Raw genomic sequence first — 144,179 nt, forward strand, 5'->3', positions numbered from 1 at the left:
AAACTGCTATGCTTTAGAAGCTTATCTTTATCCATTACCTATCCCACTTGGAATACATTTCTAATATAAGCAATGAATAATAAAATAAATTGCAGTGAGAACTATAATTGGACATTCATAAGTACTCCCACGAATTATAATTTTAATATGCGATAATTATGTGATGTTCTTACGATGTGCTTATGGTGTGTTTTAAGAAAAAAAAATGTTATATGCTTCGATTTATGTAAATCGCTTGAAGTCAACATCAATCCTATTGCTGGACGACAATAATTCTGAAATGAAAAGAACATAAATTGCCCCTTGACCACTAATTTGAGCAATTGCTGCTTTGAATTGTGTCAATTCATTGAATTGCAGCGAACGCATGAGATTAGTTGAAATTGAATTCAATTAAATTATTTTTTTTTTACAATTTTTTATTTGCGATTTTTAAACTTCAGCCTATAATGTATTTTGCTTTTTGTTGAATTATAAATTTTTTTAACGCAAAATATGCCTTTTTGCAGTGATCAATTGATGTCAATAATTGCTGAGTTGCAAGTGTTGCCGGCTGCGTGCGAATTGGAGGCAACATCAGACATGGAATTGATTGACAATCATACAATGTTGTCGAACTATTAAATAATTAAAATTTACTTTATAAATTATTGATTAATTTGTAATTATTATAAAGTCTTTGGTGGTCTCAGTGATCGAGTAAATCTAATTTCATTGATGTTAACAAGTTTAAATGCCACATAAAAACGTGTTTGTCAATTCCACAATTCCACCATCGAATATATAGCTTAAAATTTGAGTAAATCCAGCAACTTTTATATGACTTACTTTATTGTCATAAAGCTTGGCTAGGTTGCAGTGGTACCATTATGTACCAAAGCTCAATTAAGCACATAAAATGACCCATAGTGGTATACTGTCTGTTTATCAGACCTGAAAAATACTCTTAAAGGCAGAAATTCCAATCATTTAACGCATGAACGGCGTTCCTTTAAAACGGCGCGGATCCCCTATTTAAGTAGAAGGAAACCAACCTGACAAGTCTACAAATTTTGTTATATCTTTAATTATAAAGAATGACAGCTCTGTCATCCTCTGTTAGAAAAGGAGCCCCAGAGGTTTTAAATTTTTTTCTCGTGTAATGGTGCATACTGACGCATGAACTGATGGACCCTTTAAAGTAAAAGGAAACCGATCTGACAAGTCTATGAAATTCGCTATGTTCCTGATTTCCTGATCTGTCAGATCAGTTAGAAAGGGTACCCGGTTAGAAAGTTGTTAAATATTTTTTTTGCTGATGAGCCTCTTCATATAAAAGGAAATCATTCTGTTAAGTCAACGAACTTGACTATGTCTCTAATTGTAACGATTGACAGCTCTGTCAGGTCAGTTGTAAAGAGGCCGGGAAAGTCTTAAATCTTCTGTTAAGCAATGACGGGCACTGACATATAAAGAGTACTGGAAAATTAACTGATGAGCCCTTTCAAGTAAAAGGAAACCAACCTGACAAGCCTGTGAACGTGACTATGTCTCCACTTTGAAAGGATGATTTTCCTTCTAATCCGAAGAGTCACGACTCCGAGAAAAGTAGTTAGAGAATAGAGCAAGTTTTATTATATGTCTTTCTGATACGCAGTATGCTCTCAGCACCCATATTACAGCATTGAGTTGGTTCCACTTTAGTTGAAGTAGCTGGTTGAACTGAATTTTGTCTAATTTGAATAAGTTAAATCTTGCGAACTGACAAGAATTTCCATCCATCAGTAGAAGAGAATCTGCTGTAAGACCTATTAGAGATTTAATTTTAGATTCACTTTCCGAGAAGATTGTCCGAAGCAATATTACCTAGACCACACTTTGCTGAAGAGTGAATTGCCACTACTTCTGTCTGAAAAATACTGCAATGGTTTGGCAGTCGCACGATATGCTAAGATCAAATTTGTTAGGAAAGATTTCATTGTCGACAGTGTCATTTAGTTTAGAGCCGCCAGTTAAATTCTCAACCACATTAGAAGGGACGCCTCTATCTAAAGTCTAGTAATCTGTGATTGGAGTTATTAGAAATTGTAGCATAAACTCTAATTATCAACAACATTAGAAGGAACTACTCTGTCTAGAGTCTAGTAATCTCTGATTGGAGTTATTAGAAATTGTGGCATAAACACTAACTAAGGAGTTATTGTGCCTTATTTGACTTTCGAATGCTGTTTTTTATGACAAACAAATGATGGGTGTTGATGCTATGTTCGGAAACTTTTTTGCAAGTGGTCAATAATGCCAGGTACAAATTTGCACTTATAAGGTTTAATATGGGGGCACTCAGTGTTATCAGCTGGCGACAGCAACCCACTGATCGCGCTGGCTGGTGGAGGCTGCCCGATCTTCTCTAGAGAAGAATGCTGATATCTCTATTGTTGATTGTGAATGTCACCATGCACAGTAACATAGTTTGTCAACGGAAATAAAAAAACATAAAAAACTGTACATGTTGATAAGAACGACTCTTGTGTGTAATGACCACCTAAGTAAGCAAATAAGGTCTAATCAGTGAGTTGACTAAAGCAACACTTAAGTCTTTCAATTTTTACGGTTGTGAAAACCTTATAAGCGACAGGCAGTAGGGTCGTTTCGTTGATACCTTTACCTTCTATTAAATTGACGACATGAAATGGTGAACCATAGATGGGGAGTTGTTTGAAAATTTCATTTTAATTTCCTGGTACAAAATCGGGTATAGTGAGTCAAATGAGATGACTTGCCATTTTATTTAGCTTATAGTTTTCAAAATAAGTACTTAACACATCCATATTCTGTATTATAGTTTTAAAATGCAAGGCTTCTCTATTAGTCACTAACAAATAAAATTATCTCAGACATCTTGAATTTTAAAGTAAACTAGTTGAAATCATTTATATATTTATGTCATGTTTATGTTGATTTTTTTAATACCTCTAATAAATAATGTTTAAATTTAATGAATCAACATATTAAAAATAATAATAAAAAATTAGATAATTGCTTGAGAAAGAATTTCCTTAAACCCAGGTATTAAAAAAGAATGCCATTATTAACATTAGAATTATTTTTAGGTATTTACATAAACATACTGTATACTTTAATATCACAACATATACGAACAGTAATACTTTTTTTTCGAATAATTTGACTGCTGAAACATTACTCATACGCCACATCGTGCTCGCTTCTCTCATGCGTCAAATTTATTTACTTTTCATTTGCTCAGTAATAAAAATTCTTTGCTTATCATTTTTATTGCCGAATCATCACATCAAGTCACATCCAGAAAAAAAACCAATAAATGTGCTAAACTGTGATGTGACAGTTAAAATGACATGATTAACACATCACAGAACGCTCGATGAATACAAACAACAACAAGAAACCTCGAATGGAACCATAAATACTCATTATTGTTGTTGTAGTGTTAATGGTAATGTTGCTCTTCAATTGAAATGTAGGGAAAGTTAATAAAAGATACAAGCAACAAACACATTCAGCTCTGCCTAAACAAAATCAAACAAACTAATTTGTTTAAATCATGTTTGTTGCTAAGTGTGTATGCGTGTATGCGCTGGTCTGGTCGTTGCTCGGTGCACATGCGTAAACTGGGGATTGAGCTTAATTGCGAAGCATCTACGCGAATTAATTGCGCTAATGACCATCAAATGAAATCTATTTTAACTTTTTAGCGACTTTATAAATTTGTATCTAGATACTTGTTAAAACGACATAAAAGAGATATTGTTTTAATTTATAACAAAAGAAAAAGTTGTCACACAAATGCAGTTCTGTTCAGATCAAAGCAGTTGGGAATAGATTAAATTAGTTAAGAATTGATTAGTTATTTTTAAACAAAAAACGAAAATAATTAAACAAATAAATAAGTATACACGGTTTTTTGTCACTAGATGGTGTTGTTACTTCTATACCCGACAACACTAATTCGATGCTGTTAAACAAAACAGAGTTTGAAATATGACATATCAGACTAGATTGTTTGTGAAGTCAGTCATATAACTTATATCTCATGTAAAAATTTGTTATTATGTTGAAGCTATTTGAGTCAGTGCAATTGAGCACTTTTACTCTTTCTTAACGCGGGGTATTTTTAAAACCCCTCTTTACGCCTTGACTGCCTTATTGTTTATCACTTCATCAGACTAACCAATAATTGACCTCAGATCTTCATACCTCCCCGTGGAGCCTGTAATCATTCTGAGATTTGATAACGCGGTGTTGGTAAGTCTGTCAGTTTTCGCAAATAGTTTCAGGGCTCTATCCTTTATGTATTTTTTGATGGGATCAATCTTGAGGTCTCTGAGGATGTAATTCGTCCTAATGTACCATGGTATTTTGAAAAGTCTTCTCAGAGCCTGGCTTTGTGTAATTTCTAGCTGACAAATAGTAGTGTTTGAAGCTTTGCTAAACGCTACATAACCATATAGAAGTGACGAACAAATTATTTGATTATATATCAGTTTCCTGTTCTTAGCATTGAGATTTTCATTTCTGAATAGCGGTTGAACGTGATAAAGAATTTCGTCACAGCTAATTCTTTTCAGTTGAACATGTTTAAGCCATGTGAATCGTTTGTCCAACGTATTACCGAGATATTTAACGCTATCCTCCCAGTTTATTACCATATCACCCACTCTTACTCTCCACGGATTCTGTCTCCACTTACGCGTTATAAACAAAGCTTTAGTTTTTTCATTATTTATTTTTATTTTCCATTTCTGGAAATACTTCAGAATGAGGTTTATATGCTCTTGAAATGTGTTGGTATGTTGAGTACACAATTATCTGAGTATAGCATACACGTATCGTCAGCATATAACGCCAGAGTCGAGCAACTTAACATTGGAATATCAGATGTATAAATGTTGTAGAGATAAATGTAAAAGTTGAATTGAAAATAAGTGAAATATCTGAAGAAATACAAATGTTTTAGAACACTATAAAAAACATGAAACTGTTGCACAAATGTGATAAAATTTTGTGCAGTTGACAGTGACAGTGTTCCTTTTCGTTCCAGAAATTTTGATGTCAAAAATTTATCTCATGCTGTTCGGCCAGTCATAAAAAAGCCAAGAAAATTTTGTTACTAGTGAAGCAAGACTGATACGCAAGCTGCCAATAGATAACGAAGACACTAATGGAGACGCCCCGTATAGATATCAGTCATGTGATAGGTTTGGTCACAGATTTGTTAGAAGATTGAATCTATTGTGGAGAGTATGATAAAAATGCCTCATATCTGCTTTCTAAGAGACTCGTTTTTGAGTATCTTGGCAAACTCTAAGACTTCCCATTAAATAGCAATTTAATCTTTGCTAAAGGTACAAAGTATTTTTAAACCTCTAAGTTTTCTCCTTATACAGTAAAGCAATGTGCTAATAGGCCTAAGTAGATCCCCTTATATCACCGGTATAACCTAACCTATCTTAATGTAGTAAAAAATCCTTACATCTTCTGAATTCCATTTAAGGTCTTGCCCTACAGCATCGTATGGATAATATGTAATTGTTCCATTGTATCTTCCATCGCACACTTTATTTTGCATAAAATTTTAATTGTTTTTTTATTGCTAAGAGAATTAAAATTTACAACAAAACAAATTATCAACTTAAGTTTTGACTTTAATTTTATGTTTATTTTAATTTTATTGAAATTTATTGAATCGTTTTTTCATTTATTTTTATTTAATTTTTTACGATTGCCATTGTTGCTATTGTTGTTGTTGTTGTTGCTGCCGTTGTTAGTGTTGTTGTTGTTGTTGTTGTTGTTGTTGTTGCTACTTCTGATGTTGGTGTCATTGAAATTTATTACATTGCAATGCTGTGTACTACTTATTTACATTATGTACGAGAATTCTATTTAAATTGAGTGACAATGGCATTTTTTTCTAAATAAATTAAATTGAATGAAATGCCTTAGTCGTTATAGCTACTGTTTTTGTTGTTGCTACTGCTACTGCTGCTGCTGCTGCTGCCGCCGTCAACGTTGCTGCCACTGTTGGCGTTGTTGTTGTCACCGTAATCGCTGTATTCGCTGTAGTGGATGTACTCGATGTATTGTGTACTCGCTATGTCGGCGCAATAAAAATGTCATTTGCTTGGCGCCATATTTAAAAGTATTTATTTGTAAATATTTGCTTCCGTTTATTAACATTGGAAATAAATTTGCTAATATATTAGCGTATTTAAGTCATTTTTCTCAATTCATTATATTTTTTTTATGCGAATTCGAATAAATTTTCATTTGCATAAATTTGAATAGTTTAACTTTTTTTTTCTATTTTATTAATTATTGTCATTAGTAATTGAATGGGTATTTACTGGTAAATTAGTTTAAATTAATTACCGTGAAATTCGTGACTATTAATTACAGAAAAAAAAAATAATGAAAGAGTGTTCACAAAAGCAGAGCAATTACCTGTACGGGTGTAAGAGAAATAAGGGCTCTTCTGACTATAATGTGGAAGGAAAAAAAAATCTAAATGAGATTATATAGATTCTAGTGTGGAATCTATAACTCTTTATAAAATAATGTATAAGTATTAATTTTTTTTAGTATTAGTATTTTAATAATATAATAATATAATAATATAATAATAAATAAATATATAAATAATATAATAAAATAATTAATATTTTATTAGTTTCTATTATTATTTATTAATATTAATATTTTTTAATATTAGTATTTTAATAATATAAATCGTTAAAGGAAATTGTGATCTAAGAAAATTTGAATTATGTAAGGTTATTAATAAACCTAATAATATAATTTTTTTAAACGGTAGATAATACCGCATTTTTCACTAGCGGGTACATCTCTTCATCTCTTCAGTCGGAGTAAGAAAGTTAGAAATCACTGAATAAGTAAATAACAAAATCTTTCGATTCCAGACCCTAGAACGCATTCAGTTCAATGAAACTCATATCTAGCTATGAAATTGTTCCTATATGATTCTGGATCTTTCTGGTTCCTATTAATTTGATTTCAAATCACCTACAAAATTTTAACCTGTTATGGGACAAAACATTAGTTACTGCTAAAAATCGGACTCGTGAGATATACCACATCGAACCGCTATACTTTTTTTGTTATTGACGTATATTAATATATATTGTTTGATTTAAAAAATATCGTTTTAAAGTGAGGCTATGTTAAACTAACTAAGTCCGCTATATGTAGTATATCTTCGCGGGACCGACGAATGGACTACTGTACATAAATTGAAATTAAATCATGCCCACCGATGTGCAAGCGGTTCCCAGATAAAACTTGTCGTGTGCTCATCCGTGAGCACGCGGGCCGGTAATTTTGTTGCGGAGTGATCCACCGGTGGGCATGCGGACTTTAACGTCTTAAGCAATAAAGAAGGATGAGATGGACTTGATTGAATATTTTTAAGTATGTTATAGATCAAAAATATTTATCTATAAGTCACATACTTTAGTTTAAAGTTTAACGAAGTCCGTCTTAAGCAAGCTTTTACAGATTAATTTCAATGAATTTTAATTAAAATATTTAATTAAAATATTTAAATTAAATATTATTAAGTGCACAAATTATAAACAATATTGTTAAACATTTGTTACACGAGTTGTCGCAAAAGGTTAATTACTTTTTTGTACATTTATGGGTGAGTGAGCGATAATTTGTTTACACCACAAATGACTGAAGTTGTAAAAATAATTATAATTCTTATGTCATTCTCATAAATATTCAATAAATATTAAAATTATATTTTCTACTATCATTTTCCATATTCACTTAAAAATCTGCAGAGCAAATACTAAAATCTGATTCTGGTTGAATTGTATGAAGAAATGCTTTAAAAGAGTGCAATTTATTGATTGGATTTTTTGTATCTTTTTAAATAATTTGCTTTAGTAGATGTAATAATAATTCTTTATCTTAATTTTATATTATCTTATTTTACCCTGGTATTAGAATAAAACCAGAATAGAATAAAATTGAAATAAATAAAAAGGAAGGAAGAGAAAAGATAGGGAATGATTTAGAAAAAAAAAATCCAAACCTTTTACTAGATCTCCAATATTATAGTTTTCTTAATAATTTCAGAAGATCGGTTAGAAGGACCTTAATCATTATAGGACATTATTACGCAATAATCTTTGTATATTTTGCAAATACTAGGCAATAAAACACCAAGAATTTTGTGTTGTTCACATCCTTGAGACAAAATGAACAAGTTAGTTCTGTGACGAATCCCACCATGATTTCTAATTGTGTTGGTCTATCTAAAGTCCTCGTCCTGTACGCTGAGACGTCTTCCCTTCAGTTAAGAAAATTGTTTGCAAGTCTTTTGTTAGGTTCTTTTATAAAGGTACTCTTATAAAGGTCTTGCATTAACTAAGGTATCAAAGAATTGATTAAACGAAGTGGAGGCAGGAGTTACTTCTTGTTGTAAAAATATCTTTTGCTTTTATTTCATAGTCAAGAGTTGATGGAAATTAAATTCAATGAAAGCCATATGTAACTACTAGATACATTTGCAGACAGTCTTAGGGCTTAAGCATATACGAATGTTTCACTCTGAATTGCACAAAATCTGTGTTAGAGTACTTTAAATTTAACCTGTAACCTTATAAAATGGTTTAGTATCTATGAGCTGAAAAATTGCGATAGTATCAATAACAACACAGATATGCTAAAAATTATGATATCATAACACATCGATTAAAAAGTCATGAGATTAATAGTTGCGCTAATTAGAGCAGAGTTCAGATAACACTAATCAAGCCAAGGTTTGCTTTGAATAATATAATGGTATTATTTTCCATTATAAAGCAATGATAAGTTAAGACAAAAAAAAACTTTAAATTCATTGTTTTCAAAAGCGTAAAGGTAATTTTAATAAAACCACTGTAACTTCTAAATACGATTTAAACTTCAATCTGGATTTAATCTAGATTTACTCTCGATCTGTCAAATTTTGTTGCTCAGTAGAATGTTTTTAGAGTAATCTAACATTTTTGTAGTTGTGTTAGTAAGTAATTATATTTTTCATATATACTTATGTCGCATTAAAGCACACTTTTTTAGTCAAGCCATATAAAACAGCGATTAATTTCAGGATAATATTGCTAATCTGGCAAAATATCTAGAATGTTATAAATTAATCTCGAGTGTTACAAATTAATCTCGAGTGTTAATCTCGAAAATCAAAACTGAATCCCGATTAAAAAACCAAAAACTAATCGAAAAGGGCATAATAAATTTATGGTTAAGGACACCATCTATATGTCAACCGTTGGATTGTGAACATAAAGTAATTTGCTTAAAAGGAAATATTGGAAATATTGTCTTAAAGTAGGTGTTAAACTCTTAACATAAATGGGGTTAGATAATCTGATGTCGTTCTATAGAGATAATTTATAACTGTATCAAGAATTTGGGTAAGCCCGTTCTTTCATTTTACTTCTGCTGAATTTATAAAAAGTGATTCATTTCTTCTATTTAAGAAGTATATACACAATTGTATTGACTTTAATGACTTTATGGTTACTATTGTATTAAAAAATAATTTGTTTTTACAATTTAATATAATATATAATCACAACAATACATTTGACAGTTTAGTGGGTTATACAAACGATCGTCGGGAATTTCCTAGCGTAGAAATCTGCAAATTCAGTTCTTCAAAAAGAATTGCAATAAAATTTGGCATGCATGGAAAATAGTTTATGTGTGCTAAATTATATGGGGAAAACCAGCGCAGAATTGAAACATATGATCTGAACAGGTCAACATTGTTTCATAATGAAAAGTGCAAAGAATACGTGGTTGCGACCACAACTACCTACCGCCGTTCAGTGCGGCCTTAACAATAAAATCGTTTCACACTTCACTTCTTCTAAATTGGCTTCTTGGCGCATGAAAAGTATTCTTTCTCACAGGTATTTTTATTATTTATTATTGTGAACTGATAACAGATTTTAAAAACACATAAACCTTCCTTTATTCCTCTTCAGAGTTTTAGGTTGCGTTAGGTGAGAAATGTACAAACTGTAACGACTTTGTGTGAATATATTTATACACTTTCACAGGTGAAACATTTCTTAAGGATTTTAAAGTAGAATTTTCTATCCGGGGAAAACCCTAGAGAGAAAAATTTAATGCAAAGGCACGACAATTTGTGTGCTGCATGTTGCAAAGAAATCCTTCAAGGTTGAGAATGCATTGTAAACATGTTGAAGACATTGTCGCACATATTTGAGATAGATAAGGCGCATCTGAGATTTGTGCACATGTGTGGATATATGGAATTTCCATAGTTTGAACAAATAAAAGAAAGACCATCATTGTTTCGGAGGCATATTATAATAAACAAATTTAAACAGTGTCACACGAAATTTCATTCTTGGGACTCTTCCAAAAGAGGCAACCTGATTTATAGTTGAGGCACGTTTTGATAAAAAAAATTATTTTGAGAAGATCGTCAATTTACTGAAAGAAATTCACTAGAAACTCTAAGCATATTAATCGGCACAGTTTTTAATTAAGAATTTAATGCTGTATTACAAGAAATTTATGTTAAATAAAAAAGAGGTGGCCCTAGTGAAGAAATTTAATTAAGAATTGTACGCCCTTTTTAAAAAAACATTTTTAAGTTTTAAAAATAATAAAAAATTTATGTTGTTTTAATTTCACTACTGTTCGTTAAAACCTCACTATTAAAAAGAATAGCTTATATGAAATATTTAGTTTCTTTCGTCAAATCGAACGTTAACAATCAATGTAATGTCCTTTGAATAAAAAATGTGGAAGTGAAAAAATTTTCAAATCCAAAAAAATATTTCTAATCAATATTCACCACTAATAAATTTTGAATACGACCAAATCGTTTGTTCGTTGTTTTATCATAATAGAAGTCAATCAAAAGTATCTAAAATAATATCGGTGTTAACTAGACTACAACATAGAGTCAAACTATGCCTGCTCTGTTGATACAGAACACCTGTTAAATCTATGTCTAGATTTCTTAAGTATCATGCTTAATTTTTTGAGCGCTCCATTCACTAATTCATTTAACGATCTTACCAATATTGGTATTGACCAGCTACATAAACTATTTCGTCCGGATGGATCTAATATGCCCAATTTTCTTTCCACAATCATGAGAAATGTAGCATCAAAACGACTATCTTGTCTAATTGAGGAAAATCGAACCTTCTTTCACTACATCTATACTTACACCTCTTCATCCCTTTTGATCTAACTTGTTTTTACTAATATAATTCTGAATTAAAATTAATGGCTAAGTAGTAGTATGAAATCGGCTCTTCGGGTTGATACCACAGAGATTTTACAAGAAGGTATTAGTGTGAATATCTGAGATGAAGGGAAATTTTGTTGGCAGCTTACCTCTAAACTCCATAAAAATTGACTCAGAATATTATTGTATACTTTTGAACCGATTGGATGGGAATATTTGAGAAGAAATACTGAAGAAATTTTCAGCAAGATGATATACTTGTTTATACAGCTCGAAGAGTCGTAGCTAAAATCATTGGATTAATCACCAGATTTAATTTATTTGACTATACATATCTAAAAATATTATTTATTATTAAAAAGACTAAGATTTATTATTAAACACTAAGATCAACGAATTGAAGTACAAATTATTATAATAAGGAATATTAACACCTATTTAACTTTACTTGACTACACAAACCTCAAAATTTTATTTTGTGGAAAACGATTAGTAGTAAGATTGCATTTAAAGTTAAGAGGTATTTTGTAGACCTATTGTAGATCTATTCACTGGGAGATTGTTGGAATAGGTGTAGTAATATTGATTGAAATTATAATAAATAATAAAATAATTTTTATATCTATACATCCTAATTTAAATTAAAAACTTAATATTCTTATCGAATTTTTTTTATTCTGTTTCATGGAAAGATTTGGTATTTCTCCCAAAATTCTTTAACAATAATCAAAAGTTTATATATTATAATTAATATTGTTTATAAACAAAAATCAAATCAAAAATAATATGAAAAGAATTTGGATCTCAACCTGCTGTTCCGTTATTATAAGGGCGCTACCCGATGAACGCTTGAAAGCGCCGTAGTTTTTGCTTCTAGACTGCATAAAAGTTGCTTCCTGCGAGCACTCAAGTGGGCCAGCGCTGCAGTTAGTGGCGCATTCTGCATCTGTGCGCCAACTTAACCCAAACAACTGTCAACACCACTTCTAAATGTGAATTTGCTGTAATTTGTAAAAAAGTCTTATAAATCCGAATCCCCAAATACTTGGCAATTAGCGTTAAGGAACGTTACGTGGTATGTGATGTCAACGCTACACAATTCTCCACTGCACCACTGCACCACTTCTGTCCTGCTGCCTTTATTGTGCTGCTTATGAATTTGTTTATATTTTCGCTTTGCCACTTTAATTTAAATTGTTTTATAATTTATTTTTATAAACAAAAATTTTTTTTTTATTTGCCTCAGTGTAAAATATTTTCAACGTACATAATTGAATTTTTTTGAAAATATTTCTTTTATTAATTTAAAATTTAATTTAACTGCGTACTACTTGGCGCCGTAAGTATGGGAATTAAAAAAATTTTGTTTACGTTTTTACTCGATCAGACAATAACATTCCAAAATATTTGAAAATTCTTACAAGGAATGTTGTCAGTTTTATAGAGCAGAACATAATTAACGATCATTAATTTAGAATCGCCATAGGCATGACATACCAAAGTGTTGATCATCCCAGTGTGATCTTTACAATATAAGACAATTTCATTAAATCGATTAGTTTAACTATGAACAACATTGGTTCAATTAAGTGAAGATAAACTGTAGTGAAAATAAAATGCTTACATATTGGCACAAGTTGATGGTCAAATTTCTTCTAGAAATTTCAAATCTAAGGATTTTAGTTACTGTCACAAACTTGTAGTAATCTTAGAAGAATATGTTCTGCTATGGATCATATGAGGTCCATGGAGGCAAAGGTAATGTTTAGGCAAAGGTAATGGTTATTGTTTATCTAAGAAGAAGATGTACTGCTATTGATCTTAGAAGAAGAAGATGTACTGCTATGGGTTATATGAAGTCCATAGAGGCAAAGGTAATATATTACGTTATGGTCACTGTTCAAATTTCTTTTGATTCAAATATCTTGTTATAGATTTTAGTTACTTAAATAAATTTGTAGTTATCTTAGAACAAGATGTACTGCTATAGGTTATATGAAGTCCATGGAGGCAAAGGTAATATATTACGTTATGGTCACTGTTCAAATTTCTTTTGATTCAAATATCTTGTTATAGATTTTAGTTACTTAAATAAATTTGTAGTTATCTTACGAATTTTGCGAAGACCCCATACTTTGTTAGTCAAAGCATGGGGTCATCGCCATATATATATAATATATAACTCATGGGTCCCATCATGGGTTCTCAGCAATTTTTTTTGCTTTTTGTTATTAATAAGCAATATACGCTTTTCGATAGTCTGAAATGACAATTTTGGCAAAAAAATACTAACAAGAACTGAAAAATGTAAAAATGTCATCATTTTTCATATAAATTGTATGTGAATCTGGACAGACTCATGAGTACCGTATGTGGTGTGTACACCAAAACATGCTTATAGTTATCCTTCTGCAGATGTATAGTCAATAAAATTGTAGAAGGATACCTGAAATTTGTAATCCTTAGCTAGATTAGAAATGTATTTGAATTGTCTTTGAAATCAAAAAAGTTTTGGAAAGACCCATGCGCCCATCGGAGGATCTCACTTCTATAAGTATTTTAGAAAAATAGAGTTATCAGAGTTTTAGATTCTGAATAAAACGGTTCATTTAGTAAAGATTGTAAAGTGCGCGTATGTTTCTGATAAACCAAATGAAAGGTCATTACTTGATAAGTGATCAAGTCCTGTAAATAACTTCTAACTTGAAAATGAATTTATATATTATAAGATTATATTATGTCATAATTGTTGTATATTTAATGATAAATATGTGCATCAACTGTTAAATATTTAAATTTGAAAATAATTTTTTTTTGTGTTCCTGTTATCTAAAAATAATCAAAATGTTTTAAGGCAGATGAGATTTGGGTCATGGCCACATGGCTGTAAACTCAAAATAATTACCGCGCAATTGCTCGAATATTTTTCAAAAAGTTAAAAATAACAAAAATAATAAAATACGAAATAAATTTATTTTATGATACAAAAAACATATAAACATTTATTGTTTTGCCAAAAGGCGCATCTTTAATGGCCGTTTTTTTTTTGCAAAACTTAAAACCGAAAATACATTTTAAAAAATTTCTGATTTTATACGCATAAAAAAAATGTTAATGCTTTAATGAGAAACTTACTAAATGAACATTAGTATACTAAGGAATTGCACTACTAAGACTAACTCACAGTTTATATCGATTATCGATTATCTACATCGTACAAATGAATAAGATACATATCAGTGATCAAATATATATTGATCAAAAGCAGGATATTTTAATTACTGCTTGGTATTGTTTCCAATTACTAGCAGTTTAAATCGCATAAGGGAACTGGAGTCATCAAGATATCCTTTTAATACATATGAGATAACAGTAATTAATGGCGTTCAGAAGAGAGGTGTTTCTTTAACAGCTTACCATCTGTATCATCAGCTACTGCTCATCTGTAAGTACGAAAGACCTATTAAATTATCTTAATTCGCCGAAATGAATTTAGTCTGCATTCTTCTATCTAAAGGTTCTTTGCATGGAATCTATCAAAATTTCGTTAAAATGGCGAAAAATCGATAATTGAGGTACATAGAAAGTTATTAGAAGATCTGCCACTATAACCAACCAACAACCAATGAATGATATCACAAAAAATCACTTAATCTGAAATTAAAGAAAATTTTAATATCTAGTATGACTGTAAGTAAACAGTTACTTCAATATCTACTATGGACACATATACAGAGCTTAGCAAATGATATTCATATGTACCACATGTCTAAATACAGAAATCAAAAACATAACATCAATATCTGTCATGTCTCTATATAGAGAAACTGAAAACATAGTTTCACAGATTAGTGAATTTATAAGCCTTCTCGGTATATAACATGTATTTAAATTCAGGAGACCCTTATCAGTTACCTTTGTTACTTTGTCTTTATATATAGGAGCCCAAAATACATATACAGAGCTAAGCCATTAACAAAGACTAATATCTGTCATGATTTTAATTATAGGAACTCAAAACTTATATACACCGATTGGCTTATATACACAGCTCAAAATACATACACAGAGCTAAGCCATTACCAAAGACCAATATCTGTCATGATTTTATTTATAGAAACTCAAAACTTATATACACAGATTGGCGAGTTTATAAGTTGCCTCAATATCTATCATGTATCTAAACGCTGATGAAAAGCATATGTACATAATCAAAGCTTAGCGAGCTTATCAGTTATGTTAATATTTGCTCTGTCTTTATACATATATAGGAACTCAAAATACATACACAGAGCTAAACAAGTTATCAGTAATCAATATCTGTCATGAATTTATATATAGGAACTCAAAATGCATAAATTGCACAGATGACGAGTTTATATGTGGGCTCAAAATCTATCTTGTATCTACATTTTTATTTCCATTTCCATTTTTTCATCTACAAAACATCATGTTTTAGCTGACTTCTCTATATATGAAACTTCAGACTAGATATACACAGCTTAGCAAGTTACTGGTGACTACAATAGCTGTTATATCTATAGAACATATAAAGCTTTATTTCCAGCAAATAAATGGCTAGCATTTAAATATATTTTTAAAATGTTTTTTCTGTGATACACTGTAGATATTAAACTGACCGAAAACATAATGTCGTATTATGTTTCTTTCATGTCTTGAAAAAAATAATATAACTTGCAAACCAAGTATCTTTAATTCAATAAATATAATACATATAATAGGATGCATTTTTGAGAAAAGAAAATTCTACAAAAAGAAGAATGATAGCTTTTCCATCAATAGTATGACAGTTATTCTCTTACCTACATTGTATCTATCATATACATCTATAATTTGCAATGCATCACAACATATTGCCAGAATATAGTAAATTTCTTAGCAAATCCAAGACAACTGCAAATAGTGATGACCACAACATTCCTTTATCCATTCGCATATAATTTTTTTATCTGATGCGATTAGGTGTAGCGAGTCTCAATAAATCTGATTGCCACGTTGCCAATGTAAAACATTAAAAATATACTTAAATATTTAATATGAAAACGATAAAGATAAATTCGATCGATAAGAAGCTTAAAAACGTTGCCTACAATGATGAAGATGAATTCGGTCGTTGTTGCGATACAGTCAAGATTACCACCAGCACTGCGAACATCTGAAGCCATGAGGGAAAAGCAAAAGGTGACCGTTTTTATTTTTTGCTTCTCTGCCAAAAAGTCAGGCGCAACTGATAAGGATCGGTACTTAAAAACATTACATTTGGTACAAATTTAAATCATAAAAATAGTTGAGCTTTTGGCCAAAAGCAAACGTACTGTACTGGATAGGCTTAAGACATCAATGGTTCCATGGTTACTTTTGGCGGCGGCTTGCCAGTTTTTAATACACGTAAAAATTTCTATACAATGTTTTTTTTCTATAATTTTATTTAATAAAAGGTAAAATATATTTTACTTGTATCTTTAAATATATGTATTTTCATTATTAGAGTATTGAATTAAAAGCTGATCGAGTTGATTACGATCACGAGCATTGCTGAGAAAAAATATTCGCAAGGCGGCAGAGCTTCAAGAAAGAAAGTGGGCTGGCTTATGCGTGAGAAGATTAAACGCGCATCATTTCAAATAAATCACACTAAATCATCTCGTTGCTGGCATTTTTCTTACAATAGAAATGTGTTATATGTTGCTGGCTAAGTTGATTTTGTTGCTGTTGCTGTTGTTGTTGTTGCTGTTGTTGTGAATATTTCTTGAGTTGCAGACAAAAATAAAACCAAAGTGTTCATGAATAGCTTTGAGGAGGAAACATAGAATTTGCGCGCCGGCGCGTACTTATCACTCGCATTGTTACACGATCTACGACTGAGCAGGTACGGACGAGGATGATTTGTTGCTTTTATATTTGCGGGTGTTTTGCAGAAAATGGTTACCAATAGTTAATAATAATATGAGTAATACACTTTAAAAATTTCGCAGATCCTACATAATCATTGGATCTCTTCGAAGAGATATTGATTTAATTTTTTGAATGCTATTAATAAACAAAAAAAATTAGCTATAGATTGGATCTTGTTAAAAAGATATTGAGAGAGAGAGAGAGAGAGAGAGATTTTATATTGGGAATGCTATTAATATATAAAAAAATTAAATGATATAGCTAAAGATTGGATATTGATTTGATTTTTTGAATGTTATTAATATAAAAACAAATTAAAAGACATAGCTAGAGATTCCAACTCTAGTTACTAGTTCTCAAATAAAACTTGCACTCTAAAATAAATCGATAAATAGTAATTGATTTAATTTTATGCATCCTAGGTAGGTAAATAGGTAAAATGGACGGAGGAATAAGTCTTTCTCAATTAGAGAAAGTCATATCAATTCCACATTTCTTGTAATTATAGGTAGATGGTTGGATTTACAAAAACAAGCTGAATGCATTGATAAATGCAAGTATTTAGCTAATGCTATTCTTGGAAATATCGTTGAATTTTTTAAAGAATAAAATGTATTTCATTTAACTGAACAATCATTTTATAATTAATATGATAGTTAAGAATAAATTTCAATTCTAGTTTCCACTTCTCAAAGTAAATTATAATTTATTATAATCCATATGAGTTGTGTTTTTCCATTGAACGTGCTGCAGACAGAGGATTAGAAAATGCAATTATAATTATAGATTTCATTTTGAGTTATTTTTTTTTGAACTATCCATATCCATATGTAGATTATAGATTTCATTTTCAGTTACTTTTTCTTGAATTATAATTCATTATCCATATTTAGTTGCGTTTCCTCCATCTAACGTGTCCACAGGCAGGGGATTAGGGAGTGTAGTCATAAGTAGCAAGTAACGATCTTATAATGATAAAGCAAGAAACGGACATCTCATTAAGCTAGACAGGCGGGTTAGTCGACCTTAAGTACTTAAAACTCATAGTTCTACCGAAAAGTCAATTAAGCAGCTTCGTAAAACAAATTTTAGTGCCTCCCGCTTTTACAAAAAGTTTAAGGATATACCATATATAAGGATATATAGAGTTGTTGATTATTAAATCGTCTATATAATTATAAAAAAGTAAATATTAGCACAATATTATTGCAGTAATGTGTGATTAGTAAGGAAAAATTGTACTTTAATGCCAAATCTTCTGTTTGATTTCAACAAATAGATCTGAGACTTACATCTTCATCACCTTTTATTTTATTATTTTTTATATAAAAATTAAGTGAAGAAAACTATTTTGTAGGAAAAATTTTTAATAAAAATAATAAAAACAAAATCGAATTTATAATAATCACATACTCGTATATACATATATACTTAATCAGTATTCAACAAATCATTTCTGTTTCTCTCTCGCAAATAGATTTGAGACTTACTTCTTCATCGTTCTATAATTTGTCATTTTTTACAAGAAGATTAAGTGAAGAAAACTATTTTATGGAATAAAATTATTAATACAAGCAAAAGATCAAAAAAAAGTCAGCTTTTAATAGTCATATATAAATATACATACTTAATCAATATGCGACAAATCTCATTATATCTGATTATGCGACACAGTTTTTTTCTGACCAATATGGTAACCCTAAAATTCCAATGAAGAATATTTTTCAGCACTTTTTTTATATTAACCCATTTAAAGCCACACTCAGCCAATAACCAATCAACTTCATTTAAAATGATACTTTTCGACAGCGAGTGATCTTGACGATAATGTTGATGACGTTGCTAGTAGTAATGATGATGAGACTGTTCCATATAAACAATAACACATTATTGGAATTTTGCAATGCACATGCCCGCATATTCAGCTCATGTTCTATGCATGTTGCAGTCATAAAATCACTTGAAGTTCAACGAAGTGCGCTTAAGTGTTGGATGGTATAAGGCATAAGGTACAAGGTATCGACTGATCGACATACGTTAAGCTTCACTAAAGTAATTCGTAGTTACAATTTTAAAAATTCTTACAATTAGGCATAACATTGGTTACTTCTGCAAACAACAGCTACACTTACAACAACTGCAACTACAATCGAAACGATCGAAACAATGCGTACTAATGGAATACGTCACTACAACAAGTCGCCTAAAGTAAGGCGGTAAGGCAGCAATCAGCACCATTTAGAGCGCAACAACTGCCATAGAAATGCCAACAACAAACAGTAATTGCTGCATATTTTTGCCATTCCTTTATTAGCAACAAAATTCCATTTCATTGTAAAGTTCTCACATTGTATACTAAGTTGTTGTTATTGGTGTTATTGGTGTTGTTGGTGTTGTTGGTGTTGTTGTAGTTTGTAGGCAAGCAACATAATAAAATTAATAAAAAAAACACTGCAAGAGGCATTGAGAAAAAGATTCATAAAAGCACTAAAAAAACGAACAACATTGAAAGGAATTTTGAGGCAAGTTTAACATGGGAAGATACAAGTTGCAACTCAGACATTATGCATCATCGTTCCAACAGCATTGACATGAGATTTTTGTTACTATTTCTGTTGTCTTCTTGTATTGCCATTGTTGTTGGTGTGTTGCCCACTGCTTTGAGGATTCTTTGCAGATAATTTATAGCATTTCTGTATGTCTCCAATAGCATTAAATGCTTATTATTGTATGTATATATGCATAATCTTCAGCATTGCGACAACACCGAACGTGACCTCTACAAATAGTGACCCACTTATGTATATTTAACTTATATATGCTGAAATTTTCCACGAATCCGTATTTTGGCCCATTATTGGCATTATGTTTCTCTAACGAAGAGAATTCAGCAAATTCTCATTTCTCACTTAAATTACAATGCAAAATTCAATGGAACTGTTGTCAAAAAGTCAAGCACAAACGTGATAATCTATCGCATCACGTAAATGTGTAGTGTAACTCAAATGAAACGCTCGGCAACGTTGCAGTTTGTCCAGTTGCAACCTGCTTCCATTGCTTCCACTGGGTTTCGTTGCAAGAGCTGCGATTTTTCTACTTTTGTATCATTATTAATATATATTTCATTTTATATATTTTATGTGAGTAACAATCATTTATTTTATGGTATTTAGCAAATGTACTCGTACTTCATACGTCGTACATCCGCATTTTAAGGGACGTACGAATAATGGATTCTCAGACGTTTTGTCACGGTCACGCAAACAAATTATCAGATTTATTGCTATATATTTAACATCACATTAAATAGCATTATGTGAACGTTTAATGTATGTACGTCCACTTCTGTGGAGTTTTTTAATTTTTTATAATTTTTTTGTAAATTTTTTGTAAATTCTCTTTTTTTGGCATCACGTCGCTTACATTCTTACACATCCATTGACTGTGGGCTTCAAAGAAGCCGTATATAAGTCATTCATTGCTTTATTTCTGTTGCTGAGGGATTAAGTGTGATTTATCATGATCCTTGAAATTTATTATAATAATATTTATTCCTAAATACGTACTCAGTATAAAAATGTTCAACATATTTTTCATGTTTTGTATATTGTGAGTAATTTTCATTTATATAAATATGAGTAAATATTAATCAATAATGACACAAAAGAAACATAAAATATGTAATGTACTAACATTATAATGCTACCTAAATTAAATTTCATATAGAAAATGTTGAGGTTGAGTATCTAAAATCCAGTTGGATGCATTTACACGGTCCATTTTCATCTAAAAATCAGTCGGACCCAACTTCAAACGCAAGTACTTGATCAATTTCTTTCTAAAAACAGTCGTACACATCAAGAAACGTAAGCACTCAGTTAATCTCTATTCGGTAAATATAAAATAAAAACTTTTGTGTTTCAGTATCTAAAAATAATTCGGACGCATCTAGTAAAATAAGTAAGTAAGTAAGAGTTTATTAATTTATCGATATTACAGATATGCTTTTATAATACAATGATCCTAACAGAATACATAAAATAGATAGATAGATTAATTGGGTTTTTTGAGACAATATCTATTAAGCTGTCTGTCTTAATTAAAATTTAAATGCGATTCGAACATAGTGCAAAATTTTTGTTTACCAGTAGGATCCATAGATGAATATTCTGTGGTTGAGTATCTAGAAACAAGTAGGATGCATAAACTTAGTCAAATTTCATCTAAAAATCAGTCTGACCCAACGCCCAACGCAAGATCTTAAATAATTTCTTTCCCAAAATAGTCGTACACATCGAAAAACGTAAGTACTCATTTAATCGCTGTTTAAAACTATTCCGACGACAAACACAAAATAAATCTTTTCTGTTTTAGTATCTAAAAACTATTCGGATGCTCTTACTTTATCAATTGTTGTCTAAAAATTAGTTGGATCCATCGACGAACTTAAGCACGCATTCACTTTCTTTCTGAAAAAAATCGATTACCTCAATTGAGGTATACAATCAGTTAATCTGTATTTAAAACTTCGAACGACAAATACAATATAAAATTTTTGTGTGTCAGTATCTAAAAACCATTCGGACGCATCCACTTAATCAATTTTTGTCTCAAAACTAGGCGGATTTATCGACGAAAGCAAGTACTAAATCAATTTGTTTTCCAAAACAATCGAACGCTTCGTAGTTCGTATCGGTATATGTATTTCTGAGTTATGAAAATAGATTTTTAATTTTTATTTGTTGAGATTTTGTTGTTGTAGTTCATTACTTTTCGAAACCTCTCGATTAAATACAATAATTTCCATTAAGTAAAATAGTCACTACCGTCATATAACTGCTAAAATCAAGTTTAGTAAAGAGATATTTTTATATGTATTTATTTATTATTGTTAGCGGATGTGGCACTGTGACCATCGGATCTATTGCACCCCCTTCTTGGTTCAGAGTAGGTCTCTAGCCATTTTGCGTCAATAAAAAGTTGTATTGCCTCTTCCGTAAGAATATACATTCCCAGGAGCCTATTCCGTATGTGTATTCGAGCAGAGCATTCTAACAGCACATGTGTGGCCGACTCCTCATTCTCTTCACAGAATCTACAGTTTGCATCCGTATGTATACCCAGTTTCGTAAGGTAGTATTTCAGCTTATAGTGCTCTGTTAGGATTCCTGTGATGGTTCTAAGTTTTTCGAAGTGATTTGGATTGTGTTAATTCTGGTATATTATCCCAGTAATCCTTTTTATTCTGTTTTTCTTTTTTTATGAGAGAAAGGAGCGTACTATGTTCTAGTCCACATATTATTATATGTAATATAACATTAAATATTAAGCGGAATTTCTTTGATGATTTCACTGAACTAACCCTTTTTTTAGATTTGAAAAAATCTCGAATACAATTTACAAAATCTGTGGTTCCCCTGTCTTCTCACTTTATCTCTCGCTGCTGCTACAATGATGAGTAGGTATTTGTATGTTATTTATAAAATATCTAATATATTCTTATCCTTATATCTTTTTTCTTATTGAACAACACGGAAACTTCAGTTGATTGTAGGTATATCTTGTCTCCATCATTTTATGCGTTGAGGTTGTCTAATATTTTTTTTCGTCATTTACGTACGTCACACTGAAATTTCTGAACAAATCAATGGTCACGTACTTTTTGAATTTTTCTTCAAAAATAAAAAAAAAAAAATTAAAAATAAAAAAATGAATAAATAAAATTTATGAAGTGTTCTTTAGAATTTATGTGAACACTTGTGATAAATTGCAAAACTTATTAATCATCATTAATATTGACTTCATACAATATTTTTTTGAAATACAAAGTGTGAATGTATAGTCTTTTCAGAAAATGCCGGCTACCCATGTGTCCCATGTTATGTGAGTGTCTATGCAAATATTTGAGAAGAAAGTTCTATTTTTCCTTTTTAATTATAATAAATTAAGTGTAAACATTTATTAATATATATTATATATATAATGGTTCTGTTTTTTGATTGAAGCAATAAAATCGCTTTGTTTCAAAATACATCCATCATTTATCATAATTACTGTAATTTAAAATTTCATATAAATAAAAATGGAAAAATAACGAAATTCTAATTAAAATAGAAATTTTAGTGAAGGTCAATTAAACCGGAAAGTGATTTCATTTTTCTAAAGACGAAAGTTATATATAAACTTTAGAATTGGTTGATTATATTCAATTTGTATGTAGACTAATAAGCAATTCTATACAAATTACCGACCTGACAAAAAGAAGCTGAATTAATTTATTTAATTATGACACCTTCTCAGATGTAAAACTTTTAGAATAATGTCACAAATGACACTGCAATTTTGTTAAAATAAATATACATTTTTTCACTCCATTCTGTTTAGTTTCATTAATTAAATTCATTTAATTTCCTTTCATTTTCGTTTGTTCGGTTTTTATATCTTTTTTAATTAACTATAAAATATTGCCGCAAATGAGCAAAAATGACACAATAAATTTTAAAAATAATTGCTCGCCAATTTGGCTTGTCTACGAAATGATTTTCACAGCAAATATGCATATATACGCATGTATACATTTCTATCTATATCTTCCAACGATATGCATTGTTTTCTATATCATAGATACAAACAAGTAGTATCTATCCAAGATACGAAGAAATTACTATGTTGGCGTATCTATGAGACTTTCCGATTGTATTTTGATTTTTGTTTTTATTTTTCTTTCAAATTTTTTTTTTGATTTTTTTTTTGGGTTTATAGAAATAGATATGCTTTGTATTGACTTAATTATATAGCCAAAATGATTTTGTCTGGTGTTTCATAGTTTTCAGCTTCACAGAATTTCAGCATTTCAGCATTTCAGCATATCAGCATATCTCCAATCTATAGTAGGAGCGCTCCTGTTCAGTAGCGTGCGTAGTACTAATATTTGCTATTCTATGTTCTGTTTGTTATTATTCACATTTTATTATACAATATATTGTTTTTTTATAATGTCTTTTAATGTATCACTAAACCAACGAAATCAGTCTCATCATCTCTGTTAGGCTATCTTAGTGCTGAAGCCGATGGATGCTGCTGTCTATGCCGTAGCCATAGCCGTAGCCGTAATCGTAGTCGTAGTCGTAGCCGAAACCAAAGCCAAAAGTCAGAAGCCGCCACAAGCGGCAGCAAAACAAATAATTCTTTTTTTATTGCCATTTATTTTTGTAAAAGTTTATTTATAAATTCCTAAAATTCTCATGAGATTACCATGTTCTGATGGCTCTCGTTGTTGCTGTTATGAGTCGTCGTTCGGCCAACGATCGGTCGGTATTTTCTACAAATTTTAAGATCACGCGCCTTTGTGAAAGTAATGCCATGTCTTTCATATTAAGACTATATACACAATTTATATTAGTTCAAATACATGTATGTATATATATTTACTCATATGTATGTGCATTAGTATATACAGATATGTCTGCACGTATCTTGAAAATGTTATTTGTTTTGACTTTTAAGAAAATTTTTAAGACATGAGAGAGAGAATCTATTTTTCTTTTTTTTTTTTGAATATTCACACGATGACAACATCCACTAAAGAATATAGAAGAAACGTTTTCTTGACAACCTGTAAAGGGACCGAAAAATAAGTAATTTTTTCCTTAATTAAAATTGCACTAATTGGAAAACTAGTATTATTATATGTAGCAATTATAAGCAATAAGTATATAAACTGTATGCACTTATTGAATATATTCTTAATATTTTTTAGAAACTTTGTAAATTCTTTGAATAAGGTAGGAAGATTCAATGATATATGCAGACATTTGTCAACATGTTGGCAAATACAATTCTTACAAAGCGTTGATTATTTGCATGGATAAAACTGAATACAGCAATGAAGAAATCCCTTCACATCTGACACTGACATTGTCCAATATATACAAAATGTACGTCTCTCTTAAATATGAAAAACATTTTTTAAGTGTTATTAAGTCAATCATGCCCAGCTCTACCAATTCCGCATAATAGAATTCTCTTCGACCATGCCCAGGTCTGCCAATTTCACAAAATACAATTCTTACAAAGCGTTGATTATTTGCATAGATAAAACTGAATACAGCAATGAAGAAATTCCTTCACACCTGACACTGACATTGTCCAATATATACGAAATGTACGTCTCTCTTAAATATGAAAAAATTTTTTAAGTGTTAGTAAGTCAATCATGCCCAGCTCTACCAATTCCTAATAGTAGAATTCTCTTTAAGAGATAACCCTTTGCATGGAGAAAGCTGAACGAAACAATGTAAGTCTCGCTTCACATATATTTTGTTGTTGTACAGCACATAAACAATGTAGGTCAACAGGAGAAACACCACTTTAAAAGCATCTTCTTACATCACGTCACTGACAAACGTATACGTAATATACAATACGCATGTTGTGATATTCTGGACTTATAGAGTAGAGGATTTTAATTAATTGCAGAAGCTTGGAGTTATTGGACGGTTTTGTCCATTATGGTCCATTAGAGGTTTAGGTTGAGTGTCAGTGATGGCTCTGTACATCAAACTTAAGCTCAAATAATGGATTGTTGTGATACGACGGTGAAGTTTCGGTCCATTTTAATAGACTTTAATTAAAATTTTTGTATCGAAGTTTCCTTTATAAGATTTATGTCACAGCGTTGGTGACTAGTCTGTCTAATATTGGAACTATTGAATTAGTAAAATTGAAAAAATGACTTTACTGAATTTTTATATTCGATAATATGTACTTATTTTTCATCGAAAGTAATTTCGATAACTTGGGACGGTTAAAAATAACTTTTACAATTTCAAATGAAGAATTTTGTCGTAAAGGCGTTTATGGTCAACATTTATTTTTTTTATATTTGCGCTAATTGACTTCATCAAACGTGAGTAATTTCGCTGGTACTGCTAGCCCAACAGGTTAGTACATTTCGGTAAGAATTTTAACCGCACTTTTTGCCATATATATTGGAAATATTATGAACGAAAAAAAAAAAATAACACAATCAACGGTGCTGCCACAAATGTGAACTGATAAAAGCGAATGAGAAAATTCGTCTTTATAGGCAAGTGCGGTTAGGTGGGTGGATTGATTGCTTAAACACGGGTACGTACACTGGTATTTTTAAGTTATTTTGAGAGTTTCTATGGGCAGCAGACTCGTACCTATGAAAAACTGTATGTATGTACATATGTATAGATGTGTGTGCTCAAGTGTTTGTTAATGCCTATTTGTGTAAAACAAATGGGCGCCGCACGCTGCTTTAAATGATCGCGTTAATGTCTCGTGTCGACGTTGTCGCGTCAAAGAAAAAAAAAAATAACCCACAAAAAAGAAAAAAAATTAAATATATATTCTGAATAAAAAATTGAGCACAACAAATGAAAATGGCACCGCAACCGTTAAACAAAACACGAAAAGTAAAATAAGCAAAAAAAATCAAAGAACAAGAAAAAAATTATGTATAACAAGTTAAGTAGAAAAAAAAACAACAAAAATAAAAACAAAACAAAAAAAGCTAAAAGCTAGCATGCAAAGCGCTTAACTTACCACTAACAGTACTGTGGTCACCGCATACGGGCGGCGACAAAGTTTAAAATAGCAACAAGCACGACAACGATGACGATGTCGTACGCTGCGTTGTGTTACGTTTCAAGTCCAGAGAGCGAGAGCAGCAAGTGATAATATAATTTTTTATAAATTCTGCCTATTTTTTTTTTTTTTCGTAAATGTTTTTGTTTTATTATTTTTTTCTTTGATATTTTGGCTAGACAAACTTCAATTCAGTAAAAGACCATCCATCGTCGTCATTGTACGCGGCTACTGTAACAATTCGATTCGAACGATCGGTACGCAATCGGTATGTACGTAAAGCACAAAAAGTATTCTAATGCCGTTATTGTTAACACGAAATTAATAAAGTTTAATTTATTATAATAAATGTGAAGATTTCATTGAGCACCTCAAAAGCACCTCAAAAAGAAATATTAACAACAAAAAGAACTTGAACAATGAAACAAACTGCGTTTTATTGCAAACTGCAAAAACTTAACGGTAACCGGCATATGTCATTTAGTGCATTGATTTGTTAACGTACAATTCTCAAAACGAAACGAAACGATAAAAAAAACATTTCGATTAATTTAATTCAACATAAAAATATTAAATCAAAAACAAAAATATATAATTAATAAAGCATAATTTTAACGAACGAAAATAAAACAAAGCATTTTTGTTAAAATTTACAACAACAATAATTCGTCCATTTTCCTTTCAACACAACGAAAGCTTCGTGTTCTGACAGCATCGGTAAAGCAGATCGATTTTGGTATGTAAGTTGTATGTAAATTAATATGCAAAAATCTCTTCATTTCTTTTATTTACAAATATTTAAAAAAAATTACTAAAATATGTTTACTCAAAATGTAAATTATAAAGTAGATTTTTTAGTGTAATTTTACAGCTCTTTATTTAACCTTGAAGCTTTAATTTAGCAGCGCAATGTACAAACCACATACTTAATAGTTGCAAGCAACAAATATTTTTCCAATAACAACAACAAAACTAAGCAATGATCAATCATTCAATGTTCCTTCAATATTCGTTGAAGCGTTGATTGAATATCTTTGAATTCTGTTGTTTCACTTAATCGACGTTTCTGCTGGTTTTTTTGTTACAGCGAATTTTCGTTGTTGGTATTGTTGTTGTTGTTGCTGTATGTACTGTACACGGCAATTGTCACAATTTTCGTTCTGTTCCAGAAACTAATGACCAACATTTTGCTGTGTCACTAGCGGCATTCAATTATTTCCCCTTCTTATTTTGTTGTTGTTATATTTTTTTTTTGCTTATAAATGAATGCAAATGTAATTTTAAATTGATTTTGGGTTTTTATATATTAGCGCGCACCCACAATTTATACATAATCAATACGAACACACCCTGTAAATTCTTTAAAGTGAGCAAGGATATGCAATCTACTGCATAAATTTTATATGCAAATATAAGAATTTATTGTTTTAAAATTATATGATAATGAAGGGCTTAGAAAGGAAACTTTTTTGTATTCTACGAATTATTCTGTGAAATGCAGCTTCGTTTAGATTGGGTTGAGATTACTCGTATTAATAACTTAACCGAGTTATCCCTAACCATTATTTCTATTATAACAACGTACCCTCTACGATTTGGTGACGAATACTGCATCGGAATGAACCTCGAACAGCATGAGCTTTATTACGACATTGATATAGTTTAGCGAAATAATATTCAGAAGCTTCGTTGGCTTGATCATGTCGTAAGAATGGTTGAAGCTACTCCAACAAAAGAGGTATTGAAGGAGGTAGTTGAAGGAAGAAAACGTAGAGGTAGACTGTATCTGCGGTGGAGTAATCAAGTTCAAAAAGATCTAACTGCACTTGATGTATATGAGACTGGAGAAGGATAGTACGCAGGAGAGGTGCCTGGAGAGACAAGCTGAAATCCATTAACGGGGATTTCAGTCCCCGTCAGAAGATCTGATAAAAACAGACTTATCTCTGTCAAGCATTTCGGACATTTCGCTTGTTAGTTGTAATAGTCCGGGATCAAGTCGTAAAAAGTTATTGATGAATCCCAACTTTTTTTCATCGTAACGCATTTAAACATTCTATACTCATATAAATCGAAGGTGTCAATGTGGAAATGTGAAACCAATAGAATATTTTTATTTTATTTAAGTAAAACAATCTTTTTTAGTTTTATTAAAATTTTTTGTCACCCAGTTGTAGTTGTTAATGAGAAAGTATATGATAATTCTAAGATGACAATACCAATTGGTGTTGCTTCAATCAGTTGTTTTATAAAATTTTTCCTTCCGTCAGAAAACAAAATGTAATAGTTCTACATTGACGCTATTTATAACATGTTTTACTAGCTTATTTTTTCCGTTTTAAAAAATTTTTGTAACAATCTCACCTCTCTAAGTCTTACTCCAAATACTTTATAATAAATCTACACATTATAAGGTGCCTTTACCATTCCAACTACCCGCACAATAATGAAAAGACTGCTCTGGTTTCTACCTGGGTTTTTGCCAAATGACCCATGAGCATATTATTCGTAAAGAATTTCCTGATCTATGTTAATACTATCATTTTTATTCATTTTTTATTATCCATATTATGATAATTGTTCTTGGTTCGAAGCCATTGGAGATATCTTTGGTTTCATTATAAAACCTTCCTTCGACATTCTTTCCACAACTACACCAGATAACATTTATAAAATCTATAAATACTTTTGCAAAATTAATCTCATTGATTATATTTAATTAGTTAATATATTAAATTTGATGCCTCTTCCTTTTCCTTTTATTCGCTTTCTTGACTACTGCGTTCAGCACAACCAGAAAAAGTAACGAAGAGAGAACTTGTTCTTTTATATTGCAATTTTTATGAAACACAGAGTGATACATTCGTCCATCTGTACGTGCTCTTTGATAGATTGTAAGCAGAACCTAAGCCTTCACTTGGCTTGCACTAAACCTTATAAGGTCTGTCGTCTTAAACCAAGAGATACTGTTAGGCCAATAGCATATTTTTGTCGGAGTAAATAAGTAACTCTTTGTATTCTGTATAATTGTCTTTTTTGTAATAATTATAAAAAAGTACAATTATAATTAATTACAATTAGAAGTACATCATATTTTTATAAAAATTTAGTTTTCTAATTATATATCAATTTGTGTCATATCTCCGATATAAGTAGTTTTTTCCTTCTAGCCTAGTTTCTAAACAACTAAATCTCTTTTTCTACCTTTCATTTAATTAAAATTTTTATAAGAAAATGTGACTAAATCATGACAACATGTCGTCAGATATGAAAATATCTTGTCACTTAATTTGTTTACCGCTGATACTTCCATTTATACGAGTGCGAGCATTAGACATATAGCAATTCGCAGTGTACGATGTTTCTGTGAGTAAGCATATGAGATTTCAACCACGTGCTGTTATCAGTACAAGAATGAAATAATATTGCGAGACCCAAAAGGTTTTCTCTACGTTGTTTTGTTAGGCGTTCTAAATATGTTGAGCTCGTTCTAGGCCCAAAAGAATGACAGACGCCTTCAACGCGCCACTGATAAAAAAAACCATGTGAAAAATAAATAACATGAATTTTGTTGTTGTTAATAAATAAATGTTGCTGTTGCTGTTGCTATTGTAGTTGTTATTGTTGCTGCAGGTGTGCTGGGAGCTTTTGTTCAGGTATATCATACGACGATATTAATATCGTATTTAGGTGAGTGGTGCGATTTTCATTGAAACAAAAACGTACTACGTAATTCTTCAGTCCATGGCACATGGCACATGTCTTCACTATCATACGATATTATATCAGTTTCTTGACTTTAGTGCTTTAATTAAGTAAAGGAATACACATGATTTCGTACAAAACAAGTACATTTGGCTAATTGATTTTTTTAGTATTAAATAGTAAATGATATTTTTGTTAAAGATAAGTTGGTACATATTTTGTAGGACATTTATTCAGGAAAAAAAATTTAGACAAACCACTATTAAAATTAGTTATATTATTTCCACTTAAACTGTGTTTGTTCTAAAGTACCAAGTCTTTTCATAGTCAACTAACTAACCAAATTAACTCGTAACGAATTGTCGAATCTTGGTTAGAAAGTTTTGTTACATTTATTGATACATTATTTACATCACTACTACCACCATTTAGTACGTTTGAAAAGTGGTCCTTCCACATATTAATTTTCTTCTTTTAGTAGAATTTTGAATAAATATTTCTATCGCTTAGCACCTCAACCTTCTCATAATCACGTTTTTCTGTATCCTTCATACTTTTGCTTAAAAAGATGTGTCCCTTCCCTTTTCTTTCGCCGACATTTTTCTTCAGTAAGTTATTTTTCTAAAAATTAGTGTTATATTTCGTGCGCACTGAAAACAATCTAACGCCCCGGAAAGTACGTAACAAACTTGCATGAACAAAAACCCTCCTACCCATTTCTAGAGAGCTTGTACTACTCTAGATAATACGAACGTAGTGTTACTTCGCGGTAGTAATTAGACATTTAAGTCTTTCAACACTGTGATCTGCGTCCAGACCCCGTTACTGATTTAGATAACTAGACTTGCAAGTCATCTCAGCGTGATGTAATTTTCTAGCTTCCAGCTAACTTTTGTCTGGATCCAATTTTTTCAGTTCAGCATTATCTCTATCTTTTTATCTTTTGCTATGCAATAATAGTTAATTTTTTTCGATCACTTATTTTGTCACCAACTTACATTACTAGAACGTGTGCGTTCTTCGTAGTATATACAATTTGGAGACTCTACTACCACATGCGGTAAATGTAACACTTGAAATATCCGTGACTGTTAGCTAGTTTTTCAGTTCTAGAATTAGCCTTTCAATCCATTGTCTGAACTTGCTACCATACGCTTATGGTGTGATGTCTTATCGACTGTCTGTCTATATTGCTCTTCTCCATGCGTTTTGCTTCTGGGATCAATTAGTATATTTGTAAGATCAATTTTGTAATCTTTTCGTTTTTAAGAAGGGATCTACTACTCCATAACTTGTCTCAAAATAGGTAGTATGAAATTATTATACTTTTGCAAAACCACTCTTCTTTTCTCTGCCTTACTACACAAGTAAAAATATATACTTATATGTGTAATATGTATACATAACAATATAATTCTTACTTTCGGTATGGTTTCTTTGAGCAACAATGACACTACAATTTACTCATATAATTTGCATTGAAATCTGTAAACATAATTATTGTGTCAGTTTATGTTACACTTCATACATAATTAAAATGAAAATATTTTTTTTTACGCACAGAAATGTAATAACTCATATATTTTGCGGGTACTTGTATTTCATAAATTAAACACTCAAATGATCCCACGTACATACGAGTGGGTATTTTCTTACAATATTTTTTTCCTATGATTATTTGATAAATTTATCAATCAACAAGAAACCACAACAAAACAAAAAAAAAAATAAGAAGCATAAACAATACAAGAAGAAAAAAAAACCTTTTCAATAAATGCATCATTGGGATATGTAACACCAATACCACAACAAAGTGAAATTTAATATGCCACAATTGTGCACTCGATACACATATACACATGTGCTCGTATATACTCATTCAGTGTGGAGTAGTTTAAAGTGCCACAAGTGTCTATGGAAATGATTGAAATTGTAGCGGTATTAACAGCAAAAGCAACGCCATCGTCTTTGCCACAAGAAAAAAAAAACGCTGCGGTTTGCTTGCAAGCAGTGTAAAATTGAATAAAATGAAGCAAAGCAGCACAAGGAAAGCAGAGCAGCACAAAGTGAAGCTCTTGTGCAGAGCAGCACAAACTAAAGCAGAGCAGCACAGAGTGAAGCAAAGCAACGTAAAGTAAAGCAGAGCAGTTCACATCAATTTTTATTGATGATGGCTTATGCATGCGAGCACAATTCAATGTCATAATGCATGTAACCCAAAGCAGCACATTTTCCTTCACTAACGTACAATTTTATAGCCGTTTAAGCACCACAATTGTTGCTTTTTATGCATACAATTGTAGTGCCATTAGAGAAGTGTTTTGCTCCTCTGCTTCTGCTTTTTCACAATTTTCTGCTGCTTTAAACACAAGCATATTTGCGATCAATTTTCAATTTTCAATTTCAATTTTATAATTTTCATATGATTTTCCAGTTTACATTTTCCTTTGTGGCTTTTCGTTTTTATTGCTCTGCTCTCATTGTTGTTGGTGTGTTTTATATTTATGCACGAGTTTTATTATAATTTATAGTCATTTAAATCACACCACAAAGTAATCGTTTAGATTGGTGTCTAATTTATGAGTGACAGTTACAAGCTGTCATTTGTCAATCAATAAAATTATGACATCTTATCGTTACTGCTGCTGCCGTTCCGTTGCTCAGTTGATCACACAAATGTTTTGCAGCATTTACAGAATTATTTACTATTTCTTCTTTTTATCTCTTTTGGGCTTCGTTTTCTCGTGTATACAATAATAAATTTATTAATTATTGCTATTCTGCCAATAATGACAATGAAACAGATTGAGATTGCCTGGTTTTGATGGTATTTTTTTTCATTTTCTTTTTCTTTTTTTTTTTTTGAAAATAATTATCGATTTTAATTGGTGGCAGAGAAGTACAAAAGGCACTTAAATTCCCAAATGGGAATATCGATTAAAAATGATTTGCTGTAAGTGACTTCTTTGATTTAAGTTCACCAAACGATGTAGCTCATAAAATGAAACATAGAAACTTTTTAATAAAACATTCAAGTTTATTTAATATTATTTTTATAATAATAATATATACTATATATGTACGACATGGTGGGACTAGAGTATCTTATGAGCTCTTGACACCCGGCAAAATCATTGTGTATTAATGATTGCCAACAAATAATTAATTTAAATCACACATTGATCAAAAGACGACCGGATGAGGCCAAAAGATATGGCAAGAAATTTCGTTATACAACAATTCGCCGTGTCACACAGCAAAACAGTCAAAGACACTTTGATATCACTTGGTAGTGACATCATTCCGCACTATCATCTCTTCGTAATAATAGGGTTCTCGTTCGCAGAGCAGTACTTAAGCAATTTCGAGAAAGTTGGAAAATGGTTCGACGAATGGTTTACCGCAAAAGACAAGCAGGTTTTCTTGTATGATATTCATAAATTATCTGACAGTTGGTCGAAAAATGTAGAGCCCGATGGCCAATATTTTCAATAAACAAAAATGATTTCAATAAACAAAAATGATACCACCTTTTAGGGATGCGTTGAAAGATCTCAGCCATTAGACTGAAGCTCTCCCGTACTACAACGATAGTACGTATAGAGTGTACATTTCTTGGTTTTATTGTAGGTATATGGTTTCTGCAGTTTTTCAATTGAAAAGATAAAAAACAGATAAAACCAATTTTATTTATTCGACGGGTAATAGCTATCAAGATCATTGCATAGATTTTGAAGACGTATCAGTATATTGTTTTATTCTTCAAGTCTTAGCTTAATAGTACCTTTGTTAATCGTATGTACTATTTCGTTGTCTCTATGGCATGGTGCCCAATGGGTATGAGCCAGTTTCTATGGCTTCTCAACTTTTCAGAATTTTTGGACACAATATGAAGCGATATATGATTATTGCATTTATCGTGTAGTGATATTTTGGACTTTTGGACACAATATGAAGCGATATATGATTATTGCATTTATCGTGTATGATATTAGATAGACCAGACAATATAATATAAGAAAAGAATACAATCAACAGTGGTCGTACTGATAATACTAGTATCAAAATTTGAATAGGTTAAAAAAAGTATCTTCTTAAGAATTAGCAGTGGCATGTTTTTTCATAAACTGGGTCTTAGTATCTCGCTTAGACAATTGAACCAATGCAGTGTCGTTTAGGCGATCCGCTACGTAGCGAAATGGGCTAACCTCTAGTCTTCGTATGAACAACGTTTATCACAACGGTCCATTATTTCAGCACAAGTTGGCTTTGAATACAAGGCCCGCACTTCAAACTAACTTAAAAAAAATTCTGAAGAAAAAACAAAACGTAATTTTAATTTTAATGATATTTCTTTATTTATCCAAAGTTTCATTAATTATGTACATTTTTTTTTTAAATTATAAAACTTTTTTATTATATACGTCAGTGGTTATTGATATTAGGTAATTTTTACTTTCTTCTCTGCCTTCGCATGTCTATATATCATATACTTATACGTGTTCCGCTTCACTCCCGCTTTTTTTTTTTTGTATAAAATAACATGTCAAACTCATATTAGCCTTGCTGTAAAATTATGCAGAAATCGTGTTAAGTACATAATTATGCTGTCAAGATTAGTACTTCATTATTCGTATTCGAAAGCTTTTACGACATGTGCTATTATCGCAGATAACAAATAATAATTCTATGCTTATAAATTAATGATCTATTTAATATTTAAATTACTGGCTTAAGGATTATTAACACGTGTTCTAATCGACCACTTTCAGGTATGAGATCATTCTTATCTTAAAGATTTTCTAATTTCACTTTAAATAGAAATGACTTCATATCGTTGTGGAAAAAATATAAATACAAGAAGAAGAGAAAAAGGAAAATCGCAATATATCTATAAGCTTATATGTAAATTATATATACCTCAATAATTAAAAAAAATTGCCTTTTAAATTAATTAATTGACACTTTTTTATATATGAACTGTTATCAAGATCACGAAGCATGCAACCAACAGAGGCAGACGCACGCCTAGCCTATAATTAAAAAAAAACCTGGGGGAAGTAGAGTAGTGCATATTTAAGCGTAGAGCAAATATTGCACGGTTGAACTTTTCAATGTATGAAAATAATTAATTGAAAAATTATAATAAGTAAATCAATATATTATATTGACAACAAAGAAATTTATACCCAGTCTAATATTTAATTTAATAAAATAAATTAATAGTAATAAAATAAATATAAATAAACAACACGTATATCTAATAAACAAAATCATTAAATGGGTGACAATATTCATTACTGAATTCATATGAATATTCATTAATCTGGCAATGTCGCTGATATACAAGGTGCTTTAAATTTATCAATAAATGTTTTAATTACAGTAAAGTTATTGCTATCTTAATATGTGTGAAATTATCACAAATAAAATAATGCACATATTTTCCATACAACTTGAAATTGTTAATGGATTATAACGCTTCCTTCCTACATTTGAGAAGAAAGAGAACATCAGGTTTGTGAAGGTCTTAGCGAAGTAGTGAAGTTGACGTTGAAGATCATGTAAACATATTCAGTATGATATGAATAATTCAATTATATAGGTGAGGAGGCTGGTTTTAATAGTGACAAATCTTACTCTTCTGCCAAAGAACACATTACTGAAGCTTTGGTGCTGTACACTCAAAGATAAAGTTTAAAGCGAGATTATTAAAATTAGCTTGCACGGCTCTAAAGAAAATTAACTTTTTAAATCAATACTTGGGATTTCGCTAGGCTTGTAAATTCATAAGCTGCCATTTTCATTATCATTATGGACTACGTAATCCATATCAAAGCTTGGATTTTTTCCATTTGGATACTCTTATTCAAAGTCTTTTGAATTTGGAAATATGCCTAACTTTACAAAAAAAAAAAAATAAGCGGTTATAAATCTCAAGAATTTAATGGCGAATTCAGCAAAACTTATACACTCGGGTAATATAATATACAACAAGAGGAATAAGACGGAATTGCCGTCATCTTATTGAAACCATATATCTTCCACATCAATATCTTCAACTCACACCAAAAAAAAAAATTGATAGTGATAAGGTTTTAGCGATCAGATCAAAAGTTTTGTGACACGGTTTTGTAATTCTCATTACACTTCAGATCTCATTATGCAGTGATTTATTGTGGTTGTGGGGTCTTTGATAGTTACTTGTGAATTTACACTACCGCAGATGGAGTAATTTGTTTGACATAATTCGATATATGTTTAAATGACAATTGAATTTTAACAAGTTGAGTGGTTGTTAAACGATATCGCAAACATATAACTATATATATTAGGACTGCTCCACGGATATTCGAAACACGGAAACACGGAAATCCCCATCACTGATATTGTTGTGTAGTTCAAAACAGTATAGAGTTTTCCTTTTAGCAAATAAATGCTAACTAAATAAATGCTAAATAAATGCTGCACATTGATACTGTTCTTAATCTTGTCTCTACACTTGTGTATAATACATGACATCGGTGTTGAGTATCTTACTATATCTTACTATAACTGCCGTGTGAATAATCTTAATCTAGATGAAAAAATACTTTAACAATCCGATAAACTGTAGACAATTGATATGTTGAGAGTACCTGTGAATAGTTACTGAGAACAGTAAAGACTTCCAGACTTACCTAGCTAGGAATAGAGTTTTAATAGGTATTTTATCTGGAGTTTTGGTTGGAATGATGTTAACAATATTCATCGATATACCAGTGAGCTTAAAAAAATTCATTTAGTAATGATTATAATCAGTTGACAACTAATAAGTTATTTAAAGAAAAATACATAAAAATTAAATTACATTTACACTGCTCTCACCCTGTAATGCGATATGATAATGATATGATAAACTGTTCCGCCAAATGTAATTTCTAAAAATCAATGAAAACGTGAAAATGTTATTTATGAGTATTTCTTGGTCTTACACGCCCTCCTTTAGTAGAGGTATGGGAGCAGCAATGAAAAAAAATGGAGCAAGTTAGTAGTACTTGTAATATTAAAATAAAATGTATCAGAATAGGGGGCGTGTAAAATAATTTGTTTTCATTTTCAAATGTGCTGTCACAACATTCGCCACACGAACGCCGTTTGTACTAAGAACAACTTCTGATTTCATTTGATATTTATGCTTTTTTAATGACAATTAATTTTTACAATATCAATACTAATTTAATAGGATTTAATAGTATTTTACTAAAAGTTCATTAATAGTTAATGAGTTTTAATGAAAATTATAAAATTATGTTAATTATTTTGTAAGTTGTTTTGGTTATTAGATGAGACCTTATATTGTCATGAAATTTCGACAATTCTTCTTCTATTTGAGTGGGAATAGTACCTCCTAAAGGACTTTTCTGCATCTTTTTTTATCCGTTGTCTTTATTCTTCTATTTTGTATTTTCATTGCTCTATAATTGCTATATATTGCATCAACCGATTCATTTGACCTTTTGTATGTTATAGGTATAAATCTATAGATTTTGATGAAGCGAAAATATTTTTGGATTAAAATGACTTTTTACTCGCTCTCTATCAAAAGCGATTCCCTGATGTATAAAAAACATGTGGTTTAAATGACAGTTTGATTGGTTTTTTAGTAACACTTGGTAATTGATTAACCTCTCTCAATTATTTAAAGTATGTGCCCTCAGCTTTTTATAGGAGATACAAAAATCTATGAAAACATATTTTTTTCATATATGTATTTATATTATTTCTTATGTCTAGTACAAACTAGGTATTTTTAAATAGCGTAAATATAGTTATATTTTGTAATATAAACAAGAAAATGATTTTGAACAAGATCTAGATAATAATTAAAATTTCGTAATAAATCTGATCCGATTCAAAAGAGGAACGGAAATTTGTTTTTCATTTTAGTTAAGAATATCTTTTGCATTCTGTATCAGAATCGTATTGATCATGAACGGGCGTTACGTATTACGCCTCTAATAAGGATTCACTATATTGTCCGTGTTGATTGAGGACCTAAACTTTATTTGACGTTTAAGTTGATGATATCGCATATGATACTATTATACATTTAGTATAGATTTTTATTTATAGATAGATTTTATAAAGTAAAGATTTTAAGAAATTTTGGTCAACAATCGCATTAAGTACCTAAAAGATCAACATATCACACAATACAGTAGCGTAACTTATTCCGTCCTGCACAGTGTTACGGTTTCCCTGAATCAATTTTTGATTGGGGTTAGGTTTGAGTGCTGGTCTTGTGCCTAATGCTCACCTAATGGTCTGCTGTGATACCATGGATAAGTGTTGCTAATACCTAGAATAAATCATAAGATTATAACAAAAAGGCACGATTCCCCCATTCAAGTGAAGGTGAACCATCCTGACAAGTCTCTAAAATGATCGATTTTGCACCATGACAGTTCTCTCTGGTCGGTAAGAAAAGGAGTCCCAAAGATCTTTAATCTTCTCCTGCCCAATGATGGAGACTCAAACATGAGGTAGAGTTCAGTTTCCTCTTCACCCGTAGAACTACAACACCGACAAAAGTCATTGTATGATAGACCCAGTCTCATAGCATGTCTTTCAGTAACCCGTCAGCACTAATACCGCAGTGCTGACCAGGTTACGCCCTAATTGATGTAGTTTATTGGTATATTTTTTGTATAGATGTGGTCTTGCCGATCTTGAGGTCTGACAGAAGGGTTCATCTAGCCAGTTTAATTATGCTCAGGTATTTTTTTTCATATTGAACTACCATGCTATCAATGAAACATCATCTTTTTTCAATATGAAACTATAGTTAAATTATTGATTTGATATCGTTATCTGTACGGAACTGCTTCTCCGCTAATTCGTCATATACCTACATATAGATTTTTTATTAGAGTTATTAATGGACACCTTTTTCTTGACTAATTGCTCTTTCTGGCATGGAAGTTTATGGTTATATATTTATTATTGCATAAATGTGAACTGATTTTAACCAGATTTTATATTTGATTGATGTACGACAAATGTGAACGTTTCCAATAATTTTAACTAAAAGTTGTTTTTGCTATTATTTTAATGCGTAAAGCAAAATTCAGACGACGACTGGTTTCGACATTCATAAATGTCTGTGGAACGAAATTTATATCTTTTATATATAAATTATTTTATTTTGATGTTTTATTTTCATCTCTGTGTTCCTACATTTTTACTATATTTCAATTAAAAATAAACAAAAGCAAACAAAGCAACAACAAATTTTGTCTTTGATTTATTAAGTCAATCGCACAGTTTCAAATTTGACTTCTGTGTTGTTTTCACTGTAATTACTATTCCTTTAGCCGCGATCGTATGTTGCTTTATATTATGTATATAAACATTAAAGTGGAAACTCAACTACGGCATCTACGATGCACAAACTCTTTTTGATTATGGTGTGTGTCTGTGTGTTTTTCATTTTTTCACTACATATTTATTTTAATATTGCTATTATCCTTAATGTTCTATTTTTATGTTCTTGTTAATTTTAATATTATAATTGTTGTTGTTTTTGTGCGGATATGTGTTTGAATTTGAGTTGATGTGCTACGCTTAATATTTGCCAACACATCAGCACCTTGCTGACTTGTCCGCAACATTGAATTTACTTACCTACTTGTTTGGTTGTTTGGTTGTTTGGCTGTTTCGTTGTTCTTCATACGTCGCAACGTTTTCGCAGCACAAACATGCATTAAATGTGTGCAAGAAGAGTAAAATGTTGCTACAGAAATTCATCATCGACAAGTATGAGTAAAACTGAAAACTGAAAATTAAACAAAAATAAAAATAATACAAAAAAAAGCATGAACATCGACATCAAAGGCGTGTGCGAGTGGTTGAGTGTTGGTGGTGGCATGTATGCAATGGTAAGACAGAAGAGTAAGCAACAGCGAAATGAAATTAACGTCGAACAAAAAAAAACGTAGCACATAACGACGACATTAGCATTAAGGCATCCAAATTAGTCAATTGACAACATGTTGCATTGCCAGTAAACAGGAGGATACAACAAGAGGCAGCAACAGCAGTGTTGGGAGTATAACAAACAACAATAATATCAGCACAAAAAAAAAAACAAAAACAAAAACAAAACCGTCAATAAAATAGCAAATAAATAAAAATAATAAGAAAAGTGAAGCAGCAGCAATAGCTCATGCAGGAGCTTCTTACTATTTACTGTAATATTGCTATTGCTATTGCTATTGCTATTGTCGTTGTTGTTGTTGTTAGTGTTGTTTGTTGTTTGCTGTTGCTACTATACCAACTTCGCTGCTACTGCGATCAATTTGTGTTTACATGCAAATTAATTGGCGAAGCAATTAAAATTGTCGGCGCTGTTGTGTGGTGTGGTGTGCTGTGCTGTGCTGTGTTGAGCTGTGATGCTGAACTATTCCTTGTTGTGCCACTAAGAAGCAAGAAGAGTTTGTTCGTTAGTGAAGTATGCCCGCAAATGTGTGTGCGTTTGTGTGTATGAATCATGCATTTATGCCCATTTCATCGTTCGCAACATGTATATATATGTTTAATGCGTTTTTATGCAATAGGAAGCTAAAACAAAAATTATTAATTAATAGAGTTTATTTCCATTATAAAAATGAAAAATTAAGTCTTTGAACTTTACGAGTATGTGAATGTTTTATTTAACAGCAATAGTTGCTTTGAATGAATACTAAAGCCATAAAAAATCATTTTACATGTGGCATAGCCAATGCTGAAAATTGCATTTTGTTCCGGTTTTCAAAATTTATTGTTGAGATTTCACATAAGAACTGTGAAAATACGTTTTAGATAATACTTAAGCATACACTTAAGTTTGGTTGATGTCTTAATGGATATAAACGGTATGAAGTGATATATTTTGGGATTTTGAAAGAAAACTAAAAAATATATTAATTTAGGTGTTTAATCTCAATTTTATCATCATATAAAAACTTTCATAAACTTATAATATAAAGAAAACTAAAAAATATATTAATTTAGGTGTTTAATCTCAATTTTGTCATCATATAAAAATTTTCATAAGCTTATAATTCTCATTTAGTTTAATAAAAATTTTTCCATAGGTATAAAATAGTTTAAAAAAATTCTGGTATAAGTTAGGCAAGTACAAAAATTTTTAATGATTAGAAGTACTTTTAAACTACTTACTTATTTAAATGGTCATAACGACCCGTTGCAGGGTCGTTTCGCCTGACGCAGCATGTTTCTCCAAACGTCTCTACTACAAGGGCACCTTCTCCAGTCTCGTACACCAAGTGCTGTTAGTGCTACTTTAACTTGAGCACTCCACCGGAAACGAGGTCTACCTCTACGCCTTCTTCTTCCAACTATCGCTTCAAATTTGATTCACTGAATTATTTTAATTATCACGCTAATTATCAAACCATAATAATTTTAATTATCAAGCTCGTACAGCTTGTGGTTCATAAGGATGCGAACGTCTCCAATAGATCATATAAAAAATGTTGCTCTCGAAGACTCTCAGTGCTGCTTCATATTTCTCTGACAGCGTCTATGCTTTTGCGTCATACAGAAGCACACGTAGAATGAGCATCATATAAAGCGTAAGTTTGGTCTGTCAAGAAAAGCACCTCATCCCATTTGCCTACTGAACCCATAATAGCACGTTTGGGCAATACTGGTGAGCGACCTGTAGAACGTATATTTTGTCTGTCAATAAAGAGTTCTACACTTTAATTGGCTATTAAGTCCATAGTAGCATCTATTGGGAATGATGACTCTTTGTTTGACATCGTTGTTGCTTGTTACAGCGGTGCCGAGGTAAATGATTTCCTTCCCATATTTTAAAGTGTAGTTGCTAGCCACCAGATCGGCGTTGAAACATATACTACGTTTTATCCTGATTTACCGCTAAGCTCATTTTCGCAGATTTGTTTTAGATAGCAGTATTCACCTGAAGTTATATCGTATATATCTTTTTTATATATGTTTTCATGTCAATTTTTCGTGCGAAAGAAATAGGCTTTAGTTTCTAGTTACTTAGACTGCCATCTAATAAATATTAGCTTTCAAATTGACTTGACTGAATTAAGTTTTCATCAATGTATCATTATCTATAAATGATAGCTCTTAGCAACAATAAATTACTTATTTCTAAATTCGTTAGCAACATTTGTTTGCCTCTAGGATTTGTTAATTTTCACCCACATATTTAAACTGATAGCTCAGCAACATTTATTTGCATATTTTGGTTTGGCAACATTTACTTAGCGGTTTGTGTGTATTTGCAAGACAACTTATGTTTATAAACATATTTATACAATGCACATACATATACACATGTGCTTAAGTAATTATATACAATTTGTTGTGATTTGTGTTTTTATTTAATATTTCTTATTTTATTATTGTTGTTTTTTTTTTCTTTTATTGTTTAAGTCATCTGCCGTTGATCATAACAGCACACGACGACGACGTCGAGAACAACAACAACACCATCGAGATACTTTTGCCATTTGCGCACTCATATTCATTCATTGCTCAACGATATAACAGATACAGATACGAGCCAAACGACGGCCGAACGTAAAAACGCGAAGTGCAAATACATAAGCAACACCAACAACAACAACAACACTAACAACAACAACCACAACAATAACAATAACAACAAGACAAACTATAACAAGCGCCGACGTCAGCGTCGATAAAGCAGAGACCGTATGTAGCTAGCTGAGTATCTTTTTTAATATCTGTGTATCTTTATACCGACAACCGGCCGAACGATCGCACAGTAAAGAGTTTTCAATGTGCGCTCGTTAGTTTATTTATTCAACGACCGATCCCGTGTGTGGACATTATTTTCCGAAACGTTCGCAAAGTAACACACGACAAACATTAGAAAAATATTTCATAGATAGATATATATACAGACATATACGTATAAAGTATATTTTCTTACAATTATAAATCTCTGTTTTTTTGGTGAAAAATAAAAAAGTTTAAGATACTAAAGTGAAATTTAAATGCAGTGAACTAAATTTTAAGTTTGACTTTTTTTCGCTGTTTTTTTTTGCGTGAACTTAATGCAAACAATTTGAAGTTCGTAGATAACTTAAACTTTTTTCTGTTTTTGTTTGCAAAAATACATGTGCGCGTTTTAATAAAGAATTTCGCTACTTTATTTATATTTTAGTTTAAGTTGAACTGAGCTTTTCTGTCATTGCAGTTCTTACCGTAACCGCGAGATACTTTTGAGACAGAAAGTCACAACGGCAAAAAGACGACGGCAAAACGTCTCGCGTTTTATGAAAAATCGCAAAAATCGTAAAAATTGTTAACATTCAAGTTTATTTAAAGAAACATACAAAAGAATTGTTTAACAAAAAAATACAACTATAGATACATTTATATATATATATATTTATTTATGTGTTTATTTATACATGAACTAAAATTGCGTAAAATAGCAACAAAATAAACTTAACAAAATCGTAAAGTGCTTGAATGTGCAACAGTCAAACAGCCAATAGCCAGCGAAAGATACAACAATTTAAGACAAATAATTAATTAACAATAACAATAAGAACAATAAGAAGCAAAAACAACAATACTGGCTATATAACTCTCAATTAAATAAAATTAAAATAAAAAATAAATAAAATAATAATTGTTATTACAAAAATTCAAATTCAAGTTGATTTTTTCTGCGCTTTCGGTAAAACAACGTACAAATATCAAATAGAAAAAAAAACAAAAAAATATATTAAAAATAAAAGCGAAAATATAATTAAATAATTTGCACAAAATTTGTTATCTAATCTTTCATTTTTTGTTGTTTTCATTTTACTATAATTTATTTTTGCAAAGAAGTTAAGAAAAAAATTAATAGTAAATAAATTTTTAATAGAAAAAATTTATAGTGCGTGTATATGAGTGCTAAGTAATAATATTTAATAATTTCTATTAATAATTAAATAAATTTTTAAAATTACAAAAAAAAGTGTATTAAAATATATTAATCAAAAAAATAAAAAAAAATAAAATAAAATGGCTATACAAACAACAACTCCAACAACAGCAACAACAAAAATGCTTAATACAAGATTGCACCAAAACTCCAAATTTCGAGATGCAACGGTAGCCACCACATCATCATCCTCCTCCTCCTCCTCCACTGCATTCAACTCCACATCAACATCCACATTCTTCTACAAATTCATCATATTCGCCTTACTTTGCCTAACAACTGTTGTCAATGCTAGACGACATTCTCCGTTAATTGTGGAAGAACCAGTACGCCGCAATAACAGGCCAGCCGGTAAGTCAAAAACTTCTTTTATTTTTATACTATTTATTTAGTTTTATATTCATTTTAATATTCATTATTTTGTATAGTTTTATTTATTTTTCTATCACTATTAAAAAAAGTACATATAATATAATATGTTATATACGTTATACGTTATTGAATATCGTAATTTAAAGTTGGGGCTCATGTAGTTTTATTGGACATAATTGATTGATTACGATTTCAGTTAGAAAGTGAGATTTGAGGGAATTACATTCGATTACAAATATTTAATTAAAATTAAACTTTAATGACTTAATTAATATATCTACGCTTTAAAAAAATATTATAATAAGAAATGATCAGGAAATTATTGGAATTATGTGGACATGAGTCCATAAATCCTATTAGAGCATGCGAACTGTTTTATTTAATATTGAATGTTTAGGTATATAGATCGGTGAAATTTTGTTCATGCGATTAAAGAACATCTACAAAATGTTAGTATTAACTTCTAATAGTTTCCTGAGATATATTGTTGTATGTATATACGAGTGCAAGTATAAGACATTGATATCTTCCAATGTAGTTGAATTGATTGGGACTTGCAGGAATTTGATTTGTTAGTATTTCTTTTTAATTATTATATCCTTAACATTATGTGCTATTATTAGTATTGTTCCTTAAAAGTAAAATTTATGATGTTCTTAATATTTTGAATATTTTGAATATTATAATATTATGATATTCTTATAATATTCATAATAAATACTTAAGTTAGGTTAAACTGTTCAAATCATTAAATATCCTCACAAGGTTAAAAAACAAAATTCTCATGGATCTGGTTGATATAAATATGGATATTATATATAGTTATTAGTGAATATATGTCACTAAAGTCACTAAACCAAAGGTGATTAGAATAGCTTATCGCGAGATTTTTTGATGTCAATTAAATTATTGTAGATAGATACTTAAGTATATATTAACAGAAAAAAATTTTAATCTAATATTTCTTCAACGTTTAGAATTAAGATCAATTTCGACATTTTTTTAACCTTGTGGCTTTAGGTTTTGATTACAAATTTATATTTGTAAAAATAATATTGTCTTTTATTGTAAGGAATATCTATATCCTCATTATATAATTATTTAAAAATTTTAAAAAATTAATAATAAAAAAAGACACATTCTCTACTATTCATTATTATGTTTTCTGAAGTTAAATTAAAATTGAATACGAGATATTACATATATGTAGAATATTTTTGATTACTTTGTGATAATAATATGGTCGTCTTATGCACATAATTATTTCACAATTAATGGATATGTGTATATTTATTTATTCTATTAGAAATCCCGCATATTTTAGGTTTGAAGCCCAATTCTAGCATATCTAATTTGAGGATAATTGTTCACAAATAAAGAATAAAATACTTTCATTCATAATTCTTAATTAAAATTTGCAACTAGGGGTTGATATCACGAACCCAACTCCTTATAACTCTATATTTTAGAGAATTACTCTTACTATATTATCTCTTATTATGTATCTACCAAAACACACATTGTTGTTGGTATACCCAAATTTTCTTAGAGACTAGTTCCAATTCTTCATGTCATGGATTTATTTTAATAAAAACACAAGATCCCAAAGAGTTCTGGAATTTAAATTTTTAATAAAAATGCATAAGCCTTAGCATTTAATATATACTCAGTAATTGTTTTTGTTTTTTTTTCGACAATTTTTTTTATAAATACTTATCAATAACGAAATTCTGTAGCTGAATTTCTTTACTACTTTTTTCTTTTTATAATTCAATAAATTATTTTTCATATATATATATATAAATATATAATTATAATTAAAATATAGCTATACATAATACATAAAATATTTAAGAGTATAAATAAAATTAATTTTAGATAATAAAAATATAATAACATAAAAACAAACTGTAGAAGTATATAAGAAAATATTTAGACACAAAAAAAAATATTAAAAACTATATGAAAAATATCTTATAATAATATTATATATTAAACGGGTTTAAAAAAATTAATAATAAAAATAAAAAATTAATTAATTTATTTTACAGTTTATTATATATAATAATATAAACTTAAAGACAAATATCTAGTAAATCTTAACAATCGGTTACTATCATTTATGTAATTATTGAATTCTTCCTAACTAAAGCATTTATATACAAGATGGGAACGATCAATAAAATCTTAAAAAGAATCAAATTTAATACTCTCATTGCGATGGATCCTTATAGATATCAGTTTAATAGTGAGTATAATATAATATAGTATACTGAAGGGTATCTATTGATTAGTAAATCATGCTAGGAGTTTGAATTTACTCTTAACTCTGTCAATTTTATAGTAGGTTTGCTGAGATAAGAAACTATTACTTCTAATATGAAGAGTTCAGCTCTTCGAAAACATAGGTTTAAAAAATTAATGTGTTTTAAAAGTGTTTGCGGGAAGTACAAGATACCCAAAAAATTCTTTCGATAACATTAGGAGCTATAACTTCAGATGTAATTACTTTGGTTCTTTTTGTCTAAATGTCATAATCATTTTAGAATCTTTTAAGAATTTGAAATAGTTTTAAACTCTTCAAGTTTTATACTACAACTTTCAACAGTTAGACCTAAGTAGTTCCCGTAAAATAATGAAATTAGATCTCGGATCATAAAACCTTTGGATCATTGATTGTTATAACCTTATATAATCTATATCTTAATATATATTTTTCAATTATGAAATGAAATAAATATAATATATACAATATAAGAATAGTATGCATATTAAAGATATAAAAAAAGCTCATAAACTAATATTAACAAAAATATAACTTTAACTTATTATAATAATCTATATTTATGAAATTATAAAGTTAAGAAGGCAATATTACATCATGTCCTTGTGTGTATGGCCTCATAAAGTCATAACTAGATTTCATATTTTTTCTATTATATTTTATTGCATATCTAGCCTTGACTTAACGATGTTAAACCTTTTTCCGCGGTCTTTGGTTTTTTTTATATATAAAGTATTTGGTTAAATTTGGGAAATCCCACAAAATAAACAAAACTGTTCATTACATATTTATGATCGTTTTAATTGCAAAAATTTCCCGATCTACGTTATGGGCTTACCTATGCCTTATAAATGCGCGCAAGCGTAACATTTATGATTTCTAAAATCCTCACACCCTCACGCACCTTTGCTATACCAATAACAGCGGCGATTGTGAGTGACATTTGAACAGGTAAATTGCAAAAATAGGATGACAGATTGTCTGGGCTACTTTCGGGAGGGCATATACAATACACAAATCTAATCTCTTGGGAAATTTGGAAATACACAAAGGCGTGTGTTTTTCCAAAGTAGTGTTGTGGCAATTGTTTTGGGAAATTTCTTTACAACAGTAGTAAAATTTGCAGTAAAAGAATTTTTACGAGATTTTATACGAGTAAATACATATATTTAATTTTAAAAAATTTCCAGATAAATTTCTTTACACCACATTTAACAGAGATGCATTCATGCTATGCAGTGCCATATGAGATGAGGGAGAATTCAATCTTGTGCCTAAGGTTATTTGTTGTGGTTGCGGTACTGCTAGACATTTGGACGTCGTGACAGGTTTCTTAATACACGACTCAGTCACACACATGTGCACATCTACTAAAGATAACAGATACTAAATACGTTTCCTAACACAATGGTGTGTATTAATATTGTTTTATTGTCGAACGATAGATACTTGTTGCTTGTTGCTTATTGTTTGTTGTTTGTGTTGCTCATTGCTCGTTCATCGTTCCTTAGTGCACGGTGTTCGGTGCTCATTGCCCTTGCATTATGCTAAGTTCACCTAAGTAATTCAGTAATTATAGCTGTGCAAGTAAGCAAACTGAATGAATCTCTAGCGGTCCGTATACGAGCACATTTCTAATGAGCAACAGATACTTTGATTGTTTTGTTGCTTTTGTTGTATTGTTTTCAAATTTTAATATTTTATTCACATAACATACCTACAAATAGTCAGCAGTCAGTGAGCCATAGCAGCGCGCATGTCCAATATAAGTTTTTCTGTCTGTCCGTTTGTCGTCGGTTTGTCTGTCAATATTTTGTTACTCATACCTCAAAGCATTTACTGTGCGTATCTTTTTAATTATATATTTATAAATATATTATGTATATATTTATACTGATTGTATATATATATATATACATATATTTGTTATGTATGTTATGGCTTAGAATATGTTTTGTTGTTATTTTGTTCTTAACACGGCTTAAAGCACATCTGTTGCCTATTTTGCTTGCCATTAGTCCATAAAATATACGAGTACAAAAAAAGAATTCTTCTTCTTAGTCTTTTGGATTTTGACTCGCCCTCAACGAATTAAGAATTTCATTTCATTTCATGATTTTTTTTATTTATTTCGTTTACGTGAGGTGATTATGTTTGTATCTATGTATCTTTGTATCTCTATGTAGTCATGTATGTCTGTTTATTTGTGAATGCAGAGATATTTAAATAGTTTTTCTTAATAGAATTTCTTTTTTTTTGGTCGTTTTCGTTTTTAATTTTTATTTATATTTATTTAATGGTGCCAATTTGTCTACCTACTGTTTTCCTTTACTTTTCTTTTAGCTGCATTTGGCGTTTACTAGGGTCTCACCGAAAATATGCATTCTTTCATTGGATTGCACAGATAGTGTGGAGTGTGTAGAGATATATTCTAAGCTGCTTAACAAAGAGGGTTTTTAGCAATTTGTAATAGGTTTTCATTATTATTTTTTATTTTTTTTTTGATATTCTTGTATTGTTTATTTGGAGCGAAAGGTAAATCTTGTTTCCTGTTTGTTGAAATATTTTCTTTGTTGGTTTTTATTTCAATTTATTTTTTTATATATGAAGATTTTTTTTTTTGATATATTTATTTTTGTTGCTTATTTGTATTTAGCACCTTTTTGTTTATAAAACATGTAGTTTACACTGATTCCATCTTAAATTAAATTATCTTTAAATAAGAAAAGGTATGAAAGAGAAAATCCGACATCTGCCTGAAGGTAAAATTGTAGTAATTTTTGTAGGATTAATATTTCTAACAAATTTTAAGCCAATTTGTAACTTTAATTATATTTAATGGAATTTCATACTATATTGATATAATAATAATAATATTAATAAATAAATAATTCCCATCAAACTTTTAAAAAAATATATGGTCTGCTTTCTTACTTTTTTAAAAAACTAATATGTAATTGTATTGTATAAACTTTTATATAAATAGAATAAGTTTTACATAAGAATAGAATAGAAGCGAGTGTTGTTGTTATTAAATAAATAAAAACCAGTATTAATCTTTACTCAAATACGTGTACACTACAGTTATACTTTAAAATGACCTTAAAGTCTTTAAAATTACTTACTAGAACTTTTTATTAACCAGAGTTTTATTTTGAGTTCTTCGCGATACCCATATAAAAGCTAACACTCACACCATTAATCTGTAAAGAAATACGAGTATCTAGACTATTTAGTTACTTCAATGACATTTCATTTACGTGTATATTTTATTTAAAAAATAATAAGATAAATTTCATAATTTATCTGCGAGATAAAATAAGATAAATTTTCTTACATTACATTTAACAGATGAGGATAAGGCAATATCTTGACTTTTTAGTTACTTTTCCTAACAACTAATATATTATACTTTAAATCTTTAAAATTACTTCTTAGACTTTTGTTTTATTTAATAGTATTTTATATTAAACCATACTTGACACCCACATCAGCACTATCATGCTCTACTACCATCAAAACTTTTAAGGATATATAGGTGACTTGATTATTTAGATACTTTAATGAGATTTCATTTACTTGTATATCTTATTTCAAAAAAGTTAGATAAATTTCATAAGTTATTTTTAACTTACAATTTATATGTAAGATAAAAATGAGAAAATATGCGAAAAATTATCTTACACTATATTTAACAGATGAGTATATGGAAATATCTTGCTTTCTTAGTCACATTTCTTAACAACTAATAATGTCATAGTTTAAAATGACATTAGAATCTTTTAAATTATTATCCAGCCTCATTTATTAACCAATTAGTTTTTCTCGAACTAAGTACTATTCTCTTTTAACCTGAAAACTTTTGAGGAAATGTTCGTAAATTTTAAAGAAGTATCTTATCTTATCTTCTTAGCTGGTAAGGAAACTTACCAACTCATTTGTCATACTTTGAAGTGACATAAAAATTTTTAAAATTATTTTTTAGATCTTTTGTTTTATCCTCCAATATCTTTTCGTTACCCCTACTCAACACGTAAATATTATTATTCTTTATTAACCAAAAAGTTTTAGATAAATATTGGTGTATTGACTACTAAGTTTGTTTTCTTCTCAAAAAATTTGTGATATTTCAAACTAAAATTAAGATTACTTTCTAGGTACCAATATCAATCAATATCTTATACTTAGCTTCACTCAATGCCCACATAAGTGGAAACTATCATTTCCTATTAATCTGCGAAGTTTCAAGGAAATATCTTGACACTTTACTATCTTCAATAACTTCAAAAACCGTTTCCTTGCTGTTTCCTTTTAAAAACTCAAATTTGCCTTATTTATATAAAAAAATACAAAATGACTTTTAAGTATAGAACAAAATTAAAAAAAAAAAATAAATTAAAATTTAACTTAGTTAATTTCGCCTACGGTATAAATAAACAATTTGCTAACATAAAACAAGAGTACACTATAAAAAATTCTAACTAACTACAGGCAAATTGCACCTAACATTTTTCTAGATGTTCTTGAAAATTTCAACAAGATTGTTTTGCCGTCATCAATGCTCAGTATCCAACTAAGAACGCAGTGTGAGTCAACATGTTGGCAGATTGGCCCATGTCAGTCTCTAATCCCCTCCAGCAATAAATGCAATTATTTCCAAATAAGAACAAAATAAGAAATTACTAAAAAAGTAACTTAAATATAATATTTTGTTTATATACATATTGTAAAAAAACATTTTTTTAATAATATTAATTTCATTTACTTTATTTTTACTAAAATACTAGATAGACAAGCTCTGTCTCCCTCTTCCTCTCTGTCTACCGGCTTAGGTTGAATTTATAATTATTTTTATAAAAAATTTAAAAATTTTTTCTATTACAAATCTTTACGTCATTCGTTTAAAATGTAATGTTAAAGGTAAACTTAAACTATTAGATAAAAAAATGAGTAGCGTAAGATAATAAAAAAATTGTTTTGTAATTTTGTAAAGTTAACGTATCTAGATACAATAGTTAGATGCACTCATGCTGTTTATATTTGCGCTCATCAACTGTCTGAGTTATGACCAATAATTAGTATGAGATGAATTGCTTTCAGTAGCTTTTCACTCACTACAGTATCTTAGTAATTACATTCTAAAAAAAAAGATTTAAAAATTTATTTATGAGCTTTTGTTTTTATTTAAGTTTATATTTTTGTATCTTTGGCTCTGTTTTGACTTCGCTAGTTTCTTGCTTGGATTTTCTATGTCTACTCATATTAACGTAAATTATTTGCAACAAATCACCCCACATTTATCAAATGACTTTATCGAATTTAAAGATGAACTTGTGGTTTGTGTTAAATAAATTTAAAAAACAAAACTGAAAAAAAAATTCAAATTAAATTCATTACAAATGTGGTTATAATTAACGACTCATTTGAAAGACTGAATAATAAATACAGGGTGCAAAAATAAGCATTAAAAATTGAATGAAATTTAATAGTGATGCATGCCTCTATGATAGAGCTGGGGTTTTAGTAAGAAATATGATAGCTGTTAATGACTGAAATGGTTATTGTTAGTAATAAGTGATATATGGTAATAAAAATACATTAATTAGTTATTTAGTATTAATGTTATATATAATATTTTAAAATTTATTGTTTAATAATATTATAAATAAATAATAAATTCAATATTCTTACACCGATATATAATATTTTTAAACATTATCATTGGGGTTCATATACTTTTTCTTGGTTTCGTTAATTCCACTTAGAGCATAGAGCGGGTGGTACACATTATGTATTATTAAATGCCTTTGTTATTTATTGTTGTTGTTATTATAACTCAATAGTTCAATACTCTTACACTGATATATAATAGTTTTAAACATAATCATTGGTGTTCATATTCTTCTTCTTGGTTTCGTTAACTCCTCGTGTAGCATAGGGCGGGTGGTTCATATTATATATTATTAAATGTACCTGTTATTTATTGTTATTGTCATTATAACTCTATTAGCAACTTTGAAATAAAAAATAAATAAAGATGCATAAACTACCCGACTAATACCTGAGAAGTATATGGGATTTAGGATTATCAAAAATACTACTGTGAATGCCGTAGTGTTTTAATCAGCTCAGTTCCAAGTAAAGAAATCTTACTATCTTAGTAAGGTAGAGTCACAAATCAACCGGAACAAAATAAGTGTGAACCCTGGGACAAGAAAGCAGATAAACTAAGACTTAAGAATTAGAACTTTAGTTGGAGTGTACATTAAGGATTGACGTAATTATGTGTTATAATTATATCCTGACCTGAATTTGGACTAGCTATTTTTTGCTGTACATAGAATGTTGCAGAAGTCACTTTTCATACTAATCGGGATCCTTAAAGATTTCAAATAACTAAGTGCCATTGACTCCAGTTAACAGAACTAGCAGTCACAGTACTTATTTTCAGCAACAACTCACAACCTGTAAGCGGCTATGTTCCAGAGGGACTCCCTTTTTTAAAGGCTGAAATATTGTTCAGTATGGATTACAGCAAATAATTGAAAATAATAGAACCTATAGAGTCTAGTAATAGATGGTATATTTTAAAATTATTTCCTTTTTAAGACAATCACGTGCTGCTTACTTCTACTAATTAATTTGTAATTTATATGAAATTTTTATTGTAGTATATTCAAAAAACTAACAAAATGAAAAACCAATCTAAGAATTAGTATCAGATTCTATATATTAAAAACTAAAACACAGTTCAATAACTAGAAAAGAATTTAATTTATATTATTTTTGTTCAATAAACTTAAAAAGTGCTGTAGTAAAACACTTTGATGGTGTTACAGAATTGAGAAAATATTTATTGATCTACCACACGAGATTGTTTCTTTCTTTTTTTATTTATTTGTATATTTGTGTGACATAAATTTACACTGAAAATGTTCCGAAATTTCGATATAAAAAATTTAATATTTATGCAATCAATGAGTGATGCAGGATGTTTATTACTAGTATGAACTTTCATATATTAAAAAACGAAACACACTATAATAACTAAAAAAACAACTTAATTTATAAAATTTTTGTTTACTGATATAAAAAATGCTTTAATAAAACACTTTATTGTCATTACCGATTTTAAGAAATATTTACTTAAAATATTTATTTTAAATTTTTAAATAAAAAAATTAATAAAATTGTTTATAAATAACTTATATTTAAACTATACTGATTCGTTATCGTAAGGAAATACTTAAATTTAATAAAAATATTTTGCATCCATGATATTATTGTATTTAGCATAAGCCTACGGAACCTTCCTTCTAATACACCCTGTTGAAACTCCAAATTGAGGTGGTCAAGTAACACCTACCATTTTGGTTAAACTATAATTAGCTCGATATAGAATTTTAACTTTTACTCTTTTATTATCTTTTTCAAAGATTACTTAATATACTATATAATTATAAACATACAAATATGCATATATTAATATACATACATATATGAGTGATATACTCGTAGTTATGTAAATTTTGCGTTTGTAGCCTTAAGTTAAAATTTTGGTTTAATTATGTGCGATCTTGGCTAAAAAAGTTAACAGAAACTGTCAAGACTGTGAGACTGATAAATCAATCGATATCTTGTAAGCCCACACACTAAAATCAGCGTCGCTTATACACGTATATACATCACACTATATATATGTTTATATACATATGTAGTGTTATTTTTACATACGTTTTTATTATAATATTTTCCATGAATGAAGTTTATTTTAATGGATGAATGAAATTGCCAAGCTTTTTGTTAATAAAATAAAAAAAAAATTTTAAAAGAAAAAGATTAAAAATTTAAAAAAAAACAGGCGCACATTGATTAAGATTTGTTGTTATTTTTTTATTTTATTATTTTTTTGCCTTTTATTAATTTTATTTTAAGTTGCTTAAAAAAAGTTAATTTTTAATGAATGAAACTCTGTAAACACACATTGAAATACAAAATTGCTTATACACATATTAACTACAAGAGAGAATGCACATACATGTATACATACATGTATATAAACATACAATGTTTACGTTAGGTCAAACAAGAAAATTTGCTGCTAACGCCAACATACGCCTAAACACAACATACTCTCGTATACAACTACGCATATTTTACATTTTATTTATTTATTTTTGTTTTTTTTGGGATATTTTTATTTTCCGCCTCTTTTGCTTCATTGACGTTTTGTAAAATTGGCCAAATTGTATTAAAAGAGATATATAAATAAAAATTTGGTTATTAAGGTGTTAAGATAACAATTATATTTATTTTTTTTTTATTCTCATAATTTTTTACAAAATAATTTATGTAAATAAAGAATATATAGCACAAAATGTGCGTAAAACTGCGAATCTCAACAATGTCTCTTTTACATTATGGGCCACGTTAAAATAATAATGTTTATAAACAAGCAGCGTAAATTTTCTATATACAATACATATATTTATTTTTATATTTTTTTTGTTAAATTTTTCTTTCTTTTAAAATAAATTTTGTTTTGTTTTATAACAAATAACTTTTTGTTTCGTAACAAATTATTTTTTATTTTATAACATATTAATTTTTTTTTGTTTTATTACAAATTATTTCTTTTTTTTTTTAATTAAAAAATGCAATATTTCTTTATATGCATATTTGTTTATTTAAAATTATTTTTATTATATAATGTGTAAATTTTTCTTCGTTAGTTTAAATAATTAATATAATGTTTTGAGTGTAAATTACAGACGGTTGTCGTCTATCAGTCGGACGCCAAATTGCAACTTTAATTTAGTTTGGCAACATTTGTTGCTGTTGTTTGCATTTTTTTTATCTGCCTTAAATTTTATTTGCTTTTAAGCAAATGTTACTTAGGCAATCTTGCAGCCATTTTTGGCAGCAAGGCGTCAACTTAAACATTTTATAATTTTTTAACTGCCGCCAATTTACGTTGTTTATTTAAACATTTACTTTGTTGTTTTTCTTATTGATGTTTTTTTATGTGCATAAAATTGTTTTTGTAATATAATTTATTTTAACAGTCTTTGTTGTTGCTTGTATAGTTACTGCGTGTGCTTTTTAATTTTTCTATATGTGGGTAGAGGAAGCACCAAATGCCCACAAGGTGTCATATTGCAACAAAATGTTGCAGTTTGTTGCTTTTTATGCAATTAATTTTATTTTCTCCTTTATTTTGTTTTGTTTTGGTTTGTTTATTTTATATGATTTTTGTTTGGTTTAGAAATTTTTTACAATAAAAAAAAACAGTTGGATTCTTTTAGTTTTGCTGTTGTTGTTATTAGTACATTTTGTGCCTACGTAAAAAATGCTATTAACTTGCTTCCTTTAATAGTTGCATGCAAGAAAAATTGTCTGTTTCCGCTTAGATACATAAGCTGCATGCATGTTGCATGCGTGTGTTGATAAATGTTGATAAAGAAAAGTTGTTTTGGTTAAAGGCGCATGCTGGGGAGCTTCAAATTTTAATGCATTTAATTGCCTGCAACCTTCTTCATATTTTGCAAGTAGGTCTGTCGTAAAGTATTTAATGTGGTAATGTTATTGAATATAAAATAAATAGGATATAAGGATTATCGAATAATTTTGTATAATTTAGAAAGAACTAATTGGTCAACGTAAATAAATAGTACACAACTTTTTAAATTAGTTTTCGAACATATATATATATGCGCCGTTAAATTTTATATAAATGTTTTAGAAAATCATAACTTTTAGAAAATTATAACTTAAAATATATGAATATATTTTAAGAATAAAAATCACTATTATTGGTGATCGATTGCCAAGCACCCTGATTTGCCTTATCGTTTCAACACTGCCTCTCTGTTGTTTAACTTAGAATCTACCATGAAATGTTTTCAGAGTTGTTATCTTAAGTGTGAATTTTGTATATAATGTTTCAGAAAATTATAACAATTATAATATATTTATATATTTTAATATTAAAAATATATCATCACCATCATAGGTACTACAGCCGATTCTCTTTCATGACAGCCGATTCTTTAAAAAATCTTCCCATTGATTCTGATTGCTAGTTAAAATCAATTAATTGATCGTTTTCATGAGCCCTGATCTATGTCATCTTTTTGTAGCCGACATGGTCTGTCTCTTTGCCGCTTACCTCAAAATCTACCACAAAAGATTTTGAGAGCAGTTCTATTTTTATTACAGTCGATGCCACCATGTACTTTTTCCTTCGTTCATATTAAACTCCATTATTTTGTTTTCATCAGAATTTTTACTTGAGCATTGTATGCTTGCATAGATAAAGGGAAGGATCTATCTTATAACTGCTAAGAATTAATTTAAGGTAGGCAATTTATTTTGAATAAATTAGGTGGAAAGTGTCAGGAGTAATGATGTTGAGAACTTTTATGGTTTAGATTATTTAGCTGCGAAATAATTTATAAAGTATATATAATTATGATATTTATTTATCTAAATTAAGGTATTAGTTAAGGTAATTAAGGTAATATATAAATTGAAGTTTTTTGTTGTTAAAAGATCTATTATTAATAAGGTATTTATATTCACTATTTTTTGAATTTTAAAACTAAACATTAAATATTTCTTCGGCAGTTTAAACTTAACTTCATATTTATAATTAATGCCTAACATAATGTCTACATTTTTACAATGATGTGAAGCTTACAGAAAATGAAAATAATAATAAAGAAAAAGTGATTTTATTAAAAATTCATATAAGCAGTATCTAAAGTAAATATCAGTAAGACAAAATGTTCAATTATAAAATTGTTTTCCTTATTATTTAAATAGCTACCATCTCTCCTCCCACTTGGGCCTCATGCTGCCTATTACTCAACTCATTGTCTATATTTACCGCTCATAATAATAGCATTAATTTGCTGTACGTCTTTATGTCTATCAGACTGTCAGTTGGCGGTCTATCAAGCTGTCTATTCTTCCAATGGATTTTGCAAATATTTTTCATGGATTCTTTTTTTTTTGTAAATCTTTTTTTTTGATTTTTTCTTTATAAATACATAAATTTTTCTAATAAAAGCAGTCGCTTGTTATAGTTTTACTGTATATAACGTTCAACGTGAATGTATCGAATATAATACAGATCTTGTCTATAATGTGAAATAATGTATAAAGCGCACAGGCATGATTTGTATTTGCTTAGCATGCTGCCAGGCTGTTGGGCTGTTAGGCTGCCATGCAGTTGGGCTGTTAGGCTGCTAGGTTGGTAGGCTGATGGGCTGATAGGCTGATAGGCAGGCAGACAGTCAGGCTTAAGGGCATTTAAATAAACAATTAGGCGCGCTAGCAAATAAAACATCAAACGGTCAATGGCATTATAGTTTCTGTTCTTACCTTTGTTAGCGCCTTTTTGTAGTCTAATACATTTTTTTCTACTGCAACATGTTGAGAAGAAAATGTACTTTCTTGTGGTGTGTGCAGACAATCACCACCCACTAAAATGCTATAAATTTATAAATTCTGATTAATCATTTTACATTTCAACGAAAATATTTAATGCTAAATATTTTCTTAACATTGAGATAACTCATTTTGAATATCAAAATATTTAAAATATTTAGTTTAAATATTTCTTTAATTTGCAATTTTAATTTAAGTGCAAATTTTATGCAAAAGTCAACAACTATAACAATTTTTTCTAATATGACAAATACTTATATTTATTTAATATATATATGCTTTTATTCAATATTAATAAGCATTGTAAATAAATATATGTTTAAGAAATATATAAATTTAATTAAATTAAATTGTTTTAGTTTTTCTACAATTTGCTTATTTAATTTTTTTTTTTATAATTATTATTTTTTTTTGTTTCATTTTAATTTGCCACATTCTTGTTCTGCATTAATTATCAAAGTGCAACAATCTCAAATTTTTTTCAAAATGAAAATTTATTTTGATTTGATTTATTTTTTTAGAGATATTTTTCTCATTAAATTAATGCCTGATAGCAAAAATACAGGCAGCACATATCTGTTATACAAATTAAGTGACTTGATGGGGAAAAAGGGAATAAACTCGTAAAAGAAATGCAGTGTAGTTTTATATGCTGCGTAAAAATTGTACTTTTTTTTTAATTTTTGTTTTTATTTTTTGTATCTGATATGAGATCTACAGACAGTACGGCACATTTACAAAATTTTTTTGTTGTTTTTTTGACATATTTTTTGTTCTGCTATTGCCATTTCGAATTATACTTTAATTATATGTATAATATATGAGCATGTGGACTCATATATTGTGTATTAATAACATATAACATTAATATATATAAAAACAATTAAAAATACATCTACAAATATTAGTTTTAAATTACAATATACAATACAATTATGACATCTTTTATAATGATGATTAAGGAAGCTGTGTCATTATTTTATGGGCTTTTTAAAAAATGATTTAAACATGTTTAATTTCAAAAAAAAGGTGTTTAATTATTTAAACCACTTATTAAACATGTTTTAAATCAGACTTTTGTTTGTGTAGATATATATGAAAACTTATTTAGATCACTTTATACGTAAAACGTTAAAGTACTGCAATACGACAATTAAATATATGTTACCTTTTCAAGCTTTAAAAAAAACTAGCTAAAATGTTCAATTTCAAAAGAGGTATGTAAGAGCTTAAACTGTTGTTAAGGTTTATGTTTATACTTGTACACATACATGAAAGTAGATTTAGATCATGTTATACTTATAGTAAGACATTGCAAAATTGCTACAGAAGAATTGAAGATATATCTTTATAAGCTTTTCGAAAGAAACGCTTTAAACATGTTTAAAACAAAAAAAGTTGCTTAAGTTCTTAAACCACTAATTAAACATGTTTTAAACTAAAAATATGTTTTATTCCTAAAGAGTTACTGTAGTGCATGTTTTATATAAAACTCTACAGAGTTGCTTCATAAAAATATTAATATTTAAACCAACACTGCATATTAAATTACTTATTTTATTTAACAGCTTTGAATGAATTTTGTGTATTGGAGTAACCAATAACAGGCCATTTGACTTATAATGTCGAATGTAGGCGTTAAATATGTCGGTTAAGTCGGGGCAAGTAAAGTTTATAGGAAGTTAATACATTTAAAACTTAAGTTAATACTGTTCCTCATCTTCCTCATCTATATTCGAAGATTAAATAGTTCAAACACTGTATAATAAACTATAAATAGGTATAAGATGATTGATAATATATATAAGATGATTAATTTTGCACATATAGTGAGAGCATGTTTCTTAGGTAGTGCTTTATTTTACACGTTTTTCTTCTATTAATACTGAAAATGTACGCCTACTCCTATACGCGTAGATAAAATAGTCTTAAGCATGTTTAATAAGCTATAAATATGTATTAGAGAAGAATTTATAAGATGTTTGAGTTTACAGATATAATCACCACTATAACTGTAGGTAGTCCTTTCTTTGATGCGCTGTACCTCGGTTAATATTGTCCATGTGATATGAGTAGGAAACATCTTTTCTTTATCGTTTCTTAATTCATATAATGGATTTAAGTCGTTTAAATTAAAAACACCCTGCTTACGATTATACTTGTCTATAGTTCCTGAGTCTAATCTCGATACACAAAAATATTTCAAATTTAAATTTTACTAGTCATATTATCATGAAAATATTATTGAATTTGATAATATTGTTCAGAGTATAATAAATTACAATTACATATAATATATACATATAATCCCATAATTCTATTAATACTACTGAAGTATATATTGTAATTAATAGGAAATCAACACTTGCAATATTATCAAAGCGATTAATCAACTATATTATTAATTGTAATTAATTAAATTGATAATGATTTTAATTAAAAATAATTTTCAATTACTAATACCAAAACTATTACTAACTGTTTTAATATAAATTCATTTTATTCTTATCAGAAATAAGCAAAACGACGAGTAACTCGTGTTGTGAATGTGATTCAGCACGTATTAAGGTTTCACGCCCCCATTGGCATAATTGCCAGCACCTGATTTTATTTTCCGACCAGAGTTTTAGTATATGGCAATTATTTACCTCTAAGTACCATCGCCTTAAATGTGTACCCCTTTACGTCTAAAACTGCTGACCGCCCACTTTTTAATTGACCTCAAACTTAAAAATGTGATTATCTGCTAAATTTAGTATCGATTAAATTTTTCAACAGCACCGAGCAAATTAAAATAATATAAAAAAATTTTTTAATAAAACAATTTAAATACAAATACAAAAAATGAATATTTATAGCTACTACAAGTGTATAAATGTATTTTTATACTAATTTTCAGCAATAATCATAATAATGAATTTAAGTTTGTATTTGTCTCAAAAACAAAATTGAGAATATTTTTTTCACTTTGTATTTTGTATCTCAAAAAAAAATCTATATACATTTTTTTTTTTTAAACATCTGTTCACTGAAGTCTCGTGATTTTGATTGTAAATCATTGAAATATTTACATATAAATGAAATCATGCTAATAATATATGCATATATAATTGTATATATTTAATTTGTATATAAATAGTTAAAGGAAAGAAATGCTATAGTAAATTAAAGTTCCTAGCTTATAGTGTTTATTGATTTATATTTTATTTATATTTAAATTTATTTTATCATTTTTATACATGTATCCAAAGAAATATTCTGTATATTTACTCAAATATTTTCAGCAGTTTCCATTAAGAATATTTATTTAAAAATATTTATTTAAAAATTTATTAAAAAATTTCAAATTATTAAAATTTATTTATTTGTTAATGTTTTGTGGAAGCATATTTTATAAATTTCTTTCTTTTTTGATTATTCAACACAAGGTTGTTGAGGAAAATTCTTATCAAGACCGCTTTTATATCAAGTTTTAGTCATACAGCACGTATGATTAATGCCGCTCCTCATATAAAAATAGTTGCTGATGAGCTAAGGCAAGTAGTTTTCGAAAAACCTTAAAGTTGTTGCTTAATAAGCTTGATTCGTTTATAATAAAATAATTTTATATTTTTAAGAAAGCTTTATATATACTTATTTTGTTAGCTGAGAATATAAACAAGAACAATATATTTTAACTATACAACAGGATCAATTTTATACATTATCTTATAGTTACCGATAGTTAAATAAAAAATTTTTTAAATGACAGACTGGGCATAATTTTAAATACCTTAATTGATAACGTATCTTGAGCAATAGAGTTTTAGTGTCTTATATTATGAGAATCCATTGCATAGCTAATCTCAGAGATACCCTATCACGATTCAGAGTTAGTGTTCTTAATTATTAGGTATTACTTAGCAAATCTTGATGGTCATTAAATTCAAAATTTATTGAAAGAAAAGGCAGTATATATTTTATTGACAACATATCTTAACAAACAGATTCTTAATATCTTATGTTATAAGAGTCATTCCTAAAGATTATCTCAGATGTCCCTTATAATTATACGGACTTGCCGTTCCTAATAATTGAGGTATTACTTAACAAATGATGTGGGTCGTTAAATTTAAAATTTATTGAAAAAAAATACAGAATATATATTAAATTCTTTTATTGCCAACATATCTTAACCAACAGATTCTTATTACCTAATGTTATGAGAAGGATTTCCTAATAATTCAGAAATTATTAAGCGATTGTTTTGGGTTGTTAAAATTAAAATTACTTGATAGAAAAGACAATTTTTTTCACAATAGTTGTAAAGCATCAAAAGCCATCTGGCTGAAATATTATTCCAGTAATCAGCGATAAAAGATAAAAGCACAGAAAAAGCAATATTTTAGGTATACTAAATTCTTCTTCTGATAATATACCCTAACCAACAGATTTTTATATGAGCGCGTGCCCGATGAAATATGTCTCTCTAAAAAGAGTGCACATGGGGTGATGGCCTAATCTAAATATGATAGATCGGTAATTTAATGTTTATTATATTTGAATGATTTTTTTTTAATTTGTTCGTTTTTGTAACGAGTGATCCTAAAATGTGCCCCTTCCTTTTGCCCCGCTTCTTATTTAAATCATTTAAAAAAAATTTAAATTATTTAAAAAAAAAAAATTGTGATCATCTAATCAAATAAATTGACAATATTGCAACATTCAAATTGTCACGTTCGTTCACTTCGTTTTCATTAAAATAAGCAAAAGTATATATTGTAGTATAATTAAGTATAGTATAAAAATACATTATATATATAAATTAGTATCCGTGACTAAATGTATTTAGCAATGTTTTGGTATAATTGTTGCAATTTGGCAAATAATCACTGCAGACATGGTGTACACCTCATTATTTTTCGCACCAAAGTTTAGCAACCAACCAAGCAAAATAATAACAAATGAGCTGTGCCGATCGCGATCGAGCCCCCAAAATGTATTTTATCTTTCATCAACACTTCCGTGTATGGTTGTTTATATATTCAGGAGATAAAATTAAATTCTTTTTTTTTTTTAATTATCTCTTCTTGATTTATTTTCCTAAGGGTAGTGGGGCAGAAAGTCTTTAAAAGCGAAAAAGAATTTAAAATAGATGCGCACTTCTAGTAGTGGAATTAATTGACTAATATATGGTACAGTAAGAATAATATGTGAACAAAAGTTTCAAGAATTTTTTTGGCTGGGAGTTCAAAAGTAATTAATAAATATATGGTATATATGTTTTAAATTGTAGATACCTTGTTATTTAATTGCCTTGAGTTCCTTTTTTATCACTATGGTTTTTGTCGTTCAAAAATTTTTAAATGTGGGATTTAAATTAAGACCTGGGTAACTGGGTAATGTCTTTATAATAATGATAGTAATAATTATTATGATAATATTAAATAGATATATATCACTATAATAAGTAGCACAAATGATCTATCATTGTGGAAGTGTTCCATGCCGTTGGAAGTTAATATCCTGTCAACCCTCTGGTTCCCAGGAATCCCTTAAGGCAGTCTACATTTAAACTACTGTGATAGTGCCATCATCACAATTATACCATAACCGACTTGCTACTTTGCGAAACTAAAAATTTTTAAATAAATGTTGCTGTATTAGATGATCTTTAACTGCATATGTTTTTTCTCTCAGCAATTCTCTCAGCAAGTACGCTGATAGTTTTTATTCTCTCAACCAGTATTATGTTAACTTCTTTTCTCTAAGTCAGTGTCCTTTTAATCTTTCTTCTCCCAGTACCCTGTTTATTTTTATTCTCTCAACTAGTATCCTGTTAATTTCTCTTTTCTCAGTCAGTGCCCTGTTAATATTTCTTTTCCCAATACCGTGTTCATTTCTATTCTCTCAGCCAGTATCCTCTTATGTTATATTCTTTTTAATCAGTCAGTGCTCTGTTAACTCCCTTTTTCTAATACCCTGTTCATTTCTATTTAATCCATTTAATTAAAATAATAATACATAATAATATTATCAAATAATAATAATACAATATTTGTTTGTTATTTAAATAGTCATCATTATGATTAAAAATAATTTTATTAACATAATTTACTCAGTTTTTTTGCAATTCATTATACACGTGCCAATTTTTTCAATGAAATGAAATATTTAGTTATTTCAGTTTCGCTTGTTTTGTTTAATTATTATTACTTTCGATATCATTTAATTTTATTAATTTATTTTTTACTAAATAAGACTTGCAAAAACTGTCATTTAATGAGGTAATTTGCAATAAATTTGCATTTGTTTTGCATTTTAATAATTTGGCGTCAAAATTTGACACTTAATTGAAAAATTAAACATTCAAAAGCGTGTGTTCCTCATTTAACATTTTTCACTTTTAGACTTTTTCCACGTATTTGCCATAAAACCAAAAACATACATAAGAGTTAATATTTATTTTAAATATATATATATATAGAATACTAAATTGTATCTACAACAAAAAAAATAAAATAAAATCAAAGAAAAAAATATTTAGCTTGTGGTCATTTGTGCCATCACGCGGTTGCCCCATTCCCTACGCAGCTAAGAGTTCAATTATCTTAAAAAATTTCGAATGATGTTTACATTAAAATTTTGTCGGCAATTTTTGTTTTTGAAGTAGACTTCTCTACTTCTGGAGCCTATCGTAAATCAACTTAAAACTACATACCACAATCTTGATATGAATTATTTGGCTTAATATGCAATTATTTACTTTCCATGAGTATTTAGTTTAATTGCCGTAAATAAATATTTGTTAAATGTATAAAAATGAAGGAAGCTCATGCAATCAAATAATTTGATTAAAAAAAATCATATGAAATTCATATGTATATCTATATATTATATAAAAATTTTTGAAATATATACGACATATGTCGCAATGTCTTTGTTGACAACGTTGTCTTTTAAGAGCAGCGCCAAGTCAAGAAAAAAAAATTTGTCAAATTTGAGCGACAACTTGACTTGACTTGACTGTGCTGTGCTTTAAACTTTAAACTTCAAACATCTTTTGAAAAGATATCAAACAACATTTATAAAAGTGTTTACAAATATTTATTTAACATATTTATTCATTTTTGTTTTTTTTTTTTTGTATTATTATTATTAATTTAACAAGTTATAAATAATTATTTTAGAGCACCCCAAACAAAAAATGTAGTAGTAAATGTACTACCTCAAGTAACAATTTAACGAGCTCAGCGTCAAAACCAATTTGGCTTGACTGATTGACAGTTGCACACTTCAAACTGTCAAATTTATCAACGCCACAAATGATATGTGATCGATTTGTTTATGATTTATTTGCATTTTAATGCGGTTCGAGAATTGTTTACATATTTTGAAAATTCATTATTTATTATGTTCATTCAAAAATAAATATAAAAAAAATAAAATAAAATTTATATACTTGTACTTTACAAATTTACTTACCGATGAAGTAAGTGCGAATGCAGCTGCAGTCAAGAAATCTATACGAAAAGTTCAAAAAGTAGAAGAAGATACAAAAACAAAGAAAAAACACGAAAAAATTAAAAAAAAAATTTTATTTTTTTAAAAAAATAAATTAATTAATAATTTGTTTACACAATCAGCGGAAGTGGCAGGTTGATTTAATTTTAGCTTTCAAAAATTAAAATTAATTAGTCGAAATACTATATATAGCCAACGAAGTTATTTTTATCATAGCAATTAATTAGGAATATTCAAATTAGAAGTTAAATATACCAACAAAGAAGAGAAGTAAAGAAGAAATAAAATAATGTTTTTAAAAAAAGGTTGTTTAAAAAAACAAGAAAAAAATATTTTTTGTGACTTTAAACTTTGCTTTTTATTTTACTAAATTAAAATTTTAAATAAAATTATATATATAAAACACTAAAACAATTATTTTTATAATATTCCTTTAATTTTTATATAAGGACTTATAAATTTTTATATTTTTTTTCATATATTTCTAATATTTTTTTGGTAAACAAAACTTCATAGTTTTTCCTTTAGTAATATAGTGTTTTACAGGTCAAATATTTTATTGTTGTTAAAAAAAAAAATATATATCGTTAATAGTTTTTAACTTTAAAAAATTAAAAACGGTAATGATTATATGTAGTTTAGTTTTATAATAGTTTTATAACGAAAAAAAAATGTTAACTACAAAAGTTTATTCATTATAAATAAATTTTTATTTTTCTTTTTCGAATACTGTCAAATATTTATCATAAATTTTTTATAGGATTTAGTGCTGTCGAATGCTGTCAAATATTCATCATAAATTTTTTATAAGATTCGTACCGTCCATACTTAAATACTAGTTGCTTCAGATAATAACTCTGAAGCATCCAATATTTGCAGCTGTTTCATATATTATTCTCTGACTTCTTTAGATTTATTGCGATCACAAGAAATTTGAATTCCGGATTATTTAAATATCTTAGAAACCTTTTCTCATATTTATTTAGTATTTTTAGTGCAGTCAGCTAGCACATTTATATGTTTTTTATTCACTTCTTATATCCTTTTAAATTTTTTTCTAAAATTTGGACAAAGTTGAGCACTAAATACAGACATGAGTAGAATAGCAAGATTTACTTCGTAATTAATATGTATATAAATTCATAAGACAATGCAGAAAGTTATTTTCAATAGTTAACTTTATTAACTGTGGCAGTCAGTGGAATTGATAAACTCACTTAGAATCTGTTGACCTGGCAACTTAAGGTTGTTAAGGATTCTTCTGAATATTACCTGTAGCGGATCAATTTGATTTATAGAATATAATAATAAATACCACTGTACATCATTATATTATTTAAATATGCTTTTTTTACATATTATATTTATCATACAAAATAGCGAATATATTTTTTTTAGTTCAAAGTACAAATTCATACAGAACTGTAAAAAAAATACATTTTTTATCTCAATTTTTTTAACTTTGTTAAAAGGACACATGTCCATCTGCTGTCTGCATAAATTATCCACATTTTTAAATGAGTAAAAATTATAGTAATATTTTTTTATTTAAACGAATCAATAAATTTTGTGTTTAAAGTGAGTTTTTTTTTAAACATATTTTTTTTATATATATTTTATATATAAAATATTTTTTTTATATTGTTTTTTTTTTTAAATATTAATTTTTAAATATTTTTTTTTTTAAATATAATTTTGTGGGCGTTACAGAACACACATTAACCATTTGTACAACACTTGCTAAAAAATCTAAACAATTCTTCTTTCTTATTTTGAAACTTTGCCTTTTGCAAAAAATTAAACAAAAAAGAAAACATTAAAGACTAAATACAATTAATTAAAGTTGGCAGCAGGAGCTAGTAGAAAATAAAAAAAAAATATAATTATTTATAATATATACACCATTTGGATATTTTTAAAGAATTACACAAGCCAAAGCTGTTAAGACTTAAGATATATAACAAAATCTATAACTTTGCCCGCTAGCGGCATTCAATTAACGCTTAAATATTGCTTTAAATTTATTTTTATATATGTATATATATATTATGTTATATTGTTTATATGTATATATATATGACTGAAGTATACTACAAATAGCAAGTGGCAAATGTTGAGCTACTTGATTTAGTTTCAGAAATATTTTCTGCATTTTTTGTTTTCTTCAAAATGTTTTCAAAAATAAAATTTTGCTGTGAGCTTTAACTTTTGTGGTAATTATTTTGAACGATTAATTACATTTAAGCTGACCTAAGCAATTTAATTTTAATTAATTTCGCGTTTGTTTTTATCTCTGCTTTAATTTTTTTTTTCTATACATATATTTTTTCCAATGTTTTCTACATTTTCCTGTTTTTTTTTTTAATTTTTTTATTTTGCTTTTAATATTGGCGGCAATTGGGCGCCAAAATTAAAATTTAAAACGATCATTGGGGCACTAATAAGTAGCAGATACAGAAATTAAACACATATATATGTCTGATTATACATATATACATACATTTAAACAAGTATGAGATATATTATTTTGGCGTCAATGAGTCAGAAATTCTGTTTGGAAGCGGTACTGTTTGAAGTGGTTTATATTTGGTGGAAGAAACTATTGACCAAAGTCAAATTATCTGAATGCTTGAAGATTAAAACTATCATAATTTAGACAAACTTAAAAGCTATAATAATTTCTGCTTAGTAACTTGTTAGCTATTATCATAAAAATAATAAAATGAAAAATAAATTAATTTTAATATAAATTTAAATATATTTAAAAATTTTAAATATATTTAAGCTTAATAGTATGAAAAAAGAAATAAATATATTTTTACATAAAAATTTTAACAAAATATATGCGAAATAAATTTTAATAATTTATAACAGAAAATTAAAAACATAAACTTATTTAAATTCAAATTCAGGTTGAATATATAATATGTAATTTTATTTATAATTTTTACTAATTTTTTTCAACGTTTTCATAGCCAAAAAAAAAGAAAAAAATTGAAAATACGGGAAATAATAATCTTACCTTTATTACTATTAATTTAACTATTATTAATGTAATATATAAAATATTTAATTTACTATTTTTGATATAATCTATGGTATTAATTCAATTTATAATTTTGGCTAATTTTTTAAACATGATTTCATAGAAAATTGAAAATAGGAAAAGTGGACTTTACTATTATTATTATTAATATAAAAAATATTTAATTTATTTTTCTTATATTATCATGGTATTCATTTTATTTATAATTTTTTATACATGTTTTCATAGTATAAAAATAGAGAAAAATAGAAAATAAGGGGAATAATAACTGTATTTTTATTATTATTAATTGAATTATTTTTAATATAATATGTAAAATATTTAATTTGATTTTTTTTATTATCTACGGTATTAAGTTTATTATAATAATAAAAATTCTGCACGACAGCTTCAAATATCGTACTCGATTCTATAATCCATCACCTAAAATCGTCTATTATTTGATAAATAGAATATGTTGTGATCATTCAATTGTCCAGTATTCTAGTTATTTCCTTATTTTACAGAAAGTAGTATATATTCAAATTTGAAAATCCACAAAGACTTATGTATAGACATAAATGTAAATAATAGTTCCAAAAATATAGCCATAAGTATCTGAAATGAAGATATTATTAAAAACAAAAATTTAATATAGTCATTTATAGCAACAGACACCGACGAGATTAAAAAAAATAGTTTTTTGAATAAAAAAAAATGAAAAAAAAACAACATTCATATATGAGAAACTATCTGGAAACTACAAACTATCATAACAATCCTCCTTCCACACACACACAACACATTTTCCCCTTTTTATTCAACCAAATTTTCAAAGAATTTTTTCAATATTTTTTGTACTGGAAAAAAGATTTTTGCTTATAGTAAAGCAAAAAAAAAAAAGTTCAAATTAACAAAAATATCTTTGCACTATTTTCGTTGTCGTTCATACGAATTTTTACTATCGATGCTTGATAAGTTTTTATGTGCGAATACTCGGGAAATTGTGAGGGGCGGCAATGCATCACAAGTCAATGCACTTTATAATTGCAGCAAATTTAGTTGCAAATGAGCAAACAGCACTAATGTTTGTATTTCAAATAAAACACATATGTAAATAAAATAATAAAATAAAAATAAAAAATATTGAAATGTTATATATACATATATAGAGAAAATTAAACAAAAAATAGTGGATATAAAATTAGATTGTTTAAAAATTCTAAATATAAAATTTTTATTTAAAAATTTAATTTAATTATTTCCATTAAAAATATAAAATATATTAAATATACGTCCGTATATAATTTGGGTTTTATAGCTTGTTTATAGATTAGTATGTTGTTCTTTGTTATATATGCTTAGCATCTTCTATAGAAGCACCCAAAATAATGTTAAGGCACTGTAGATTAACAGCTTTTTATAGCCTTATGTGTTTCTTCGATTTTAATTGTTTAATTTCGGTGAAACCTACAAGCTTTACTTTCTCTTCCGATTCAATAGAGTTTCTTGCAATTCTATGGATTTATTGTAGACCATAAGCCAATTATAAAACTTTAGGTTAAATTTCCTTTATCTAGTGACCCAAATGGTTATCTTCCGGATATCTGAAAATGGTTTTTCGTATTGTTAGTTCATTTTTATGCTCCTGTTGTTCACATGCAAGAAAAAAGTATTACCAGGGTATTCATCCACACATAATGATAGGATGTTTGGATTTTTCAGGTATATTCGTTTTATACTATATAAACAGTAATGAAAAGAGTGATGATCTTAAAAGAACTCATAGAGTGACAAGACGATTTTCCTTCACAATTTATTAGGCTTTTTGTATAAAACAGGACACTTATTGTTGTGCATTTCTCGAATTAATTGCGATGGTGTAAACGTGTTATAATATGTAGACTATTTATCGAAGCGAATGAAGTATATTTTATTGTGTGGAAGGCTAAAACCTTCCTGAACACCAATGTATGCCAAAAAAATTATTTATAAAAATCTTTTTTAAGGAATTATACACTTTAAAAGAGTAAAATAAAATTTTATTAAGTAAAAGTATAAAAAAACATAAATTTCTAAAAATGTGTATAATCACTCGAATGTTTTAATTATATTGAAGCAAGAGTTTTTTTTTTTGAACTTTTCACTCGTTTAGTGCTGCGTCGGTTGCCAAAATTTTTCCTTTGGCTAACAGCGAGATATGCACTGCAGCAGAACGTAAAGGCAATGTGGCAGAATGTTTTACGTGACGCACTTTATGATTTTATGATGTGCAAAAATTTAATTGAGTTTCGGATGCTAAAAAAAGATTTTTTACAAATTTTGTTTTTTTTTTTCTGTTCATCAAATTTAACTAAAAATAAAATATGCAATATTTAAAAATATAAAGAAAAGATTTCGAAAAAAATTATAAAAAGTTTGAGAATTAACAGCGAAATTATTAGCATACTCCTCATAAGTTTGAAGTACTAATTTTTGTCGTACGGTAATGACGACATATTTGGAACGATTTTGCTGCTAAGCGGTAAAAAAAAAATATTGTACAATACAGCACATAACACGCGACAATATAATTTCTAGTTAATTTGAATTAAGCTTATTTATTTATAAAATTGTACAAGTGTTTTTTTATATTTTTCTTTAATATTGTTTTTTTTTTTTTTAATTCGCACTAAATAAGTTGTACGTCTAGAGTCTAGACATTAGACGTTAAACATTTCCACACTGTTAAGCAGATTTGATTTTCTAAATTAAATGCATATATACTATATAAATTAAATATAAAATATACTACACATTTCATAGGAAATTACTATGCCTTAAACATATACATGGTTTTCTTTTTCTTCTGATCATTTCTAAATGCTAAATGCAATTTTATTATTATTATTTATTATTATAATAATAATAATAATAATCATAATAATAATAAAAAAGATTTTTTTAATTAAAATTTTACTTTATATCAGCACTTGGGTAGGCTTTGTCAGCCACTACGTCAACATAAAACTCTTTTTAGAAAATTGTGGGCCGATACTCTGCCGCCGCTTATTTATTGTGTATTAATTGAAAATGTCAGCTTATGACGATTTACAGTGCGTATACGCAGTCAATGTAACGACGTAAACTGCTGGCCAGCAGTTATACGTCTACGAGTGCGAGTACACTGACGATTAACCGGCAACATGACATGTGCATAGTCATTGCAGTTACGGCCTCTACGGCCGCTATAGCTTTCGTGGTGTTCGCTTTAAGTGGAGTAGAGTAGAGTTGTTGTCTGAAGTTGTTATTCTACCTCACACGTTTAAATGTTAAGCAGTGTCCGCTTGACTGTGGCTTACTGATGTCGTTATACTTATTGCCAATTTTTTATTTATTTATTATTATTATTTTTTTTTTCCTTTATTAAAGTTAGTTGAATTAAGTCTCAACTATGGCACGTCTTAGCGCAACAGCTAAATCCTATCAAGAACGGCGTGTGGATATATTTTATTTTATTTTAGTTTATTATTTTTGTTTTTGCACATCTATTTTTGTCCGGCTTAAGTTTCCCTTTTTATTATGAATTTTTTTATTTATTACTCTTTTTCCGCTGAAATATTTGTGCTCAACGCAAATCACAACGCTGCCAAAGCTATTTAACATCACATTTTTTGTGTACTATAGAAGGAAATAAATTTTTTGTTTATGTACTTCAACAAGCCTATAGATATAGTATCCCAGTCCATATTTTGGGAGTGATTTAGATAATACTTTACTTTGTACACAGTCATATTTGTTTTTTTTTTATTTAACAATAAGTCTTTATTGAATCGCTTTAAATTTCAGTCTAACAATTAGTTTTAGAATCTTAAAGACTAATAACATTTTATTACAAATTATTTTATATAAACATACTATAATGAAATATATAATGATTTGTAAATTATTTTAAAGGAACTCTAAATAATAACCAGGGCTTATCTGGTGAACAAGCCCTAGTCTGACTAGTAGATCTCCAGAATGAAGCACTGTGGTACTATAAAGCAAAATAACACTCTATGTATACCAGTGCTACTAACCTATCAGCAAGTCTTAACCACATATCAGAGTACATTATTGTGCAATCATGGAAATTTTTTATGCTAGTGTGACTAGTAGACCTTCAGAATGAAGCACCGGGGTACTATAAAGGTTTAAAAATTGTTTATATTGTGTTTACTTTTCAATAAACCATATTGTGCAATATTTAATTACAGTACATGCAAATCTACATCAAAATATAGTATTTGTAAATTTTAAATGTCAATTCTTATTCTAAATTTCAATTTAAGACCCCAGAATTTTTAATATATAATACTGAATTTGATGATCTTTAATTATAAACGATATATTTTATGAAAAAATATTATTTATTATTTACTTTAAAACGATTTCAAGTAAACAAAAAAAAAATTGCGAACTACATAGAGGATTAAATTTCCTGCTGGGTTAGCAACATGTAATGCACCGACAATTCTCATAGAAGTAGTGTAGGTCATTTAATTGTGCAGCAAAAGTGCGAAAATCCACACACTTAAAGTAAAATATATATGCCAATATTCATAAAGTATTTATTATTAATAATTTTTTTAACTGTCAATGATGGAACTCATAATGATGTTTCAGTTAATAATGACACTAGACACACACCAGAGATGCACTCACACTACACTCCACTCTTAAGTGCAAGTGAAAAAGGTGTTACTAATGTTGATTTTTTATTGCTTTTTTGTTTTTGCAATAGCTTAAGTTCGAGTAGTTCATTTTTCTCAATTTCTGTTGTCAGCATTTAATAATTAATAAGCCCACGTAAAGGTAAGGGCAAACGCATATAAGTATGCAAAACAAAAAGAAAAACGTCATAACTTATAAGCTGCTATGATGCGTCTATCCGCCTTTATTAAGTACTGCCAATAATGCAGTTGACGCCACTGCTGCTGCTGTTGTTGCTGTGATTGCTTTAAATATCATATTCACTGCAGCAAGACGCATATATTGTTGGCTTTATGATGACTGCCACATGATTATAGTTTGTTGGCGGCAAATGGAAGGACAGGGCTCATATGAAAAAAGAGGTTCACTTAATTTTTTTTTTTTGCTCTGCTATTCTTGTATTTTTTTGCATGCTAAAGCTGCGCAGCAACAGTTCAGTTGAGTTGTTAACGTACTTTAGTTCTTGCAGTGTTTTTGTTGCTGTTATTGTTGTTGTTATTATTCGCTTTGATATTCTTGTTGTTGTTTTTTGTTATCGCTATATTTATGCATTGGCATTTAACCACATAACAAGGTTTAAGCCGCCCATAAAATCACACTAGCATAAGGCTGTCCACTTAATTTAATGTGTGCATATATTTTTAAGCTTATTGCCTTCTGCGCTGTGTTAAGTGTTGCCAACTTAAAGTCAACGACGTTTGATGGTCAAAGCAGTACTCCACATGAATATAATATGAACTTATCGTTCTTTGAAATTTTTTTTTAATAATTATTGAGTGAAAAAAAAAATATATTGAGTTCTTTAATTTAATTAAATGATAATTAATTTTATATAAAATTTGAAGATTAAAATAGCACTCCATAAATTAATATTTTTATTAAATACAGTCAAACTTTCATAACTTGAAGTATCATTTTGTAAAGAAAAGACTCGACTTATAGAGACTTCGAATTAAAGAATTGTATGTAACTTGCTCTCTAAACCCTATTGGACTCCATTTAGTTTGAGTTATAGAAAATTCGAGTTATAGAGGTTCGGATTATGTTAGTGTTACGATATAAAATCAATGTTCGTAACGAATATGGCATCACTAATGTGATAAGGTGTTTTACTGGGATAGGAGGAAGCATGCAAGTGAAGTGACAAGGGCGAAAGAAAGATATAAAAAGCTTCGTGCGTAAGATATATATATAAATTTCAGATTTAATTAATTATAATAATGTAATATATGATTTCTAATGAATAAATGAGAAAAAATAGAGAAACATAAAAGTAAGTTTAACTGTATGTTATCATATTATGAAGTAAAAATATTATATTAAAGCATATGCCCTCTTAGTATTGTCATAAACTCAGTACCACGTTTATTTGAATTAAGCTTTGTTGATATAGTTAAAAAATAAACATAATTACCTAAACTGAATAAAAGTTAGCTTAAGAAAATCTTTTCCCTTTCAGGTATTTCAAAAAAAAAGTTGTAATATAACTTTGTTATAATAATAGTTATAACATTTAATTTTAAATGAAATTAGTTTTAAAAAAAAATTAATTTTTGATTGATATGCAAAGTAGATCAAACAAGAAATAACACAAAATAGCAAAGATTTGTTTACTCTTAACTTATAACTTCCGGATTTTGTTAGTTTTAATTCTCAGGTATCGCAGAAAACGAACAAAAAAAAAAAGAGTTTTTTATTTGCAAATACAAAAACAGCAACAGAAATTCAATAAAAATGCACATATAAGCTAATTTCTTTCCATACCGGAAAGCGTTATAAAAACAAACAAACAAACAAAAACGCAAACATAAAACTGAACAGAACAGCAGTAGTAATAATAATAGCAGCAATAATACCAGCAATAATAACAGCAACAACAACAGTGAGTGTTAACAGTGTAAGCAAAGTAGCTGTTGCATTTCTGTAAACAGCTTTATCATAAACGTTAACATTCAATGAAAATAGCAAAAAAAAAAATTAAAAAACAAACACAAAAAATTTAAAAAAAACATAAACAAATTGTGAATTGCAAAACCAAAATAAAAATAAACATTTTGAAGGTAATGTGGAATAACAAAAATGTGAAACAAAAACAAAAAAAATGAATTGTATTGAAAAAATAAAATTATTTATAAAGAAAATAAATAAAGCGCAAGAAAATCACGGTCGATGACCTTAATTTTTTTTTTGTTTTTGAAATTGTTTAGTGTTGTAAGGAGAGAAAAGGGCGTGGGAAGTAGTAAAAGTACAAGGAGATATGGAAATTGAAGGCGTAGCTGTTATTTAAATATTTTATAAGGCAGTTACATCCATAAAAAAAAGAAATAAAACAACATTTTTAAAATGATAGTTAAATGATAAGAAAAAGATAAAAGATAACTATTATATATAATGTTAAATGAAAAAAAAAAATATTATCATTGGATAATATTTTTTTATTATTGTGAAAATACTTTAATATTTACCAAAAGCTTTTTTCTTTCATAAGTTGTGGGCAGAATAACCCTCAACAAAACACTTTATGTTAATTGACCATGTCAAAGCCTAAAAATATAACTAATGGCTAACTAACTTAGTTGGCCATTATAGATGTAAGTCATCCACTACCGCGTGCAACAGCCCCCGCCAGCCAGCACAACTAGTAGATGGTTGGTAGTACTGAGTACTTGTATATTGTTGGTTATCTACTTCTTTCACCAAAGATGCGGGTGTTCTCTACCACGTTGTCAACCAACGGGTACCGAATTAAACACCTTTTTAGCTGGAGTACTTTTTTCCATTCACACGACATGACCAAGCCAAACTCTGAAAGTAAAAAAAGATTTAAATTTAAAGAAGAGGAAGGAAAATCGAAACCATTTTCACATTTTCCAAATGTATTTTTTTTTATTATTGAGTTGAGGTCAGGATAAAAGCAAAGCACTCAGTCGACTTACTAAGCCAAAACCTGAAAATGGAAGACTAGAGCATAATTTTAATAGAAAGTTTCTTACACTATTTTCAGTTTCTTAATTTACTTAGTGATTCTAAGAAGATCGAGTAATGTAAAAACTTAAATATTTATACCTCGAATATCATAGTTTTTATAATGAATCTAAGAATAATGGGTAAAGAAATAACTTATACATTGTTTACTTCTTATATCTTCGTTTTCTTAAAGAATCTACGAACATTGCGTAAAATAGTATGTGAACATACTGTGCATACTAAGGACGTTACAACCCAATAATCTAGTTCTTTTAAATACTGAATAATAACAGACGCACTGCTCTGTCTTGTACATATACTCAAGACAAGATTTCTATATGGAACAAAGTAAAAAGAAAAGAAAATAAACAATAAATGAAATAATTTCTAAATATTATTCTATATTTATTTTTAAAAATTGAAATTCTACTATCTGCAATACATACACTTTATCATATCAAGAAAATTGGTGAGATTATGCATTTATACGAGGACTGAAACTGCATTTATCACAAGTAACGAGTAATGAAAAAGTCACAAAACTAAAAATTTCAAATGAAACGCAATTTATAAAATTTAATCAAGAAATAAAAATAAAAATGAAAAAAAAAAATAAATAAAACAACGTGTGGTCTTACTAAATGAATGCAAAATCATTTAAATATAAAAATATTTAATTTTTTTTTTCTTTTAATATTTTGCACTTTTTTTTTCATTTTGCCTATTATTATCTACGTATAGTAGATAGAAAATAAGAAATATAAATAAAACAATGATAATTAAATGAATGAACTGAAATATAAATAAAAATAAAAACAAGTAAAATAAATTTACATAAACATTAATAACAAAAACCAATTGAAATGTTGTTTATAAATAGACACATTGAAAACAAAACAAACTATTAATAATATTTTAAATGAGAAAATGAGTATATAATAAATTTGAGAAAATTAAATTTTAATTAAGTACGAATTAACATAAAAAAACCGTTAAGAAGAACAACAATGTTTTTAGAAGCAATAATATAACAAAAAAAAATTTTAAATAAAAAAAATAAAAAAAAATTATATTACTTATGAGCTACAAATGTGTTTATTACTATACTACATACGTTATTTATGTAAATTAATTAATAAAATAGTTTGCGGTGTAAGATAAAATATGCCCCAGTAGTAAATTGAGAAAGGTTTAGTTTTAGAAATAGGATATGAAGGGTTTGAAAACAAATATTAAAACAGGCATTTATTATAATAAGTAAGTAAATTATTTTTTATAATAAAAAAACTTTAGATGTCATTGGAGATATGCCAATCGTTGAATTAGGGAAATATTAAGTACTAGTGGAACACTGTGCATTACTTAACTGCTGACTAGTAGCTGTTGTCTATACTTGTGAATTAGTCATTTAGTCATGTTTTTAATTAATTCATACAATAAACAATTTTTGGTTTCCTTCTCTCTACTATTTTTATATTATTTTATTTTTATTCTGTTATATATTTTATTACTACTGGGTTCCTTTACAATAAAAAACATATATGCATTTTTATTAGTTCGAGTATGAAGTTGCTACGAATTTTATTATTAAATTTAATAAACATTAACAAATAAATTCTGTTTTAATACTTTTTTTTGAAGCTATCAAATGTGTTTAGATTTTATAATTTCTAATTTTAATAATTGCTTTCTTTGCGGTTAGTTATTTATAGCGATTTATAGCGATATTTAGTATTATTTTTTTTAATTTAATTTGTTGTTATTGTTGTTTGCTTCTGCTGTTATTATTATTACTCAAAATATTGTTTACACATTGATAATAGGCATTTTATGGCATCTGTTGAATTTATTGTTATAGTGTTTTTTTTTTTTTTTGTGAAATTTATTGTTGTTGTTCTATGTATATTATTAATAACATTGTTGTTAATAATTAATAAATATATTTAATTGATATTAAATAAGGAAATAAATTAAATAAATAAACATTAGTAAATATTGATATATAACTTGTTTTACTATTTAATTTAGTATGATAAGTGTATTGTGTAGCGTTGAAGTGCTAAAGTTATAACAGATGTTTATTTAAAATTATCTATTTTAATATTTACTATGTTATTTCTTAATTTATTTTATAATATAATTTGAAGTGTTATATTAGAGTAATTGAAAAAATTATTTACATATTTTATACTATGTATTGAACTCACTTACTTACTCTCCAGAAGCCTCTGTGCACCTTCTTCAGATCAGTTCGGTGGATATGTTAAACTACTAAAAATAAATGTTATATTTTATTTTTATAAAATAATTTTAAATAATAATTAAAAATACTTTCTTCACCTTATTTGACTTTAATTTTTTCTTATATATTTTATTAAATATCTTTTGGTTATTTATTTAAATCTAAATTTTCTTAGGCTTTAGACTATACTTTTAATTAAAAACACAATTATAATTGGTATTTTTATAGTTTAATGTTTTAATGATAAAAATTTTTTATTTATTGTTCTTATTTTGCTTATTTTGTTGTTAAACTTGCTAATTGGTCAATTTAAAGAATTAATTTTATTTAAAGAATACACAAAATAAATATAAAGTATAATATTTAAAAGTAATTTGAAAGTTGTGTTATTTAAACAATTCACCAATTGCTCTTTTTTCAATATTTTGACTACTATTTCGACTTTGTCTTTTATTTTACTATATATTGTATATAACGATCAAATAATAGATAAATAAAGTATTTAATATTGTTTTCAGAAATCTTATTAAGAGTGTATAAAAAGCCACACTCTGCAGTTAATGTTGATGAAGTTTTTTTTGATGCTTATAAGTCCTCATAGCGTATGAGTAACATGTATTTCAGTAAAGACCATTATTATATCTGTCAAACGTTTGAATTAAATTTAACAAATTTTAAATTCAATACAACCAGTTTTGAATTGATCAGGCGTTTATTTATTCAACTCAAAATTAATTAATTAAAGGAATATTTTATTAAATCAAATAAAACTTTTCTTAAACTTAAAGATATCACATGCTTAGTCATTAAAACCAATGCTCTTAATTAAAGGAATATATTATCAAATGAAATAAAATAAAATTTTTTCACAAATTCAAAGTTACTAGTTATAAATTATATGAAACTAGATTTATATACACTTAACCTCTAAAGTAACTAAAGTAGAATAACAAATCAATAATAAATTGAATATTGTATAATAAACTTAAGCCTGATGTATGATGTATAAACCATCATAATTTTACCGAACAGGTTTAAAGTTATTAAAGTTATTGAGGTTTTAATAGTTCAAAGTTGTTGAAAGATCAAATTTTCTTCCACTTTTCAATTTATAAAAATGAAAAACCAACAAACTCGAGATCTTCAGGATTATCACTAAAGAAGTGAAACCACTAAAGAGAAGTGAAACCAACACTAATACTGTTGTTGTTGTTGAATCCGGATTAGACTTGTAAAAACTCCAATGAGTCTAGGATTTTGATTATTGATTTACACAATTGTACTTCATATATTGTAAAAACAGGAAGGAAAAGGAAAAAATTTTTAATTCACTATGTTCTTAAGCTTATAATAAAAAGGCTTACAAACTAAAAAAAAACTATTTAATACAATTTGATAAAATATCATTAATTAATTTTAAAACAGTTTTCAAACCAAAAAAATATATTAACACTTTAATTTCACAAAATTTTTACCATCAATACAAATCTAACACTTATAATTCGAACGATATAGGCGTTAATCCCGAAGTCCGTCATGGGTTCGGAAATTGTTGACGGGATAGCGTCTAATAGTAGAAATTACAGTCTCTGAAAAACACGTGAAAATTTGTCAAATTTGTCAAATTTCCATGTCCTATCATGTGTTCTGCTACTGAAGATTGGAGAGCGTGAACTAGCAGTAGTGAACTACAAAGAGGCTGATCTCAAGAGGCGGATCAATTTTCTTACTTAACTTTTAGTCACTGAAAACGAAAGGAAAATGTAGCATTTAATCAGCAAATACTCGGCTTCATCGTAAACTAGCCAAAATTGATCAACGTTCTTATTAAACTAACAACCAAAGTAAGACGTATACAATCGCCAAAAGCTTTGCTCTGTTGTAAGTACCAGAATTGGAGATCGGACAACAGGAACTAGTTAAAATGAGCTACAGAGACTTAATTTGATCTTATTTCTTAATAAAATAAGACCTGTATATTTTATATCGGCTACATTAGACTATTTGTGGGCGCAACCACTATGCAGATCTCATGAATTTACTTATTTTTTGTAATCAATTAAGTCAATTAATGTAGAACATTATCGTTTTTATTAACAAATGTGATAATTTTTGCTAACATTATTGTCTAATCTAGACTATAAACCATTTATTATTCTAATTTCTAAATTAATACCGCTTTAACAATCTGTTTATGAATAAATGTTTTTTTAATTTTTTTTATTAATTGAAGTGAATACTAAAAATGTATCTATAAGTATATTGACAAAAATAACTTTTTAACTTGAACATATTTAAAATTTTTGTCCGACTTAGTTTCATTTAAATTTTAACATAAATATAAAACTGCTTTTGTATATACATATATGTATACACATAAATACATACATATAATGTATAGAGGAATGTATATGGTATATACTCGTATGTAAATTTTTTGACTTTGTAATTTTTAAGTAGTTCGCAGCCGAGTAGCAAATTATGTTGTTTAGTTTAAAGCAAGAAAAAAAAATAATAATATTCGCACGCAAATAAAACTGGCGCCAAAATGCTTTTAAATAATCACTAAAAAACTAAAATAATTAAGGCAGAGAAAAAAAATTTAAATAAAAACACAACCCAATAATAAAAAAAATTAAATAAAAACACACTTAAGTAACAAGCGTTTATAATGACGACGAATTAAGAGTAACCAGAGCGCTGCAGAGAGGTAACTGCAAGAATAATTTATTATTATGAAAACGCTTGAAAAAGAAAAAAATAATAATAAAAGAAAAAAATTGTTGATAATGAATTGGCACTGATAAAATAAATCACTTTACGCGCGACTCAAATTGAAGCAAATAATTGCACAGCATTTGTGTACGCCACTGTGTCAGTGTGTGTGTATATGTGTGTGTTTGTCAGTGATGACCGAGTACTCATGCTGAGTGATTACTGATTAAACGTGCAACTCAAGCCTGTGCTTTGAGCAAATCAAACTAAATTCCTTAATTCAATTTGAGAAAAATTAGCAGTTAAATTAAAATTTAAATAAAGTAAAAAAAATATAAAATAAATTTGAATTTTAAAACGAAAATAAAAACAATAAAGTATATAATAAAAGAAAAAACTTGGATTTAAAAAAAAAAAAAAAATTAAAACAATAATAAAAATTAAAACGAAATAAATATAAAATAATTAAGTTAATAATATTAATGAATATAATAAAAAAAACTCTTAAGAATACAAAAAATTAAATTTAAAAAAAAAAAGAAAAAACTTGGATTTAAAAAAAAATTAAAGTTAAAATAATAATTTAAAAAAAATTAAAACCAAATTAATATAAAATAATTAAGTTAATAATATTAATGAATATAATAAAAAAAACTTTTAGGAATACAAAAAATTAAATTTAAAAAATAATAAAAATTAAAACGAAATTTATATTAAAAAAATAAAATAAAACTAATTAAGAATATTATAACAGAAAAAAATTGATTTTGAAAAAAATTAAAGAAATAGTAAACATAGGTAGTTAAACAAAAATTTATATTAAATTTCAAAATAAAAATAATAAGGAATATAATAACAGAAAAGAATTAAACTTTAAATTCTTTTATAATTTTGTAAAAAATACTAATTACAAGAAAATAAAATAAAACACAAAAACTCAAGCAAATAAAAGAAGAAAAAATTGAAATAATACGTGAATATTTTCTATAATAGATTATTTTATAAATAATATAAAAATAGTAAAGAATATATATAAATTTAAAAAAAACTTAAAACTAAAAAAATAATAAAAATAAAAATTAAACAAAAATTTATATTAAAAATAATTTAAAAATAATACAGAATATAATAAATGTTATTATTAATATTAAAAAATAAAATAATCATTAAAAATAATTAAAATAAAAAATTAAAATAGCAAATAAATTTTTTTTCAATTTTAAGAATAAAATAAAGATAGAGTAAAAAAATTAATCAAAATCGAAAAAGAATTAACAAACAAAATATAATAAAAATTAAAGTTAAACAAATACTTTATTAAACATAAAAAATAAGAACAATAATGCATAAAATAACAGAAAATTAAGATAAAGCAATAAATAATAATTAAAAATAAATAAAATATAAATAAAAAAATTTAAAAAATAATGTTTGAAAAATTTTAAAATAACGTGTGTATTATTTTTATGTTTCATTATATTTTTTTTGCAGTTAAAATTTTCTTTTATGCTGCATACTTTTTTTTAAATTTTTTTAAATGTCTTTTTTGCGTGTAATTTTTTACTTATATTATTATTTTTTTTTTCGATATGTATTTCTTTTTCTCTTGTCTAATTTTATTTAAAGCTTTGTGCTTTGCATTTTAAAATTATGCAAATCCAAATGTCTTTTATTCGTGCCATTATTAAGTAGCCGTTTTCTTGTTTTAAACATTTTCTTTTTTAAGCAAAGATCACTCAAAGCCGAAGTCAAATAAACTTTGCTTTAATTTTATTTTATTTCATGGTTTTTTGAAATTTTTTTTTTTATTTTTGGCGGCGTCAAAAAAAATTATCGCTTTTTTATGCAAACAAAATTGAATTTAATAAATGTATTTCATTTCTTTTAAACAAATTGTATACACAGTGAATTGAAGAGATTAACCAAATTCAAATTACAAAACAAAACAAAAAAGCGAACAAAAAAAAAACAATTCTATTATTTATGTATCTCCTTAACGCAAAAATATTGCATGCATTTAAAAAATATTATTAAAAAGCTATTAAAAAAAATTTGATTTTAAATATACTGTACATAAATATATTTCTATATATTTGTTGAAAATGTATATGAATTTTTATTAGTTAATTTTTTAATGATAATTTGAATTTGAATTTTTATTGATTTAAGCACTTAAAGAGAAGCAGTATAACTTATTTCTTTATTTGTATTTTTCTTTTCATAATTATTTTAATTATTATTGAGAAAAAATTGTTGTGCTGGTGACATTTGCTGGCGCCATATATGCGGATTTCGATCATAAAATTTATAATAAAAATTCTTTTTAAAATAAATCATTTTAATATGCCATAGCGAAACTGTTCATAAAACTGATAATAAAATAATAAAGTGGGAGTTTTTCATTCTTTTTCTTAACAAAAGAAGAAAGAATATTTAAGAACATAAGCAATGTTTTATAATGCAAAAGATATTCATTTTGCATTATAATTAGATATCATAGATAATAGTAAGAATAAAAATTTAAGTGTGTCAATAACTGTCACACGATACTGATCGATATAACCGTGTGATGGCCCATATGTCTTTGCTGTATAAAAAAACAAATTTGTGAATTTGCAACCATGTGATATGTCACCACTGTATTATTTTTATTAAGGTTACTCATAGCTCATGTCTATGCTAATTATTCTAAAGTCTTAACGAAATCCTTCTAAGCGAAAATCCTTCAATAACGATGATTTTTAAATAATAATGTCTTAACAAGAGAAACCATTAACTCTCACAAATATATTTTTACTGCCAATAGACGATAAAGTTTATCCAATTTATATTCTATGCATTAAAGTACTGTATTCAATAGACTATAAAATCGGGACATGGAAGTAACTATATATTCAGCCACATTAAAATAAAAGAAATATAGTGGTTAGCTTATTAAAAATGATGATACAAGTATTTTTAAAATAGAATAAAAAATTTTACTCCTAAAATAGAATACAATCTACAAAATTATACAAAAAGTTTCCGGTATAAAAAATTATATAGCTTCTTACAAAAATTCATTAAATTTATCATTTATTTGGCATTGTATAATTTATGTTATTCATCGCATGAGTTAGGATTTTCTCACCTTAATTTTTCACTTAACATTGTTTACTTTTTAAATATTTTTAGGTTTTTCAGCCTGCAATTGACATGTAAGAAAAATTATTTATGTTCTCTAATTTTTTACACTTCAACGGAACAATACTTCAATGCACGTAATAAAACATTTCTATGTATGAAATCAGGTCGAGAGAGGTGAAGAGCACAGTTTAAGAATTCATTGAAAATATATTTCAACTATTTTGTCTGTTTATATTACTTCGACATATCATTCATTAGATCAATCAATTGATTTTTATTCCATCCCGAACAAGATTACCTATTATCTACCCGCTGACATATCTCGCAGCGTGAAACGCACTCCAAAGTACTTCAGTTTTTTATGTTCTGGCTGTGATGGAGAAAAATTTCTGGAATTTTGGTAAAATCTTTTCATCCACCGCACAAGCATATAGAAGTGAGAAACTATTTGGTGGCCTTTGTGTCTGCAATCAATGCAGTCACACAATTGTTGTTTCAATATAAGTAAATAGTAATTGTTTTTTTTATATATGTGCTTTTAAGTAAAAATTTAAATCAATATTGATTTTAGTATTAAAAACATGCTGCTTATATAGAACCAGAATGCAGTTTGTCAATTAAATAATTTGTCACTTAGTATAAATAACACATATAGAACGTTTAACGATTATATCATATAAATTACAGCTATAATTCTTTGGTTATCTTTATCTTTATTATTCGTCTGCACTTTATTATTCACATTATATTTAATACTGTACAATTCAATATAAATCCTTCAAATCCCTTTTTTTTTTGTTTAAAAATAATGCAGTATTTCTAATCTTCTGATCCTATTAAACCTATATTATTCTATTTTTTTATTGCCGTAATAAATAAATTAAATTTATTTATAACGGTTCTCCAATCCTTGTGGTTATTTCCAGTTAGTGTCAAAGTATGAATTCCAAGTCATCCTTAATTAGTGGGATGCACCCTAATAGTTTTACGTGTTCATTTCTTTAACACAATTACCACTCTTACCAGTAGTAGGAGTATTCATTGTGTTACATGATCGATACATCTGTTTCTCTGAGATTTAATTTGGGCTTCCCAACTCTGATCTTATAGAAATAAGAGAATATCAGTATTTGTTCGTGTTCTGTACTGTCCTGCTTTCACTTTTTTGTGACAGGGTGTATAAATAATCGATTCAATCAACTATTTACTTAGGATTTGCCTTAAATTTTATCTAAAAATTCTAATACATAAAAAAATCTGTTTAAAACAAAAGGAAAAAGAAGGACAAAGCTGAGTTATAGCTATAAAATCATAAATGATTTGATTTTATACAATTTTAAAATAGGTCTAATCAATTAAAAGATGGATTTATTTTGTCTAAAGATGAATTTATTTAATTTGAATGAGGTTTCATATACATTAAATAAATTTTGATTTAAAAAAAAAACTCAAATATGTAATTATAAATGCTTATAAAATAGTATCGAAAAAAAATTGAAAAAATTACGTTATCAGTTACATTATGAGTAAATTATATTCTATATGTATATACTCAAACCTGTAGATTAAGCACATTTATTTTGTAAAAATAATCCATTGAAAACCACAAAAATAGCAGCGCTAACATTCCCACCGACACTGCCTTTTACAATCCACAATCAACGCCGCAATCACAATTTGATTCAAAATCTTTTCAATGGAATTGATTGATCTTATCGTGTTTTTTTTCGTTTTTTGTAGATTCGAAAATTCTATGAAATTAATGAGTTCATTTTCAATTTTTATTGTTTTGTTGTCACCTCAAAGGGGGGCTTCAGTTTCTTCCATACACACATGTGAATTCGATTTGCTATTAAATTTTGTTTAGATTTTCGATATACCACGTATTATCGGAGTACATCTGAGTATATTTTCCAGCTTAAATGCAACAATTAAAGATTTTTATAGTTGATTAGTTTGATTCTCTTTCTATTGGGTTCGACGGTGTAATTTCAGCTGAAAGTGCTGGTTCAAGAAAATCCATTGAATCACTGTTGGCATGTGCTTTGTAGTACATTTATAGTGTGAAATGTGAATGTGAAGAATTCTCCGAATGTGTGTGGGCTACTAAACAATTTAAATGACTACCATAGGGCGCTCTACATGATCAGTTTAAATATATTTTTATGTGGTTTGATGTGGGTTTTTTTTCACATTTTTATAGATGGAGAAAATTATAGTTTTGTGAATACCCCTTTTATTATACTTTATAGTTGAAATAGCTGTACAGTTTATTTTGTGAAGAAATAATTTACTAATTTACTAATAAATATTATATATACTTAATTAAGTTCAAATTAAAATAAAAATAATTCTATTTATCAATTTAATGCCTTAATGTTTTATTTGAGTACGAGTATATCAAAAAAAAATTGTAAATAATTTATTCGCACTTAATAAATTTTATATAATAATTAAAACGAATAGAAATGAATGTAATGTTTTTTAAATTGCTATAGCACTTAATTAAACTTTAAAGTTTTTTTCCATTTACCCCAGAAACATACATTTTCGCTGTAATTACGAGTAAAATTAACTACTCTAACTACTTCTATCGTTTATAAGTGTGGCAATTAACCTTATTTTATCGCAGATAAGATTTTTTTACTATAAAATTTTCAACAATTTATGCTTAATTTTGCTAAATGAACACATTTTTTTTTGTATAATTTTTAAATTTTTTTTTTGCAATTAAATTGGCGCCAGTCGAACGACTACAACAGCCATAAAAGCGATATAATTTTTCCAAACGATTGATTTTTGATTTTGAGTTTATTTTTAAGTTAAAAATTTATTTAGATTTCTTGATCATCAGTGGCTAATTAAAAACTACATTGAAGACAGCAGTTATAGTAGGGGATATATAAAAAAATTTTACTTCATAATAGAATATTAAACGATAATATATATAAGTTCAGGATATATATTATATATATTGCTTATATAAATATTTTATAATTTAGAAGATATTATTTTGATTTATTTTGCAATATTATTTTAATTGGCAATTTTATACCTCATGAGAAAAAATTTATTTCGAATAGAAGAGAGGGTGTAATACAGAGAATATATATTTAAATATAAAATATTTTTTAATTTTTTATTAAATAAATTATTGAGCTGATCATACGACTATTTCGCAAACCGTTAAATTTTCAACATCAGCGGCCTTTGGAAACATCTATTGGTTTATTTGCCCGTATATACCTTTCGATTTGCAAATGTCAGAAATTTGAACATGTCAAATTTGAACCATAGTCGGGTCTGTTAACATACAAACCCAACATAGACTTAATTTATTACACTTGTTGTGTTAATAAATACAATAGATACAATACAAAATGGTTATTTCGAAGCATTTTATTCTAAATAGAATTAATGTTTTTCAATTATATCTTTTAATATGACCTTTGAATTAGTTTTCAATACTCCCACCCCTTAAATGATTCTCACTATACACTCCCACCTATATTTTTCTATTATATATATAAATTCAATATGTTAAATTGGCTTGGAAGCGCAATGGCGGCAATAATAGTTTAAAATATAGTTTTATTTATAAACTAAATAAAATAAAATAAATTTTTTTCATACTTTTATGGAATCCTAAATTTACTTTCTCATCAACTAATGTATCTGCTCATTATTTTTTAAATAAACATTTTACAGAATTTATTTTTAAACTTAAATTGCAAATATGAAATCATGCGGAAAAATGTTTCAATTAATTTTTCAAGGCAAATAAAATTTGAAACACATTTCATTTTATTTTTATTAATTTATTTGCAATTTTCTTGTGATGTTTTGTTTATTTTAAAATCGATTTTCTCAATTAACTATAATTTTAAAAAATATTATATTTATTATCGAAATGTGTTAACAATAAAATAAACATCGTCAAACAAATGTTTGCATAAGGAAAGTATTTTAATATATTATTTTATTTTTAGCTTTGTTAGAAATTATTATCTATGAGATTCCATTGAAACAAATTAAAAGTAAGCCTGTATTTTTTCTAAAACCGTACTGAATAGTTGGAATTTTAAAAACTATTTTTTTACAAATTTTAACACCCATATTATACGCTTGGACGTAAAAAATCTAACGGCTACCCTTAGTTATATTAAATATTATTAAGTATAAAATATTTATTATTTTTATTTTATAATATTGCAGTTCTTGTTATTGTAATTTATATGAATATTATTAATAATAAAATATTTATTGAAATTTATTTTTTGTTTTTACAGTATCTGAATGTCAATTTGGTAAAACATTACGAGAACTCGGTTCAACCTGGTATGCGGATTTGGGGCCACCGTTCGGAGTTATGTACTGCATAAAATGTGAATGTGTTGCGGTAAGTTGTATTTATTATTTATTTATATATTTAAATATTAGCGATATTTTATTTAAAAAATAATATTTTTTTTCGAAATGAAATAAACTGCTGTCATATACATAGTGTTATTATCATTACCCAAGTACAAGAAGCATTGTGACCATAACAGATATATCGTACATAGCGCTTTATTTAAACTCTAAACTCTACAAATTAAACGACTCCATTCTCCAATTTGGCGTGACTTGAAGATTTACACATGCTAGTTATTTGTACCTTACTTCCATTATCAATGGATGTAGGTTAGGTTAGGTTATACCGACAATTCTAAGTATACACTTAAGCGTATTGGCCCATTATAAAATGTAAAAATTTATAATTATACTAAATAACTTTTTATAAGTTATTTATTTGAAAGAAAATTATATTAAAATTTTAGAAAATCTTCTTCTATTGTAGTTCAAATTTGTTTCATTGATTTCCCAATACGAGAAAGTATTATGCAACATAATTTTGCTTTGCCCCCTCGTACGTCATAGATACAAAAATAAATTTTTTGTTAATTTAAAAAGAATGTTCATAAGATCTTACATTTTTGTTTTCGTATTTCGGATTAGTTTACGGCATTCTTGATGGCGTCGCTACATGATTGATAACAATTTAAGAAGGTCCTTCAGTTAGACGCGAAAAAAACAAATAATTACTTACACTGACAAAAAAAAAAGATAAAAAATATTATTTGCAAATAGTTGCAACAAATAGAGACAAGTTAAGAAAAAAGTTCGCGTGCCAAAAAAAAAAAAAAATTAAGTAAAAATATAAAACTTTTGAACTCAAAGATATGTATAGTGTGGTGCAAAAATATACGTCTGGCACCCATATACTTCTCCATTTGACAGTTTAAAGAACTATTTTATAGATTATAAAATATTTTGCGCAATTCAGGAAATATTCATTTTTTAAATCTATTTTCTAAGCAAAATTATTTTATGTATTATATATAATAAATAATGTACTACGTGTCCGTGCGTACAAATCGCATCTTGTATCTGTTCCATATTTAAAAAGGCTAATTGCGTGTGCGCCTTGTCGCCCGGGGATTAAATGATTAATGCCTTTTCCTACAAGCATTTTTATTTATTTTTTATTTTTATTACAGTTTTTTGAACATACATATTTTTGCATTGATAATATTTTTCCAATTGAAAAATACACAAAAAATTTTTGTCATATAGCCAAAAATTGATTTCTTTCAAATATTCTACAAGATTTCGTTTAAAGATTAATAATCGTAGACATTTGTATATATAGTTCAAAATTAATCATTTGTATGAGATACAGAGGTTTTGATAAAATAAAGGAAGAAAACTTTTCACATTATTATGTCTAACTAACGTTTAAACTAAAAAGTATAGTATAAAAAGTATAGTACGATATACACAGTAGTGTGACAATTTTAGCGGAATTTTGTTCTTGATGAACCTTTAAGTTATTACATTCATACTAGTCTTTAGAACATTTAATCTTTGTTTCATTATTGGCTCGCAAAAGTTTATGTAAGTCAACGAGGGTATATGGGCTTTTTAAATATGATTGTAAATTATTGTTTTTACTTTGTCATCTGTAGTGAAAATATTCTGAACTCATGACTACCTATCCATGCATGTTGTTTATTGATTCATGGACGATCCTGCCTGCCAAGAATACATACAAGTTATTACATGGCAATCCTGTCATAAAGAGTTGCCATGTATTATATGTATAATATCTCTTTGATAATTATTTTTATTAATTTTTTATTAGCTTTACAATCGCTAAGATTAACAAATGTGTGATTTTACCGGCAGTGATCGGTAACTTAAAATAGACTATAAATTGAAAGTTTAACTTATTATATTTTTTTTTCTAAATCTCAATAAATACCTAGGTCATAATTGTTTCGTTGCAGTTTTTCTTGATTATATTTATATATATTTTGCATCTTGTTCTCTTAGAAGTGAAAGGAACTGATGATAATGATGATTTATTTGACTATAGTTTACAAGATTTATATAATAGTTTACACCTAGAGCGATAAAAGATAAAAGCTTTCTTTCTAAGTATTATATGCTTTAATTTTATGTAATAAATATTGTGATAGAAATAACAAAACAAAAATTTGTCCATGGCGATACCGCCAGACTAGATAGCATGTAACTTATCTTGCCAAAAGGGTTTTCATGTATTGTAATACCTATATATTCTTACATATTTACTTATTTAACCATAACAACCCGTTACCGGGTTTCGGCCTGATGCAGTATGTCCCAAAAATACATATCCTAAAAATTAAAAAAAAAACAATTTCTCTTAATATCTGTAATTTTTTATCACACGGTGCATCTTTTTAGTTTAATTTCAAACTAAATTTTATTTGGGTCCCTGATTGTTTTTTTTTTGTGTTCGGTCCTACTACCCTTTCCATTTAAACAAACTAAAATACTGATTTATCCTGAGTGATCGCTTTTTCTTCAAAATTAACTTTATAGTGCTGCCTTATTAAGTCTTTTTTGTAAAAAGTCATATTGCCCTTTCGATTGAGACAGACTGTCATGCCTATTTATCCTAACAGTGATCCCTATTTCTTCAAAGTTAAAGCTTTTGTGATTCAAATGACAGTGTAGCTATTTTTTTTTGTTACTGCAGACAACTTGTGTATTTAAAAAATTCAACAATAAAATATAGAAATATAATAAAAAATATAAATAAAAATAAAAAATTCAAAAATAATATTAAAAAATAAAATAAATTGACGTCGTAAAGTATTTCTGCCATTGTTGTTGCTGTTGTTGTTGTTGTTGTAGGCGATGTTTTTATTGTTGACGATGGCATAGTCAAGTTTATGTCAGAGTCTGTCTGGTCGCGCTTTTGATAGCAGATAAAATGCCGTTTTATTAAAATATTTTTATATTTGAAACATTTTTATTTTTAATTTTAATGAGCACAAATTAATATAAAAATGAGCGATATTGTTTTTTTTTTTTTTTTTTGTAAATAAAACAGTGTCAAAAACATGTAAGAAAAATAAAATAAAATTAATATGAATGCCCTAAATTCAACTTAAGCGAAACAGATTTTTCTCTCATACAACCTGGCTTACATTTTTATAATTTAATAATTTAACAAATCAACACCAACAATCACCCTTAACACCTTTTATATTATTTTTGAGACTTAATTAATTTGACGTCAAAGTAATTAACCTGAATAATGAAATACATTCGCCTTAAATACATCAAACAAGCAGAAATGAAAAGTAAAAAAAAAACAAAATGACAAGAAGAAAACTCATAAAAACTTTAGTACATGCAAAAAAGAACATTATATTACCAACAACAAACGCAACAACAGAAAAGCAGCAATAAGAAATAAGCAAAGCGTCACCAATAAAAAAAAAAAGCAAAAATAATATTGCATGCAAACACGCAAGCGTACGAGAGATACCGTGCCGTTTCGCACCGTGGCGCATTCACATCGTATACATGCATGCAAAATGGCAGGGGCAGCAAATGGCAGCGACAAATTGCATATGAACGCATAAAACTGTTAGAAATTAGTTAAAATGGCAAGCGAAATGACACCGACTAAAGTGTAAACTAACTAATTAAGTTGCGCGCACATCGCCCAGTGACTTGCAACTATTAACTATTAAATACTATTAAATAATACTCCCAAGCCGTATGTATGCGTATTTAAAAATAAATAAAATCATAAAAATCTCTAACAAGCTAATTAAATATATAAAAAAATTATTATATATATATATAAATATATATATATGTGTGAGTTCATTTATAATAGAGAAATGGTTGGAAAATTACAGAAAAGAAATTTATATTAAAATTAATGTTAGCCTGATTTCAACTTAATGACGTTCTTCCGTTCGTACGTCTTTGTGTCCCATGTTCCAACTACTATGGTACGTCCACACGTCCGTCCATCCCAACGTTCATCCGTCCATTCAGCCGTACATAAAGTGTTCATTATTTTTAATTTCGATTTTCCGCTTAATTTTTTACTGCTTCGTTTTATGCGATTTTTTCTTTTATATTCGCATTTATTTTTAATTTAATTAAAAAGTATTTGTGGTATAAAAAATTGACCAATTCAACACGAAAATAATGTTAAAAATCATAAAAATGTTCAATAAATAAAAATTTATATATTACTTTTTTTTATTGTGAATTATAGTTGAAGAAAAAAAGGCTATTAAAATATGAATAATATATCGTAAAAATATTTTTATTTTAATTTTTTTTTAATTTTTATTACATATAATAGAACAAGATAAACACATTAAGGAGAATTTAAAAGGTCTCGGCACATTTTCTACAGATTTTCTTTATTTTTAATTTCCTCTTTTTTGCAGAAATTTAACTGCAAAAAAAGCTATAAATCGTCAAGTAAGACGACGATTAGGACGGCTGAGAACGATTTTAGCAGTTACGAGTATAAAGCTTGGGAAATAGAATTTTAAATTAGAAAAGAGAAATCCATGGATTAACATATTAAAATATAAATAATAAAATCATATAAAACCTTATATCTAAAGAGCAATAAAAATATTTAATAATAATGACAGGATATAATAAATTTTAAAATAATTAGTTTTATTACTTCATATTCATATATAAACTGTTAAGAATTTGTATTAAAGTTATGATATATAATACTTTTTATATTTCAATTAAAAATTATATAAAATAATTATAGATATGTTTTTAGATAATTTTAGTTATGGGAAGATTGGGAATAACTAATTTTATAAGAAATTAATTTTCTTTAACTTGGGCAACGAGCAAATACTAGACCCCGTCCCCCGTCTAATGTAAAGACATCATTAATAGGAAAAATTTTGGACTTCGGAACAGATTGGAAAAGAATATTTTTCAACAAAAGTTTTCTATACTAGTTTTCTGTACTCTTCTCTAACTGTACGGCTTTGATTTGGGTTATGAGCAGAATATTAAGCCACAAGTTCCTATCCTTAATTAATAATGAAATTGTCAATATGAAACATTTTGAAATTTAGCTGAATTCTTCTGTTGTGATTTGGATCTATTGCAAGTGCTAAATGTTTATAATAGGCGCAGTACTTCGCACTGTTAGATCTACTTTTTCTGTACTGTTACTGTTATTTCTATTTCTATAGGTTGCTAGATGATTCATTACAGCTCTTCACATAAAGCCGTGACTCAGCTTCGATTAAGATAAATTATTTTTTAGATATTGCACATTTCTTCCCTGTTTCCAACATAATGTTTTTTCTTATATCAAAGAATCACCATGTTTCCTTAATATTTGAAATTTATTATTATTATTATTTTAAATTTATTTTGATTTAAAAGTTTTGTTTATAAATTTATTTCTTTAAATTTTTCTAATTTCTATATTTTCATTAGACTGTTTATTATAACAAAAAAAAATATTTTATTTATATATATTTAATATTATTTTAATTAATTTTTTAGGTGCCTAAAAAACGAAGAATTGTAGCTCGCGTGCAATGTCGAAACATCAAAAACGAATGTCCACCTGCTTTATGTGATGATCCTATACTACTACCCGGAAAATGCTGCAAAACTTGTCCTGGCGATAAGAACGGTAAGTCCAGTTTTTATATTTATATACAAATTAAATATTGTCAAGGAAATGTTTGCAAAATACTTTGAATATATTCTTACACTTAAATAAAGTGAATGCAATATTATATTTAATTTATTTTTTAGAATATTATTAATTAATATATTTTAATTCAAAAATATTTACTTAAATTAAAATAAATTAAAACATATCAAAAAGTTATTTTGTAAACATTTTTAATCTTATAAAATGCAATTAAAAATCAATGGTATTTTGACTAATTAACAAAATATGATTCAATAATTTATGAAGACATCTAATTAACTTCGATAACATTATATCTATGAGGTTCACAAAAAAGTAAATTTTTTTAAATAAACAAATTTTAAGTTATTTGAAAAATTAAGCTTAATTTTCAAAAAATCTTACTAAACATCATGAAAATATAAGATGTAATCATCTCATATATTATAAAAGGGTATAAAATAGGGATAAAATCCTTATACCAAAGAAGTCATTCTTTGTATTCTGCCTTTTAGAACTACTTCTTGAAATTCTAATCTTCACTCTTTGAATTGTCCCAAATAACTAAGAGCTTCCAATTCTCCTTCTGGCACATAAAAAACGGAGCAGTCAAAAATAATGTGATTCTCCTCTTATTTTTTTCAAGTAAAAGATCACAATACGATATTTTGGATAAACCCATCTTTTGGAGAATATTTAAAAGTTTTTTCAACTCAAGATATAATGTGTATGCCAAATAACGCTCTTCTATATTCCTCATTATTAATACACTTGTTTACTCATGATTCTATGACAACCATTAATATTTGAATATAAAATATATACTTTTTCTACAAACAAATTTTTGAAAGATATATTACTTTAGTCTAATCCGGGAATATATCAAACATACCGAACATTCAACTGATTCCACAACTGCTAGACAGTAGGGCTTATCTAATATTTTTATTTCGTATTATTTATTTCTTTTCGTTTTACTCAACAAAATGAGTCATGAAAACCAAAAAAAAAAAATGGAAAACACTTGTTACTTTTCTTCAAATAACAACAAAAACAACAACAGAATACGACAAATATTCTATATGTATTTTCTCGTGGAGACGAAATTTTCGCAATAGACTTACGTACTTTCAGTAGACATTTTTTTTATTATTTCTACAGTCGCCAAACATGTTTTCTGTTTTTTATTAAATGATTTTTTTTTATTTTTTAGAACTGTTTTTTTTGTTGTTTTCTAACTTATAGAAAATATTATATATATATTTATATGTCTGGTATATTGTATAATAAAATATTATTTAGTACGAAAAATATTTTGACACCCTCAATTGACATCAGTCGATCGTAAATCATTGAATGATTTCAAGCGTTAAAAAATTCACAAATTCTGAATAATTCTTTCTGATATTATATATAAATTTCTATTTAATATTAAAAGGAATCAACTGACGCAGAAACTGAAATTGATTTAAATATAAAGTTACCCAATTGACAATAAAAAAATAATTTCTTTCGAATTTTGAAAAAAATTTTAATAGGAAAAAGCAATAAACACTTTTTAATACCCATTTTCTCCTAAATTTAGGGTTCAAGGTAAACGTTCTATTTTCAGCTTTCAATCCTAGCTGACTTATATTACTAATGCCAATAAAATAAAATTTATTCAATTTATAAATTTTTTATATTAATAAAACGTTTATTTTTATAATATATTCATTATTTCTAAAATTACCTTAGCTTAACTAAATAAATCTAGTCTAAAGAAGATATATATACCCTGTTCCATAGACTTGTTTCTTCAAAGCAAAGAATAAAATCGTAAAATTCTTCGAAACCTAAGATTCATTTATTAATAATTTAATTCTAAGTGCTTTCAATATTCAAAACGTTTATGCAAACGTTTTATACGTACTACATTGTCATCTATTCTAAAGTTTATTTTGCAATTTCTTTTCAAAGCGTGTTGTATATGTTTGAGTTAGGTTATGTGTTGATTTTTTTAAATTACATAAAAGAATAAAACATACTAACGCAAATACAAAAACTATGTACAAAAAGAAAATTTGCAACAACAACAATGTTGTCTTACGTACTATAAAAGTTAGTTGTATGTATAAAATTCATTTATTAAGATTATTAATTAACTGTAAATTGTAATTGTAAAAATTAATTTATTATAAATTTAATATAATGAAAATTAATGAACTAACCATTAAAAATAAACAATTAAAAATTTTGATTTGCCATATTATGATTTATCCAAAAGGTATATCATCAATAAGAAAAAATTACAATTTAATAATGAATCGCCTTCAATTAACGATTTAATCACTTTAAAAAATGAATTTAAAAATTCTTTAAGCCTTTCAAAAAAACTTCAATTTAATATCTTTTGTGGTTTTTTTTCAAATTGACCTTGTTTCATTTCTTCCTAAGTAGGAATCTAATTTAATCATAATGAAATATGTCTTATAATTACTTTAAATATGGCACCACTTTGTAGAGTAGCAACGCGTTTTATTTTCAATATTTTAATATATGTATTTTTTTTTTTTGTTAATGAATTTGCATATATCATCCTATTTTATTGGACACGATCATCACAGAAAACGATTTTATTTTCTTCAATACATTTATTTCTTATTCATTTTATTTCTCATCTTTTTTTTAATTTTATTCTATATTTTTATATTCTATATTTTGTCGTAGTTTTATTTAATGTCATTATGAATAAGAAAAAAAATTTGCTTCTGGTCCATGTATCAACTAATTTTTTATATTTTTTTTATATTGCTAAAATTTTGTAAATTTTTTGCAAACATTTTTTAAATTTTAATAATTTAAAATTAAAGACATAAAATTTATATGAAAGAAATTCTTCAAGAAAAAGCAGAGTAGCACACTTTGAAAAAGTCCAGACGACAGAGATAAATAAATTTAATTGCTTTATTTGTTGTGCTGTTACTTGTTATTGTTTTTATAGAAAATATATATAATTATGTAGAAAAAAATATATATTTTTTTCACCTCATACAAGTTTTTATTGTGTAAATATTTTTAATATTTTAAAAATGAAATCAAAAAAAAAAGTTCAAAGAAAATTGGACACACTTTTTGTAAAAACACCGTATTGGAATTTTTTTTAATACATTATTTATAAATAATATGAAACTAATTTTTTTTGTAGGGAACAATTATGTTTTTAAATAATATGATTTTTATTTTAGAATCAAAAGTTTAAAAAAAAATGTTTGATATTTTGTAGGGTATTGCAGTGATGATTCAGTAAGATAATATAAGTAATATTTTATCATAATGGTTAATAGTATCTTTCAAAATAGTTAGTGTATAATTTTTCACAAAATAATTCAAAGCAAGGTATTTAACCACAAAGGCAACTAATTCCAATAATCAGCCAAATGATATCATTATTCGATGCGTCTTGCAAATAATATGGTATCATCAAGCCTGTTGAGAAAGCTCGACCGACTTATACTTCACTTTTCTACATTAACATATGTGCCTATTTTACTACATTTTGATCATCTATCCTGTTCCATCCATCCTGTTCTAGCGTATAAGCAGCGTCTTTAATAGTGGTATAATCACAGGCTGTTATTTGTGCTCAAGTGGGCTTTAGTGTACAAGGCCACCAACCCAATTGTACCTGGTATGGAGATCTAGGATACTATAGACCTTATGGAGATCTAGAATAGTATAGACGTCATGGAGATATAGGATAGTAAAGAGATCTTATAGAGATCTATAATAGCGATCCTGCTATAGAATGTCAGATTTAAAATGTATAAAAAAATTATACAGACCTATAGAACTTTTGCAAAAACTAAATTTATATTTAGTATTAGTTTATTTCAGTCATTTCAAAAACTAAAAATTTTCTTTATTTAAAAATAATAAAAAAGAATTAAACTAAACGTTATACAGACAAGCGACGAAAATTGAAGGCAAATGGCGTTTGGCATTGCTGCCGTCTGCGATTGTTACTTTTTTTTGTTGATTTTTGAGATACAAAATATATAGAAAAAAAATATGTTAAGAAAAATGGAACAAATTTCATATGAAAAAAAAAAATTTATAAAATTATTATCACTGACACGACTTATTAAAAAAATGTAAATATAAAATATATTAAAACATACAAAAAGACCGACGTTTTTATGCGAAATATATATAAAAAGAAAATTTTTAAGCAATATTTTTGAGAAATGTTGTTTCCAATACTGAAGGCTGCTACGCAATTTATTTTCTATACACAAATGAAAATATATCAAAAACTATATTTTTTAAAGTTGATATTTTAAACAATTTAAATTATTTATTTTTGTTATATTTTTTAATAGAAAAAACAAAAAACAAAATTCATTAACATAACATGAATCACATTGAAAAGCAATGTTAGCCTCCAAAATGTTGCTCTACTCATGTTGCAAAGAAAAAAACTTAGAAGTTTCATTTATTTTTTCTAATTTTCTGCATGAATTGAATTCATAATTAGAAAGCACTTAAGTAGGCAAACATATTTTTCTTACTTTTACTTAAAAGGAAGTTTACTAAACTCTTTTTTTCTTTCTTCTTTTCTATATATAAAAAATTTTGTAATAACTCACTAAGTTGGCAGAACATGTTTGCGCAATTGAGCGTTAAATAAAAAATGTTGCTAGCAAAACCAAACACTTCCTGGTGCTCAAAAAAATATTTATATTTGCAACATGACAGTTAACACAATAGCATCAAAAATTAAAAAAAAATATAAATAAATAAATAAATATATGAAACTTTAAAGAAAATTTTTGTAAAACCACAAAAAAATAATTACGATGGCTTTTTGCTGTGCTTAAATGGACTTTTACTCACATTCCACCCTGCTGTGTCTACGCCCAAACGTTCGATGGACGTTGGCTGAACATCAGCTCTTAAGCTTAAGCAAAAACCGATCATTCAATCATTGCCGTGTGACATTTTCACTATAATGAACTGTTAAATTCCTGTCTCACAGACATCTGAAGTGAAACGTTATACACTAAAGACAGCAATAACAAAAAAAAGATGCAACTAATTTAGCCGCCGCCAACAACTTGTGTGGCATCAGTGCCAAACGCCGTGCCATTCCATCACGGCACGTCTCTCTCCAGAGTCTTTTGTATTATAAAAACGTACGCTGCGTAACTTAATTTCCAAAATATAAAATAGATATACACATACATGTATATATACATGCTATGTGGTATGTACTGCTAAATGAATAAGCAACTGCAAACTGGTTGTGATGCATAACACTGTGCACGTTTGTTGCACGTATGAGCAATATAATTTTCCAATTGCAAAAATACATACTAAAAAAAGGCACCAAACAACTAGCAACATCGGTTGTATCTTTAAGGAAACATAATTAAAAAAAAAAGCATTTGTATAAAGCATATAGCGCCTTACCTTGCATAGATATAAGATGCAACATTAAAGCTACATGCTGCGCTCTCATTGTAACACATCATTAGTTTGCGGTTTGTGGTAATTTTTCATGCAACATAACACAAAAGCAATAGCAACAGCAATAGACATTGCCGCTGCCATTGCTGATGCCGCTGCCGCAAAGCAAAAGTAATTGCATTACTGCATATTATATGTATGCTGCAACACTGTGTCGATTTGTCTATGCCTGTGTTATTGCCGCTGTTGTTGTTGCTGGTGCTGCTGCTGCTGTTGTTACCGTTGCTCTGTTAGGTGTGGTAAATGAGCAGCAATTGCACAAAGCTTAACAGCTTAGACGAAAAGGGTGTAACACACTTATGGTAGCTAATTTAAAACCACCTCCTCTTAGAAACCCAACTAAGCATGCATAGAACAACAAAAACAAAGGCAAAAAATACGAAGTATAGCAACAGTAAAAAAAGAAAAATAATTTTCACAAAAACGTATTAAATAAGACGACCCCCCTATTTGCAGCAACATGTTGCGCTAGCAATTGCAATTCCATTACCAACCGCAACAGTAAATGATGCTGTTGATGGCAGAGTAGAATTACACACACACACATACATACATACACTCATGTGTGCATATAGCCAAGTTATTATATTAAGTGAAGATAAAAAAGAAGCGCTTCCGCTTTATGACTAACTCTGTTATATCGTTGCACTATTTGTTGCTGTTAAGTTTTAATGTTAAGATGCTACTTTTATGTGGCTGGCACGCACCACCCACCGATTTAACTACTGTGGCTTGGTTCATGAGATAATTTCTATGCATTTATCACTCTTTTGTGCTTACAACAGCCACAACAGTCTCAGTCAATACACGTTTCTATTACTTCCTTTTTTATGTAGTTTAAGTTAGACTTTTTATTATTAATTTTATCGCATAAAGCAGTTTTATACTTTATTCTTAATGTTTTTATGTATATTTACTTATTTTTTTTTTTTCAATATTCAATTTTTAAGATTTTTATCGGTCTCATTGGCGCTTGTAGCGCCATGTCTCTCATGTAGAGTCTGGTCTGTGCTCATTCATATCGGACTGCATTGTTAGAGCTGGCAGTGTTTGGCCTGCGCCAAAAGTGTGCACAAACTAGCCCTAAATATGCTAGCTTAGTACAGCTGTGTGGTATAGTATTTGTGTGAGCCTTGTTTATTGACCGTTTAGTAATAAACTTGTTGGACACCGTTGCAAACTAGTCTGGGTAGGGTTGAAATGGTTTTGTTTTAGAAAATTTTTTTTTTGTTTTTTTGTTTTTTTCAAATAGCTTTAAATGTTTACTCATATAAATTTTATTTTATTTTTTTTTTAAATTTTATTTTATACTTTACCATAAATTACTAAAATTTTGGGTGCAGTAGTACGAAAATATGCTTAAAATATTTTTTTTATTATTCAATTTTTGTATAAAGTATACAAAGTTCATCTTTTTTAATTAATACATTTATTGTATTTATTTCATTATTTCATATTTATATATGTAATTATGATATGCTCCGTTAGGTTAGGTTAGATTTTACCTGCGATCCTAAGGATCCACTTACACCTATTGGCCTATTGCTTAATGTAGAAGAAATTCAGAGATTTAAAATCATCTTGAACCTTTGACAAAGCTTAAAATGCTTTTTCAGTAGAGATACTGAAATTCTCTAAGATACTCAAAAAAGGATCTCTTAATATAGCTAATAGAAGCCGCTGATACCCTGCGCAGAAACAAAATAGATGTACGGCAGTTTTAAGGAATGATTAATCAGGAGAGCTAATCTCCTAGCATGGTTCCCTTATTGGTTGTTGCAAACCTAACACGAGACTGATATCTTTACAGAGCATCTCAATGAGAATTATCTGAAGCATCCCATCTGGCTAGCTCGTCTGGCTTCCAGTTGCCGAAAATATGACTACGATCAAGAACCCAGAATAAAGAAATGTTGAACTGCGTCGACATCTCGTTCGAAGGTATATAGCAATCGTAAACCATTCTAGATGTAAATTGGACTGAATTCAAAGACTTCAAAGCAGCTTGACTGTCTGATAGTATGTATATATTCCTATTAAATATATCATTCATTCCTACCATATGACCAAGCCAACGAGAGATGTTAATTCGTTAAACTATGTCGATGTTAAAGTTCGTATAGCTCGTGGTTCATTCAGATGCGGTACTTGTCGCTAACTTGTAGAGGATTTTCCTTTAAAAACTCTCAGTACTGTTTCATCATCCTGTGATAGTGTTTATGTTTTTGCATCATACTGAAGCAGGATGAGCAACCTATAGAGCATAAATTCTATCTATTGACAGAGAGTTCTATATCCCAATTGCTTACTGAGCATATAGTAGAACTTATCGGCAATGGAAAATTTTCATAGAACATTGTATATTCAATTTTTCAAACTGATAAAAAATATATGCTATTTATATGTTTCTTTGATATGCTACAAATATCTAGCTTAGTAGTAGGTTCACTTAAGGTAGCAGTACTCAAATATGTTGCGCCATAAAAAGTTCCACTTTGCGTGTTGCATCAGCAAACACGCAAATAAGTTTATAAACTTTTGTTTGGTTTTTTGTTGTTGCTTTTTTTTGCAATCGAACCAATAATAAAATGGCATGAAACGCATAATCAAACAATTGCTTTTTTGTTGCCAAGTCGCAGCGTTGTTGTTGCTAGCTTTGTACAAATACAAAGCTTATTTATTTTCGTTACTTCGGTTTACCGAAGCTCAGTTCGGGTTTGCATGTTTTGGTCATATTGACATTTTTACGCACACAAAATAATATGCAGCACAATACACACACATACAATAATATATACATCCTTTTCATTTATTTGTTATTATAAATATTTTTTTCTGCATTTAAGTAAGAAAATACTTTTTACAAACAAGCTTTATATAGTCTATAGAAACTATGAAAATATTTACAAAAAAATAAACTTACACAATTTTGCAATCATTCTTTTTGTTTGGTTTTTGTTATTCAGGACATATATTAGTACTGATGTATTTCTAAGCTAACATATAAACGCGCCAACCAATCTTGGAAAAGTGCTCATCTCTTGCTTACATACCAAAAGTAATGCCATGCCAAACTAAGCTAAACTAAACTCCTATAGCAAACCATACTGTAGTATTGCTTGCTTACCGAACAATATCTGTCAATATATATGTACATTTTCTCCTTTTTTTTATTATTGCCTAGCATTGTTATTATTGTTATTATTTTACTGTTTTTGTTTTTGTTTTATTTTTATTTTTTGTTCTGTTTTTGTTTTTGTTGCTCAGGACATAATCATCAACACAATTGCTTCGTTAAAGCCTATTTTTGGTTTGAATACCAACTAAAGTCAACTAGCTAATGCAATATGTAATTTTTAAGAGGTAACTGACTTGCATATATGCATTATATATACATATATATATATGTATGTATGTAACTGAACCACAACAAATATAACAACACAATAATAAAGCATATTGTCAACGTTATTTTTATTTTTATGGAGTAGATTTTTAATTTTTTTTTTTGAATTTTTATTTTATTTTGTTTGTCATTTTTTCAACAATTTTTTTTTCTCCATTATTTTTGAAGTGGTTAACTTGTACATATAACCACTTGAATATGTACGCAAACTTATTATCAGTAACGTCATCATCACCTTGTTGATTATGATATGAATGCTAACAACAGCATCATTATTATTTTAATAATTAACAATAGGAGCATGCATTGAAAAAAAATTAAAAAAAAAATTAAAAAAAATTTAAAAAAAAAAAATAAAACCATTTTAAAGACTTTACTGACTGCCTATCAATTCAAACTCATGCACAATATCAGCTACACTACAACAACAACAAAAACAACAGCATTCATCACGTTCATCAGCAGGTATAACAACAACAATATCACCACCACTTATTACACTACTTACATATGTATAAAAAAAGAAGAGAAAAGAAAGAAAGAAAAAACAACAAAATTAATTTATGCAGTTGTCATCTTTTTTAGTTTTTATAATGACATAACTCGAGCATTTTAACGCTTATTAAATTATCTCATTTAAAAGAATTTCATGAGGATAGTTTGTCATTTAACAGCGGGCGGTAGATACACAGATAAAAACATATCTACATACATATATACATTTCTATATATGTATATACATATTTATATTTATAGTTTTATATATATTTATTTTTATATATAAAAATGTTGTCATCAGTTTTGTCACCGCTGACGCCGGTGTCATCACCACCACCACCATCGCAACTACCATGGTTTAACATGGTTATATTTTAAGGTTTGATAATCAAAAAAAAAAAAACATTTTTTTCTTAAAATGTGAAAAAAATTAAAAATCTTTATCATTAAAATCTGAAAAATCTTTACCGCGTAGGCAATAAAAGTTAACACAGCAAATCAGCAGTTTCACTATAATGGCAGGTATGTGCGTGCGTGCGTTAATTTGGAACACGTACGTACGTGGTAGGAATCACATTGTGCCACATTAAGCATAGTTTTGTTGAGCCTGTAAAGTATAATGACAACAACAACAAACATACAAATATAAAACTGAACAAACTTACACACACACTCAATACAAACAGAACGAACAGAACCGATTCGAAGTTTGAATCGAACTGAATGCAAGTGACAGGAAGAAGACGCATGTGGGAAACGAAAATGTAAACGCCATTAAAATGACGACAATTTAAAGTTGTTGACATTGGCTGCCATAAGCGGTGGCGGCTACATATAAGAAATTGGATTGGAAATTAAATTCACACACTAACACAGACTGACACGCAAAATTCATATATGTATGTATGTAATATAATAAAAATAATATAAAAATTAATAGCCACAATAAGGTCTCTTAATGCCGTTTGCGTGAGAGATCCTGGAAATGTCGTTGTCGGTATGCGCTACATTTTTGACTCAATCTTTTTTCAATTGGTTGTTAATTTTTTTCTTTTTTGGAATAACATTTGAAAAAGATATTTATCACAAATTCCTAAGATAACACATATATAAAAAAAATCTTATAATAACAACTAAATGGCAGAGAATAAAAAAGGAAAGATATATAAATATATATATTGTATACAAAATTTATAGGCAGCACATAAAGAAGTTTAGAATTTACCGCGCTCAAACCATAAAGAAATCAGGAAATATTGTTAATTTAAAAAAAAAACAACAATCAAAAAATAATTTTGGGTATAAAGTTAATTAATTGTTATAATATATATTTTTTTTAATTAACACAAAATCAAACGCCAGGTCTTCAGGGCCCAATACGTTACAATACCTCTGCATCTCATTTAAATGAGGAAGAAGTGAAACCCCAGTAGACAAAAAAGGCATTAGAAGTTAAGTTTATTTTAAATTAATTTATTTTATGTTTCAATCTATAATCTAATATTATAAATTGTTATAAATATTTATTATTTTATGACCAAAATTATTAGTATCGTCGTCAAAACGATATCCCAGACTCCCTGATAAGTAGTTGATGGACTAAAACACTACCTCCTGAAAAGATTTTTTCACCCCATTGAACCGCTTTCGCATTGGTTCGGGGAAGTACCAGTTAATACCACTAAAGATTTGAAAATAAAAAAGATGTACAAAATGATAAGGCGGTAAATCCAAACATTATTAGATTATCCACCGTAGTAATTTTAAACCCAATGATTTTTTTGTTCCCAGCAGACTAAAAACTATTTATACATTTAAGAAGCATGTTTTTGAAGCATTTTCAGCGAAAGCAAAAATAGTTAAAACCAATGTAAAAGTGTACCTATAAATTATAAAAAATGAAAATTAAAGAAATTAATACAGCCAATTTTAATAATAAATGATTACTTTCATTTAATATATTCTCAATGTAAATAGTGACTCTTAAATATAGATTTTAATTATTTATACTGTATTCCAATTTATGCAAAGTAAAATGAAATTCGGTTAAAGTTACTTTTGATCTCAAGGTACAGAAAAATATGGAAAAACATCATTCATACCATTTCCTACTGGGTGCAAAAACACGTACAAACCATATATGTCAAAGTATTGAATGATACGTATAGAAATTAATATCACATACCAGAGAATGAATGTTCAACGTATTAAGATGACGACGTGGTCGGCGTACCAGAGATTTTAAAGATTTTTTAATCACTGCCGCAATGTCCAACAAAATACAACACAGAAAACTCATTTATTTGGGCTTAAGAATATAATATATAGTCAGAGGATCGTAAAAAAAGAATTCATTCATTTGCACTAAAGAAAAATTACACCAAATGAAAAAAAATACATTTTAAAGCTAACAACAACAAGATTAAGTGTCAAAAATACTAAGGAAATTACGAAAAAAAAAGCAAAAATAAAGCCACAAAAAAATAAAAGCAGAAAAATGCAGTTAAGGAATGTGCCTTAAATAGCAAAAGAGGAAAAATAATACAATAAAAAAAAATAATGAGAAGTTAAATGGAAACTCCAAAAAATACAAAAAAAATTAACAAAAAAGGAAGGAAAGAATCCAAATCCATAAGCTGAAATAGTGACAGGCTCATGTATAAAGCCGCATACAATATTTGTTGCTTCCCTCGCTCGTCGTCTTGGTTTATTTGTCTCTGCAATCGAGTAATGCAACAATAGCCTTACTGTCAGTACAATGTGCGCATACAGTGTCCAACCATAGTACTTTTGAAGCAAGAAACAAAATTCAAAAGAAAAAAGTATTAAGATCAAACGATAAGATCATTTGTATGAGCCATAAGCTGTAAGGTATGAGGTAGGTGCAAAGGCGCAAAGGCGGAAAGGCGCAAGCAGTCTCGTACAACAACAATATTACAAGTTTAACAACACAAAAATCAAAAATAAAAACAAAATATTAAGTTTATGCATACAATCATATACCAAAACACATTTATATGTATACATACAAATACAAATATTTAAGAAAAAAATAATGATGTTGAATGAAAATGAAACAACAAAAAAAAAAATAACGCCAACAGCAGAAGTGTATATGCGATAACAGCAATAACAACAATAACAACAACAACGATAATATTGCGAACAAAAACGCCATGGGTATTTTCCTGCTTAAGTGCGCTCAATAAAATGCTATACAAGGTGTCAGATTTGTCGCCCTTCATTATAGCAACAACACAACACAACACAACACACCGGCAAAAGCATTGGCAACGGCAGCAGCAGCAGCAGCAGCAGTACACCAACAACAAAAACAACAACAATAGTTCTCGTATTTGCCTGTCTGCCGACTGTTAACTACTGCCTACCGTAACATGCCGAATTTAATATGAAAACCGAAAACACAAAAGAATGAAAGCAAAAAAAAAATAAAAAAAAGAATGAACTTCTTAAAAAACTAAAAGAGAAAAAAATTCCACTGAATTGTTAAAATAAAAAAAAAACAGCCTGTGTTGGAGCTAAAATGAAGCGCAGCGAAGGTGGTGGTGGCATGTTTGGAACATTTGAGCCTTCGCAGCTCTCACTTCTACCTCGTTTTGCCGTGGCTTGCATATTTCGGCGAAGCAATAATCAGTTGCATTCAATCGAGTTTGCCAAGCGATCGACGTTTTTGCACTGTTTGTTGCGCATTGAGGAATGCATAAAAATATGTTGCTAAGCCCTGTACAATAATTTAACATTAGCAAGAAGATTGTGTGAAGCTTAAGTAACCCTTTTCGATTTATTCCACTTAATGTTGGGTTGGCAACACAAAATCTGGATATCTGGATAGCATTTCGCCAATGGCAAATTTTTTTTTTACAATTTTTTTGTTTAATTTTAACTAAGTTTTTTGCTAAAAAAAAATAAAAAATAAAATGCCTTGCGATTTTAGATGTTGTCAGTCTAAATATAATTGAACCCTCCTTTCCTTGTAAAGGTTTCATAGGCAATAGTAATAAATATTCTAAACTTAAATATTTAAAATATAATATAATGAAATAATGAATAATATAATGAAATATAATGAAATTTAGATACGTAAAGACTTATAGAATGTGAATTTTGTTGACTGAGAGAAAGTTAAGCTTTATTTTTAAATTGTCTACTTAGCCCGAACTAACATCCGTTGGCAAGAGTGCTTCTTCATTGAAACTCTAGGATGACGTCGTTTTTGATGTTCACACTATTTCCCAAATAAACATTTTCATTAAATTTGAAAATACAGTTGTCAACAGTGACCTGAGTCACTATAAAAATATCATCTACATACGGAAGTAACATTACAATTTCATAAAATATTGTGCCAGCACGATTCAAATCTGTTTCTCGGGTTCTCGTTTCCAATATTAGAATGAACAGAAACCGGAACAAGGAATTAGCCTGTTTGAAATCTCATTGAATATTAAACGGGTAAACTTACTACAGAGTCCATTTATAATAATGATGCGTATGTTATCTTAATATTCTTTCTTTAGTAAAAAATTTTTATTTCAGTTTTATGAAGAAACTCATTTAATAAAAATATTATATTCTTTAATGACATTATTTCTGTATATTGACTTTCGTCTTGTTACTCTCAGAACAAACATACTTTACATACTTTATACAAAAAAATAATCTATTTTTTTTTAATAGCCTAATGACCTTTGAAGTTCTATCTTAGTATTTTAGTATTTCTATATATCGTATTATATCGGTTTCTCTAAAAGTTCCCAAATTCTTACACTATGTTTACAGTTATAACTATCGAACCTTATTAGAATATATTTATATGGATCTTATATGCTGTCATAAAATTGATATTTATTCCATATACCATAACTTCGGTATTGTTAGATATCTTTGTGACTATAAATTAGAAAAGTACTATATCTGTTGCTTTTTTATTTTAAGAGTTTATATATAATCCATGCTAAACTGATTTCTGTTTGGGAAATCTCTAATTCAAAAAATAATATTAATACGTTATTCTCTGTAAATTTATCTCCTGTCTTATATACTACCCATTGAATCTAATAATGAAAATGACTTAAGCCTTTAACAATTCTAACAGCCAAATTCCAACTTCCTTGTGCATAAAATTAAATCTTTACGCCGTGCTGCCTGTTGCCTAATGTCAACCTATGACAGCTGACCCCAAAAATCTCATACATTATTCTTATTATTTTTTTTCCTTCTTGAATTCTAAATCTTAAACGCTTATTTGTGCGCTTGTTTAATGTCATTTATTGTGTTGATTGTTTTTAACCGTAGAATGCCCAACCTCCTTTTCACAGTTTCTCATTTAAGCCGTTATTTTTGTTGTTGTCTTGTAGATTTTAAGCTATGAATAACAACAATTCTCAGAACTCTATGCCGTTTATCGGCTTTTACGACCGAAACGAACTACCTCGACCGCTGTGTTATGACTATTTAACCTACACACAACAAACACACTGTTCAACACACACACACACACACATACAATTCAACTATGTAAATTTAAATATCCTCGCATTTGTGCTGCATTTTAAACTGTTTTTTGTCACTCTCTTGCCAATAAAGACACCGAAACGTGATGTGGGTATAAGATTCCGAACATTCTTTGATATTATGCATGAACCTATAAGCCTCTCACACACACACGCACCCATATAGAGTGCATATATAATATATGAAGGTATTTAAGCGCTACAATGTCACTACGTGAACGCTTATTCATTTATTATGCCTTTCGATTCATTCATAATTTTCATTTTAATTCGTTTGTTCGGAGAAAAAAAAAAAGAACAAAAAAATAACAAAACACCAAGATCGAACGAACAGAAACGGAGAAAGATTAAGCATTTCTCATGCTTATTTGAATTTAATGTTGTTTGGTATCGGAATTCCATTTAACTGCTATTATATATCTGTCAGTTTCTTAATTTTTCTTATCTTAAATTTAATGTCTTTTTTTGTTTTGGTTTTATGTTACAGATACGAACATCGCCTTAGACGTGCCTGCACCACTGAATCTGGAAGAAGAAGAGCGCAACATGAAACGTAAGTGTTCACACTATTAACTTATCTAACTGACCTTAATATTTCACACCTATTTTATCGTTGGCTTCTACATTTTACAAAAACAATAGCAACAATAGCTAGAACAGCTGCCATAAAATTCCTCTTTCAACTTGTCCCTTCCACTATTCAATACATATCATGTTACTACTTCTACATTATAAATTTGATTATATATATGTTTTTTTTTGCAGATTTCGCCGCTCTACTCACAGGCAGAACCTCATATTTTCTGAAAGGTGAAGAAATGAAAACTATGTACACCACACACAATCCATTGAATATAGTCGCCACTGGTCGTTTTATGTTCCACAAAAAGAATCTCTACTACTCCTTCTATATATCATCGAAAATCAATCGTCCTCGTGCCATACAATTTGTAGATGACAGTGGTACCATTTTGGAGGAGCATCAATTGGAAACGCAAATTTTGGGCCCTTTAAGTATTTATCAGAACTCCACAGGCAAAGTATGTGGTGTTTGGCGTCGTGTACCACGCGATTATAAACGTTTATTGCGTGATGAGCGTCTACATGTGGTACTTTTGTGGGGCAACAAATTCCAAGCTGAACTCGCTTTAGCTGGCAAAATTGCCAAATACACTGCACTTCAAACGGAACTATTTAGCTCGCTTATGGAACCTGCACCCGGCACTAAACCAGATCAAATGGCTGGAGCAGGTGGCACTGCAATTGTATCAACCAGTAGTGGTGCTGCTTCATCGATGCATTTGACTTTGGTATTTAATGGTGTTTTCAGTCCTGATGATTATGTCGACGCAGCACTTAATGTACGTGTTGAACTACCCGATCGTAAAGAGATTGTTTTGGATGAAGTGCAAAAAGTGCGAAAACCATCAACTGAAATTAATGTTTTGGAAATTTCTTCACCAATTTCTATACAAAACCTGCGTCTGATGTCACGTGGTAAACTCCTCTTAACTATTGAATCAAAGAAGAATCCAAATTTACGCATACAAGGGCATATACTCACAAGAACCACTTGCGAACTTTTCCAAACACTGTTAACACCGCATAATGGTGAATCAAAAACTAAAAGCAGTGGTTTAGCTTGGGTGTTCTTGAATACCGATGGTTCCTTATCGTATAATATTGAAACTGATCATGTTAATACAAAAGATCGTCCTGAAATTAGTCTAATAGAAGATTTGGGTAAACGTAAAACTATGCTTGAAGATCTGACACCCACTTTCAACTTCAATCAAGCAATTGGCACTATTGATAAATTAGGCCCAAAAGTTTTAGAATCACTGTATGCTGGTGATTTGGGTGTTAATATTGCTATCGAAAGTGAGCCTAGTTTAATACGTGGTCGCCTTGCACCACGTCCAGTCGCAGATGCACGTGATTCAGCTGAACCTATACTATTAAAGCGTGCCGAAAATTCTATTGTTGCACCAATGCACTCAATGGGTATGGCTTGGATTGCCATTGATAATGAATGTAATCTACACTACGAAATTACTTTGAATGGCTTCCAAGCTAATCCACAGGAATTGCAAATTTATCTAGAGGAAAAGCCGATTGAAGCCATTGGAGCACCAGTCACACGCAAACTTTTAGAAGAATTCTCAGGCTCTTACATGGAAGGTTTCGTGCTGGGTATGCCATCTAATGAGCTCGTTAAATTGGAAACTAGTGTTTGCTACCTCGAAATTCATTCAAAAGATAAACGTGAACTCCTGCTGCGTGGCAAACTAAAGTCAACAAAAGTACCAGCACATTGTTTTCCTATCTACACAGACAATAATGTACCGAACGTGCTAGTACCGGGCGATCACAATGACAACCACCTGATTGCACCGGACGCAAAGTGTTTCCATTCAGGACGTTTTTACGATGATGCCGAACAATGGCGCAGCACACAGGATACTTGCCAGATGTGCGCTTGTCAGCGCGGTCGTTCTACCTGCGAGCCAATTAAATGTCCCACTGTGTTGTGCAAACTCAGCGAAGAATTAGTACAGCGTGAAGGTGAATGCTGTCCCACATGTATTTCACAAAATAGCGGAAGTGAAATAATAAGCGCAGCAGAACAAACAAAACGTGGTTGCCGCTTAGGCGATCAATTCCACATGGCCGGCGCTACTTGGCATCCCTATTTACCACCAAATGGTTTTGATACATGCACCACCTGTACATGTGATGCGCTTACCTTGGAAATACGCTGCCCACGCATGGTATGTCCACTTTTGGCATGTTCTGAAAAATTAGCCTACAGACCGGACAAAAAAGCTTGCTGTAAGGTTTGTCCAGAGGGTAAAGTGCGTAATGACAAAGTATTAGGACCACTGAATACAGATGAATTAGGTGATCAAGCATCTGGTAGAGTAAATATGCGTACACCAGAGGAAAAATTGAATCAAGGAGGTTGTAAGGTTTTGAGTAAGATTTATGAAAACGGTCAGGAATGGCATCCAGTGATAGCATCGCATGGCGAACAGAAATGTATAAAGTGTCGTTGTAAGGTAAGTAAATTGAAAAAAAAACAACCTTCTGTAAGCGAAGTTATTAATTTTGATTTTTTTTTATAACATTTTTAGGACTCTAAAGTTACTTGTGATCGCAAGCATTGCTCTCGCTCTACATGCCAGCAAACGCGCGTTTCGGCAAAGCGAAAAGTATTCGACAAAAATGAGCCGGCAATCGATGAATGCTGCTCTACGCAGTGCCGACGCTCGCGCAGACATCACAGACGAACACATGCGGATCGTACCACAAACACCGACGAAAAGCAGCAACAACAATTATCAAAACGTGTGCAGCAAACGAACAACAACCGAAGCGGTAGCAGCAGTCATAGCAGCTGAATTGCCAACTTAACCAACTTAACTTAACCCAAACTATTGTGAATTTTTGAAGGATTATGAAAATTATGAGAAAATTCAATTCGTTACAACATAAAAAACCTTTTCACTGAAATTGAGTAAAACAAAAGGAACAATAACAACAACAACAACAAAGATATACACAGTGCTTTTTACAAAAACTATTATATTAAAAACTTTTAAATAGAAAAATGCAGAAATAATATTATTAAATATATATGCTGCTCTTTTTATATAAAAAAAACAAAACAACTACAATGTAAAAACAAGAATTATTTAAAAAAAAAATGAAACAAAATAAAGGATGTATGAAGACCACCGGTACCAACACCGGAAACAATAGTAACAAAAAATAAAAAACAGTGCGGTTGCTTCGAATTCTCAACAGTAGAATTTTATTAGAAAGCAGTTCCGTCTTCCAGAAAACTGTGCTGTGTTTTGAAATATCAATTTTTAAGTAGTAGTACATAAATGAAAACAAACAGTATTTTCCCGTTATGAAAATGCTGCAAATTAAATAAATTTGTTTTTAAATGAAGCGAAATAGGTGAGCAAGTGAAAGGGAGAGAGAGTGAAATACACATCCCAAAAGTTTCGACTGATTGACTGAATGGCTTAGAATATAAGTTTGTTTTTTTTTACATACATATAATACATATAATATTGAACTTCTTTACTCTTTTTACTTAAAACAAATTTATTTGAAAAAAAAATATATTAAGAAGAAAAACGCATAAATACATCAAAAAGAAAAAATAACATATACGCGCACACACACATATATACACAAATTCATTTAAAATAAAAGCACATTTCTTTTTTGAAATGTTCAAAAAACTTGGCAGCATTGCAAACTTGACAGCTACAAAATGGCTGAATATTATTTAATTGCATTGACTTAAAATTATTATTATTATTATTATTATTATTATTTATAAAAAAAAGAGCATTAATGTCATTTATATACAAAAAATAAATATATAAATTATAATTAGCAATGAAACAAAATTAAATTACGGAACGCACTCACACATTAAAATAACAACGCATCAGCATACACAAGCACATATACAATACAAACACATACACATTTACCATTTTGCTTAAGCTTAAGTTTTTATAATTGTATTAATTTCATTATTATTTTATTAGATATTGTATATTTTTGCATTAACTATTAGTTTTAGATTTTATATTATAAAGAATAATATATTTTTTTTTAGTTCGTAATTTAGTTCTTATGATTTTGTACAAGTTTTAATTGTTTATAATTTTATTTGTTTTTAACAATAAATAGCATAATATTTAAAACAAAACTAAAATACATTGATTTTTATTTTCGCATTATTTTTTCATACAGAAAGTATCAGTTTTTTTCAGTAGAATTCAAAATGTTAAACATACATTAATGTTGAAGTTATAATATAAATATACCTGGACACACTGGAGTAATTCCACAAATTGTCGTACAACGCACGATTAAGCTACATTTTAGAGCTACAGCAGTTAGTAACACTCTTGCAATAGTTTACTTATTTAGCATCTTACTCAGCGACTCTTGCTCGATCATGCTTAGTGCTACTGCAATATTTTTCTAACTAAATTATTGATATTTCCGGCAATTGTTGCTAGGGTTTTTAGCAAGTAATTTTGGCTAGTAATTTTAACTAGTGACCTTAGCTAGCGATTTTAGCTAGCAACTTTAGTTAGCAACTTTAGCTAGCAACTTTAGTTAGCAACTTTAGCTAGCAACTGTAGCTAGCGAGTTTAGCTAGGAATTATAGCTAACAATTTTAGCTAGCAACTGTAGCAGGCGACTTTAGCTAGCAACTATAGTTAGCGACTTTAGCTAGCAACTGTAACTACCGATTTTAGCTAGCAACTGTAGCTAGCGAATTTATCTAGCAACTGTAGCTAGCGACTTTAGTTAGCAACTGTAGCTAGCGACTTTAGCTAGCAATTATAACTAACAATATTAGCTAGCAACTGTAGCTAGCGACTTAGCTAGCAACTATAGCTAGCGACTTTAGCTAGCAACTGATGTGCTCAAAAAGTACACCATTTAGTTCACAATAAAAGTTACTTAAGTCGTTATTGAGAACTTTAAACAAAAATAAATAATGATACTGATTATAAAAGATATCTTATTTTTATAATATATCGTATTTTCGATTTAATTTTAAACTAAAATAAAAATTTTAATTATATCTGGACATACTGGATTGATTCCCCTGATTGAAATTAGCTTTTTATAACACTTTTTACACAGTTTAATTAATTTTGAATATATGTAGAAAAGAAGAAAAGAAAATAATGGAGCGAATTTTTATTCGAAGGCGGTTGTCATGAAGGATGTTTAATGCAAATAGTTATCAAGATAAGTAAGACAAATGATATTAAAGATATTTTATTCATTTATTCGAAAATGTCTTCAAGACCGCCATACATCTCGAACAATCGACCTTGAGGTATCTCTCCATGTTCTCAACGTGAGTTCAATAACGTAGGAATTCCTTTCCAATTTATATAGTTTTTACACAAACATAAACAATCAGTTTTCACACATATAAATTTTTAATATGCAGAATTAAATAAGACCGGAAACAAAAATTAATTCATCGAAATTAATCTTCAAAAAGCACTCCAGTGTGTCCACATCTACTAAAAGATTTGTCAAGTAGAGTGATTATTTGGTAGAAATATAAAGAAGTATTATTTCGAATACATATTTACTAAGTAATTCTTAAAAGAATATATATGAACGAATTTTCAATTAACCTGATGAAAATTATGTTCTTAGAAGCTGTAGACTTCTAAATAGTTCTCATAGATTTTTATTGCTAAACTTAAAATATTAATATTTAATGAACATGAAATTTATTCCATGGATATGAAGAGAAACGAAATGGCTATCACAGCATGAAAAGATGTGTTCGAAACCTCGCCGGAATAGAACATTATTTTTATCATAAAATCTATTTATAACTATTAAGGCATGTTATACAAGCAGTCAAATCACAATTGTTAATTTCATACTATTCACACTATAAACTGCTTTTCATATTTGTTTTAAATTAAACAGTTGTGTTCTATTGTTTAACTTTTGAATGTAAATATAATATACATACATATTTGTCCCTAAAGGGATCATATTCTGGCATTTATTAGTAATCAATAGTTTCTAACTAACGTCACGAGGTACAGATAGCCTCGTCGTCGTGAGGGAAGTTTATAAGAATTTCATTCTTTTACTTTTATCGTTAAATTTTTTATTTATCATTAAAATAAATACAATTCTATAATTGATGTAACCATGACTGCATGCATAACATGACGCTAAAATATACTAAACACAAATATCAATTTTAATGTGATTCTGAAAACAAAATCACCGATATGACGTTTAAAAATATAAAGTACTAATTTGATCACCCAATAGAGATAGAGCTCTCCAACCTCTAAAATAATAAAAATTAAAATGAATAGAAATAAACTATAAAGAGATATGTCTACTATCTATCAAATGGTATTTATACAATATAAATTTTTAAATTATAGCGAAATTTAAAATTTTGTTCTATATATATATATCTTACATATATATATATTACTTATATATATCAATAACAAACAAAAGCATGAATCTTTCGGAGCTCGAGCTTTCAGTTTAAGTTGAGGTTAACAGCATTAATTATTCTAAATTATAATTATGATATATATAATAAAAAGGAAAGGTTATATCTATTGAACTATATAGTATCTTAAACCAAAATGTTTATAAATTGTTATGAATTATTGTAACGTCTTTAAAAAATTAAAAATATGTTATTAAAAAATGTTTTATGTTATATTTTGAACTAATCAATTAATTTAAAAAAAAGTTATTTATTTTTATTATTTTTGCGGCATGTTAAACTATATTTATTATAAAACTAAATTTTAAATATTTAATGATTTTATGATTTACAAAGAAAGTGTGTACTAAAATGGTTTACCAAAATAAAATTTAAAAAACATTTTAAAATTATTAAATTTAAAAAAGTATTGATATATTATAAATTTAATATAAACACAGAGCTTATACATATATGCCATTTATTACGATTATACCAAAATACAAATTATTACTTAAATACAATATAATATTAAAGTATATATTATTAATGTAATATTAAAAAAATATAAATAAAATAAAATTTTTAATGTTATATATTTTGTTAAATGCATGAATCAATTACTTACATATATGCATTTCCATTTTTTAAATCATATATATTTACTTGTGAAAAAATTGTATTAAAATTTTAAAACACAAATTACAATTTTTGAAGTTATTTATTTATATATAATATACATATTTAATTAAATATTTGTATATGGAATACAATAAACCAATATTTAATTACATATTTAAATATTTTTAAATTATATTGTATTTTGCGAAGAAATATACATGAAAATATTGAAAAAATAAAAGTTGTTTAAATTATTTTATCACCATGAAGAATATCTCGAATAGTCTCCACGCTGGGGCGAAATCATATAGCTGAGCTCCGAGAATCCTGGTCTATGATATTCTTTCATCGTTAACACAGCCTACTATAGAAGCTTTCACAAAGTATTTTGCGAACAGTCTCTTCTTCAATCATACAAAATAAGTTCCCTGTCTATAGAAGTCAATCTGGTTTTATTTTTTTGCACTTTATCTACTTCCACATTGATCGCATATAGTTTGTGTGGATAGCTTCTCAGACATCAACATTCCTTATAAATTTTCATAGAATTTTTCTTTTAAACGCGGTTAAAAGGTCAAAGCGTTGTTTACTATGCACCGAAATCTGATAGAACCTTAGTTTAATACAGCAGTAGCCGTAAATTTCATTCTTACTAAATCTTAAACCTCTCGTTTAGGATTTATTGTAAAGAATGAAAAACGTTGCAAAGTTTCTTTTTATAATCCTAGTCTCTATTCAAAGAAATAATAATCCGATGAGAACTATATAGGTGCAATAAATGTAGAAATTAGCATATATATGTATATATATTATCTTAAACCAAACAACGTGAACACAAGCATCTCAACTATAAATCACCGAAATTCTGTACTTTTCTCGAAGCGATAAAAAGTGAAAGAAGATAATAGTCAAGTCAAACTTAATGATAGAAGAAACAACTTGGAGCCCACATCATAAAATATAAATCAAGGACCATCGTAAGAAAAACGGTGTAATAATAGCACAAATAGACAACTTTAAAAATAAATGGATAAATATATTTAATACTATTTAAATAAGAAGGTAAAAAATTATAATGAAGTAATAATACTGTTAATATAACATAAATGACCTGATTTGAATCAATTCAAATTTTTTAAGTATAACAAATATACACAGTGAATTCTCTCAGGTACAATGACCTCTCTCAGACAAGTTTTGATCGCTCAATGGGGATATCCCTGTAAAATGCATAAAATTATTTACTCATAAGACAGTCAGTAACAACTTCTTGACTGTTTCTTCTACTCTAAGTATTCCAGAAGAGAGCGCAATGTGCTTGGATTAAGTTATTATTAACCTAATCCATGCTTTGTATTATCTCCTATATCATTTACTAAGTAAAAGAAAGCCATAGAGATAGCTGATTTCTAAGTCACATTTGGATTATAGATATACGTGTGTACTTAAAGGAACTGCGTTAGATAATAATTTATTTCCATTTGTTGTTTATAATTTTATATTCAAAATTATTGAGAGTCTTATCTGTCTTTTACGAAATGATTTTATATCTCTTGTCATTATTGGAAAAATAGTCTACCTTAAGTGGAAACATATTAAGTAATTTCTTGAACAGATTTCTATTCCTCTCATGATTTCAAATCTGTTGCTTTTTTACGAGCTTTAACTTCAGATATAGTCCTTTAGATATTTTTTTCTATGAATTCTTATGATTGTAATTCGTGTTTGTGGTTTTAGTCGAATTTGTGGTTTCTTTATGACTTTAAAAAAAAAATTTTTTTTTATTATTTTCTTAATAAAAAAATTATTGACATAGTCACACCTTATTTACAAACTTTTTGCTTAAATAAATATCGTTGCCACCGTTCAATTAAATCTTTATCTAAATAAAATAAAAAGTATTATTGAATACTGAAAGACTAGTCAAAATGTATGTCAATTTAAGAGTAAAGTAAAGTAAATTACAAGTTCAAGCTATATTTTGAACGCATTTTAATATAAATTAATGGAAATGTTTGACTTCAGGTAACTTCATCATTATTGACATTGTTTAGTCTTATTTCTTCGAAGTCTTCAATTTGGAAACCCAAATGAAAAAAATAAAAGATTAATTTTTTCTTTTAAGAAGGTTTCATTCTTTCCTATTGATTTTATTATTGATATTAAGTTTTTGATTGCAAAAATAAGCAATGTCAGGCAGTGTCTAACATAATAGACCTAAAATATATTTGAATTCGCTATTCATAGTAAATTTCAGCACTCCCACAAACTCAAATACCAAGTAAAACAATATAACTGAAAGCATCTAGCTATTATCGAATGACTATTTAAATAATAACTATTATGCCAACAATAAAATTATTTATAAAAATTTATTTAACCAACTGCAAAAAAAATATTTGTTCAATTATTATAATTTTGCCGCAGAAGCTGAACTGATCTTTCTGATTAATGAACATTTAAATCTTTTTCAAGATGAAATCGAATATTGAAATTATTCAATTGATTTTATGAGATTTTTTACGAGCTGCTGAAGTAATTAATTATAATTTTTTCTTCAACTGAAGGAACTTAAAAAACTGCCGAACGTGCGCCAAAGTCAAGTAGAAGTACGAATAACAAAAAAAAACAAAAAAAAACATTAATAAATTCAAATCCGAGTTTGGATTTAAATAAATTACGATTCAGTATCGACAGAGTCATATTTTATACAAGCTTACATAAAAATTGACAAATAACGGATACTTATGCATTTCAATGCACTTCAATGCACCTCAATGCATTTCATTGCATTTGAATGCAATTGAATAGCTTACGAAATTGTGGTTCAAGTCATTTGTGCGGGCGTGGTCCCAGCAACATAAATGGACTTGTCACCATAATAAATAAGAAACATGATTAAGTGTTAATAAGTTGGAGCTTTTCATACATAACTTGTCGACTTAGTGACCTTAGAATGCATTAAAATTATCTCTATGTATATCAATATCAGATTTTGGACTTAAGCACACTATACACAATACATAATGGCATATAAATTTTGAAACAAATTCTAATAAGTGCATTATGTCAAGATCTTTAAAAGATTTGAAAACAAAATATAATCACTAAACGTCAGTCAGGTCTCATGTATAAAGAGAATGGGCAATCGAAATGCAAATCAAGAATTTTAGCCGATAGAGCAAATAGAGCAAAACGAGCCGATGGATTAACGTGGTGAAAAAAAAATTGTTCCTCTACAAATAAAGTAATTACTTTATTTAGAAATATTGCACAGTTACTCCAGGAAGAGTGTGATTGTATTCAAGAAAATAAATTAATAATACTCGCTTGTAATCTGAAAAAATATTAATACGTAGCATTCCATAGGATATTAAAACCTGTTTCTTCTTTCTTTCACTTCTTTTAATCCACAAGCATAGAAGTGGATCCATCTTTAATCAGCATGAATCTTTTCATTAAGTTTCAACTAAACAATTTTATCTGTTAGCTATTTTTGATCCTAGAACAGCAAACCAAACATTCTAATTTTTAAGAACTTTTTCACACATAAATCCACTTTCAATATTTTCCCATTGTTCTCCCATTAAGCAAAGAATTGAACTGTCCCTTTAAACTTTCTGATTCTTATTCTATAATCATTTGTCAATTTTTGCTTCCCTAATGTTTTAATCAGTGGCTATGGCTTTTGACCTTCTAAAGAATTCTTCAACTATATTCATTAAACAAAATTTAAAGTTAGGTTATGTTAGGTTGACAGGCCGCAAAAGGTTACATTCCTCGTTTTATTCCTCTTTAATTTAGGTCGGCTGGTCCTGGCAATCTTGCAGTTTTCGTTATTACTCAACAAGTCATTTGTCACTTCGATGATGAACTATTCTATGCTTCTAAACAGTTCACATATTAAGGTTTGCATCGATGTTTAGGTCTTACTTATGAGCATTTCAGGGCTTCCTCTGAAAATCTCACCTGCTACCATGTTCTCTTAAATATTTTTATACCTAACAAAGACATGGTGAGCCGATAATACTCCGGTTTGCTTTTAAAGCATTCTTCATAAAATAGAAAACCTATTATAGCTATGAAGTTTCTCCTTCTTTTTTGATCATATATCATTTCATACGTACAACATAAGTAAATAACCTACATAGGTCTGGTTTCTAGTATGATGAAACCTTAAATTTCAGCTGGATAAGATTTGTCAAATAAGATTTGTCATTACAAAGTAAGAATGACTTCAGATACAGCAACGAAGCAACGAAGTTTTGATCCAATACAAACAGTGCTTAAAAAAAAGATGATCATCGATTTTTTAGCTAAGTGAATATAAAATGCTTAAGGTAACATTAATCTACTTCGGACTTCAGTTCTAAGAAAGGAAGAAAAAATATAAGATCTGTATAACTACCCAATACAAAATAAATAACATTTCGAATTTTATATAATCTTAAAGACATTTTCAGTATACATATATGAAACATCTTGAAACAACAGACTTTAATGTATATTTTAAGACAAATAGCTAGTATAAACTGCAAATGTAAACTAGAAACCAAGAAGAAATTTTAATTTACTTTATTATTATTTAGATTACTCAATTGGAAAATTTATATAAAAAACAATGTCTTAAAACAATTCGTAATCTGTTATCAAATATGATCAGTTCTATCTTATTCATAGTTATATCCCCAATTAACAGAGCCGGGATAGATCTTTCTGAAACAGTATCGAATTTGCTATACTATAATACGATAGTTTTTTTCTAAGGATAATTATGAATATGCGATATCGGTTCGATATCGATTCGATATCGTTTTAGCAATAGTTTGTTGTTCTTTGAGTAGTCAGTTCATAAAAAAGCTGATTAAGTCAGAAAATGTAACCAATGTGACTATAAAATGGGAACTCAATAACGACTGGCACATTAAATTCATTTCTACTACCCATAAAATACAAATTATGCTACAAATTTTAGCCAAATATTTGAGCAATGCAATTTCATTAATAAATGCTTGAGGAACGGCTGCACCTTTTGCACCCCATGACGTGTTTTCGACACGGTATATCGGTATTGCCAATCCGATTTCTGTAAACATGTATTCGAACATACTCGCTTTCATATCAACACATACACACTGAATTGGATATGAAGCCCGAGTCGAGCCATTTGTTTAAATGCTTTTCATTTGATATGTTCGAGTTGCCAGCGCAAAGTGCCAAGGGTCAAATCATGTTGACAGTCGTATTCATATTGAATAATTGCAAAATGTATAGAATTCCAACTGTTAATTTATCAACGTGATTTTTAAGTGTAAAAATAAAAACAAAACAATTTATTTATAATTTTATTTAATATAAATTTTTTTCTATTTTATTATAATTTTTTTCATAATACTGCGCTGTATTTCAGGCACATGTCGCGACTGGCATCAGGTCCCATTCTGAAGGCAGACAACTCAATGTGGGGGTGTTGTCTCTTAACGGTGAATATAAATAAAATCCATTAATTAAAATTGAAGAAATGAGTAAATGCTTATATGAAAAGAAAAAAATTATAGACTTTTACAAGGTGAAAATATTTAAATCTTTTTTAAATCATTTTCGTTTCTGTATTATTCAGATTTTAGTTAAAATAATAGCAGGAGAATAAAAACTTATTCTAGATTTAGTTCACAAAGTTATAATCAGAATTAAATAAGTACTTCTTTTTGGGTTTATTGCAGTATTAAAAGGCAGTGAGATGAAATGTGATTATCTTTACATGGTTACATACAAAATTGCTTTAGGTACATTCTTAGTTTTACTGCTGCATCTAACATTTCAAAACCAAGCCAAAAACAAGCGTTTTCATCGATTAAGTTATCGATTAAGATATTTTAAAATATCCCAATGAATTATGTTTTCTTATCAGACGTATTTTTTCTTGTACGCTTAGGAGTAGAAATAAACGGGGTACTAGCTCCCAACTACGACCATGATTGATCTTTTATGCTGCAACAGACCCTAACTGAACAGAAGAAATTCCGCCTTCAGAATGAAGGCCATAATGTCAATCGTTGAGGACCTCCTAATGTCAGAAAGGGAGAGTGGTTCTCGACCCAGTGACCTCCTCCTGGCACAGATTAAGGCTGGGCTTCTTGAATACTTAGTTTATCCTAATTTATTATTGCTTTGCAAGTTGTGTTATTAAAGCAATCAGTCAGTGGACTAATTCGCTTATATCATGTTTCCACTGCAGCTAAAACTACTTATGTTAATGAAATAAACTGGATGTGAAATTTATGGATGTGATATAATTTGTTTGTTTACATTTTTTGTAATAAACATATGACAAATATTTAAAATTTCTCTTGTAGGAAATTTATGTTAAAGGGTTGCATTCGACGTTTTTTGCATTAAATCAGTTAATTTATTTATAACGAGCGTACTTATACTATATGAATGTCCTTTGTATGATAACATATCCTTATTAGCGGTCAGATATAGTGGAAACATGGTATTAGAGCCTATATTTTACTTATATACTTTTAACATAGTCGACTTTTACATAGTGTAAACATCGTTAGGTTTAAACATTTCCTTTAGCGACCTTAAAACACAATTGCCGACTATCTAAAAATGGAAAGGTACTTCAGACCTAAAATTATCCCTGCCAAATAGTAAGACAAGTTATGAAAGCCACGGCCACAGAGGTATTCTTTTGAGAATATGTTGAGATTAAGTTACTACCTTGATATTCTTCTAAATTTCGTCCGCATTAGCCTACACGTTTAACAAGTGCATTCGTTTGTCTAGAACCTATTGGTTTGAACATTTAAAAGCCACACAGCTATTCAAGTATATATTTATGGCGATTTAATTTACAGCCTTTCAAATCAGCGAACTGACTTCGTTTTGAAAGCTATATATAATACGAGTACATACACCTTCCCTTCTATTATTCAGTAAGAAAGGTTTCTGCTGGTTATTGAAACAACTTTTATGTGGAAACACACTGTATGATAAATAATCTTTCTTAACCTCTACTAGATCAAATTATTTTAAAGAGTTGAGTTATGAAATTTTAGTTTTTCCAGATATTTACTTTCTTTATTAACGAAACATTATTCACACAATAAAGCTAAGCCAAACTTAAATATTTATCCTATGAATATAACAAATAAAAACCAACATGAGCTCTGTAATGTTATAATGGTATCTGCTGACAATCCCTTTATCAAAAAGGGTGTCTACTAAGAAATCCATTTTTAGAATGGATATTCAGAATGCAATAATTCAATAGAAACTTAGTTTATAATATTCAAAATCAGCGAATACTACCTCTTTAAAAATAGATAGGTTTGAGTCCAATAAAAAACTAGAAAGCAAGCAAGTACTATGTGCTTGAACTCCTGAAAAAATGCAGTAGTGTATAAATTTTGGGTTCAATGAAAAAGTAGTAAGGAGGAGAAAAGTGCTTGCTTACAGGCTTCCAAAGACCGTTTCAACGAAAAACATTTGATACCAAGCAATAATTGATTGCCGAAAATAAAGACAAATTTAAGATCAGAAAGTATCGTTCTATAAGAAGGCATCGAAATCGCTCTTAATCGCTCTTAATCTTAGGCAGATTAAAAACTAATTATCAAAACTGCTACATCATTGAAATTTTTGAAAAATATTGGAATAGAGGAGTCACTACCAATGATGGCTATTCAAGAAGTAATTGCTGAAACAGAAGCCAGTTTTAAAGTCATATATCGTTATACAAAAAGGAATCGAAATGTTTGAGAATATTTGGAATAAATTAGCCTCTTTTGATGGAGGATAAGCAAGACGTGAAACGTGAAATCTAAAACTGGAACCTGTTCTGATATCAAACAGGAATCGCGTTCTACAAAAACGGATCCTCTCTCTACTCCTCTCTTGGTGAAGGATAGTCTAGAAGTGTTTACCAAAACTGAAACTTTGATTAAACATCAATCGTTCTACAAAAGCGCATTCAAATGTTTCAGAACCTTTGGAATGAATATGCCAATTTTGATGGAATCTAATCAAGAAGTGATTGCTGAAGCTGTAACCCCTTTTAAAGTCAAAGGATAATTGTTCTAGAAAACGAATCGAATTGTTAGAAAAGCATTATAGTGAATGTGTCACTCATGTTGGAGACTTTGTTGCCAAACAAATTTATATATTATACTATCTTGTTTAAATTCTCGTTTTATAAATCATGCTATGTATTTAAATGATACATCAACAGATATATAAAAAATGTCAGTTTAAGTTAACATCATAAAAGTATTTAAGCATTTGCGTTAATGATATCACCTTTCACCCTTCAATAACTAAGTTGCAGCACTCGTATATGAGCACGTCAAGCCATAATGTTGAGACCATTAGTTCGCCTTTTGACACCAGCAGCAATTGCATGTGACAGCGGCTTAAGCGTTGGTGTCTATATTAATTCCGATTCAAAGTTAATAGCTCGAAATTGTAATAATAGTAATAATAATAAAATTTGCAACGATCATTAACACTTAATAAATTAACTCATACGCCTGCGCAGAGCCAATTTAGCGTGCGACAATTTATTTTTTGCATAAAAAGTATACGAAATCAAACGATTTTATTTGCAAATATTTAATTTACTATTCGATTCCGCCTTTATTCCGTTTGTCAAAGCGTTTTTGCTCAAGTGTCGCTCCTAAGCTCTTTATGTCTTAATTGAAAAGATATTAAATAATTTTCATAAATTAACAATCTTGAGAAAATTTCTAAAAATAATTGCGTAAATTAGTTTAGGTTGGGCTATGGGAATTTAAAAAGACAGATAATTTTAGAATAGTAATAGCAATGTGAAATCACTTCTCAACAGTATTAGGCATGATATAATATTTTATTAAGACAGGCTATAGAGAATAAGATCACTGATCTATTTTCTACAATATTTATTCAAATCTTTTAAGCCTATTAATTTCTTAGTTTTTTAAATTAATATTGATTTTAACGCCAGTTATGACAACAGTGATTATTTTCTTAATAGGAAGCAATATATTTAATAGAAGGGTTTCGAAAAATACTGAATTGCAACAACAAGAATTTTTATTAATTTTTAATTAACTAATTTTTTGGTTCATTATACAGTTAACAAACGTTTAGCGATATGTATTGCCCTGGGTAAATGCACAATGAGTAAGAACTTTAAATTCTTTTCTTTCCTCTGCTCAATATTTGATTATAAAAAAAATATATAAGAAATATACTTTCTTAGCCTCCGTTATTTATCAACCAGATTTGCTTGGACTTGTTGTAAGGGATCTCTATTTGCCAACTCTGAAAAGTTGTCTCTATTGATGTCTTATGGAATGAATTTTTACGCACATAAAACAAAATTTACTACTATATTCCATTAACCGCTGCGTTTAATAGAAATAGATTTCTATTTCTTATTTCATTATTCAGATACAATTTAGAAGTATTGCTGTATTTTCAGATAATCAACTTGCAATTTAGACTTTAAATTCACAACCCACATATTTACTGGATTAAGGTATAAGGAACCTAACAACCTTAAGTGATGAACTCAATCTGTGTTCTGAGACATCGGTATATAGAGGGAAATAAAAAAGCAGATGAATTGGTATAGAACCGCTATTCCCCAATAGCAAGTATCCTTAAAAAGCCAATTGAAGGTGGAAAATTGTTGCAACGTATAAGACTAATAGAACATTTATGCTAGTTTATAGCCGTATTGCAGACTGTATGATCGCTGATAAACAGATCTCTCTAGATAGATGGGATCTCTCTAGACTAGTGGCAGTACTTAATGGTTTCTATTCCATTGGTTAGCAAGCGGCCAAAAAGAAAAGTTCTCAAAATATTCACTGTCACCTATGCAACTAGCCAATAAAACAATTCATTATTTTCTCTATACGTGCCATGTTGAGGAACTAACGAATATTAATGTTATTGAATTTTATCGATTCCTAAACCACACAGACTAGTTTTTACAAAGGAACCCAACAACCAGTTTTCCTACGAAATCGAAATTGCAGAACACGTCGTTTTTAACTGCCCCCGATTTTACAATGAGAAACGTAACAGCCACGAATTTTCCGAGGATCTTCTAACTATACGAAACCTCATACCCAACATGTGGCAGACAGTCCAATCAGTAATACCATCGGTAGTACCAGGGATTATGACTAAGCTCCAACAATCAGAATGCAAAAGAGAAAGACAATTTAGCTGGCTTTTTGGGATACAAGGCCTCCACTCCAACCCAACCCAACTCAAGACAATTTAGCAGCAAGTGATGAGTGATGGCAACACAAAGTGGTTTTGCTCTAATTTTGATAGGTGTGAACTCATGGCTTAAATGAATGAATTCTTAGCTATTCGGTTATGACGATCTTTATGACACCTAACGGTCGTTCCAGAAGGCACATTCGTTCGGACGAGAGGAGATGTTTGTGGTGTTAAAGTCACTTACTGACTTAGGCTTTCGATGCTTTTATTTTTCATTAAAAATGTTGCGCAAGTACGAATTGAATTCATAGATAGGGTCACCACCTAACCCAACCAACCAATAACTTCTTTTTTAAATTTATTCGTAATAGCTTAACTTAGTTTTCTACATCGATTATTTTCCTGAATTGTTAAGCAGTACTTTTCATATACAGCAATAAATCAGTATTAAAATATAAATTTTATAAATAAATCATTGAACTGCTTAAGATATGAAATCGTGATTAATTGGGTATAAAATAATTAATTATAGAAACAAAATATGAATAATGAAATTCTCGGCACTATGGAAATTCTCTATAAATTCCTTGATTACAGAATGCATTATTAATATTCAAATTATATACGTATAGAAATATCTCAACTATTTATTTAATTTTTTTGTACTAAATTTATATGAAAATTTTATTATTAAAACTTGGATTTTTTGTTTTATAAACAAATTTATTGCCTTCCCACACTTGAGGCTGTGGCGTATACGCAACATTTCCATTTTGCCAACTTTTAAGGGATTACAATTTGTTTACAAATAAAATAATAAAAGGGGAAAGGGGAGAAAGGAAGAAAATGAATAATGTAATTCAAAAAATGAAATTATGAAAAGTAAAGTAAAAATAAATTACGTTAATTTTCTAATAAAAACGATGATGTAAATTTGTTAACACCTTTCAATGTTGATCGAAATTAATTTAATTGAATTTATTATTCTAAACATGTAAATATGCAAATGAAAGTGTATCATGGAAATTATAACAAGAATATAAAACAATAACAATAATAACAATAACAACAAAAACAATCTCAACAATATTTAAACAAACAAACAATTAGAAAAATCGTTTGGTATGCAAATAATACAAATTAAATTACAAATTCATTACCACATTGTGTCATTAATTAAAAATAAAAAAATAAATTAACTTTTGTAGTAAAAAAATTAAAGGAACAACATTCATTAACATTTACCAGCAACAACATTGAACGCAACAGCAATATTCGAAGACAACAAAAATTATAATAAATGGACAGCAAAATGACAGCGACTTCAGCAGCCGTTGTTCGGGCGCATTTACAAATGCTCCAATTAGTGTTAATAAAATAAATTTGCCAACGACAAGAGCAACAGCAATAGCAACAACAACAACAACAACAACAACAACATTAACAAAAAAAACTTGTATTAGCAACAATTGCAACAGCAAATAGCACGAGTAGCAATTGTCGTTCATTCAGTAAATAATGAGTGAATGCACCAACAACGAACTGGGCACGACATTCGCCTAACGTCGAATGCTAATATGGGAAAGTGTAAAGAACAATACAAAATATTGCTCTTAGTCGAACAACAATCGCAAATGCAATGACAATAACAGCAACATTAAGCATAACAGCTTTATGTTTGAGATCAATCAAAATGAAAAAGAGATTGTGACTATCATTGCATGCTGAATGTAATAATTAACCCTTACTAAATATTTTAATGGTTGGTTCGAGTTGTGATTCAATCCATAAGTCAAATTACTCCTATTGCATAATTTAGAGAACAGATCCTTGAACTGATTGATTGATTATTTATATAGAGAGCTTCTTTGAATCAAGTCAGTGCGGTTCAGGAACCTCTACAGTCCGTTCATTTTGAATTCCGCTAATTTCCTGATGCTACAGAAGATCGTTTTGCTTAGTCTCTTAGAGGTCTGTTCACTGTTTACAATGAATTAGGCAAACTACAACCTCAAGTTTGTCAAGAATATTAAAGTTTATATAGGCTATCCATTTTCTATTTCCAAAGTACAAGGTATATACTAAGGTAATAAAAAATAGTTTATTTTCAGTGGCGTAAAGAGACTCATTTTTACTCAACCTTTCAGTTTAGACTTAATTAAGGGAGATTTTTTAAAACAAAAATTCTTATAAAAGCATTTAATGAAAAAAAAAATCTGTTCTATGTAGTCCTAAATGGATAGAAATATTTTATGGGAAGTAGGAGTTACTTGAAACTCTAGGCTTATTTTATATATTTCAGTACTTCCTTTTCTTTTGAATGGTTACAGCTGTGATAGTTATTATTTGAGAAGTTTTCATTTCGCTGCCTATTCTCCAATAAGCTTAAAGTCAGTGATTACTACTTGTATTCACGAAACCTGTCTATCTTCGCTAATCAAATTTAATGCCTACTTAAGATTATATGTATTCAGAGTATAACACTCTATTCGATTTACAAGTTCATACCTTTCCAATCTACTATTCACTTTTGATATTAATAACTCTTTTAGTCAAATTAAGTGGCGTAAAATCAGATATGGCAAATATTTCTTTATACCAGTTCATCAGTTTTTTTTCCCCTAAACATTTCAATCTCCCAATATGCAAATAAAAGATATATGAAAAGGATATACGATTTAAACTTCTTTGTTTGTGTTCAAGTACATAAGAGATTTTGATGGTTGAATTCAGAGTGTGAAGTGTTTTTACCACTAAGTAAGAGATTTTGATGGCTGAGTTCAGAATTTGAATTGCTGCGCTATTAACCGATAAAATAACAATGTTCCTTTCATGTTACTTTCAAAAAGAACGCAAATATCGAAAATCAATATTTAAATATTTTAAGGCATCAAAAGCAACGATATTTCATATAAATTTATGTTTATAGAACTTCACATATTTTTTTCATATTTTGCAGCCTAAAGATATGCAACATAAAATTAGATTCCATAATTTTATTAAAAGATACTACAATTTTTTGCTGTTAAATTTTTATGGCACAGCAAATACACAAATGTGTTGTCATATAGGACGTCACTGGCTTTTCTCCAGATAATAAAGTTCTAGGTCGTTGGTCACTAATAATAAAAGGTTTAAAATTTAGGTTTATTAAGACCTTATATATGTTATAAGGCCTTATCAAGATATACTAATTAATAACTATTTTTATTTTGTTTGAATTAATTATTAAACTTCTGCTACATATATAATAAGTTTTTAGTACAATAGTTGAAGTATATACGACAAGATGGTCCATTTAACTGGTGGCAGCACTATGTTCATATTCCACCTAACAAGAGTTGACAATAATTTTTACAATCGTGAGATAACTAAATATTTTTGAAAAATATTTTGTTACACTGTTAGGTGCAACTTAAACGTTACAGCGTGATAAAGCTATACTTAAGTAGAAAACTACAGCTAACAGTTGAGCTCTCAAATAAATCAATATGAATTCACATCGATGAAGCTTGTAGCACATTTGTCATAAATACCTAAGATATGTGGGTCTCTAAAGGCCATATCAGCTATATCGAAAATTCCAAATGAAATTAAAAAATTGTAATTATTTTCGAAAATAATTGTGATTCCCTAGCTAATAAATGATTAAATTAGATATTCAAGTTTATAAAAGTAATGCAAGCAAAACAGTTATTTGTCAATCGATACATTCGCTTTTGGGAGATATAAAAATACAGATGAGATAAACAATCTATAGTGCGTAAGTCGAGAGAAAGAAAGAAACTTTATGTAATGGTATTTTAACTTCTGATCTCCAGGCTGTTATCATTGCTATTAGCTACCGCGGTGCTAAGATAGATGAAATCCAGAACAGTTTCGAAAGTATAATCGGCAGCAAACAGCTCGGTATCCACGAAAAACTCATTTCTGTTAATATAACATAAGATAATTACTTAAATGAAATTAAGTGATTCATAAGATTAGGTATGATTTTGTTTACAGAAACACATAGTATTGATAGGTCGGAAATCTCGATCCTACCTCAACGGACCTACAGATATTTGTATATATAACAAATTTTTAAATTTCGTCTTAAATTCATGGCTATTACATCCAAAGAACAGATCGTTTGGTTAGAATTATAACAGAGGTTAATAAAGAACTTACGCAAATAACAATTCCTTTCTTTGTTATATATTCATCCCAACTACGAAGAGCTAGTCGGCTAGGAATTCGTTTGAAAGCTGTGTTAGCTGAGGATCAGACAAGGAAAAGATAAATGTAAAACACTTTTTCTGTCACCGATCTGCACTCGTTAGTAGAAATTTATCGATTCTAGGAACACCTTTTACTTAGTAGTTATCAAATATTACCTGAATAGGCATCTGGTAATACGTCTATTCCGGTAATAAGCATATATATATAATAATTCTATATAATATTAGAATATATAAAAAAGATATCATCTGTTTCATGAAAACCATATAGTAAATCCACGGTTCAAAATATAATAGGTGTGTCTCTATATAAATTTCTTAAATTAATAAGCGTATCCCGAATTGATCCCAGTAAACCCACTTTTTATGAATTAAATGAGTTGTGTGTCTGGCGAAGCGGACACACATAATTGATATCATTTATGTTATGTTATATATATATATCTTATGAAACTTCCTTACCCTTTTTAGTAAAAATGGATAAAAATATTAAATGTTATTTATTTTGTGGCCTAATATCTCTTATATGTCTATGTTTATAGCCTACCAGGTTATAGTAACCCATCTGTATTAAAAATGTTAAACTTCTCAAATGCTCAATATCTATTAACTCTTTTAGTTTTTTTACAGACACTTTTTATCATTAAATAGTGAATGCTTAAAATAAAATGAAATATACGTGTAGAATAGTTTCAGCATGTCAATAGATAACTTCAGATACTCAGTAAATAAAAATAAATCATAATGTCAATTGCGCTTCTTAGGTAAGTTAAAACAAAAAACTATTTAAACAAAAGAGCCCTCACAGATACTTGCTCTACAGCTCAATAAGAGCAATTAGAAATATTTGCTTGCAAAAACCACACAATGTAAAATAAACAGAAGAGTTCGTATATCTTACAGATACATAAGTGAATGTATCTTGCGAATGATAAATATCAGCAAAAACGAAAGAGAACTATGTTAATAATTAGTTCGAAATATTTGTATGTTATTTTAGCTACAATTTAATTTAATGAGATACAATGAACTCGGTATAGAAATTGAAAGTCACTTCTTTATACAAAAGATACAAACACTATTGAGTAAATTAATAGCAACACCCTGTAATAAATGTAAGAAAGAGTAGCACATGTTGTGGACTCTCTTTGAATGTCGATCGCTGAGCAAGTGAATTGCTTAAAGAATAACACTTCATACGAACTTCATGCGAACGAGTATCTCAATTAACAAAAATGTATCTGAAGCAACTGCAAAGAGCACGTTTTCATTCGAATTCAGTTTTGTGTTGGAATTCAGCTATTTTTGACGTTTTTAGTTCAATTCTTCACGTCGAACGCGTGTGTATTTTCAAGCAATAAAATTGAAATTTTATTAAGAGAATTAAAATAAAATAAATAAATTAATGAAATAATTATAAATAAGTTTTATGCGGCCTATAAATATTTATAAATGTGTTAATTAGATAGTTAAATGTTTATCTAAAATGTTTGGAACGCCGGTCGTTTTCCCACATGATTACATACACGTTTGGCCTCCCGTACATTGTCACTTCCCTTGACTTTTTTGCTGACTCTGCTGCTACCGTCAATCGGTTAATTTCTTCGAAGCGTTCGAAACGTTGCACGTCGGAAAAGTAAACTTAATTTAATTGAAAAAAACAAAAAAATTGTGAAAATATAAATAAATAATTTGGTAAACAAAATCAAAACACCTCAATCAAGCGTTTACTAGGCGAAAATAGTTTATATTAAATTTGTGCGGTGTCTATGAAAAATTTTCATAAATCAACAAAAAATTTTGCACTCCAAAATCCACAATTTATATAAAAAAAATATAAAAAATAGTAAAAAAATTTTTTTTAATAAAAGTAAGTAAATATTTTAACAACCAATAATAATAAAAAAATAATAACAAATCATATGTAGTGTGTACTGTGTCTAAAGTTACTCAAAAAACCAGTACCGTGCTATCAAGAAAATAAAAACAGAGTTAAGATCTTCTTAAATCTTAGAGATCAGTCGAATATATAGAATAAATATTGAGAATCCTAAGATGGAGAGTAAATAAAACGAGAATGTAAGTCCGTCTCTCGAGAGAGTACTCATAATAGTGTAAACATCGCATGCAAATTCACGAAACGACCTTGAACTAATAGCATTTGTCTAATGGAAACCTGCGAATATGACAGAAATAGGTTAAAATATGGAACAAGATTTTTGACTTAAACAGTGATCTATTGTTATTTTTTTCTTATTGGATTATTTTAAAAAATGTGAAAATAATGTATATTTATTCTACACAATCATTAAAGTCTTATTGGAACTAAGTGTTCATTACAAATCAGTGATTCTATAAGTAACTTTAAAAGCGGTGAAGTTTCTGTGAAGGTGTCATAATAACAAAAAACAAAAAAAATGCCTCTCCAAAATTCTTTTAATATTCCATACTATATAAAAAGTAGATTTCATCTACTTTTACAAAGAATCCATATAGTCAGCAAACTAAAATCAGAGTGCAATCTATTCAATATTGACACTATAAATCTAAGAAGATTTTATTCAAATACAATACTTTCATATTATTAAAGCACTGCCATCAAAATATGACATAGAACATAAATTGAACACTAGTTCAGACTCTTTGTATGCATCCGGCTTTGCTCTAAAATAGGAGCGGGAACTTGCGGTAAGAGTTCCTGGAATCAAAAAATATTCAGTGGTGAGAAACATTCTGGCTTCTTGTTAAAGACATATTCCTCGTAGAGTAAGTAGAAAGTTATCATACCCTAACCAGCCGGTCGTATCGATAAATGCAAGTATCTGACCAATACCAATGTTGAAACTATCGCTGAATCAATTAAAGCTTAACTTAAGCTTGGATCTAGACATAACAGTTGTTCTCATGTCTCCTTCTTAAGCGCTCATAGACATGCTCTATACGATATTCGACAGGGCAAGTTCAGCTTAACTTTATGCCGTCCTTTATTCTAGTATCCCATTAGGGCTAATAATATCTTAGACACTTCCGATTATCTTGTATGGACTAAGTCAGATGTTTCACATTTAAATTATGAAATCCATCTAGCTGTTGATATTAGCCCAATTTCTGTTAGCTTTTCGCAAAAAGTTGTCATATGTCAAGTTTTATCTGTGACTGAGAAGATCAGTGTTTAAAACGGGATGTTCCATTGAAGACTCGTTAAGTTTTCACTATATTCATAAGTTTAGGAGCACAAACTAGAGTTATCTTGCACCTACTTTCTTGTAACTTGGTAAATCATCTATATTCGTGACCTATCTTGGTCATAGCTGTGATATCCCCGACTATCAGCGAAAATACAGTCTTCCTTTTCATGAAAGTGGATGTTGGCAGGCTATTAGGATGACTTAAACCTCTATCAGTAGTATTAATATTATCTACAAATCGCTAGATCCATGAATAGATTCCTACTCCTGTGTCTCTATCCATGTTAGACCCGTTAGAGCAAACTGTTATCTGTTCTTGCATTGTAATTACCACTGCCTCCTAATTCTGGCTTGTGGTAGTTTCGGTAGTAACGTTGTTATTAAACTATTAGCGATGACATAAATTATTTGTTTAAACTGATGCTCGAATAGATTTATATATTACATTATCCTAAAGTCATCGAATTATAACTGGTTAGACCTTTAAGCTTTTGAGCACTGAGTGTGCATAAATAGGTCCGTACTAATATAAGATTAATGTCCTGAAAAGAAGTTAATAATGATACACATTGCTGAAGATGTGTGCTTGAATAGCGAATTTCAAGAGTTAGTGTTGTCCAACACTAGGGCTAGGTTCAACTCCAAAAATTTAGTGCATTTTTTCTAAAGAGCCGAACAGAAACAGAGAAGATGTAAAATCTATGATAAGGGATTAGATAATCATAAGTGAGTATGTGTCTTGATTTGACATTAGGAAGATTAGTGCACTATGGCCTGTCCAAACTAAAGATATTAATACACTTAAAGAAAATAGATCTGTTGGGCACTCAATGCTAACATTTGGGAGTAAAATTACAGAAATAACAAGTAGAAGTGAAAAAAGATAGCTGAAATTAGTAAAAAAAGAGTAGAATACTTTTTGTGAAGTTTTATAACAATAAGAATGGGGTTTGATTAAGAAAAAAAAATTAGTTATTTTGAGACCTAGATTACATTTGGTATAAGAAAAACCATATGCAGATAATGAACTCATTTATTTACACTCACAGCGTTAGAATAGATACGTTGGCAAGATAATTCACTCTGCCGTGAAAATAGCTTGTAGTTTTGAGGATTCCATTTGCGTTTCACTAAGTTTTATACAAAAAATATATACAATATATAAAATAATGTTTTAGGAAAGAGCTTTTTCTGTTAATCGTAAATATTTAAACTACGAGTTTATCTACTGAAATTGAATATTTGCACTTGTAGACCACTTTAACAAACAGGAAAAGAATTATTCATTAAAATTGCACATCGTTTGTATCTTAAAGTACAAAAATACAAAAATGCGAAGATATACAATTTCAGAGTGAAATCCATAAAAAACAAAAAACAAACTGTCGTAAGACAAAAGCGAGCCAATTTAGTTAAAAATAAGCGCGACTGTTAAACTCAATGCGCATATATAGATACATAATATATATGTGTTTATATATATAAAAATATATCTGTATGTGATGTGTGTTTCTATCTGAATGTCTTGACTGCAAGTGAAAATAAACAAATTTTACCGCATTTATTAATGCAAAGACGATAAAAAAGAAACTATAAAATAGTAGAAAAGTAGCTTGCAAACACTTCAAAGGGAAATGGCGCTACTGTTATCATTAGCGCAAAATTACAAAATACACTAACAAAAACCAAACTAAATATATACTTTGTACTTAATCTTCTTATCCAAACTACTGATTACTGATATTGGAACCTGGCATTCCCACAAGCTAAGCAAATAAAATTATATCGCTTATACAATATTTTCATTCATTGATAAACTAGTAATGGTCATATACCTACAATACAATAATTTTATTTAAAATTTAATTAATAAAAACTCAAATTTTAATTAGTCGTAAAAATCTATACACTGTGTATAAAAATATATTTAGTTGCATTTTTCTTCTTTTCTATCTTCTGATTCTGTCTATTTCAACAATCTCAACAATAGACAACAAATCTATTTCAAATAGAAAACGGGATAATAGTGAAAAAATTATCAAATCCAAAAAATTTTTTAACTTTTATTCAATCGAATTCTAGAACTGCCCATACAATTGTTTTAGATATCGTCAAATATCCCTCATCAGGGGTCTTTGGAAACATTGCTTTGTTTAATTTTCAGTATATAAATTGCACACTGTATATAAATTGTACCGTGGACTAGCGTATTAACACAAAAATGTCTTTATGTAGTACATAAATATGAAAGAAATATTTAATTTTATATAATTGAATACATACAGAGAGTAAGTAAAAATCCCTATGGGTTACCTAACGACTTTCTGGGCTATACTCGATTCGCAGGGATGTTACAAATGTTTCATGCCGTAGACCTATTAAGTACAATTGAAGTATGACTTTAACTAAAAGTAATTGTAGTAGAACAAGTGTAATGTGAGCAGCTATTACAGTGCTAGTCTTCTTTATAAAATTTGCTTATTGTTGTAAAAACAATATAATATATTTATATTACAAAGATAATAAATCCAATCAGATTCACAGGGTCAATGAACTATTATCGCTTCTTCCCTTTTGAAACCATCTAGTAATCAAATTAGCATGGCTATCAAATTATTTTCACAGATACCTACTAAAAATGGCGTAAATTATTTTTGTTTAGTGTAATTCAATTAATGTGTATTTCAATACAGAAAAAATCATTCTAAACATTTGTTAATATTTTAATTTAATTTTTTGTTGTGGATTTCATTTTATACCAACACGTGCGTCTTTAATTCAAAAAAATGACTTATCATCAATTTTACGATGAAAGTTTTCCAAGTAACCCAAGAGGAAATAAATACTTATGCAGCATGCGATTTTAAATTATATCTCGGAGTTTTTTGCAAAGGTATATGATATTAAAAAGGTGTATGGTTTATTCGCATGGGAAGTAAAACAATATGGAATGATCTCAGGTATTGCTATCCAATCAGCCCGGAAGAAAAAACAAACAAATGTATAGTATGTAATAATATAATAATTCCAATGGAATTTTTTTAAAACTGTATAAGTGGAAGTTTTTAATAGAGTAACTTAACTAAAATTAACATTTTAAAGACTACATAAGGTTAGGTTAGGTTGTATCGGTGTTCCCTAGAGGATCCACTTAGGCGAATTGCCCCATTATGTTACCGTATATATAGAAAAATTCAAGGTTCAAAAGCACTTACAACCTTTGACGAAGAAGGTACTTAAACTGAAAATAGAATAGTAAATAAAACAAAAGCATATAAGCTAACAAATAAAATTTAATAAAATATTTCTCATGTCTCAAATGACATTACAACCATTTTACCATAATAGTTGCGATAAACCGGCATAAGAAGAAGACTGGTGTAGTAAGATTTAATTAATCATGAAAATTTGGCAGGAAACGAGTTTGATACACAAGTTTGAGTACTTGCAGTCTCAAAAAACAATTTACGAATAATTAAATACAAGAATTATTTCCAAGACCACTGATAATGAGTGTTTGGCAATATTCGAAACAGCTGTAAAAATTCAATTAATTAAAATAATATAAAATAAATGTTTGTTTGTTGTTGTCTTTATTAATCATTGATACTTCCACATTTTTCCTTTTAGCCTGCACTTCTATATTTAGAGTACATAATACTTCTAACCCTTGAACTAGTGCGTGTTATAAGAATTAACATCTTTATTAATCATTGATACTTCCACATTTTTCCTTTTAGCCTGCACTTCTATATTTAGAGTACATAATACTTCTAACCCTTGAACTAGTGCGTGTTATAAGAATTAACCAATTTTTGTTTATAAATCAGTGCTTTAAGAAAACAATATTTGTGAATAAAAAATGTGGGTAAATAGGATCGATATTAATGACGTATAAAGTATAATACTGATAGATTTGATTATTGTCCGTTCTTCAATCAATTTGATATCTAGTAGCGTCATTACTTATCATTAAATTTAACACAAAGTGCTTAATAGATCGATACGATCTTACTGATCAAACTATGAACAATAATAAGCCGTAATTATTCATTCAGTTTGATTATTTCTATTTACAAAAATTATATTAGTTTATAAAAAACAACTATTAACTTTTTTCACTAAATGCGAATACCTTTGATAATACAATACATAGTTCAAAATATTTTGATATAAAAATAGTATTTAAAGTTCGTTTCTGACTCATAGATTTCCTATATTCGGATTACAAAATATTTTTATATAGAAAAATTTCATTTAGTCTTACACATTTTTTTTTTAATTTCTTTTCTGGTTTATGTTTACATTGACCATATCACGCGAGAAGATCGCACAACCACAATTCAGGTATGTATGTGAGTAAATTAGTGGTTTTTTGTGTTTAATGCGCGCTACAGACGGCATTTAAATTATTTAATTTTAAAAAATTAATTTTGTTTCATAATTTATATAAAGCATTTTTATTTTTTTAATTTTTTTAGAATGCATTGACAACTTATTTTTATGATTTATTTTTAAAGTACCATTTCATTATTTTTTTGAAAATTTTTTTTTATACCTAAGCACAATAGAAAATATTAAAGCTAAGATAAATTTATTAATTTTTAGTTTAATTTTAATAACTAAAAAAAAAATAAAATGATTATGAAATAATAAAACTTTCTTTTAAGATGTGTTTTGAACCAGGGACTTTTATATTTGATGTTTAACCTTTAAGTGACTATAACGATTGCCCTTTTTATTTCACTGCAATGTTTTTACATTACTTCGACATTCAGACTATTTTGTTTTTATTATTTTTTTCAATACAAACTTTTGATAAACTTGCTAAAAAGTTGTGATGACAATTAATTAAATATTTGACAAGTACAATAAATTAATTATTGATATATAAAATTATTAAAAAATAATTAAAAAGAACAAGCACTCACTCATGCCCCTACTTACACACATCAATTAACGTGGGGAAAATTATGTAGAATACATAGAAATGAAATAAAATTGAAATAAAAAAAAACAAAAATAACATACCTTTTTGTCAGTGGCGTAACTACAGGGAAGCAACTGGAAGCAACGCTTTCGGGCCCCCGAATTTTTGGGGCCCCACCATAAGTTTTTGTATTCATTGTATTTATTTTTAATAAATTCTCAAAAGTGGGACGAAACGTTTTTTGTTGGAATAATTTCATATTGTATTTTATAAAAGAAACGTAAATTTTAAATTTAAAGTATATAATATGTAAGTACTTCAAATAAAATATTAAACCTATTTATAAAATAAAAAAGTTTTTCTAAGAAAAATATGTGTCTTAATCGAGAGTTTATATGGAAGCTATATCTAGATTTAAACCCATTTGAAAATAATATTGTATGTACGTTGTCTTTTGCAAATATCAGTACTGTATACACCAAATTCCATTTGATACCTTTATTAAAAAAGGAGAAACCTCATATCCGATTGTTAAGTTTATATCACAGTTACAAGAAATAGACGTCCAATTTCAATCAAATCAAATGGTGAACAAAAGTTTCATTCGAAGAGTTCAAAAGCTGAGAGAGTAGTTTGAACTGAAAAAGTATATATATATTGTACTGATATATACTTAATGGTATTTCCGACGTTTCCTTTAATGCTTTACGAAAATCTTGACAAACCTTATATATCCTTTTCATATTTTTTTCGTGTAAAGAGTATAAAAATAGGGGCCCCTTAATATGTTGGTAGGGGCCCCTTAGGTAGAATTTGCTTACAGGCCTAAAAAATGTAGTTACGCCACTGCTTTTTGTGTTGGATAAATGCACTGAATTAATTTGTTAATAAAATCGTTTAGATTATGAATAATTTCTTATTATATTATCATAAAAAATAAATGAAGTTTAATAAGTCCAAATTACATGTTAATAATTTTTTTTTTAAATAGCACTTTCACTTTTATTTACACAATAACTTTTGACGCTGACTCTAACCATTGAGTAAAAATATTATTTACTCAATGCTCTAACAGAAGAAGGAACTTTTTGAGTTCATTTTCCTCCCTTTTTCGTATGTGATCGTTCCAAAAACAGTTCTGATGCGGCTCTGCCAACTGCGCTGTAACTGCATTTTGTATTTTGTTGTTTTTATTTTGAACGCCATATTAACTACAGCATTTATTTGTTGCGTAAATCGTTTTTCGCTAATTTTATTTGTTTTATATTTCTAAATATTTAAATTTTTATATTAACAGCAAATTTCGTTTTAAAATTAAAAACTTTTTAGAGTATAATTACTATATATTATTATATAAATAAGATATTTGTTTTAAACCACAAAGAATTGTTCATTATACTTTTTAATTCTTGTATGGTATACTCCGTGTATTAAAAGTGAATATTAAAGTACGCTTAACACTTATAAACAATATTAGTTAATTATATATTCCCTTAAAATATTTATTTAGGTATAAAATAATTTAAGTTACCATTTTTTGTTACTTTTAAATAAATGAACTTCACACACCGAAATTATGAAAACAACTGTTCCTTTCAAAAACCAACCGTTCAAAGCGGAGTCTTAAACCGTACTAATCTCAAAGTGTTTCATTATTTTTGAAACTTTATTACGCTGGTTAACGGTTTATTCCTGCTTATTGTGAATGAACTGCTTTATCGGCATCGCATATTTTAATTCAACATTTCATTTCATATATAGCACATGAAATAAAATTTGCAATGTTATTAGTTGTTTTTTGTTTTCGTGAATAAGGTTTTATCAAAGAGTATATACACATAGAGTGTGCATGTCGAACAAAATATCAGTCACAAAAATTTTGTTCTACTGGTTTTTTAAAAACCCAGGAATTACTCAATATTTGAGTCCTTTTACTATATGTGTGCAAAGAGACTGCATTTTCATTGATATATGCACATTATCACACTCAACCGCTCTGTTGGTTATAAATATGCTCTTTTGGATATAAAAACATATGTATATATATATATGCATTTTATATTATGATCGTTTTCTTTAATTTGTATGTATATTTAAATATGTTTATATTTCGTTTATTAAACTATTTTGTATGTTTTGTTCTTTGTTATTTTACTAATACTTGCAATATTACAATTTAATTTAATTCTAAGAAAATGTAAAATATGTACTTATATAATATTCGCTAATTTGACACTTGCTTAACCTTATTAATTCTAAGAATATAATCGTCTATTTTACAATGTTTGGTTATTTAATAATACAAATTATTTTAATAATATTCTTATGCTTAACATTCAAAAAAAATATAAATTCACTATATATTTTTATGACTAAATTCTGGCTAAGTTCTTTTACATTATTGTTAACAAGAGTTGTATTAATTGATCTTATATTAAGTGCTAACTTGAATTGTAGAGCTAATATATTTCATATTCATTTTAGAAATGTTTATTGATTTTAGACTTCTCTAAGGCCCACAAGCAATGCTTACGAAGTAAAAGCAGATTTAAAAAATCAAGAAGCTGGATTAGATGTTCATTACAGGGCCCATTAAACCACTGAGGGGTTTTTTTCTTGCACATTTTTATTATTAAACTTTTAATGCCAATTGCATCTGGTTTATTTTTGAAAACATTTTTAAAAACCTTGACATGTTTACAAGAAACATTGAAAAAACTTTCTGATGGCACAAACAGGTTACCGAAATTTGAAAGAGAATTATAATTTTTATAGTAGATGAAAAGCTCACTTGGAGCAGTCAAAATTTCATCCCTTTTTTTAAGTTTATATTGCAAGCTTCACTATTTAGTTTTAAAAGTATTTTTTTAGCTACGTACCCTATTGTGTATCTTAAAGACAATAAATTAATATTTATGTTCTTTGAATTGGAAAATGCATCTGATATAATGCAATTTTCGATGTCATTGCACTCTAGATCAGAGTAGGCTTCTACTGCACAGTTACTAGACACCCTAGAGTTATTTTAATCGAGTTCTATCAAAGAAGAAGAAAGCACATCATCAAGGCACTTGTTATCATTATCCTCACTTATTTCACAATTGGCTAAATTAAAACACTTTTAAAATTTAAATTGCTATTGCTGACGTGTTTTGACTTTCTTAGCGTATGTATATGATATTAATAACTGAATTTATAAATTATAAGTCACCATTTATATATGGTACAATTTTTTACCTAGATATGTTGTTTTTTAAAAACCTTTACAATAAATAATAAGCAAAAAAATAAAAATAACTTAATAATAAAAAACAATAAACTATTAAAATTAAAAACAAAACCGCAATAAAAGAAGGATTAGCGGGGTGGTCTATAGCTCAACAAGAACAGATAGTTTGCACTTATATTATCATAGTCGTCATCGTAAGCAATATTTATAATAGAATAACTGTCCTTATATTATTACTTATTGAATTTTTTGTTAAACTTTATGAAGTTTACTGAAGTTCATATTTTGCATAATTATTCTGTAATATCTGAGATCTGAAATATATACAAAACATAGACTGGGAACAGCAAACTTTTGTGATCCTTTAACATTAGGCTATTAGTGGAAAAAATTTTATGGAAAACTTGTATACATTTTTTGGGTATCGCAGATTGTAGTGAAAAAAGTCGTAAAAACACGGGGGATTTTTGCAAATTTTCAATTTTAATTTTACTGTTATTAAAATTGAAACATGTTTTTATTTAAAAATAGTAATAATATCCTAATCTGTAAAAAATATAAAAAATGATAATTTTTCAATTAGTAGATAAAAAATTATATGGGTTCAAATTTCGCCAAAATTGTACGAAATCTCAATTTCCCCAAAATTTCATAAAATTGCGAATAACATACAATGATTTACAAAATATACTGTGCTGTTTACTTCTATACCAATGTTTCAGTTAAACTTGAAAATAAAAATTTCGGTTTTACAGAAAATTCTATATTGAAGAAAAAAAATGGATTGTGAATAAAAAATAAGTTTTTTGGTATTTTTGCAGACATTTATTGCTTTGATATTTTCATA

General features: G+C 28.2%; 1 protein-coding gene across 1 annotated transcript; it reads left to right on the top strand.

Moving 5' to 3' along the window:
* The first annotated feature begins 44,548 nt into the window (after positions 1 to 44,548).
* LOC119670943 (dorsal-ventral patterning protein Sog) lies at positions 44,549 to 113,446 on the top strand. The gene is made up of 6 exons (XM_038081400.1): positions 44,549 to 44,843; positions 89,201 to 89,310; positions 94,803 to 94,935; positions 110,372 to 110,437; positions 110,650 to 112,943; positions 113,019 to 113,446. Exons 1-6 carry the CDS (start codon positions 44,573 to 44,575, stop codon positions 113,283 to 113,285), a joined length of 3,141 nt encoding a protein of 1,046 aa, XP_037937328.1. The 5' UTR covers positions 44,549 to 44,572; the 3' UTR covers positions 113,286 to 113,446.
* Positions 113,447 to 144,179: the final 30,733 nt, after the last annotated feature.

Source organism: Teleopsis dalmanni, chromosome 1, assembly GCF_002237135.1.
Source record: "Teleopsis dalmanni isolate 2A chromosome 1, ASM223713v2, whole genome shotgun sequence".
NCBI lineage: Eukaryota > Metazoa > Arthropoda > Insecta > Diptera > Diopsidae > Teleopsis > Teleopsis dalmanni.

What these genes read in the sequence shown, in the direction of transcription:
- LOC119670943 (XM_038081400.1), top strand. Translation starts at nt 44,573, where the DNA reads ATGGCTATACAAACAACAACTCCAACAACAGCAACAACAAAAATGCTT. An exon ending in TAAAATGTGAATGTGTTGCG is followed by an intron (nt 89,311 to 94,802) that starts GTAAGTTGTATT and finishes TTAATTTTTTAG; the next exon opens with GTGCCTAAAAAACGAAGAAT. An exon ending in GTATAAAGTGTCGTTGTAAG is followed by an intron (nt 112,944 to 113,018) that starts GTAAGTAAATTG and finishes TAACATTTTTAG; the next exon opens with GACTCTAAAGTTACTTGTGA.